A 135,800-nucleotide genomic window follows, 5' to 3' on the forward strand; every position below is an offset into this window, starting at 1 on the left:
TTCCATGACTGCTAAGTTTTCTCAGGAGTTTTTGGTGATGGTCTTTGTCAAAAGCCTTTTGGAAGTCCAAGTAAACAATGTCTACTGGGTTATCCCTGACCACATTTTTTGATACTCTCCAAGTACTCTAAAAGGTAAATGAGACAGGATTTACTTTTGCAGAAGCCATGCTGATTCTTTTTCAACATGGTTTGTTCTTCTATATGCTTACTAATTTTATCTTTAATAATGCTTTCATCCAATTTGCCCAGAACAGATGTTAAGTTAATCGACCTGTAATTTCCTGGATCCTCCCTGGTTCTCTTTTAAAAAACTGGTATTACATTGGGTATCCTCTATTCCTGTGGTACAGAGACTGATCTTACATATTTTTGTTAGACGATCATCAATTTCATACTTGAGTTCTTTAAGAATTCTAGGATGGATACCATCTGGGCTTTCAATTTGTCAATAAATTCAACAACTTCTTTGTCATCACTCAGTTCCTCAGACTCCTTTCTGGAAAACATCCATTCAAACACAGGTATCTGTCCTACATCTTCTGCAGTGAAGGCAGATGAAAAGAATTCATTCAGCTTTTCTGGAATGTCTTTATCCTTCATTAGTACTCCTTTAACTCTGTTGTCATCCAACTGCCTCCCTAGCTGATTTCCTGCTTCTGATACATTTAAATAATTCTTTATGTTTGGCTTTGATGTTGTTAACAATATGATCTTCAAAATGCTTTTTTGCATCTCTTATTGTCCGCTTGCACTGCCTTTGTGCAAGTTTGTGTTCTTTTTTGTTCTCCTCATCTGGGCAAGGCTTCCATTTTCTGAAGGAAGCTCTCTTTTCTCTAATAGCTTCCTTGATACTGCTCATTAACCATGCCGGTGACCTCTTCAACTTGGGGCTATCTTTCCTGACCTGTGGTATACTTTCTACTGAGCTTCTATTATTGTGGTTTTGAGTAACCTCCAAGCATTTGGGAGAGATGTAACCCTCTTGGCTCCCCCTTTCAATTTCCTTTTTACCAGTTCCCTCTTTTGAAGTCAAATGTGACTGTTTGTCCTCCTTGGCAATTTTCCATTTATATATATATTAATTTTGATAGCACTGTGGTCACTATTTTCACTTGGTTCAACAACACTCACATCTCAGACTTGGTCCTGGGAGGCCTAGTCTCCCCTCCGGTTAGTTCCATGACTAACTGTTCTAGGGCACAGTCATTTAGGGCATTGAGAAATTTAACCTCTTTGTCATGACCGCAGCATGCACTTCTCCAGTGAATGTGGAGGTAATTGAAGTCACCCATCATTACAACACCTCGTATGTATGCCTCTCTGATTTCATTTTCCATCTCAAGTTAACCCTGAGCCTTTTGGTCTGGGGGACGATAGCAAGTCACTAGTACCAAATTACTTTTGGAGCCTGGTATTGTCACCCGTAGTGCTTCTGTGAAGGAGTCTGCCCCTTTTAGGTTTTCTTGTCTGCTTGACACTATGCCCTCTTTGACGCACAGAGTGACACCTCCTGCAGTACATTTTTCCTATAGAGTTTATATCTAGAGATGACTGCATCCCACTGGTTTTCTCTGTTCCACGAGGTTTCCATTATGCCCGTTATATCTATGCACTCCTTTAAAACCAGGCAATCCAGCTGTCCCATCTTGGCTCAGAGGCTTCTAGAATTAGCATAGAAATGCCTACAGATGGTGTCCCTCCCCAGATGTCTCTAGCATGTGCATCTTCTGCTATGGCCCTTAGGCCTCTTTGATTGGCTATCATGTTTTGGCATATGCTCATGGCCCATTCTCCCCGCCCCCATTCCCATTTGGGCACTCAGAAACATTTTCGTCTTCACCCTGTAGGGATGATTCAACCGGATGCTTCCCAGCTCCTGAAGGCTTTCCCCCAGGATTCAGTTTAAAGTTGCTCTGCCATCTTTTTTACAATAACTGCCAGCAGTCTGGTTCCATCCTGGTTCAAGTGGATCCCATCCGTCTTGTACAGGTCTGACTTGTCCCAAAATGTTCCCCAGTGCCAAACAAATCTCAACCCCTCCTCTCTACCCCACCATCACATACATGCATTGAGACAGCTGGCCCTGCACATGAAACAGGTAACATTTCAGGGTCCCTTCTAAGTTCTAAGGGATCATTTCCCTCTTCCTTGACATCCTCCTTCACTGAGAACCCCATTCTCTGTGATAGCAGTTACCCAGGGATTGGGACACTGCTATTAGGTTCCTGAAGGTCTCTTCTACTAACATCTCTTCCTCTCTCAGCTTTTCCAGGTCAGCCACCTTGGCTTCTAGGGAACAAAGCTGTTCTCTGAGTGCCAGGAGCTCATTAGATGGAGCACACACCCACGACCTCTATCCAGCTGGCAGGTAGTCATACATGTGGCACTTAGTGTAATATACCCGATAGCTCCTGCACCCCCATTGGCTTTCTACCTTCATAACTATTTTTTATTGTTACTATTCGGTTTCGCTTCCTGGAAAAGTAAGTTATTTACTAGAAGAAGGCAGGGAATTTATTTATAGTTATTTACTAGGAGAAGGTGAGGGAGATTTGACTGCCCTGGCTTCCTCATTACATGGGTGCTTAACTCACTTGTGAGCTAAAATACTTCTTTTTACCTTGATGCTTCATCACTGGGGCTCCCTTGCAAGTTTGTCTCTTTATATAGCTTTAGCTACCTTTCCCCAACTGTTGCTGCAGCCAATCAGATTAGAGGGCCTTGTTTAAAAAGCAAGGAAGGGTGTTCATCTGCACTAGCTTCTAGTGAGTGGAAAGCCAGGTCAGTTGAGCCCCCTAGGAATGCAGATTTTCTGCTTAGGGGTGAGGACAATGGGCCGTTGTTGTTGTTGTTGTTGTTCAGTCGTTCAGTCATGTCCGACTCTTCGTGACCCCATGGACCATAGCATGCCAGGCCTTCCTGTCCTGCGCTCTCTCCCGGAGCGTGCTCAAGTCCATATTCATTGCATCGGTGATGCTATCTAGCCATCGCATCCTCTGCCGTCCCCTTCTCCTTTTGCCTTCAATCTTTCCCAGCATCAGCGTCTTTTCCAGAGAGTTTTCTCTTCGCATTAGGTGGCCAAAATATTTGAGCTTCAGCTTCAGTATCTGTCCTTCCAATGAGCACTCAGGGCTGATTTCCTTTAGGATGGACTGATTTGACCTCCTTGCAGTCCAGGGGACTTGTAAGAGTCTTCTCCAGCACCACAGTTCGAAAGCATCAATTCTTCGGTGCTCAGCCTTCCTTATAGTCCAGCTCTCACAGCCATACATTACTACTGGGAAAACCATAGCTTTGATTAGATGGACCTTTGTCGGCAAGGTGATGTCTCTGCTTCTTACTTTGCTGTCTAGGTTTGCCATAGCTTTCGTCCCAAGGAGCAAGCGTCTTTTAATTTCATGGCTACAGTCACTGTCTGCGGTGATCTTGGAGGCCAAGAAAATAAAATCTGTCACCGCTTCCATTTCTTCCCCTTCTATATGCCAGGAAGTGATGGGGCCAGATGCCATGATCTTAGTTTTTTTAATGTTGAGTTTCAAAACAGCTTTTGCACTCTCCACTTTCACCCTCAACAAGAGGCTCTTTAGAGCCTCTTCGCTTTCTGCCATTAGGGTGGTATCATCTGCGTATCTGAGGTTGTTGATAATTCTCCTGGCAATCTTAATTCCAACCTGTGATTCATCCAACCCGGCGTTTCTCATGATGTACTCTGCATATAAGTTAAATAAGCAGGGCGACAATATGCAGCCTCGTCGTACTCCTTTCCCAATTTTGAACCACTTGGTTGTTCCATGTCCAGTTCTTACTGTTGCTTCTTGACCCTCATACAGGTTTCTCAGGAGACAGGTAAGGTGGTCTGGTACTCCCATCTCTTTCAGAATTTGCCACAGTTCGTTGTGATCCACACAATCAAAGGCGTAGTCAATGAAGCAGAAATAGACATTTTTCTGGAATTCTCTTGCTTTCTCCATGATCCAGCGAAAGTTGCCAATTTGATCTCTAGTTACTCTGCCTCTTCGAAACCCAGCTCGTACTTCCGGTAGTTCTTGGTTCGCACACTGCTGAAGCCTAGCTTGTAGGATTTTGAGCATCACCTTGCTGGCATGTGAAATGAGCGCAATTGTACGGTAGTTTGAACACTCTTTGGCATTGCCCTTCTTTGGAATTGGAATGTAAACTGACCTTTTCCAGTCTTGTGGCCACTGTTGAGTGTTCCAAATTTGCTGGCATATTGGGTGCAGCACTTTAACAGCATCATCTTTTAGGATTTTAAATAGCTCACCAGGAATACTGTCATCTCCGCTAGCTTTGTTGTTACTAATGCTTCCTAAGGCCCACTTGACTTCACTCTCTAGGATGTTTGGCTCAAGTTCAGTGACCGCACTATCATGGCTATCAGGGGCATTAAGATCTTTCCTATATAGTTCTTCTGTGTATTCTTTCCACCTCTTCTTAATCTCATCTGCTTCTGTTAGGTCCCTGCCTTCTTTGTCCTTTATCATGCCCGTCTTTGCACAAAACGTTCCCTTGATATCTCCGATTTTCTTGAAGAGATCTCTAGTCTTTCCCATTCTGTTGTTTTCCTCGATTTCTTTGCATTGTTCATTTAAGAAGGCCTTCTTGTCTCTCCTTGCTATTCTCTGGAACTCTGCATTCAGTTGGATATATCTTCCCCTTTCTCCCTTGCTTTTCGCTTCCTTTCTTTCCTCAGCTACTTGTAAAGCCTCATCAGACAGCCACTTGGCTTTCTTGCATTTCTTTTTCTTTGGGATGGATTTCGTTGCTGCCTCCTGAACAATGTTACGGACCTCCGTCCATAGTTCCTCCGGCACTCTGTTATCAGGTCTAATCCCTGAAATCTATTCCTCACCTCCACTGTATATTCATAAGGGATATGATTTAGGTCATTCCTGAATGGTTTAGTGGTTTTCCCTACGTTCTTCAATTTAAGCCAAAATTTTGCAACAAGAAGCTCATGATGTGAGCCACAGTCAGCTCCAGGTCTTGTTTTTACTGACTGTATAGAGCTTCTCCATCTTTGGCTGCAAAGGACATAATCCATCTGATTTTGATATTGACCATCTGGTGATGTCCATGTGTAGAGTCGCCTCTTGTGCTGTTGGAAAAGAGTGTTTGTTATGGTCAGCGTGTTCTCTTGGCAAAACTCTATTCGCCTTTGTCCTGCTTCATTTTGTACACCAAGGCCATGCTTGCCTGTTATCCCAGTTATTTCTTGACTTCCTACTTTAGCATTCCAATCCCCTATGATGAAGAGGACATATTTTTTTGGTGTTAGTTCTAGAAGGTGTTGTAGGTCTTCATAGAACTGATCAACCTCAGCTTCTTCAGCCTCAGTGGTTTGGGCATAGACTTGAATTACTGTGATGTTGAATGGTTTGCCTTGGTCTCGTACTGAGATCACTCTATCGTTTTTGAGATTGTACCCCAGTACTGCTTTTGCCACACTTTTGTTGACTATGAGTGCTACTCCATTTCTTCTAAGGGATTCTTGCCCACAGTAGTAGATATGATGGTCACCTGAATTAAATTCGCCCATGCCTGTCCATTTTAGTTCGCTGATTCCCAAGATGTCGATGTTCAATCTTGCCCTCATGTTTGACCACCTCCAGCTTACCTTGATTCATTGATCTGACATTCCAGGTTCCTAAACAATATTGTTCTTTACAGCATTTCTTTTCACCACCAGACTCATCCACAGCTGAGTGTCCTTTTGGCTTTGGCCCAGCCGCTTCACTCTTTCTGGTGCTACTTGGAAATTCCCTCTGCTCTTCCCCAGTAGTATATTGGACACCTTCTGACCTGAGGAGCTCATCTTCCAGCATCATATCTTTTAGCCTTGTGATACATTCCATGGGGTTTTCTTGGCAGGAATACTGGAGTGGGTTGCCATTTCCTTCTCCAGTGGACCACATTTTGTCAGAACTCTCCGCCATGACCTGTCCGTCTTGGGTGGCCCTGCATGGCATAGCTTATGGCTTCACTGAGTTACGCAAGCCCCTTCGCCACAACAAGGCAGTGATCCATGAAGGGGAATGGGCCGTTATAGTCAATGGGTAATGGGAGGGGACAGTGGATAATGACAAGAAAAGATGTTTGAGCTCCCTTGGAAATGTAAAGGGCCGAGTCATGGAGCCTGGCTCACAGTGCACTTTTTTCACTCTATTTTTCTTTTAAACTAAATGAAAAACTGAACTCTCAAATTGGGACAAGGCCTATTTCTGAACTTTAATTTATGGACTGTCCTATAAGACCTAAAACCTGACCTATACCGAGCCAGAACTGAAGCTAGCCTACACTTTTTTGTTTATAAGCAGACCAGTGGCCCATGTCAACATAAAGCTATATATTACTTTTGCCGCCCCTTTCCAAACTTGGCTTTAGTTTAAGTACATGGCTAAGGTTCTCCGGAATCTGTTAGAGCAGGGCTCCAAGAATGCTAAGCTTCTGCTAGATTTCCCCCCTGAGATTTAGCTCCCAACTGTAAGTTTGTAAAGTGTTACCCTTCTGGAATTTAGCTGCCTTTGCTGTACCCTTGTTTTGGCTACAGCTGATTTATGAGTTTAAATTAATTTTAAATGATTACTTGAGGGAATTTAATAAATATATAAGTCAACAGCACTTACCTTCTCCCCACACAGGTGCTTAACTTGCTTGTGTGCTTAAAGGCTTCTTTTACATTGACACTTCCTCACTTGAGCTGAGATGCTTAATCACTGGGGCTCCTCATGCTCATTGAGGGCTCCTTCACACGGAGCTTTTATCCTGCAACTGAGATTGCTCCTTCGTGGAAGTTTGCAGGCTCTTTACATGACACAATGACCCTGCCGTGACCGTTCAGGGCTTCTCCTGCACTAAATGCCCTTTGTTCCGTTTTTAAATAGATCGCAGATAATGAGCTATCAAATTACCCTGCGTGTTCTACTTCAGTTTCCTCCGTGAAAGGAGTAAAAGCGGCAAGAAGTGGAGCGAGATCAATGAAAGATAATGGAAGACTCAGAAATGGGGAAAAGGAGGGAGAAGGGGGTGGGGGAAAAGGAAGAATGTGAAAAATGGAGTTGTTGTGATCCTGCATTTAAAATGGAAGCAGCCAGCCCCATTTTAAATGCTGGATTTTAGGCTGGTGTAGAGATGCCCTGAGTCACTTGAATTTGGCCCAGCTTGGAGACCGCAGTTGTGACAAGTCTGCAGACATGCTGGGGTGGCCTATTGTTATGCTTCCTTAGACTGGTTTCAGGCTATGGATCATTCTAATGCAGTGGACAGATTATGTGGGGCTGTGCAATGTGCACCCATGTCCATTTTGGTGACTGTACTGCCCCATCTGTGGGCTTAGAACTCTTAATTTAGAGGTGCCAAGATAGTGATAAATCAGATCCAGGTTTACTTACAAGGAGATACTTTACTGAGTACAATCAGCACACAGGTGTACCCAATGGTCAAATCAGACAGCTTCTCTGAACCCAGAGCCATGGGGTAAAATGGGTCTTATACCATACATGTCAGCAGTGAGGCAGCATGACAGCAGCAAGCATTAATTGGCATTCATTCCCAGCATGGACTAGCAGTGCTTGTTCCCAGGACAGACACCTGCAGCTTTAAGGCAAAACAAGCTTCACTTCCCAGGTGCATCCTGATAAGGCCTTCCAGCTTTAGTCTGGAATGCGCTTGAGGCCGCACTATCAGCCTTTGACTCATCCTGGTAAATCAAGAGACCTGTCAGGGAAAACAGCAGCCTTCTGAACCAAAGTCAGAGAGCATTATGGGGCATCTAAGCCCTCTAAAACTACTAATAGCTTGGTTAAGGCCTGGGGCCTTACATTGACATTGCTTTCTCTCTCTCTCTCCTCTTCTACTGTTTTGTCAGTTAGTTCTAAAATTTCATCCAGTGTTATCTCTCCTTGACGAAGGTCTTCAGATATATTCCCTAAACAAAACCTAGTTCAGATGTGGGTATCAGCTCAACATGTTCTGCAATTACTTCACTGCATTTTCCAGGATCTTTTCCGTTTTTTTTTTTTTTTGCATCTTTGTCATCTAATGGGTTCTGTTGCCTGCCTTCCAACTTCTGATCAACGTATACAAATGCTTTCTTAGATTTTATATCTTTTATATCAAGAAGACGGCTTGAGCGTAGATGGAAGAAAACTAACAGATGCAATCGAACACTGGTGTTTGCCTATGCTCAAGTATATTTATCTCTCTGTCTCTACTGAATCCTCCATATGTCATCCAGCAGAGCTTTTTAGTGTTGTTTGGGGCTCATTATATGCTGGCCCCAAGGAGGCTGTGGATCCATCAGAGGCCTGGACATGTTTGCAAGGCACTTCCAAGATAAAATCTCTTGTATCCACTGGGACTCAAACTCCAGTGTTCTAGGAAGTGAATCAGGCGAGGTATTCAGAGCACATTCTTGTTCAGTTTTGTTGGATGGGTTTCAGTTGGTACAGCTCAAAGACATTGACAAGGTGCTTGGACAGATTCATGTGACCACTTCCATATTGGATCCTTGCCCTTCTTGGGTTATTAAAATTGGTAGGGAGGGAACAGACAGCTGGGCCATGGAGGTGATCAATACCTCCTTGTGAGAGGGAGTAGTCCTGGACCGCCTGAAAGGTGTGTGAGACCACACCTGAAAAAATCCTCCCTGGAGGACTCAACAACTTTAGGCTGGTGGCAAATGTTCCTTTCCTGGGCAATGTCCTTGAGTGGGTGATTGCTGACCAGCTCAAAACGCTCATGGATGAGACTGATTATCTGGAACTATTCCAGTTGGGGTTCAGGTTGGGTTTCGGCCCAGAAACATCCTTGGTTACCCAGTATGACCTATGTCAGAAGAGAGACAGGGGGCATGTGACCCTGTTGATTCTCCTTGATCTCTTGGCAGCTTTTGATACCGTTGCTCATGGCATCCTTCTGGGGCAATTGTCTGAGATTGGAGTGGGAGGGATTGCATTGTAGTGATTTCACTTGGCTCCAGCAGGTGGTACTTGGGCAATATTGCTTGGCCCCATGGATTATCCAGTATAGGGTTCTGCAGGGGTTGGTTTAGTCTCCCATGCTATTTATCATCTATATGAAACCACTGAGTGGGTTCATCGGGCATTTAGAGTGCGTTGGCATCAGTATGCTTGAAGACACACAGCCCTATTTTTCCCTTTCATCTTCATCACATTACGCAGTGGATGTCCTAGATCCATGCCTGGCTGTGATAGTGGACTGGATGAGGGCTAATCAAGTGAAGTGCAATCCAGAAAAGACTGTGATGCTGTTGGTGGGTGTTTCTTCTGACCAGATGGTGGGTGCTCATCCTGTTCTGAATAGTGGTGCACTCCCTCTGAACGAGCAGATCCATAGCTTGGGCCTTCCTGGAGCCCTCCTGGAGGTGGCCTCAGTGGTGTGGAGGTCCTTCTACCAGTGTCAGCTGGTGGCCTAGCTATCCCTATCAGGACAGGGATAACCTGGCTTCAGTACCTTTCCAAATTAGATTACTGCAATGTGCTCTGTGTGAGGCTGTCCTTGAAGATGATTCAGAGGCTGCAGCTTGTGTAAAATGGAGTGGCTAGATTGATAGTGGGGACCAGAAAATCTGAGCTGTCATAGAATCATAGAACAGTAGGGTTGGAAGGGGCCTACAAGGCCATCGAGTCCAACCCCCTGCTCAGTGCAGGAATCCAAGTCTTGAATGCCTCCAGTGTGGGAGAGGCCACCACCTCCCTAGGTAATTGGTTCCAAGTGTCCCACTTGCACTGGTTGTCTGTATGTTACTGAGCCCGATTCAAAGTGCTGGTTTTGAGCTATAAAGCCATACATGGCTCAGAACCTCAGTATGTGATAGAGCACCTCTCCTGTTATGAACTTACCAGTACACTGCCAGAATCATCCAAGGCCCTACTCTGAGGGACGTTCAGAGGATGGCAACAAGGGAGACAACCTTCTTGGAGGTGGCCCTCAATTGTGGAATGCAGTGAGACCCATCAACATTGTCATCTTCTCAACACCAAGTTAAGACTTTGCTCTGCTCCCAAGCATTTGAGCAGAGGAAAGGAAACATGTTAAGGTTTTTTAACAGGTCTGGGTATTTGTATTAAAAATTGGATTTATATTTTTGTATGGTTTTATAGGACATCTCTACACCAGTCTAAAATCCTGCAATTAAAATGGGGCTTTCTGCTTCCGTTTTAAATGCAGGATCACCACTGACTCCCTTTTTCACATGCACTTCCTCCCCCCATATCTGAGTCTTCTATTATCTTCCATTGATCTTGCTCCTCTTCTTGCTGCTTTGCCTCTTTTCAGGGAGGGAACTCAAGCGGAACACAATGGAGTAATTTGATAGCTCATTATCTGTGATCTATTTAAAAACGGGACAAAGGGCATTTAGTGCAAGGGATGCTTTGAATGATCACCAGGAGACACCTTGAATGATCACGGTGCCAAGTAAAGAGCCCACAAACTTCAGCGATTGAGCAATCTCAATAGCAGGATAAAACCTCCGTGTGAAGGAGCCCATATTCTGTTGTAATATATGGTTTTGTTGTATGGTTTTATATTATGCTCCCTGACCTCCCCCACCCCCCATTTGAGCACTGGGGACACTTAAGATATGCATCTTCTAACGCTTCCAATTGACTTTCCAGAGAACTGAGTCCACACTATTTTACCTTTCCAGTTTTGCTCTTATTGCATGTATATTCTACACGGCCTCATGAAAGAGTTCACAACTGGCCACGAGGTCTTCTCCTTGTCTTGCACAGAAGACATTGTGATCATCACATAAGGGACAACAGTGTGATAGAGAGGGGCTCATATGACCTGAAAAGAATTTCGTCCATTTGTTTTTTTAGCCAAGTCAATAACTTCTGGCTCCAGCAATTATTGACTGGCTACACGTTTGCTTAGAGAAGATCACATGACCTTTTGACCCTAAAACAGAGACGAAGGAGACTAAAATGTAGCACTTCAAACAACATTAAAGGATTGTGGGACCAGGTGAAACATTCATAACACTAGAATTCAGGATCACCCAATGAATTTAGTTGGCATTAGGTTCAGAACAAACAAAAGAAAGTACTTAACATGATGCATAATTAATGTACAGAATTCATTGCCATAAAATGTGGAGATGGATGCTACTTTAGAGGGGTTTTAAAAGGATTAAATACATTCATGACGGATATGCCTATGAATGCCTATTAAGTATTAGTAATTATTTTATCTGTACGCAGCCCTGAGATCTTAATGATATAGTGTGGGATACAAATGTTTTAAATAGATAAATAAATGAAAGCTAAATGGAGCCTCCACATTCAGGGGCAGTATACCTCTGAATACCAGATGCTGGGGAAAAGGGCTGTCCATGCCCTGCTTGTGGGATTCCTTAATGCCTTTGGCTGGCCACTAGTGGAAATGATGAGGATATCTGAAGGGTCACCTCCACCCATATGAGCCTACTTGCATGTTGAGAACCTTGGATAGGCCCTTCTTGTGACTCACTGCCACTTGAAGTATGCTGGATGGGTACATGTGAGAGGACCTTTTTGGTAGTGACACCCAGGCTTTGGAACTTGTTGACCTAGGAAACAAAGTTGGCTCCCTGGTCAAGACACTGCTGTTCATGGGAGGATTTTGACCTGTGTAGTAGCATAGTAGTTGATTGCTTTACGCAGCTGTTGTTGATGTGTTTACTCTTACTGCCTCTCCTGCTTTATGTTGGTTTTGTTGACTTTTTATTAAGTGATGGTTTGTGATATATGTGTGTGTGTGTGTGAGAGAGAGAGAGAGAGAGAGAGAGAGAGAGAGATAATCATGTTGCTTTGGAAGTTGCCTTGTGAGATTTAGAAAGTGTGTGGTGGTGGTAAGACAGGATAAAAGTATTTTAATTTAAAATAATAATAATCAGGGACATAGGGTTGGATCCACATTTAGTCATACCTAATAGTAGACCTACTGAAATCAATGGCAATTGAGCTAGTCATGACTAATTTAAGTCTGGTTGATTTCAATGGAACTACCTGAGGTATGACTAAATCTGGATCCAATCTATAGACTGTGAACAGTAACTATTTTTAAAATAGTGTTCACAATCTCTAGACAGGATCCAGATTTAGTCAAACCTCAAGTAGTTCCATTGAAATCAACCAGATTTGAGTGCAATGTGTGCAAAATCAAGATGGGTTGTTGGGAGAGTAACAAGGACTGAGATATTCCATGATAAAGCCATCCATCATACAATGTGGATATGCCAGCCCAGTGGCACCACCATTGTACCAGACCAGATGATACATTGTTAAACTAGGTGAGGGGTAGGCAACTTGTAGACCAAAACATATGGAGGGCCACAACTCCCATCATCCCTTACTATGCTGGCTAGGGCTGATGGGAGGTGTAGGCTAAAACATCTGGAGGGCTGCAAGTTGTTCACCCCTGAACTAGACTGTAAGCTCATTTGACACTGCCCGGCTTTTGTACAGCATCTGGGGCTTTTTAAAAAGGCACTTAAATAAATATTTATTTATATTATACCAGCAACTAGGACTGTTAAAATGGTTATAGCACTTAAAAGTTTAATTGATAGTATTATATCCGTGAGCAAGATCAAGCATGTGCTTGATCTGGCATTGCACTCAGTGGGAATTCACACTGCCTAACTTTGGCTGGACTGTCTCATATGGCCACTCTCTGTGCCTCACTTAGCCAGTGTGCAGCAGTGTGTTCCAAACATCTGTCACCTGACCGCATAACGCAGGGGTCGGCTTCTGATGCTGCCCACTCCCCTTTCCCCCCTGCGCATCCCACACATGCACTCTCTAATCCTCCCGGCAAGTACCGAGGAGCTGGCTAGAACGGAAGGGCCCCGCTCCCTCCCCCTGACTCGCGGTTGTGTGGGAGAGGGGATCTTGTTCTTCAACGCCCACCCACACTGTGCTCAGCCTGTCCCAGCTCTGTGGGAGGAGCCATGCTATTAGCAGCTTCCCACGGACCCAGAGAGAAAGGCGAGGGTGCAACTGTCTGAGGTGGAGGAGAGAAAATGGAGGTGCCTTCCCAGTGGCGTGATGAGTCCTTGTCCTTTGGGGTCATGCTGCCATGGGACTCTAGAGGGGTCCCTGTAGATTCAGGTTTCTGACTGTGTAGCTCTTAGAGGAAGATGGCAGCTGAGGAGAGCCCGAGCGACAGCTGGCCCAGTTTTACTGTGTTTTGATGGTGTGCAGCGCTGGAGCCCCTGTGGTTTTAATCGGAGGGGTTGCCCTCTTATTTTTCCGCCGCTTGGTGGCATTTAAAAAGGAACTAAAATGAATTTGTTTAATAAATACATTATTAAATATCACGCCTCGAAAGCCAAAGCTGCTTTCCTTGCAACATTCATCAGCTAGTCAATGGCCACGGCTCTTTCGGCTGCTAAAGGTTTGTTTACATCCTGGTTATGCCACGATAGCGCCAGCATCCCCCCCCCCCCCCTGCTCGCACGGCTGAAGCCAAATCTCCCAAGAAGGAACTGGGCACCCAAACGTCTCCACGAAGGCTGCGTTTGCTCGGTAGACCTGCGGCGGGATGAAAGTACCGAGAGCCCCCGAGCTATGTTGAGAGCCGGTGCGGTGCTGCCTCAGCACGCCTCCCGCGACTGACGGCGCTTCGAAGTTTTGCATCTACTTCGGCGTGCGCGCGCGTGGTGTGTTTAAAGGGGAAGGAGGGCTGCTGCTGCGGGAATTCTGTGCGGCGAAGCGGGGGTGGGGGCAAAAAGCCACAAAGGAAGGAGGCAACTAGTGAATGGCAGAAAGGGGGGCCGGTCAGGAGGTGCGAGGCGCAGGGCGGGGAGAGCGGCGCTGCAATAGCGACTGTTCGCGTTAATCGGAGTCATAACGGGAGAGGAGCGAGAGCGCCTCAGCCCTCCTTTGAAGACCAATGGGCCGGCACCAGCAGCTCCTGCGGAATTAGTCTCGCCTTCTGGCTTTGGGGGATAAAGAGGGAAGCCCACAATGGGAGCGCCAAAGGCGAGGGCAAAGAGAGCGCGCGCTGGAGAGGAGAGGAGAGGAGAGGAGGAGAAAGTGGGCAGCTAGGAGGGTGCCGGCGCCGTAAATCCGGTCCGGGTTTTATCTGCAGCCTCGGGCATCAGCAATAGCGGCGGCGGCGGCGGCAGCAAGAGCAAGCGGCAGCCTTTTGCAATGTGGTCCGCCTGTCTCGGTAGTTGCAGAGCGAGGATGTAGAGGTGGGTTTGCCGGGAAGGAGCCGCTGGCGAGGGATCGAGCGAGCGAGAGAAAGCTGCTTTCGTCCGCTGCCTTTCGCTTTCCCAACTTGTCTGCAATCCCGACTTTGCCAGCCCCGACCTCTCCCTTGCCTTCCCGCGACCCTCCGATTCGGGCTTTGCAGCCACCCCTGATGTGCTCGGTGGGGAGTCGGCCGCCCCCTGGGCCCCTTTCTTCGCGGGGATACCTTTGGGGCAGGTGCTAAGAGCAGCAGCAGCATCACCATTACGGTGCACGCTCCGGATTTGGATCTTTAATCCGGCTGGCGACAGCGCGCGCGCAACACGCACACACGGACTGCCCGGAGTGGCGGCGGCGGCAGCAGCTCCCCTTTCTCCCCCTTCCTCGCGGTTGCTGATCCTCCTTTTGCTCCGGATCGCTCTGCCTCCGGTAGGTGCAAGAGTCTGAAAAGGCCTCCACTGGTGGCTAAATATGCAGATACGGGGAGGGGAGGAGGAAAGTCTCGCGGAAAAGTTTGCTGCGGTGAAATAATTTCCTTTCCCTCCGGGGGCTGCCGCGCGGCTGGCGCAGGTCCGCTGGCTCTCCTCCACCTTCTCCATCGCCTCCCTCCGTCCCTCCCTGCCTTCCTTCCGGGGAGGTGTTGCTGCCGCCGCTGCAGCAGCCACGCCGGTCTCAGATCAGTAGCTCCAGACAAAAAGCGAGGGGGGACCGGGGGTGTGTGCCGCGTGCGAGTCTCGGCAGCGCCGGCGGCAAAAGAGCAGCCCCGGGAGGTCCGCGGGGAAGGCGGCCGCTCTCCCCCGCCCCGAAGTCCCCGAAACCCAACCCGGGGCAGAGACCTGAGCGCCTTCTCCGACGAGGCAGGAAGAGAAGCGGCCGGAGGTGGGCGCGGAGCCTTGTGAGTGGAGCCGCGGGGGCGGCTCGGGTGGCTCTCGGCTTCCTGGAGATTGTTTTGGGGGTGCGCGCTTGGTTCGTAGCCGCTGAGTAAAGTTTTGTTTGGAAGACTCGCCCCCCCCGAAATAGGGCGACAGATGCCCGTTTCCAGGGCGGGGGGTTTATTGCGGGGTCTCCTTCCGTCCGTCCGTCCGTCCCTCCCCCCCCCTCGCCGGCCACTGCACCGGAGATCGAGAGCCCCCCCGCCCCCGCCCCCGCCCCCTGGGCCGCCTCCTCGGCGGTTCGTTTCCCAGGTTACAGCCGCGGTGTCTGCAGCCAGCCAGGCGGGCGCGCGGTGGAGGCTGCTGGGTCTGGCTGGCCCTCCGCGTCGTGCCTGCTCGGCTAGGATTAGAGCGGCGCCCGGCCCGCGAGCGGAGCCGCTGCAGGGCTGTCGGCTGCCTCGCCTCGGCCTTTCCCCGCGAGGGGCCGCTGGACAGCGGGCGAGGCTGGCTGGCGCTTCCTTGCCTGCCTCCTCGCAAGCGGCGCTGGGGCTGGGGGCGGGGAGCGGCGGGCTGCTGCCTCGCTGCCGAGGACCCGACCCAAAAATAAGCCGGCGGAGAGCGAGGAGAGGCGCGTCGGGGCCCGGGTCTCCCTCTCCCCCTGCGGAGGGAAGGCTTCCGTTCGCCCTCTTCCACGGCTCGAGCCTGCTTGGGGCACTGGGAGCCAAAAAAGTTAGCCGCTCTGGTCACTTACTTGTACTTTCCGACTATTTCGCAGCCAGGCAGCTGCGCTTGCTTCTGCTCACGGTTCGCCTGTTCTCGCCGACCCGTTCGCCCATGTGGCGGCGGCGGCGGCGGCTCTTCTTTCCTTTCCGCTTGATACCTAGCTGCGTGTTCCCAGACGTTCGGGGCTGCGGGGCGCCCTTCCACCTCGCTTGGGCTTGGGCCTGCGGGGGAGCGAGCCTTGCGGGGCTAGTCCATGGCTTCTTCCTTCTGGCCAAGTCCTTTCCACGGCCTGCGGGGGAGAAACTTCGGCTGCTGCCCCCTTCCACGGCCGGTCAGCCTCATCCGGCACCCCTCCTTTGCCACAGGAAAGGTCTTCCTTCCAAAATGGCAGTGAGCATCTTCATGGGACAAGAAGGGAAGCAGCCCAGGGATTCTGTGCGGCAGCTACAGGCCCACGGGCGTCTTGGTGCTTCCCATGACCATGGAAAGAGGCTGACGCCAGTTAGATAATCTGGGCTAAAGGTATCTAGATTGGTTGCCCGTAAACGGAGTCCCTAAGGCAGGCAGGGCTTTTGGTCAGAGTGCCTTGCCTGTGCCCTGGTCCCATGAGAGGTGCTTCATTCCTTGTTGGAGTTCTGCTGCCTGCTGTGATGGATGGGAAGTCCCAAAGGGGCATCAAGGGGCTATTCGGTGAGAGAACCTGACTAGAGTATGGTGCTGTCTCCCTCTTTCACTCTCTCTTTTGCTGGGCACTGCAATGAACATCCATAGCCAAAGCCACATTGCTCTTAGAAGCCAGGAACCAATGGTCTTTAAAATGGCTAAAAGGAACGATCAATAAAATAGTACCTTCTCATATTCTAAAAAAGTGCCCTTTATTAGCATAAGCAGCTTTGTGTGTGGGAACAGGACGTGGGAGGACTTGAGTACTGCAAAGACTTGTGGGGCTGAGGAGGAGAGAGTGCTGCGCTTCTTCTCTGCATTCTGTCCTCACAGATGCGCATGACCCTGGCAGGGATCCCCACCAATGAGGGCTGGGCCACCGAGTGTCACAGGTCGGAGGGGGGGCAAGAAGTCCCTAAGTGCAGCACTTTACTGACTCCTGCAGAAGCAAATGGCTTCATTCCCTCCTGCAGAGGAAACTTGCTCCTGGTGGCTCTAACCATTGAGCATCAAGCTTGTTCCTATCTGCATAGCCCTTTAGTTCATTCTGTTTTTGTTCATATTCAAGGTGTGTTGGGATTTGGGGGATTTTGCCTGAAAGAATCTATCAAAATTACATCACACTGTCCCATCCCAGCTGAAATCTCAGTCTTGAGAAAGATCCCCCCATGGCAATTTGGCTTGAAAAAATGCTTTAAAAAAAAAGCCATGCGGGGGGGGGGGGCTGGATCTGACCTGTGGGCTCATAGTTCCTCACCTGTGTGATAGACAGATACACACATCTTCGACCCTAACCCAGCATAGTAGTTTATCCAATCATGATCCCTTTACGGCTTGAATTTGAGAGTATTCTTCAGGCCTTTCTGATGTATTTGGCTTTTCAATGCATTTTTTCTTTGCTTGGGTGATCAGTTCTTTGAAATGTGGTTCTCACTTTGGATCATAACCATAAACACAGCTTTGCTCACAGGTAGTGTTAAGAAGCCCCAGGTGTTCAAGGCTCGGCCTTTTCTGACCACCACTGAAATTGTTTTTTCATGGGATGGGGTTGGAGTTCATGGAAATCAGATCTAGTTATGTTAGCAAGGAACTAATTGTAAGATCCAGAATATTTGGGGACCAGCAGGCTTTGGGACTATGTCAGAGTAAATCCTCTGTCTTCCAGAGTCATCCTGCAAAAGCTGCAGTTGTCTTCAGTAATGGAGGATTTGCACTGTCCCCCACCAAAGCGAACCTTCTTAAGCACTTGTTGCTAAGAAATGGATTCTGTTATCGGATTTCTTTAAGGTCTTGCTGCTGAGTCCTGTGATATCAGGGGCAAGTTTGAAATGACTTGCTACAGCGTGGCCTATAACAGATACGTTAGCATGAGATGAGTTCTCCAGGCTCGTCTGGCTTAATCAAGGTGACATTGCCACAACTCAGTAACTTTGCTTTTAAACGAAGCACAGTAGCGCGATGTTTTTTAGCAGTCCTGAAATTAAGTTTCCATTATGGTCTACAAAGCTATCCAGTTCTGAGGGGGGGCAGGAGGCAAGGGACAGTCTCTTGAAGTGAGGAATCTCAGAGGCACTCATGTCGTTGCATTCTGAGTTTCAGATATACAGGAGTGATATTTACACATGTCAGCCTTCCCCAACCTGGCACTCTCCAGTTGTTTTGGATCATAGCTCCCATCATCCCCAACCAGCACAGCCACTGGGGAAAACAAACTCGATTGGGGATGATGGGAGTTATAGTCCCAACAGAACTGGAGGGTGCCCGGTTGGGGAAGGCTGACATAGGGGAACACGAAGTGAATACCAGATAGCCCTGATGCAGAGGACCAGATGTTGCTTCCCTGATTTCTGATTGTCATGCTGTACATAGGCAGTGTGGAGCACCCCACACAGGAGGCCTGTCTTCTCACAGTGATGTCCCAGAGGAAACAGGTACCTCATTTTTGGGGCCGGGGGGAAACATCTGGTTATCAGCTTCAATACTAGATTGGTAACACAGGAAGCTGGGGACTCTAGGGGTACAGGTGGACAAGGTTCAAAAAGCAAGGGGTTTCCATACTCAACATCTGTAAGATACATTTGCATATGCAAATTTGATTGCATTTTCATGACTTTATGTTATACCATTTCCAAAGTACAAAATGACTGTGTATAACATCAGATACGAAAGATGCCCATGTGAATAAATTATGGCCTTTCCCTTCAGAATATAATTATGCCAAGGTGTGTGTGTGTGTGTGTGTGTGTGAGAGAGAGAGAGAGAGTCACTTTTCCCATTGCAAATGATTCAGCCTTCAGGTGACTACTATGTGCAAGGATAGGAGTTAAGAGTTTCTTCAGTTTACTTCTGTTTGAATACCCTTTGCATCCAGAGCTGGAAACTTGGCTCGGAGATGGTTTTGGTAGGAAAAATGACTAAAAGTAATTGTGTAAGGCCTGACTTAAAGCCACCCAAACCAAGAAAATCAAAGCTGAAAGTCTAATTCCTGGTGTTCTTTCCTTTTGTGCTCAGAGGAGTCTCCAAGCACTAGACACTTTGGTTTTGAATTTGTGCTTTGAAAAATCAAGAGCTGCAAAATGTGGAAGAGAATCATAAGATGTCCAGCCTGCCTGCATTTGAGTGTAGAGTAATGTTCAGCAGGACCACAGGAAATAACTTCCCAGTAACTTTGGTTTTGAATTTGTGCTTTGAAAAATCAAGAGCTGCAAAATGTGGAAGAGAATCATAAGATGTCCAGCCTGCCTGCATTTGAGTGTAGAGTAATGTTCAGCAGGACCACAGGAAATAACTTCCCAGTAACCTTGCTTTTGGTTTCTCAAAGGGTGAGTTCGGATGATCAAATATGAATGAGCCTCCTGTATCTGCTTCACTTCTCCCCTCATGCTACCAGGGAAACAAGTTAGGAAGTCACGGTTAACTATAATTTCCCATTACGGCCCAACCAGGAAACCATGGTTAATGGCTCCTAAACAAGCCAGGATATTAAACCTACTTTAAACTATGACTTCACTTCCTGGTTTGTTTGGAAGCCATTAGTATCCTCGTTCGGATGCAATGAGATCTGATCATCCAAACGTGGCCAATGAGTGAACATTTCTCTTAAAGGAAACAGTTCTCTATATAAAAAATAAATAAGCATTATACAACCTCTTAACCTCCACTACCAGTACGGGGGGTGAGGGTGATTTATTGGACTAAAATAATAAATACAAAAGAGAGACTGCAGCTGCTCTCTGAAAATGGGAAATGTGAACAAAATCTGATGTCATGGGGCATCCAATAGGAATAAATAAGATCTCAAGGCAAGCCCAAAGGCAGGTAACTTCTTTTATTATGCTCTTTGGCTGCAAAGGCCAAGTGTACAATTTTGGATGGTTTTGGCCATAGCAGACAAGAGTAAAGCAGTGAGTCCTTCCCTCCCCAATTCTTTCAGCCAAAATGTGAATTAATCGTACATCTTTCTTTACAATGTGCAAAAGAACTGGGAGCAGCTAGTACCCTATATCCTCGGTGCTCTTTTGTTACTGAATCAAAGAAGATAATCTCCTGAGTCTTTAAGAAGATGGATAGGTTTAACTCAGCAATCTATGATACTGCCAATAAATTTGCAGGAAAAATCCTCCAAAAATCCTTTTGTCAGGAAAAACTAAAGTTGAACTCTACTCTCCATGTATTTCAGTTTCTAGGCAATGTGCTTCTTCTGTACATTTAAGCTGGCACACTACATTATGAGAAAATGGCAGTTCAAAGTACTGGATGAATGAAATCAATGTAGTAAATGGGAAGAATGATTTAAATGTAGCCACTAGTTATGTGAATGAAAGCAATTTTTTGAATGAATGAGCTTGTGGAGTGTTGTTGATGTACTGTAAATGCAAAGTGCACATGGCAAAATTCAAACATTTAAATGTGGATTGGTCAGATGGTAAAGTTTTGTTTGTGTTGAGGTAAATGGCACATTTTATGGTTGCAGACAGTGCTGAAAGTGGGAAGGTCTTCACTGTAGACAAACTTCTGTGTATGAATGCTGTTTTCATCTAAATATTTTTTTTAAAGAACACACACAGACACACTATTTGGAGTTTACTGCTGCTTGTCTGGGGAGCCAATGAGCTGATTTAGTTTATTGTGATGGGAATGAGCTGCAACAAGCCTTGGACTCGCATATTCCTCCCTCTGCTCTCCTCTATGGTGGTTGCGAGGAAGAGATTGGAAGCTCCCACTTCCATTTTTTATTGACCTCAGTTAACTGTTATGGCTGAACCCTGAAATATGGTTAATAACTGTAGTTTGTTGAAATAAGGCAGCATCGCAACGGATTGGTTTGAAGTTGGCTCATTTCATACACTCCATAGTTGAGGTTAAACATGGTTTGTCACGTTTAGTTGAAACCAGCTGTGGTCATAAAAATAGAAGCGAAAACTTCAGATCTCGTTGCTGTGACAGAGGACGAGCGGGGAGTGTGCCAGCCCAGGGCTCATTATGGGTTGTTCCTGTCATGCCCTATATCTTTATCAGTTGGTTTTCTTATGTACGTACATTGGAAGCTGCCTTATCGGACCATTGGTCCATCTATCCCAGTATTGGCCAATCTGGTTGTCATTGACTTTCCAAGGTCTCAAGCAGAGGCCTTTCCCAGAGCTGATGCGCTTTTCACTGCAGATGCTTTACTGCTTTAAACCCGGGCCCTTCTGCATGTCTGGCATGTGCTTTACCATTGAACTATGTGACCCATCCCCCTCATGCTAACATGCACTGCTCCTGCAGACAGCATCTTATTCTGAGTTCTGCTGTCCTTGATTATTAACTTTCTCATGTTATCCCTCACTGTGATGTCTGGACAAACATTGTGGAATGTTCCCCATCCTGACAACAACATTGTGGCTTCTCCACTATAGCAATATTTTAGATTTTTTAAAGAAATGCATCTGATAGCATACTGATTTCCAGTAGCTGAAATGTAATTCTTTGTTCCTCTCCCACCCCCCACAAAGCTCTGCACAGCTCTGGCGGTGGCACCAGCTGTGTTTCTGACCTTGGGCTTCCCTGGCTGTTTCCCCCTCCTGTTGTTTTTTTTTGCACACTCCAGCAGTTATGGGGGGGGGGGTGCGTACGCACGCGCACGCGCGCACACACACACACATGCATACGGGTGCACAAGCTGTCTGTTGGCATATCCTACTTCTTTTTTGAAAGAGATCATCCCTCAATCCAGAGATTGGACAGGAAATATATGAAGAGCAGCAAAAGAAAACTGGGGACAAACTCAGACAAAACGAAATGTGAAGAACTGTGACGGAGGAGAAGCAGTGTCACTGAGTGTGGACTTAGTTCTATGGCCATGGTAGTCACAAAGTAGTCACAAAGCTGGCTGCAGGATAAGCTCTGTTGATCAAGGTGCAGTTGGGCCCACATATGGTCACATAGAATTTGGCCAGCAAGAAATTGCAGTAGCCTGATGATGACTGAAGCCCCAGGACTGATCCAGCTGCAGCAGCTTGGCAGCCAAACCTGTGAAATTAAGAGGCTGAGGAAGCATCAGGAGATGTTTGCTTCCAAAAATCTGCTTGTGCAGTCTTGGCAAACAGATATGGCTGCTATGGGTATGGCAGGGGGGCAACGGTAGAAAACACCAAAGGCATCTTTATGCTTTTTTTGCCACCAGTTCTGAATCAGAATCAGTTCTGCTGTGTGTGCTTTGGGAGAGCTGAAAAGCTTCTCTTTTCTGGAGGACCTACGCTTCTGCAAATCGTAAAGGTTGGTGGTAATCTAGATCAGTATAGGCAGAAAGTAGATCTGGATCTATTGGGTAATCTGCAGTAGATCAGTAAGGATTTCTGATTTCCAATAGCAAAAAAAAAAAGGTTCTTCCCTGCCCTAAATTATGCTGCTGAAATGAAAAAAAAGCTTGGGCTAACCAGGAGTGTGTTTTATGTCAGGAAAGACTGTGAGCTCTGTTCATTTCTGATACACAAAACAAATCTTGGGCACAAAGTTCTTTAATGTTCACAAGCGGACCCCACTGCTTACGCAGTGGTGAATTAGCACTTGGGGTGGGCAACCCTAAACGAGCGAATACGCTTGCTTTTGGAAGGGGGCAGGTCATCAGAGCTCGCATAAGGGTGCATGCCAACCTGCTGCCTTCCAGAAACTATCATTTCTGTTTGTTTCAGGGCTTGCCCCTAGAAGTGTGAAGTGGCCTTTGCACAAGTGGTAGGGGGACACTTGTGGACCAGAATTGGCGGGGCTGGCCGTGTGCTGACCAGAATTGGCAAGCAGCTCTGCTAGCAGATGGGCAGCATTGGATTCTGCCCTGTGTGTATGTCTTTTGCACTGGATTGCAGCTGGTGGATTTTGTGGGTACTAGTAAAAAAAGTAGATCTGCAAGCTTGAGGTGTGATGCAGTCTGTACATCTGAGTTCATCTGAGGGTGATGATTGTCATTGATTACTTTTTTTATTAAAAATTATTTTGAAAACAAATCCTTGAGGTCCAAACAAATTTTAGTGGAAATCAATCAAGCCCTAGAAACTGAAGTTTTATTTGGCTCCAGATGCTATAGAAAATCTAAAACCTGAAAATCCCCTTTTACTTTTCAGCACATTTTAAAAAGCAGAATTTGCTACAGATGCCATTCTTTTGCCTCAGAGGCCAAGGTTTGCCCCTTCCCAAGACAGTTGTTTAGTGGGGCATTGAGGTAAAACTACAGAAAGCATTGGCTTTGTGGATCTCTTCTTCCAAAGTCTAGTATGAATGATGTCCTATTTGCAGTGTGATAGATAAGAGGGAACCATTGTATTTTCACTTGGACAGGCTTTTCAGAGCCCTCCCATTTGGATGGAGGAATGTATAGGACAGGTGAGGATTTCGGGAATATCTGGATTTGTTGTAGTAGAGAGATTTGGATCGTAGGTTTTAATCTCAGGGTTTAAAGTTAGCATGGTAGGGGTTTTTTTGCAAAAAAAAAGAAGTTATATTTGAAAACTCCATAGAAACTTTGCAGATTTGAAATATGGAAAACATCATTTTCTAGTTTTAGCAATTTAGTCCTAAAAGCTGGGGAAATTAAAGTAGATTTCTATGGACTGCAAATGACATCACAGCATCTTTAGGGATGTTAAAAGGAGTCTGTATTAGTCTTTAGGCATCACAGCATGATAGGCATGGAACTTTGTAGCAAAGGTAAGACTTGAATTTTTGTAGTGTGATGGCAGTTTTTGACTGATAATGTACATGTGGATGTACTCTTCTTGCAGTACGTCTTAGAAGTGTATGGCATGTGATGGTGATTTCTAATTAATGCATTTTTGTGATTAATGCATTTAATTTTTTTGAGGTGGACTTAAGCAGAATATGGTGTATGTGTTTTGAGTTCTGGGACTGGTATGGTGATTGTGATCTGTAGTGTACTTGAGGTAAGCAGGATTGCAGTAGTGCTCTGTGTGCGTGTGCTGAGTTCTGTGCTGATTGGAGTGGGGTAAGGGAAGAGAGTTATACTTGTTGTTGGGAATGGGAGAAAGGACTGTGTCATCAGAGACGGCTGCCAGCCCAGCTCACTCTGCAGCGCCTTTTCCAATCATTGACAGTTGGTGCTGCTGGTGGAGAGGAGGAGCATTCTAAGGCCCGGGAGTGAAGAGCCATCTCCTTCCTGGGCAGAACACTAGAGACACCAGCTCCAGAGATACCACACCTGGGACTGAGCTCTACCCTCCACCCAGCCCAACCCACTGTGCAGCACCTTTTGAATAAACGGGCATTTAGCAGGTTGTTCAGTCGTTCAGTCGTGTCCGACTCTTCGTGACCCCATGGACCATAGCACGCCAGGCCTTCCTGTCCTCCCCTCTCTCCTGGAGTGTGCTCAAGTTCATATTCATTGCATCGGTGATTTAGCAGGTGGCTGCCTGTAAAAACAGCTGTCTCTTTGGGACCGGTGGTGTGCTCTATTAAAAAAAACGATGTTATGTGTCATTCCTGTGGCCTCTTTTATCCCCCAAACCATTTGATTTCTTTAGCTTACAAGCGTCTAGGGTGGGGCTGGTCAGACTTCAGGCTTGTGGGTTTTACTTTGATTTTCTTACTAGAACCCTGAGAACTGCCATCTCTTTACAAAATACTTATATGTAGAATTAAAGAATTCTGAGCCCAGGAATTTGTTTTGAGTACCAGAACTGAACAGAGGTCGGTGTCCCTCCATGCAGAAAACCACTTCACCCAGGCGTCCTTCTTTTCAGCTTTAGAATTTCGGGCAAGGCAGAGTCATTGACCTGGCTCGCATGTAATGAACACCCATGGGTAGTTGGGACCATGCGGGAGCGAGTGAGCTGCCTCCTAACTGCTCTTCTCTTCAGCTTCTTGGTTTGTGGTTGGGTTAAAACTCCGGGATGTTTCTCCTTCATGGTGCCAGGTTCAGACATCCCAGGAATTCTGGGTTGTTTACCAAAGTGGAAACAAAGTGGCAAGCGCATGAGAGGCACCGTGCTTACTTGCTTCTGTGCAGTCCTGACTACTCATAGTTTAAACAACTCACGGGTAGTCGTTACGTGTGAACTGGGCCATTTTGTTGTTGCTATTGTTAAAAAATTGGGTGTCAGAAATCCTTGTCAATCCATTGCAGATTTTCCAGAGACCTACCGGTAGATTCCAGTCTACCTTTTGTTCACCCCTGCTCTAGGGGACAGCACTAGTCACATTTAGAAAACTGCTGTAAACGATTCTGAGCCAATGGGATAGTTTGGGATATAAATCAAATCAAAATAAATTTAAAGAATTTTAAAGAATTTCAAGGAACATGTCAGGTTTATTTAGTCTGGCCCCTTTATGTGAGTAATACTTCTTTTGCCACTCTTGCTGGGGGTTTTGCCACTTTTGCTGGGCTTCTCTCTAGCCATTCCCGATAATCCATGCTGAAGTCGCTCTGCTGGGTTCGGATGTCACAAGAAGTCGCCCTGAATAACCCCACAGCAAGCTATGGGTTCTCAAGGTGGCTTGTTCGTGAAACATAAGCCATCCAGTGGAAATTGTGCCAGATTCAGACGTCATGACAACCCACCAGAGGTGATCACCCACAGTGGGTTGTCGTCTCATGTGAACCAGGTTGGATTGTTTGCATCTCTGAGTACTAATAGGTAATGAAGCCTTGTTCTGGTCCATCTTTGATTCTAGTAGTTTTGGAGGGAAGCCCACTTCACCTTGGGAAACACCAGAAATGATCTGTGGGGACCTGATTCTGTTGGGTTTCATCTGATTCCAATGCACATCCCTAGATCGCAGAGTAGTAACTGAGCCTGTGTTCATATGAGTTCATTGCTGTTCATAGCATGCAGATGGATTGGGACAAAATAATATTTTGGTTGATTACAGTTTTCTGTATGGTTGATCTAAATGTTTTATGTATTGTTTGGCCATTTTGTTATTATCATCTGCCTTGAGTTCTTTTAAAAACAGGCAAGGTATCAGATTTAAATAAATAAATAAATAAATAAATAAAAATAATAGGTGAGTGCTGATGTAAAAGCCAGAGGATGAAATGTTACTTGTATGATGTGGATATCTTCAGTGATTTCTAAATGTTGAAGCGAGTTTTGTGTAAGAATCAAAATGGCAGTATAACTTCCTCATATTAAAGCAGATGTCTGAAAACTGGTGAAAGTTTATGTTCCCATATGAATGTTCAAAGTCCCAGGTGAATTTTGCAAATGTCTGCAGCTATTTATATTTATGTAATTGTTGGCATTCTCCTGTGTATGTCCAAAAAATGGGGGAATCTCTATCTGTATTTGAGCAAAATTCAAATGAGATTGTCAGCATACACATGTGAACATAAACATTTGCCAAATTCCAGGCATCCATTGTAAAATTATAACAGTTTGGGTAGTCATTCCTAGATGGTGGGATTCTTTAAAAAGAAGAAAAGGATTGGATTCAGTGTGCAACAGGGATTGCAAAAGGAAAAAGAACTATGTGACTGAAATCTACAGAACCTTGAAAAAGTGGGGATGCTGCTTCAGAGTTAGGGACATTTCAACATACCAGATGCGAAGTGGCATCTGGGCAAATTTCTGTCAATATGATCAGCATATATGGCTTCATTAGACAATTAGGCATACTGTTACATTGTTTCAGAACACCACTAAGAGGCCAAAGAGAGCTTGATGATATTGGAGGCTGTCCTTGGAGAATGTTTTTAGTGATATGTTTTCTTATCAGGTTTCACAGGATGCAAGGCAGGCCAGAAGCAATGTGAGAGCTCAGACTTGCGTGGTGATTCTGTCGTAGCCATGAACGGAGTGCATACCGAAATCCTCTATAGCAGGGGTCCCCAACCCCCGGGCCGCGGACTGGTACCGGTCTGTTGCCTGTTAGGGACCGGGCCGCAGTAGGAGTGTGGGAACCCCCCCTTACCTTGGGTCCACGGCGGGGGGGAGGTGGCCCGTCCCTCCCCCCACCCCAGAATCCTCGCCAGCCCTGGCCGGCTCCGCAGCGAGTCCGCAGAGCTGCCAGCCAGCTCCGGCCCTGTTCTTTGCAGTAATAGTCTATTACTGCAAAGAACGGGGACGTAAGTGGCGTCCGCTACGGCTCAGCAGCCGGAAGTCTGCCCCCGGCCAGAGCCTGTTCTTTGCAGTAATAGACTATTACTGCAAAGAACGGGGACGCAAATGGCGTCTGCTACGGCCCAGTGGCCGGAAGTCCTCCCCCGGCTGGAGCCGGCTGGCAGCTCCACGTCCCCCCCCCTGCGGACCCAAGGTAAGGGGGGTTCCCACACCCCTACTGTGGCCTGGTCCCATCCCCCCCCCGGTCCGTGGAAAAATTTTCTTCCACGGACCAGTCCCTGGTCCCAAAAAGGTTGGGGACCGCTGCTCTATAGCATAACAGACGATTCTGGTGCATTTTCAGCCCTTGACCTCTAGGCCTAGCTGTGCTCCTATATGTCAGTGGGCCAGCTTGCTAGGATGGGGGACTGACTAAGGATAATGTCTTCATTTCCTTTCTATACATTAAATTCTACATGCAATATGGCATTTGGTGCAGCATTTACATTTCTGGCCATCCGGCATCCCTGTTTACACAACATGGTGAGCGTGCCTCCTCTTTCTGGCAAGTGTGACACTAGTCCACACTTTCTTCCCAGTCTTGGAGTTTCCAGGGTGAGCAGGGATCATCCTAGCAATTGCACAGAGATCTCCATTCCCTCTCCAACGCCAAGATTGGGATTGGAAAGAAGGTTAGGCGTTGGTTGGCTTCTGCATCGCTGAGGTGCTTGGAATCTCTTGGCCAAGCACCATCTAAACCAGCAAAATCCCACCACCGTTTCCAGCTCCAGACTTATTCCTGACATTGTATGGTGGCAAAGCCGAAGGTTAATAAAAAGGAAAGGGCAGGGTCCCAGTGACCACAGTTTTTGGTTTGACTCTTAGAAAGTGGGTGCCCATGCTGATCACCACAGGACAGAAGTAGATCTTTGGCAGCAAACCTAGGGTTCTCAATCCTGTGCTTGCTTCCAATATGCAAAGAGTGTGTGTGGCTTTTGCATGGGAGAAGTGGCAGGCAGAGGAGGTCTTCCTGACTCTTTCTCACTGCTTTTCCTTTGTAACCCCTTTCTCCTGGTGGTATTGTCCCCGTTAATATTTTCTCCAGACTGGTGCTGAGATGAGATTTCTCTGCCAAATGTGCAAAGGCACCTTGGGGGAGGGATTGCTGAGGCAAAGTAGTGGCAGGGGAAGGGTGAAGAAGTCCTTCCTGGTGTCTTGCAAATGCCCCCTCAATACTAAAGATGTGAAAGCTGGGTGGGGTGGGGGACAAAAAAAATGTGGGAGAAAAGAAACATTCAGGGAAAATGCCCATTTGCCCTCCCAATTTTCCAAAAATTTCTGGAAAAAACATTTTCTTTCTGAAATTTTCTCTCCCCTCATCCACTCTTTTTTATTTTTTTCCAGGCTGCATTTCTACTCACCACCCCCACTTTAGATGCAGGAGACAAATGGGATTGGGAATCCTGTGTTTGCCCTCAATGTCAAGTTTATCTTGGATCTCATTTTTAAAGTACTTGTTTCTATTCTGCATTTACTGGAATGTGTGTAAAAATGCCAGTGATCATTGATCAGTTCCTTTTTCTATACATTTTGCTGAGAAAACATTCAGTAGTGAACCATCCCAATTACTTTTTAAACTTAGGAGAATGTAAAACCATTTTGTGGTTCAGTGCTAGGAGCCTCTGCAGGAAAAATGCTAAACCCCAAGTGTTTTCCTGCATGATCTCTTGCTCATGTGATCTTGACTCCTCCGGACCTCATTATTTGTTTTTTTTTTTAAAATCCAGTGTTTATTCCTTCCCTTACTCATGATCCACCTTTGTCTCTTCTTATCTTTCTACCATTTTTCCCTGTCCGGGGGGGGGGGGGGGAGAGAGGAACATCCAAAATCTGCAAGGCTCCAGCTCAGCATACCTGTAAAACAAGTTTATGCAAAATAACACATCATTCATTTCTTTGGGTGAATCTTTTCTTTCTTTTTTTACTTTACTTTTTTTAGCAATAATAAATGGCCCTGGGTAGAACCCTACAACAGCGCAAACACTGATGCTTGAAAACTAATGTTTCTTTGCCTCTTAAAATGGCTGTGTGCAGGAGGACCTCTGCTGTCCCTAACAGTCCCACTTGGCACTCGCAGAGTGCTCTGTATTTTTGCTCTGCCTTCTTAGCCTCTAGCATGGGTTTCCTCCAGCATTCTCCTATGATTACTATTCAAATGCCTTCTGTGCTGAGAAGAATCTGAATTTCCTGTCAGCAGTAGGTTTCCACGCTTTGTCTGGCTGCCACTTCATCGCATGCTTTAATCGCCCCATCCAGGCTTACAATGAGTAAGCTGGAGCCAGCCACCTCCTGCCTCCCAGTCCGCGGGGTCTCTGCCAGCCACCTCCTCCTGAGGCTGGCGTGGTCAGTTGATCTGCTTTGTCCCTTGGCAGCTGTACTGACCTGCCCCAGTCTTTATCAGCCTGCTTTCCCTCCTCTCCCTGTGCTAATGGCTAGCTTGTTTTTACAAGGCTTGGATCCAGAGCTGCTCTCGGGTTGCGGGTGCACACGCATGGACAGAAAGACAGCAGTCCCACTCTGGAAATACCCTCGCCATCTAGTCAGATGTCCCTGTTCACCTCCAGGACTGAGTTCAAGGAAACTGCTTTTGTGGGTTGGCAATAGAAGTTGGCCATCCACTGTGCTGGTTGGCTGGCAGTTGTGATTCTGCAATTCTGCCTCAGTGCTGGAGCAGTATTACAATTTTTGAACAATGGATTGGGCATTTTCATTTTAAAAAATCAGGCACTGAACAAACTTTAAATTGTATAAATGCATAAAAACAACTGATAGCCTATCTGAAACAAGGGGAAGGGGCAAAAGTCAGTGTTGGAATTGCTGTTGTGTACCTCTATCTAAAAGATAGAAAAGGTTGGAGTAAGCCAGTCTTGCCTCACGGGAAGAAAAAGCGTGAATGCTCTTTTGATGTACGTTTGTACACACCCTAAGTGCATTAATAGTTAAACTTTCAGCTCATAGCTTAAACTCACCAGACCACGAAAAGCCTCCACTAGTTACTCATGCTCCATTGCTCAACTAGAATATAATGATGAAGGTTCTCTCTCCCCCCCCCCCCCCCCGCTGCCTCCACTTCAACTTCAGAGGTGTTTTTTGGGACTTAGCTCCTGAAAGTGATTCAGATAGTTAGGTGCTGCTGGCAGTCCTTTCTTTTGGTCGTTCTTCCCTGAAAAATACAAATCTTCTTCACATGGGCAGGAAATAAACATCTTCCTCAGCTGAATGCAACTCTTTCATCTCACAACTTTCAGATACCTTGCAGTACAAAATCTGTGTTTGCACATAATTGCTGTGTTAGCACAGTAGTATTGCTACAATAGTTGTATGGTTGCAGCAATATTACACTGATGTGAAGATTCGCAAGTCCAAATGTTATGATAGGAGTGTTGAAAACTTTTATCCCCCTAGACAAAGTGCACAAAATAGTATTTTGGTAGAGTTCTGATGTCATGACATTCTGTGCATCCCCGCCATTGGCAGCAAGTCTGTGGAGTGGGGAGGGGATCTGCAGAACAATGTGACATCATAATACACGGTCAACAGCTGCATGTTTACCATTCATGTCTAATTTAGCCCTGTTGTGTAAACTTTTTTTAAATTTGGGGTGGCTCTAAGCAAATAAGAGGAGATGAAATGTGTGCATATCAAGCTTGTAAATATCTATTTGTCAAGTAAAAACTGGCTACTGTTTTTCTCCCCCACCCCCAAAGGGAGCCTTGTGTAGATTTGGAGAGAGCTGATGCTACCTTTTCCTTTTTTGGCCACTGATGTAACCAAAGCAAATAACATAGATGTAAGTGGACAGGTGTTCTGAAAGGGAAGGGACAAAAGACAGAATAGAAGTATTTTAATTAAAAGAAACACATATAGATTAAACAATAGTAACTTAAAAAAATCTGTACCTGAGTGCAATATCCCTGGGTTGCAGGGAGAGTAACAAGGACCGAGATATTCCATGATAAAGTCATCCATCATACAGTGTGATATGCCAACCCAATGGCACCATCGTTGTACTAGGCTAGATGATACAACATTAAGTGGGATCATACGCTCATTTGGCACAGCCTGTCTTTTGTGTCCAGCACCAGGTGTGTCTATGTTTTAGATACTTCACACATAAGTGTTTTTGTTTGTTTTGTGGGTTGTACTAGATACTGGGACCCTCAACATGGTTATAGTACTTAACAGTGCATTCCTATGCATGTCTACTCACAAGTAAGTTCCACTGAGTTCAGTGGCTTACTCCTAGGTATGTAGGTATAGGGTTGCATCCTAAGGCTTACTTAATGTTGTTCTATAAAGAGCAAGATCCAGTCAAAATCAAGCAATCAATGAGACTTTAAACTTCCTAACTGATGGATAAGTATGTGTGTACACTTATATACATATATTTGCATAACTGTCACATTTTATATTCTTTTCTTCAGGAAGCTCAGGGTAGCACATACACCTATTATCCTATTTTAGCCTGACAACAAGCTCACAAGGTCTGTTAGGTTGAGAGTGTGTGGCTGGCTCAAGGTGACCCAGTTAGCTTCATGGCTGACTAGAGATTTGAATACAGGTCTTTCCAGACAAAGTCCTGTACCTGGTCCTTTATACCATGCTGGCTTTCTCAAAATCACTCTCAATAGTAGTTTCCCCCCTCATGGAGATTAAAATGCATGTTTGCCCTCACAATCACACATTTAGATGCTCATGGGGTGGGGGAGAGCCACTTTAGGGGCAATTTGAAGTAGAAAAACGGATTGGAGAAAAGTTTAAGTAAAGCCTCTCTCCCACCACCTCGGTCTTCAACCATGTCCTTTCTGTGGTTCAAGACTGGGTGAGCAGGAAGTTACTCCTGTAGCCCGATTGCTCAGCAGCCTTGGACTATTATTATCTTGGGGAGAGCAATTGCCAGTCATTTATTCTGCCCCCTCCCCCGTGATTCCTTGAGGACCCCCAACTGGTTTCTTCTAAGACTGAATTTAGTTTTCCTGTTCATATCAATAAGGCATTGAAATGTAGTTACCCACAGACAGGATAGGGGATTTTGCTTTTTTTGGAACTCTATAGTTATGCAGAAAAAATTAATGCATTAAAAAACACACAGAAGGACTCCCAAAAATGGCTTGATGAGAACTCAACATACTCATTGTCTTCCAGGAAGTATGGAATATACTAGATGACAGATGAATGTAAGAAAACCAAACAATGACATTTATGTGTGTGGGGAGGGGGTTGTGGGGGTTGGTAGGTTTGAACTTCTAATAGCTTATAGTATTCTGGGGATAGGAATTAGAGTTGGGAGATGCTCGCCATGAGACAAACGTTCTCAAACGCAATCTTTCCCTCCAGTCCAGGTTGCTATAAACTGTTGAGAGCGCTGACCTAGCCCCCAAACACAGTAGTCTCATGCTATTATGTACCAACCCATGCCCTGAGACCGTCAGTTGAGGCCCTTCTCTGAGTTTTCCTGCAAGCTGAGATGGGGCAGGAAGCCACATGAGAAAGGGCCTTCTCAGCAGTGTCCCTTCACATATGGAACATCCTCCCCAGAGAGGTTCACCTGGTGCCTACTGCAAAGTAATTTTGATGCCAGGTGAAGGCCTTTTTATTCTTACAGGCTTTAAAATGTTAATTCTTTTATCCCTGTATTATTCTATGTTTTAATGAAGCTGTCTTATTCCCTGGCATTTTTAGGTTGTAATGTCTGCTGTTTGGTATGGTTGTTCGCTTTCTTTCTGTTTTATACTGGCTGTTTTAGTGCTGTTTTATAGAATTGTATTTCTGTATTTTTTAAATTTCAAATTGTTTTTACTGTATTCTGTACTTTGCCAAGAGATTGCTAGTTATTGGGGATCTTCTAAATATAGTAAATGTTTTTGCAGTTGTTTATCCTTCTTCCAGTAATTCCTTGTGGGCTCCAAACTTATTAAGGCATACAGTGATAGTTATTATTTATTCAGGGGCCATCAGTGTACATCTGGGCAGGGCAGAAGGTAGATCTGGATCTACTGGTACATCTCTGGTTGATTTGCAGTAGATCATCAAGGATTTCTGACTCAGTTGTTTAACTATAGCAGCAACAAAGTTATCCCCTTCCCCCTGTAAATTATACTGCTGAAATGAAGAGGGCTTGCAGTAACATGAAGCAGGTTTTTGTGTGGAAGGACTGTGAGCTCCATCCAGTTGTGACACTCAAGGCAAGAGAATTTTTTAACTCTTTAATTCTTTAAGTCAGAAATGGGCAACTTGTGGCTCTCCAGATGTTGTGGGACTGCAACTCCCATTATCCCTCACCATTGGCTATGCTGGCTAGGAGTGTTGGGTGTTGCACTCTAACGACATTGGGAGGGCCACAAGGTGCTCACCCCTGTTCTAGCAGCAAAACAGCCAAGAGGGAACTGGAAGCTTATATGACACAACTCTGCACTTCACACAATTCAGGATTTCACAAGTTGCCAACCTCTGCTCTAAGTGAATTGCACCAGGCTCTTATTGGTGCGTCTTGGGGTTCTAGTAAAAAATTAGATCCTGCAAACCTGAAGTCTGCCCACTCCTGGTGTACATGGTATTGTACATAGTTTTATAGGAAGAAATAGTCAGGTCCTGCTCCCAAGGGTGTTACAGTCTAAATTAGACAATGGAGAAAACAACAGAGGGTGGGAACAGTGTCCAAAGTGGGGCAAGATGTGGTGGGATGCCTCCCCACTTCTTTTCATGATGACCTAAAACCATTGGTATCTGCTGGAATTTTGGGGTGGGGTGGGGGGCACAGCAGTTTGTGGTTATAAGTCACGCACCTAGCGTGCACCGCTACAACACACTGTGTACTTCCCTTGTGTGTGCTCTTTTTTACTTAGCATCACAGTCTATGACATTTAGAAGCCTACACAGAGTAGTAGAAGGTCCTGGGAATTGAACAGCAGTAATGCAGAGAAGAGTGTTCTATTCAAGAAGCATCATGAACTCCAAAAAAAGTTATTTGGAGTGAGGTTAGAAAAACACACATCTAGGAACAAGAGAAAAACAACCCAAATGCAAAACACAGTACAGCTGTCTTAAGAATATCATATTGTATATTTTATGGCATCACTGCCCTTATCATAGCATTGACACATCCTGGAATGATTTCCTTCATCTTGGAAACATTGGTGAACACTCTTTAGAACAGTCTTCCCCAACCTGGTACCCTCCAGCTGTTTTGGACTGCAACCCCAGCATTCTGCACCATTGACCATGCTGGCTGGGGCTGATTGGAGTTGAAGTCCAAAATATCTGAAGGGCACCAGGTTGGGGAAGGCAGCTCTAGAGTGTACCAGTGGAGTCTGTGGGGAGAGTCTTTAGCACTGGAAAGGGAAATCAGTATGCTTGATCAGGTTCTAGAGGAGCCTGGACTCCTCACTTTACTTTTCACATTGTTATCAGCCACTTTTTACATCCGCTAACAATTCAACTTTTGCATGGCTTGAATTTTTAACTACAGCAATGTTGTTTTAGAGTGGCATATTTTTTTCTTTGAACTGTATTTTGTGTGTGGTTGAACATTTTAAAAAGCCCTGATGGCATCGGAGAACAGGTCTACCATTTCTGGTAGATCTGGTGACTGAGCACCAATAAGGCCTGGGCACCAGGTCTATCAAGATAGGTAGATCTAGCCTCTGAGAAATTCGTATACCAGGTCTGCTCCTCTGGCGTTTCTCCATGGGTGGACCTAGTGTTCAAACAATGGCTTTCTAACCAGAGCTGGAACCCTGAGTACTTTTGATGACTCCCTTCATCCCTGTAATGGCCCTTTGGGCCAAAGGCTATTACAGGGTTGAAGAACATGGTTAATATTGGGGTAATGGTGGTGGTGGAGTAACCTGATCAGCTTGCAGCCCACTACTAGGCTCTGTCCTACAGGCAATGTACAATAAATTCAGATACCTTTACAAGAGGTTTATTTCTACAGTACATGATTTTGCAGCTCCAAGGCCAACAGAGAGAGATGGGAAGAAGTTCTACCTGGGCCTCCTGAAGAGCTAAAAATGGCAGGTTCTCTTAATGCTGTATACAGCTGTTGTACTCTGCTGCTACAATCAATTTCACAGCCCCATCTACATTTCCTTAAAACACCACCAGCAACACTAGACTACACTGCAGAGTTGTTATACACTACTGCAACACACACACCCTCCACAAAATAGGAATGACAACACTGGGCTACTTTGCAGGACTTGTGCAACCCACACTTTCTCAGCCACAGCTTTACCTCCTGCAATATGGCTATAATAATGATGAACTTTATCTGCACGCATTGTCAAGGTATTTTAAAAACGTTTATAAACTCAAAAAAAATATTAACAAGACCCGAGTTAGAAAGATCACGAACTCCTGTCTTTGCTGCTACCTTTTGTTTTCTCGGAGACACGCTACTGTCCAAACCCAGCTACAGGAAATTCCTGGATTTCAAAATTGTTTTTTATGAGGCTGCAGTTACTTCCTATCACAGAAGACCCCCAAAAGGCTTAAAACACCTAGAAGGGTTAGCACACCCAGATAGTTGGTGTATTAGCCATTGCTGTGACTTCATGCATTGGCTAAAAACTAAAAGGCAGGAGCCGGCTAGTTTCTCACAAAATGAATAGGTAAAATAGTGGCTGCACATTTTGCCTTGTATGATGTATCTCGGGTTCTACAAGGGCTAGAGACTTGCTTTTTTTTTCTTTAAAAAAAGAAAGCTGGGAATCTGGAGACTGTGGCTTATCCAGGGAGTCAGTTGCCCCTCCTTGCCCCTTCCTGTGGATGCCCAGGAGCATGGATGAAATTTGGAATGGTTCTCCTTATAATGTGACATCCATCTCTCCCTTTCCCTTTTGTTCTCTTTCAACACTTTCCTAGCCTTTGTGGGTAAAAGCACAGGGTTTTATGGTGCTTTCACATACCAACATTAATAGCCCAATCCTATGCATGTTTACATGGTGTGTGTGTGGGTTAAGCCACAAAAAGCCAGTCTACATAAGGAGTGCATCTTCCCTTGTGTTTCTGGGACTGCCTGGGATTGTCCTTCCAAGCACCCCCCCCCCCCAACTTCCCATCTGGGCAACATTTCTATGTTCTCTCTCTACCTCACCTCACCTGTGGGCTGGAAAACAACTCATTGGTTCACTTTAAATTAAAGTGAACTCAGCCAGGAACCCATGCCAGGTGGAGCAGGATGGGAAGTCAGTGGTTTCCACAGTCACAGTCAACGAGGGATGCTTTATGAGGCAGGCGCTCCCTCAGCCTAACAAATTGAAGGCCTAATAGGCTGTGGTGCTGCCTAGCTGGGCCTCCCAGAAAGCCAGCCTCACTGCCTTTCCAGGTCCATATTCTACCATGTGCATTACAGCCGCTGTCAACTGAGCTCGATGGAAACCCCACCCCAGGTTTAATTTACTGACCTCCCCTGGCTGGGCCTCGCCTGCTGATATTGTGGGGAACTGGAGACTAGAGATAGCCCATGCGCAGCACGAGGTGCTGCTGCCACTCTCAAAATGGAGCTATTTTGGCATGGAGGAGCCTGGTTGTGCCGCTGCCCGCTCCTCCCTCTTTGCCTTACGAGGCAGGCACTCCCGTAGCACCAGTTACACTCCAGGGCATTCTGTGTTTAATTTCCTGGCCTCCTGGCCTGTCCTGGGCCTTGCCCACATGGCTGGGCACTGAAAGTAGAGCTAGATGGGGCAGGCACAGCACGAGCAGCCACTGTTGCTGAACTCAGAATGATGTTGTGACTGGAATCCAGGGAGGGGGCAGTTGCTCCCCTTTCCCCCTATGAGCAGATGCCCATGCCTAAAACCATCCGGCTTCTCCCCCAACCCTCACTTACTCCAACCACTGGATGGGGTGACAAGGGTAGGGAAGAGCAAATGTACTAAACTTGGCTGCAGCTGAAAATGAATATTAAAGCCATGCTGTGAAGGTGGGTTTTGTGGGTAGATTTGAAGGAAGATGGGCAGCTCAGGAGAACCCTAGTGTAGTGGGGGTGGGGAGAGTTAAGAGCTTGTTTTGTTGGAAGTGAGGGGAGAAGAAGATTTGATTTAGCCTATCTGTGGCACTTCATCTTTTCAAGTTGAGGGCTATTGGGTTACGGAAGCTTCTGAAAGGTTTCCGACTTTTGTTTCTGATACGTCATTAACACTTCAACAGTGAATGCATTCCTTTTTTTGAAGGTGGAACTTTATTCAAATATACAGCAATTGCCTTTTGCAAGTGAGAAGAATTATGGGCTAAATGCTACCCCCTTTCACCTCATACTTGCTGGAAATGGGTCTTTTTCTGTCATGCATATGGACACTTGTTATGCAAATTCAAGGGTTTTTAGACCAGAAGTCAGTGCCATGGCAGACGCTCCCATTTCATGGAGATGTTTGGAGTAGCTGATATTAATAGAGTTAGTTGACTTGCTATAGTGATTTTAACAGAAATGAAACAGAGAGTTGAGTTTGATCCACAGTGTAGAACTGTTATCTTTTGGGTTACTCTTGGGGGACCAAATGTTCATGTTATGCAAGTTTAAAATTTATGCTTGTTTAAAATTTCAATATGGGAATAATTGATTGCATGGGTAATTACAGACAAGGCATAGATATACTGAGAAGCTGTGTCTAATTTGCAAGTAGACAAGTCTGGACTTCTAATGGCATGTATTACGGAGGCCTGGCTGGCTGAGGCCCCTGCTCCAACTCCTGCGGCCATGTGCCCAGCCGGATTTTTGTATGCACAGCAGCAGAGAGCTGGGGATTGGGGAGGGGGAGTGGCTGTTATCCACCGGGAGTCCTTGGTCTTCACCAGACCCCCTCTCCGGGAGACCAGGGTTGCTGAGTGCATGTAGTGGAGGTTGGGCCTGAAAGGCAGTCTGGGGATTCTGCTTGTGTACCGCCCATCCCACTGCATGACTGACTCCCTGGCTCAGGTGCTTGAGGTTGTCTCTGATGTGCGTGTGCAGTCCCCTAACTTGTTGGTTTTGGGGGACTTCAGTGTACATTCAGAGGCCATCCTGACGGGGGCACCTCGGGACTTCATGGAGACCATGGCTTCCTGGGAGCTGTACTCTATTCCAAGTGGGCCCACCCATGTAGCCGGTCACACGCTAGACCTTGTGTTTGTTTCTGGAGAAGCGGGGGGTATCTGGAAGTCAGGGGTATATCCACCACCCCCTTGTCATGGTCAGATCACTATGTGGTGATGTTGGACTTCTTGGTTCCACAACCCCTCCGCAGGGATCAAGACCCATTAAAATGGTCTGCCCCAGGCGTCTTATGGATCCAAATGGATTCCTGAACGCGCTTGGGGATTCTCTGGAGCACGCAAATGGCCACTCGGTCGAGACCCTGGTGGGTGGGTGGAATGCCACAATCACTGGGGCATTAGATCGGGTGGCTCCGAAATGCCCTCTCCCCCATGATTGCACCATTGTTCAATCCATGGTTATGAGCTCTGAAACAGGAGGTGAGACAGCTAGAGCGCCAGAGGCGGAAGTCGCACTCCAAAGACGATCAGACATGGGCTAGAGCTGTATCTTCAGCCTATCACATGGCGGTGAAGGCAGCAAAAAAGGAATATTATGCTGCCTATCGCGTTTGCAGAGGCTGCCCTGGGAGGCTGTTCCAAGTGGTCCAGAGACTGGTCGGTCCAGTTGCTCTGGAACCACTGGAGCACTCCAAGGCCTCCTGTGAGGCCGTGGCAAGGCACTTTGCAGATAAAATTCATCACATTAGGAGTGTTATTCCATGCGCTGTGGTGAGCAAGAGGCAGTCTGTGGCAAACCGGTTTGGTGGGATTGGTTCCAGCTTCTTCCTTCTGATGAAGTGGACAAGGTACTTTCATCTGTAATGCCGACCACCTGCTTACTTGATCCTTGCCCACCTTGGCTCATTATGAGCTGCAGAGAGGCTGGGTGAGGGGATCAGGGTGGTGGTGAACGTTGAGGAGGGAGTGACGCCATCAGTTCAAGGGGGCAGTGATAAGACCACTTTTAAAAAAGCCCTCCTTGGATCCCCAAGTCCTGAACAACTTTCGTCCAGTTTCAAATCTGCCATTTTTGGGCAAGGTGATTGAGCAGGTGGTGGCGATGCAGTTGAAGGCACACTTGGAAGAAGCTGATTATCCAGATCCATTTCAATCGGGCTTCAGGCCTGGGCATGGGACAGAAACGGCCTTGGTCACCTTGGTGGATGATATGAGGAGGGCTTTGGATAGGGGCGAATGCTCCTTCCTTGTTCTCCTTGACCTCTCAGCGACTTTTGATACCATTGACCATGGTATCCTCCTGGACCACCTGCAGGGGTTGGGTATTGGAGACACCGTATTACGGTGGTTCTGGGCCTTCCTCTCTGGCAGGTTCCAGAGCAGAGGATGGAACCCTGTGGCACCCCACAGGTGAGCAGCCACGGGTCCGAAACCTCCTCTCCCTAATGCTATTTAACATCTATGTGAAGCCACCAGGGGCTATCATCAGGAAGTTTGGGGTGCAGTGTTACCAATATACAGATGACACGCAGCTCTACCTCTCATTCAAATCGTCAAGGTTGGCCGTAGAATCCCTGTCTGAGTGTCTGGAGATGGTGAGTGGCTGGATGGAGAGGAATAAGCTGAACCCTGACAAGACCGAGGTACTTTTGGTGGGAGACAGGAGGTTGGGGGATGTTGACCTGGTGTTGAATGGGGTATGGCTACCCTTGAAAGACCAGGTCCGCAGCCTGGGGGTCATTTTAGACTCCCAGCTGTCCATGGAGGCTCAGGTGTCAGCTGTGAGCCGGACAGTGCTGTATCAACAGCATCTGATACGGCGGCTGCGCCCCTTCCTTCCCGACCATCTGTTCCCATTGGTAGTACATGCCCTGGTCTCCTCTTGTTTAGACTACTGTAATGCGCTCTACGTGGGGTTACCCTTGAAGACGGTTCGGAAACTGCAGCTGGTACGGAATCAGCGGCTCGCCTGATTAAAAGCAGCCACCGGTGAGATCACATCACTCCAGTGCTGAAGGAGTTGCACTGGTAACCAGTTGTTTTCCGGGCCAAATTCAAGGTGTTGGTTTTGACCTTTAAAACCCTATATGGTTCCGGCCCAGCCTATCTTAAGGAGCGCCTCCAGCAGCACCAGACAGGCCGCTTAACAAGATCAGCCTTGGATGGCCTTCTCTCTGTCCCATCAGCCAGGACAGCTAGATTGGTGGGGACGAGGGAGAGGGCCTTTTCTGTGGTGGCCCCCACTCTGTGGAACTCCCTCCCTAGGGAACTCCGCCATGCCCCCTCTTTAATGAGCTTCTGCCACGCGTTGAAAATGTGGTTGTTCAGGCAGGCATTTGGGGTGGGTTAGGGTATTTTTAGAAATGTGTTTTAATGTAGAATTTTATTGTTTTTAAACTGTTGTATTGTTGTACATCGCCCAGAGTGGCCGGGTGACTGGCCAGATGGGCGATTAAGAAATTTAATAAATAAAATAAAATAAACAATGCTGCTATTTCAGTCATGAAGATGACTTGTAGAAACACTCACATGACTTATAGCCCCATCCTTATCTATTCTCAGAAGTGCCATTGAATAAGATCCAAGTCAGTTTTCTTAAAATCTTAAGATTGGAAGCATCCTTGAATGTGGCTGCGGATGAGATCTGGATTCAGGTGTACAGTTCTGATTTCTCAGCCAACACAGAATTTGTAATAACTTCAAATTATGTCGCTGTCTCTTTTCTGAAAATGGCACTGTGCTATCCTCAGATGCACGAAGGGCAGAAATTCAGCAGATTCAGCTTTCCCTATCACTGCACTGGAAGGCTGGGGAGAGGTGAACTAGTTTTATTCTTGCCTGTTGTATAACTGTTAAAGGCACTGAGCCTTTGCCAGAAAATGCAGTGGTAACTGGCTGCAATTCCATTTTCTATGTCACATAGTTAATTCAGTCTCACTCTCCACCTTGCCCTTCGTATTTAAAGCAGTCCCCTTACTTTTTTGGACTAATAATGAACCCAAAGAGCAAGAAACTGCAATCCATGTGGCAGTTCACCACCAAAAGACTTCCACTAAAAAGGGCCCCTTCCACTATGAGAATACCTTTTTATTCTTCCATAATATAATCATGATGTCAGAGACCGAGCTTTTGTATCTTCCCGGTTGCACCCTATTGGGATCTTGTGGGGAGAGATGCAAAAGATGTATTTCACTATTATGAAAAAAGTGAAAGATCAGGAAATCTGGACAAGGCCATGCTCTTGTACCTGGAAAAGATAGGAGAGAAGAGAGTGAGAAGCACATTTAAGGGTCCAGAGCTTGGCATTCTGGGATCTTCAGGCTGCTGAGCCCTGGGTCCCCGAAGGGGCTTCTCACCCCAGTTCTTAGGCCTACCTGCTCTTATTCCATCCTTGCTCAGTCACTGCTGCTGCTGCTGCAGCCCGAGAAGTGGGCAGTTGGGAGGGTGCCGACAGCAGTTGCCACCTCTGACCCTGACTTAGTAATTGACGTAGTTACTAAGGAAGGTCAGCTGGTACTAGCGCCGGTGGCTGGCACTGGTGGGGAAACGGGCCCATCTTCAGTCCCTTTGCATTCAGGGAAGGGGTCTGGAATATACCGGAAGAGCCAGGCCCCATGGGCTTTCTTGGAGTTATGCCCTGTGGTGAAAGCATGAAACATGTTGATATTGAAAATAAATACAAAAGTTTATTCAGAACATATGATTAAAAATTTTAAAATAAAAGGGCAAGTAGAACAACTACAAGGAGTCATAAAACATTACGACAATCCAAAACAAAAAAGTGTCAATACATACAATAAAAAATCAGTAAGCATTTTATTGACAAACATACAATGAAGCTACAAGACCTGAAGGTATAAAAAAATATGGCCTGAAATGTTAACTTACCAAACATGTTTTCATAGATCAGGTCTTCTGTTACTTACAGAGCAATCCTATGGCCCCTGGAAGGGCATCCCAGGGACCATAGGATGCTGCGGCCCCCCACCCCAAGTCACAGACACAGCTACAGCCTGGAGGGGTGGAATCCAAGCGGGGATCCTCCCCCCCTGCCCCACAGCCACAGCAGAAAGTAGGGATGTACGAAAGTCACTTACCTTTTAGTGAAATTGATTCGAGGTGGGGGGGAGGCGCTCCATCCCTCCACCCGAAATTCTGGCTGGGGGGGAGGTGCTCCATCCCTCCTCCCCAAAATTCTGGCTGGCCGGCTCCACTCCGCAGGGATTCTGTGGAGCTGCCGGCCGGCTCCACCAGTGGCCGGACATCCGGCCGCTGGCTAGCAGGGACGCAAATGGCGGCAGCCGTAGCCGCCGCCGTTTGCGTCCCTGCAGTCAACCATGATAGGCTACGTAAATGTTTACGTAGCCTATCACGGCTGATTTAAAAGAAAAAAAATGCGCGTACACATATGGCGGCGCCCATGGGCGCCGCCATTTGTGTTACTTATTTTACACGTCTTAGTCTACGTAAACATTTACGTAGACTAAGACGGCGAAAATAAGGGGAATGCAAATAGCGTAGACGCTACGCTATTTGCGTTCCCCTTATTTTCGCCGTCTTAGTCTACGTAAATGTTTACGTAGACTAAGACGTGCCAAAATAAGGAACGCAAATGGCGGCGCCCATGGGCGCCGCCACTTGCGAATGCGCGTGTTTTTTTTCTTTTAAATCAGCCGTGATAGGCTACGTAAACATTTACGTAGCCTGTCACGGTGTTTTTTAAAAATCTAGCCATGATAGGCTACGTAAATCTTTACGTAGCCTATCACGTTTTTTTGTTTTGTTTTTTTACTGGAAATGGCGGTGGCGGCAGCTGGTCGGAAGACCGGCCACTGCCCGGCCGCTGCCGCCAGGAAGATCCGCCCAAGGTAAGTCCCGTCCTGGGTGGGGGGTGGCAGACCGTTTCGCCACCGATTTCAGGGGGCCGAATGCGCTGGCATTCGGCCTCCCCGAGATTCGTGGCGAAATTCTCTGACTTCCCTAGCAGAAAGCTCCGCAGCTCCTCCTCTTCTGAAGTCACTGTTGCATTCAGGAACTGACCAGACCCAAATCTTGGTAGCTTCAGGAGGTGTCTGTATCAGGTGCCCTCAGAACGTGCACTATAGGACCTATAGGACGTAGGTTTGGTCACCTGAATGGTCAAAAAAGATTCATTCAATGGATCAGTCAAATAATGTCAAATATTTTTAGGCTGCAATCCTATACACCAGGGGTGGGCAACTTTGGGAGGTCTGGGGGTCATTTTTGTCCTTCGGACCTGCACCTCTCTGCAGGTCGCACTCATGCCACCCCCAGTGCTCTAGAGAATTCTGCAAGGCACCAGCGGCAAAAAAACACGTAACTGCCACCAATCTTTGGTGGCAAATCAACTTGCAAATTTTGGTTGTGTGGGGGCAGTGGGCTGCTGGGATAACTCCAGGGGGCAGCAGGGGCTGTATGTGTGTTGCCCACCCTTGCTGTAGACTTAGCTTGAAGCAAGTCCTACTGAACACCAGGGCTGATAGAAATCAATGATTGTTTTTAAAAATAAAAAAATCAGATTCTAAAATAATTAAATTGGATTTTTTAACATTTAAATCAGATTTTGAAATTTTCTTAAAACTATTAGTAAAAAAAGAGCCTTGGTCAAAGATATCATCATGCATACTAATTATACCACTTCTGATTATATTCTATGAATATGTTAACAGCAGTTTATGGAGATGAGAGATAATCTGATCAGTCCTATTGTGCACTGCAGGTGATGTACAGACGTGCGTGTGCACTCGCTCTCGCTCTCTCAAGTGCAAAGACAGAGAAGTCAATCAATAGAGAATATGGGGAGATGGAGTAGATCTGAACAGGGAGGAGGGGTCTGGATATAAATGCAAGGGATAGGGGAGGGGAGCAGAAAGTGAAACCAAAAGTGAACAGGACATATTCATGCAGTCCTGACTCCTGAGGAAACTTCTTCTGCATGTATCCTCCACTGTGTACCTACCTTCGAATGAAACCTACATCTCTGAATATATATTAAGGTTATATTAAACAATAATGTACTTCTACTAAAAATGATGATAAAATAGAATCTTCATCACTAGTGATTTAAACAGTGATTTAAATCATTAAAATTGAGTCCTTCAGAGAAGCTATTTAAATCCTGGTATAAATCCTGATTTAAATCAATTTTTGATTTAAATCAAATCAAGCTTGTTGAACGCAGTGGGGCTTCCATCTGAGTGGGCATACACAATGCTCTGCAAGCATTAACTTAATTTGAACAATATTGTTATTAGAACAACAGAAGCTAGTTTAATCATCAACAGATTTGATACTTATGCTAATTACTTAACTTATTGTGAAACAATGAAATTAACTTTAAAAATGGTAATGGTGGATTATTATAACTTTTCCAGGAATGTGAATGGTTCACTGAAATTTTCTTTGGCTTTTATTGTGGAACACCAGGATCAGCCTACAATGACAAAATTAAAAAAGGAAAGAAACAAAAATTTAAAAAGAAATAAGGTAATAGCAACTATTACCCCCCTGCCTCCATTTTTAAAGTCCCTTGTGCTAAGTAAGCAGCAGGCGAAAACTTCAAGCACCATCAGCATCAGTTTCAACATGGAGAGTGTTTGCCATGGTTCTTGCAACATGCAAAACGGATAGTCCTAAGCAGTTATCTTTGCCCTTAATGGCTGCTTGTTTTGCTCTTTGGAGATGTCTGCCATTGAAGCAGGCAGACAGGAGCAGAAGATTTTTATGTGGCTAGGCTACCCCTACAGCAGTCAAGGGCAAGGGGGACGAGTGGCCTTCACTCCGGCCCATGCTAACAAATGGTACCATCATGAAATTAAAAAGATAAGCTGTCACCTGCATAGTGGCGTTCTTGGCTGAATGGGATATTTGGCTGTAGTCAAATAGCTGACGATATTTGAGCAGACAATTGACTAGCGTGCCAACTCCAGCCAAGATAAATGCTTTCTCCAGCGAAGAGCATCTGCCTAGGCATTCCTAGCTAGGGCAGGGCTGCAGGAAATGCAAGCCCAGCCAGTAGGGCTGGTTTTCTACAGGGTAAAGCCACTGGCGGCTACTACCAATGTGACCGCTCCCATCCCCACCCCCAGCCAGCATCTAGGCTCTGAACCACACTGTACTGGATAATTTCTGACTGGTCTCCAATATTCCATTGGGCAAGGTGCTGGAGTGTGTGGTAGCTTCTCAGCTCCAGGGATTTCTGGATGAGGCAGATTATCTAGATCGATTTCAGCCTGGCTCAGCCCTGGTTATGAAAGAGAGACTGCTTTGGTCACCTTGGTGGATGATCTATGCTGGGAACTGGATAGGGGGAGTGTGTCCCTGTTGGTTCTGCTAGGCTTCTCTATGGCTTTCAGTACCATCAAGCATGGTATTTTTCTGGACTGCCTGACTGGAATGGGCCATGGAGGCACTGGGCAGTATACTATACTGCCCCTGTGCTAGTGGAATGGACTGCTAGTGCAACAGGAACTTACAATTCTGGGGGAAAAAATGGAAACAAGCAGCGGTACTCATTTCTGGAACAGGTCAAGTCAGTGGAACTCACAGAACGCTCTACTGACCTGCCATGTTCTGGAAATGAGCATTTCTGCTAGTTTCTGTGCTTGTTTTAGGAACTGCTAGCTCCTGTTGTGCTAGTGGTCCATTCTGCTAGCGCAACAGAACAAGCAGAGGTACAGTGGCGGTATAGAAGCCATCAGCATTCTAAACAAAAAAAGGGTGTTGATATTATTTGGGCTCAGAAATAGCGTGTAGAACCCCAACATTATATGCAGAAACAGAAGTTGTTTTTAGAGGAAAAACTCCTCTCAAAAATAGGTGTCCCTATGAATGTAAGATACTTTCACTGACCAGAAAAGAAAATATTTGTAAAGAGTGTTTTTTAAATTGCCCCCGCTCCAATTTTTCAGTCCTGTTTCGGGCCTCAGGAAAAAAAAAATGGGGGAAACTGTTCCCCCCCCCCAATAAAAAGTTCTGTCCCCCCCCCCCCGGACCTTCACATCTCTTTATGTAATCAGGTATGGTTCTTAAGATGCTTTCACAATGCACAGATTTCATACTTTTGCAGTAAATAAGCACTAAGCAGGCACTTGCCTGAATTTGGGTTAATTTGTGGCAGTTTCCCAGCAGGATGTTCCTGTGCCTGCGCAAATGCAGACAGCTTGAATGCTTCTCTTGCCTGGAAAGTTTGTCCATGGACTGCAATTTTATATGCAGAACTGCTGCAAATTCAGTAGAGCTGTAAACAAGGCAGTGATATTTTAAAACCAACCAAGACACAACAGTGAGAAACTTTTAAAAATGATGACTATGTCAAAGCATGATGAACAAGTGAACAGCTAAGGAAGGAGATTTCAGTCACCATGTAGATGGAGGGAGAAGAAAAGGGACTTGAAGTTCAGCATTACTTGGGGTTTTGCATTGCCTAGAAATCTAGGTAATAATTCCTGGAACTCTTGGTATTATTCCAGGCTTTCAACCTGGAGCCTGTGTAAATGTATAATTTGGTCTTCATACCAATAAGAAGACTCCTGCTGTATCAGACTAAAACAGACATGGGGAACCCATGGCCCTCCAGTTGTTGTCTACAACTCCCACAATCCCTGATGATTGGCCATGCTGGCTGAGGCTGATGGGAATTTGAGTCCAACAGCATCTGTAGAGCCACAGGTTCCTCAGCTCTGGATTAAAACATTGGCATGCAGGGCCAGGCTAAAGGTCTGTCTAGACCAGCATGTTAAGTGCTCCTCAGAAGCTTATTTATTATTTATTAGCAATACTTGTATGCCACTTCTCATTTGAAACAAATCTTATAAGAAGGGCAGGGACGCATCAGGCTTCCCCTGCTGTGTATGTGTGTGTCCACTTCTCCAGCGCCAGCATTTGGTATGCAGAGACAATCAGCCTCTGAACTGGGAGGTGGCATATAGCCAGCATCGCTAACAGCTGTTGGTCAACCTTGCCTCCATATATTTGTGTGATCTGCTTTTGAAGCCATCTATGCCAGTGGGCATCACTGCATCTGTGGCAGCGAATTCCGTAAATTATGCTTCAGGTAAAGAACGACTTGCTTTTTATGTCCTGGATCTGCTTCCAAACAATTTCACTTAGTGAGTTTGGGCAGTATCCTATGGTGTCCTACCAGTAACGTAAATTATATTGCACTGGCATAAGGGACCTTTAGGGCAATGCCGATAGCATTAGCTTGCACAACAGGTTTTCTGGGGAATCCTGTTGCGCAAGTGAATGTTATTGGTGTTGTGCTAGAGCAGGGGTGGGCAGCATGGCACCCTTGGGCACCAGTGTGCCCTTGGACACCTTCCTTGGCACCCAACGAGGTGTCTTACCCGCCCTCCACACACACTTTTTATTTTTGTATTTTTTAATGGCAATATTTCTTACTGATAGCGGGGATCACTTCAAAGCAAAGTGAGGGCCTACAGCTGCTCTCATCTTCTTTTCCATGAATTCCTATGGGACTCATGTGAGGGTCAGAAACATTGTTATGCAATGAAGTTGGTGGGCTGCCACAGGCAGACACTTTCATCTGCAGTGTGCCCATTTTGTGGTGGTGCCCAGGACAGTTTCTCAACTTGCCAGATGTGCCCATGGGCTCAAAAATGTTGCTTCCCCCCACACTAGAGGACTGTTATGCCAGAGCAACATAATTCGTGTTAGTGGGATACTAGCCTGTTTGAGTCATAGTGTTATGTATCAGGTTTTCTCAGACCATTCATTCCAAACTTTCGTGTGTGTTTGTTTTTAAAGTAAATTCCTGGTCCATTCTAGCATGAGTACAGTACCTGCATGCAGAGAGATTGCTGTCAAGCTCAGGGCCATTATGAGGACAAGGGAAAACAGTGCACCACTCCTGTGTTCCCAAACAGCCTTCCTCGCTTCCTCCGTGCAACGTACTTTTGTTTAGAACTCAAATAACTTGCACCCAGGTGAGAGGGAACACTAGATGGAGAAATGGGAGGCCCTTACAAATTCCCCTCCCTCCCTGAAATGGCCCCAGTGCTGAATTGTGCATGTACTGAGGGGAGGGGAGGAGAGGAGACAAGGAAAACAGGCTCTGTTGAGTACTATGACAACAATTGATGTGCCTAATTTTTTTTAACTATGCCTAATTTTTTTTTAAAAAATCACTGAGAAAACCAGGGAAATGTGTAATCTTTGATATTTTGATACAAAGAAGAAATGCCAGATCCTTTTCCTACTCTGTTCTGGCCAGTGAAGGCAAAGAATTATATATACTAACCTCCTGTCTTTGATACTAACTTTTGTTTTTTTCACCCCCTCAGGCTCAGGTAACTCATGCACCCACACTAAGGATACACTGCAACACTTTTTTGTGGGATCTCGCTTGTTCCCTCTTGAGTTTGGGTACCCAAGTGCTTATTACTTTGGGAGCAAAATGAGGCCATCTAAAAACAAAGTAGTATTTTCTACATACTTGGTGGGCACGTCAGTTATTCAGAAGTATATACGTATGTATGTAAATTAAAAGAGAAATAATTTTTAAAACCATAGAACAGCAAATGGCTTGACAATGAGCTTTCATTGAGTGAGCACAATGAGTGAGCTTTCGAGATGTCCAGGATGTTAAGTGCCAAAATCCATATAATTGTAATATCTTTATTAGGCAAGCCAGAAAGTCACAAAAAATGTGTAAACTTTCAAGATCTCTAGATCTCTTCATCCGGCAAGACATTACAAAAAATGTCTTTTTACAAAAAAAGACATTAGAATTTTTTTGGGTAATTTTTACATTACATTACATTTACTTTTTACATTACAAAAAGCAGGTGGGGGCTGATAGGGAAGGGAATCTGGAAGGGATTAAAAAAAAAGACTGGGTGAGGGGATCAGGGCGGTGGTGAACGCCTCCCTTGAGGAGGGAGTGATGCCATCAGCCCTCAAGGAGGCAGTGATAAGACCGCTCTTAAAGAAGCCCTCCTTGGTTCCTCAAGTTCTGAACAACTTTCGCCCAGTCTCAAATCTGCCATCTTTGGGCAAGGTGATTGAGCAGGTGGTGGTGGTGCAGTTGAAGGCACACTTGGAAGAAACTGATTATCTAGACGCATTTCAGTCGGGCTTCAGGCTTGGGCATGGGACAGAAACGGCCTTGGTCGCCTTGGCAGATGATATGAGGAGGGCTCTGGATAGGGGTGAATGCTCCTTTCTTGTTCTCCTCGACCTCTCAGCAGCTTTTGATACCGTTGACCACGGTATCCTCCTGGACCGCCTGGAGGGGTTGGGCATTGGAGACACCATATTGCAGTGGTTCTGGTCCTTCCTCTCCGGCAGGTACCAGAGGGTAGCACTGGGAGAGGAGGTTTCGGACCCATGGCCACTTACTTGTGGGGTGCCACAGGGTTCCATCCTCTCCCCGATGCTATTTAACATCTATGTGAAGCCGCTGGGGGCTATCATCAGGAGGTTTGGGGTGCAGTGTCATCAATACGTGGATGACATGCAGCTCTACCTCTCGTTTAAATCTTCACCAAGGTTGGCCGTAGAATCCCTGTCCAAATGTCTGGAGACGGTGAGTGGCTGGATGGGGAGGAATAAGCTGAAGCTGAACCCTGACAAGACCGAGGTACTTTTGGTGGGAGACAAGAGGAGGCTGGGGGATGTTGACCTGGTGTTGAATGGGGTACGGCTACCCTTGAAAGACCAGGTCTGCAGCCTGGGGGTAATTTTGGACTCCCAGCTGTCCATGGAGGCTCAGGTGTCAGCTGTGAGCCGGACAGTGCTGTATCAACAGCATCTGATACGGCGGCTGCGCCCCTTCCTTCCCGACCATCTGTTCCCATTGGTAGTACATGCCCTGGTCTCCTCTTGTTTAGACTACTGTAATGCGCTCTACGTGGGGTTACCCTTGAAGACGGTTCGGAAACTGCAGCTGGTACGGAATCAGCGGCTCGCCTGATTAAAAGCAGCCACCGGTGAGATCACATCACTCCAGTGCTGAAGGAGTTGCACTGGTAACCAGTTGTTTTCCGGGCCAAATTCAAGGTGTTGGTTTTGACCTTTAAAACCCTATATGGTTCCGGCCCAGCCTATCTTAAGGAGCGCCTCCAGCAGCACCAGACAGGCCGCTTAACAAGATCAGCCTTGGATGGTCTTCTCTCTGTCCCATCAGCCAGGACAGCTAGATTGGTGGGGACGAGGGAGAGGGCCTTTTCTGTGGTGGCCCCCACTCTGTGGAACTCCCTCCCTAGGGAACTCCGTCATGCCCCCTCTTTAATGAGCTTCCGTCGTGCATTAAAAACGTGGTTGTTCAGGCAGGCATTTGGGGTGGGTTAGGGTATTTTAGAAAATGTTTTTATGGTAGAATTTTATTGTTTTAAACTGTTTTATTGTATGTTGTACATCGCCCAGAGTGGCTGGGTGACCAGCCAGATGGGCGATTAATAAATTTAATAATAAAAATAATAAATAAATAAAACAGGAATGTTTCAGGAGAAAGGTAAGGAAAAAGGACACCCCCTCCCTGAACAGCCCGGAACATAGTGCGGGGATGGGGAACCTCTGGCCTCATCCAGCTCGCTGAGGTTGAAATAAATACATGAGGTTCTGCATTTGGTCCACGGAAGCTTGGACTCCCTCCATAGGCACTTTCCGCTGCACCTCCCATGTCCAGCCCCCTGGAGGCTACTGGGGCTTGGGGTGAGAGACAGGGAGAAGAATCCCCCCTCCGTTATCTTCAGTCTGTGATAGAGATAACGGCAGGGATTCCCATACACTCCACTCGCCCTCCCAACTGGCAGATTACACGGGAATTCCTCTTACCTAGGGCCAAACGAGACATTCTTTTAATCACACATAGTGAAGCTATGAAGTGAGTACAGAAAATTACCATGCCTCGCTTAACTATTAGAAGAATGTTTCATTTGGCCCTTAGCATGCTGCTTACTGCCCCATTTGGAAGGGCGCACAGCACACTTGACCCTCCCCGTGTCCTCACCAATTGTGGAAGGTGCGGAGCAGGTGAAGTTGGGTGTCTGAGTGAGGCACTGACTGGAGGAGCTGGGCATGCATCTGCCACAATTTACCACAAATGTGTTTTATTACTTGCGCTGGGCAGGGCTATTCTGTGTTATTTGTACTTTCTCCACAAAAGATTCAGGAAAGCGTGTTTGAGGCTGTCCTATTTTATCTCCACAACAACCCTGTAGGGTATGTTATTTATTCATTTGTTTACGATATTTACATTGAGCTTAAAATATTAAACTGCCTTGGTTGGTTTCAGAAATACCTTAAATAAATAAATTTATAATTTCCATATCCATAACATTGCATATTAGGCAAATTATGCTTTTCAAATTCGTTCTCTCTAGATATGGCAACAATAAGGATTGATTCCATTTTTGGCTCAGACCTTTAACGGGATAGTGGCAGACTGTGCCTCACTGGAGGCAAAAAGAATATTTACCGTTTTAGTCAAATTTAATTTGTGGCCCAAATCCTTCCAGAGAGAAAGATCTCTGATTTGTGAGCTTCACAAAAGCAAAATTCTCCTGGGCATGTGTTGAACAGAATAGATGAATGAGGAGAACTGAAATGGTAGACCCACTTTGAAATACAAAATCCTGAATGGTTAATGCTTTTAGGCAGTTGCATCATGTGACTCTATGGCAGATCTTGTCAGCTGGTGGCAGCTGTGGGTTTTAATCAGCCTGTGTTCACTTTCTGCTGTGCTGTCACAGGCTCAAGCGGCTGTATGACTGTGTGCCAGTCAGCTGAAGTGTGGACTGGGTTGTGACATCCGCGGCAGCTTTTTGAAATGCTTATGATCGCGTGCCAAGACAAGATTCTCTTCATGTCCACTGGTGGCTGCATGACTGCCTCAGCCCATGACAGCATGGCCAAAAGTCAACATGGGCTGATTAAAAACCACAGCTGCCACAGCCTGATGAATTATCCCCGTAGCTTCACATGATTTGTGTTCAAAGTGGAACTGCAAGCTCCCACTAGGCGGAGTCACTCGTGTAAATGGAGCCTGATAAAGCAGGGAGATTTGAACCCAAAGATACGCAGATATTTTCAAAATGGAAAAGCCCCACTTAGGTTAGTTCCATTCATCAGCTGTGTGTTGATTTGGCTAATAATTAGCTGAGACAGAATGCTTAATTTGATGTGGATAACTTGCTCATCATCTGAATATGGGGAGATTCGTTTTATTCTTAACAGTATCTCTTATTGTCTTCCCCAGCAATCTTGTCACAAAGTGGATTCCAGGTGAGGATCTAGAGCGTGTCAGTTTTATTCCTTGAGTTAGCCCCACAGTATTGAGAGGGAGGTGTTCTCAACTCCATCCATCACGTCTTATCCACAGAATATTGTTGAACTGAAATAACGGGGTTGGTTTGAGGAGTCGGATCATCCTGTGGCTGCTGCTCTGTCTGTTCCTGTTGGAAACCTTTGGCCTAGTTTGTGTAACGGCGGTGAATGACTGCCACTGCTGGCCCTGGGTATCAGTTCTGGTTGCCCTCTGGTTTACTTTCTTCAGCTATAATCTGATAACCAGAAGTATGCAAAGCATTTCAAATACAGGCTTACAAGCTGACTCCTCCGGAAAGGTTCCCTTCAATATTGCTATTTATATTTCTCTCTCTGTGTGTGTTACCATTACGGAATGAGTTGTGTCTTATGTTAGGCTTCTCCTCTTTAAGTGCACATTCAGCAATTGTGACTTGGTGCGCAAATCAGGCAGAACATTTGCCCCAAAGCACCTCTCTTGGCAGTTGGTGCAATGTTTATACTTTTTTTTTAAGGTTTCATAGTGGTCTCTAAACCAGGATTGAAAAAAAAGCTGCTCATCTGGTCACTTGTGTATGTAAGAATTTCCTCCATGCAATTAGGCAGGGACCCTTTACAAAAGTCAGGCCTTAGGTTCTCATAAGCCCCAAATTACTAATATGGGTATGTGTGGGCAGGTGGGCTAGTAAAACATGTTATGTGCTAGTAACTTTTGTTAAATCTCCCTAGCCCTGCGTCCTTTTGCAAATAGCAAGGCAGAGGTAGTGTTGAATCTCACTCCCCTGGTCAGCTTGGGTGATGACAGCATGTGGAGTTGTGCAGAAGAGACAAGCAACACACATGCGCGCGCACACACACGCACATGCACCCCTTAAAAAGTCAGAGGCATTCAGCACTGAGGTATTTGGCTCTTATTGGCTTTGGGGGTGGGGAAGTCTCATCAGCGCTATATTTTGCATCCCCATCTTTTCCTATTCTATGGGAGAATTCTAGACCCGTTCTCTCACCATTCGTCCCCTGTCACATATGGCTATGTACAAAGTCTGAATAGCTTAAGAGTCTTATTGTCTTCCATTGCCTTGTGTGCCAGCTGCTCCGGCTTTTATGCCTCTACACTGAATTCAGAATAAACCTGCCCACTGGCTCATGTTCCTTGCTGAGCTGTTCAGAAATTATCATGTCCCATACATCCATGTTGTCAGCAAACACAGTCCTTGCCTACACTTTATATTAAAACATAACACAGACCCACAAATTGGACCTCTGTGGTATCTGATCTTCAACTCCCTCCTTCCAAAACTATAAGCATTCACAAGGAATTGTTGGTTTAGATTTCTGGTTCACTCTCTATAACCCTGTATCCAGCATAATTATATGGATATTTACTTGGAGGTAAGTCCCATTGTATTCAGTGGGACTTAATTCCAGGTGAGTGTGCATAAAATTGCAGCCTTACTGACCTTTTAAATTGTTCTTCTGTGGGGTGCTGTATCAAAATACTTCCTAAAGTATGTCATCCACACTGATGATGTTGCGCTGGTGATTTGTTTAGAAATGTATGCAGTTTTAGGAGTCAGCTAATGCATTTACTACTTTGTCCAAGTTCTTGTTTGTGCTCATTACTGGGGAACAATATCCTGGGGTTCTTTGTGGGGAGGGGATTACATAAACAGCACCAGACATTTTTTTAAAAAGATGGGATGGTCAAAGTTTAGAATGGAGATCACTGTTTTTTAAAATTTGCTGTATTGAGGACCAGCATTCATTCAGGCGTGCTTGTACTTCACAATCAACATTTTTTTATTTATTAAAAGTATTTATAAATTGCTTTTCTGCTCACTTTGGTCCTCAAAGTGACATACAATTTAAAATAATACAATAAAAACACAACAAAATCAAAATAGAAACAAAACATTCTTTAAAACAGACCAAAAACAATATCAAGATTCATCAAAGGACTGACAAAGCAATACAGTGACAAATTACAATTACAAAACAGTTTTTACTTCCTGTCTAAAACTCAGTGGGGATGGAGCGAAACTGACCTCCCTCAGAAGGAGTTCCACAGTCAAGGTGTTGCTACATGAAAGGCCCTGTCTTGTGTACCACCAAGCTAGCTTCTCTTGGCCGTGGGCCATACAACAGGGCATCTGATGAAGATTGTAAGGGAGGCTCATATGGGAGGAAGCAGTCCTTCAGATATCCCCTCCCCATGCCCTTTAGGGCTTTATAGGTCAAAGTCAGCACTTTGAACTGGGACTGGAAACAAATGGTGAGCCAGTGTAGTTGGTTCAAGACGGTTGAATTGTGGCCTCTAAAGCACAAGCCAAGCCAGACAATAGTCTGGCCACTGGATTTTGCACTAGTGGTAGTTTCTGAGTATTTTCCAAGGGCAACCCCACATACAGTGTGTCACAGTAGTTCAAGTGAGAGATAATTAGGCATGGATTGTTGTGGCCTGATCTGCCTTTTCCCCAGAAGGGGCATAACTGGCACACCAGCTGGGACTAGGCAAAGGCACTCCTGGCCACAGCGGTCACCTGGATCTCCAGGAAAAGATCCTGAGTCCAAGAGTACCGCCCAAGCTGTGAACCTGGTGCTTCAGAGGGAGTGCAACCCCATTCAGAACAGGCTGTACCCCCAATCCCAGGTTGGTTTAACAGAGCCTCCAACTTGTTTGGGTTGAACCTTAGTCTGTACACCAACATCCAGTCTCATGCAGCTTCCAGAAAATGATTGAGGTCTTTCCCCTCTTGACAGCTATAGGATGAGGACACTTGAAAGAATCCTTTCCTAACTGCTTTCCATTTGGGAATCTGATTCTGTCTGTTGTTTCTACTTATCATCCTCCCATTCTTTCTCACCACGGCCATTTGCACTGCTGAAGAGGCAAGTTGCTTTTCATTTTAAATTATTTTAAAATGTACACTGACAAGCAGCTAGCCCATTCAGCTTGTAATGTAACCTCTAAGAAATACCTGGCTCTTCAGAAGTTTCCTGTTCTTTTTATCAGAACCTCAGGGACAACCTGCAAGTGTACCAGGGACAGTGGCCCTGTGTAAGAAGAACCGTGTGGCTCCACAAAGTCTTATTTAGAAGAGCCCCCATTCTAGTGCTTCCTTAGCTTTCGTTGAAGACCCACTTCAGCTCCCACCTCTGGTCTGTAAGCAGTCTTACTGAGCTCCTTTTAATACACTGACTACAGTAACGCTGACTGTGGTCAGCCTACTCACACAGCTCCCTGGCTCACCATAGACAAACAATTGCTTTACAAGCTGGCTAGTATCACCAGGAGATCCTCTTAAGAACTTCTTTATGATAGACCAGTTGTATCAATGTTTATTTTTTATGGCAACTGGCCACTTCTAAATTGGAAATGTAGGACAGTACAAAGCACTAATTGGGATGCAGCTGCATTCTCTTGTCAACCTATTCCAACTTTTTGTTGACTATAGCTAAAGATACTATTTTGGTAGATGCTAAGCATATCCTTATAACCCAATAATTTGTTCATAAAAATGAACAGTAGTAGTAGTACGAACAAAGAACTGGCCAGAAATTCACTGGGATGATTTCATGAGGCAAATGGCACCGCCCTTCCCATTTTGTTTGTATCAGCAGCAAAGCTCTTGTCCCCTTCAGTGGATAAAGGAAACGTCCTACCTTTGGAGGAATATAAATAAAGCTGATAATATTTGTGGCCACAACCGATTGTGGAGGTTTGCGCAGGCATTCTGTTTTTAAAGCTTCAGTTATATAGCCTATTGCATCTTGAAGTTTGCTTCTCTTGGTACGGCTGTACATTATGCTTTACAGAGACATCTTTCCTCTGTCTGTCTTCTATCCTGTTACATTGCACTATTCATTTCTTTGCTTTGGATTTTCATCCTGCTCTATCAAGGGATTTATATCAAACAACATATAAAATGTTTCAATATTACGTATAAAACATTAAGGTTAACCCCCACACACAAAATCCTAAAAAGAGGAGCAAGTAATTGGCTTCCCCATCCAATATAATCTTTAGCTTGGCCACTAAAACAGTTTGCATAGAAAGGTTTGTTTTTTTTTAAGTTATCAAGTCTCCAAGTAGGGGAGGGACAGAATTACTTAATTTTGGACTAAGCAGCAATTCTTAGAGACCACTCAGAAGAGTATCTCTTCTCTGATTATGCCGACCAAGCAACTACAGTGGCATTGTAGTACACAAGTGCAACCATAATCTACTCAGGAATGTTAAAAAATACACCTGTTTTCAGAAGATCATGGGCCCAGGAGTTTTGGGAGTGTGTAGAGATGCTCTGTAAGGGTAGCACTAAAGTGAGCGTTCTGTAGCTTACCAGGGTTTCATAGTTAATGGCCCCCCACCCCACCCCACCCCACCCCTGCTCTGCTTCTGTACAGTTCCTGTGTGGAATACATTGCTACTATCTCCTGATGGTCAAAGAGTTGTTTTCAGACATTACAAGGGGAGAAACAACTTTTGCAGCTGTCATAATGAGGCACTTGCTTACCTGTGTGGGTTGCCTTGTCTTTCCAATCCCAGTTGCAGGAATGGAGAAGAGGTTCTTGTTGGGTGTTTGTGACTCGAATTGTTGAGGTGGGGGTTGAAGTCAGAGAAGTCAAGTGTTAAGAAATGTTGGAAGAACATATTGCTATCAGACAGGCTGTTAGTCGTAGTGCTCCCTTTTTGTGCCACATACCCTTTTACCAGAGTACTCCTCATCAAAGTTTGCCCTTGTGTTCCCGAAGTTCTCTAGACATGAGGCCAGAGTGATGTAGCTCTATGGTGCACATCCTGTTATATGAGATTTGGTTTTCCTGACTGGGGTTGATATACTGCTGGCCATATGCTGTGATTGGCTATGAAGTTTGTCAAAATCTTATGCTCTGTTATCCCTGTGTGGCAGGAGGTGGAGGTAGTTTTTTGCGGGGGCTGGGGGGACTTGCATTCAGAAAGCCTGGATTTACACTCCTTTTGCTGGCATAATGTTATGCTGTCACTGGGGGCAAGACTGGGATCTGCTCCTTTCTCAGCATGATCCAATTATGGGTGCTGTGCTAATGGAGTCACATAGCCCAGGCAGTATATTGGTGTAGCGTCTCGATGCCAGCATATCTTCAAGACCTGTCAGAACAAAAGATTTAAGTAGTATCTTACACCCCTCCAGCTGATGTATATGGACTATGGGACTGCATTATAAATATTTGTATTGATTACATGTATGCAAAACTACATTCCCGTTAATTTAGGCTTTCATTGTCATGTTCCCAGTATGTTCCTAGTCCTTATTACTTTCCTCCAGAGATGATTCTGGGTTTTGGCCTGAGTCTGGGGAGAGCTTTCCTTTTCAACCACCTTGTTCTGTTCAGGGTTAGAGAATTATCCATGGATGGCAGCCTGGTTATGTGCAAGTGAATGCAATGCTGTGCAGTAATCCTGTGCTGAAAACTGTGACCCCAGTTTCATAATTATCCTTACTTCATGCTTTAGAAGAGTGATCCCCAGCTTTCCTGCTGTTCTGGTTGAGGTGCTAATGTTTTATGGTATGTGATGTTCTGAACATACCAAGTGTACTAATGCAATTGATTCTGCCCCCCCCCCCGGTCTGTTTACATTGTATTAGTCTAGTCTTCTATTTGGCAATAATTAATTTAAAGCATCTCAAAAACACCACCAGATTCTAGAATAACCTTTTAGGTATTTAACTTTTCTTTGGAAGAGTGGGAAACAGCCATACTTATTCCGTTCTTCAACCACCTTGTCTGTACAAACAAAAGGGTGGTTGCAGTTTCTTAACTGCAACATAGTGCCCTCCAGAAGTTTTGGATTACAGCTCATATCATCCTTGATTATTGGCCATGCTGACTGAGGCTGATGGGAAGTGTAGTCCAAACACCTGGAGGGCACCATGTTGGGAAAGGCTGTACAAGAGATTTGTTAATCAAACATCTGAATGCTATCAAGGAGAAGAAATGTACCGTCATCCTACTTTGTCCTGCATGCTTTAAAAATGCAGTTTTGTTATCATACCTTTAAATTTAGCATGAATAGTCCCTTCTGAGGTAGAAAGCATGAGGCTCAGGCTAAGCGCCTCTTGTTTGACTGATTTTAGTCTTATTGACAAGTTTGGCAAAGAGACATTATTATGACTTTAAGCCTACAAATACTTCTGTTGTCTTTGCATTGCTTTTATGTATTTTGAAAAGTTATGAACAGTTGCTTTCTTGATAATTTCAGGCCCAGTCCTCTATAATGCAGAATCTCTCTTGGCTCTCAAGGCTTTAGTGCATGATGGCATTCAGACTTCCAGCAGGATTGGCTACATGCTGTTTGTGAAGTCTTGGATGGGGGGGCGGTCGAACATTTTTTTAAAAACTAAGCTAATATAACCTCAGATAAAGATTAAAACCATTCCCCCCGCTCGCTCGCTCTCTTTTTCCCTGAGGCATGGGGAAGATTGGAACAGAGGTGATGAGTTTGCACAATCAGCAAATAAAGTTGTTTTGTGGTGTTTAGGAAGGTGACATGGGTGCTAGATAGAAGAAGAATGGACCTGGGTGAAAAGAGGGTCAGGATGAGAATGGGGAAGTTAAAGAAACAAGTAGGGACCCACACATGGAAATAACAGGAGGTTGAGGTTGGGGTAATTCCGGACAGAAAGGAGGAATATTTTCCTTTCCAACTCTCTGTATATCCATGCATGACACACATTATCTTTCTCTCACATGTGCATTTTACATGGGTTGTCCCTTGCATAATTCACCCACATGCGTTATCTCTCACACATTCTTGGGCAGCTATACGTACATCACTCACTCCCTACTTACTCCTCATCCTCTCCCTTTACTCTCCAGCCTTCCTGTGATCCCTGCCTCTTCTCTCCCCCTTATTGGAAGGTACTGGCTGCTCTCAAGACACACCGATCATCTTCCCAGAATCCTCCCGCTCAGCATCTCCTCCCAACTAGTGTATGAATGGATCCTTGGGAGGCCAGTGCCACACTCTATAAGCATTTGGAACACAGCAGTGGTCTTCCCAGAATCCTGTCTGGCACCTCCTGGGAACAAGACAGGTGGGAGTCCCCAAGGAAGGCTAGCAGTGCGCTCCGAAAGCTCTCATAAAACAACAACAGCCTTCCCAGAGTCCACCTGCCTGGGGGCTTCAGACAGCACTTAGCTAATCCCAGCCCTGCACGGTAACAGCAGGGTCTTGGTTTGGCTGTGCTCACTTCCCCTCAGCCACGATAATTATGTCCTGTGGTGTGCCCAGGGATATTCTCTAGTGGCATGAAAAAAATGTACACATGCAACTCTAGACTATGGCAATTTGGGTGGGGAGGGAGGCTTTTTGACCACCCATTTTTGTGCAAGGGTAACCACCCCGCTATAGTCTGCCATGAAAATGCCAGTGTAAGCAGGCGTCCCTCTAGGGGTCAGTAATGACCTGGTGCTTGCACAGGAGGAACCTTTCCTTTCTTCTACTTCACCTGACTCTTCTACTTCACCACGTTCCTACCCTCAGTGTCCACATATGGATATACCGCTTTGAAAAAGATGGATTATACTTAAAGTGGGGTTAGGTAAACATTAATACATTGTATCCAAATTAATTTTCAGGTCTAATTGATAAAGAAATAAGGGATGGTTATTGTAAGAGTGAATCTTAAACTCTTTGCTAGCTGGTCCCCACCTGGGTGAAACGATGAATAAATGGTTACTTCTGATTCACGGGTTTCTCATGGCAGCTACATATTTGGAATGGCTTAGGGCATATTCATGGGCCTTCTGAGGAAATCCAGAAAAGGCCATCGCACCAGTATATTTGTGTGTGCGCATCACTGAATAGTTCTAAGTAAGGAAGTAGCAGTCCTGCATAGAATCATAGAATAGTAGGGTTGAAAGGGGCCTACAAGGCCATCGAGTCCAACTCCCTGCTCAATGCAGGAATCCAAGTCAGAGCATCCCTGACAGGTGGCTGTCCAGCCTCGTCTTGAATGCCCTCAGTGTGGGAGAGCCCACCACCTCCCTAGGTAATTGGCTCCATTGTCGTATTGCTCTAACAGTCAGGAAGTTTGTCCTGATGTTCAGCCGGAATCTGGCTTCCTGTAACTTGAGCCCATGATTCCGTGTCCTGCACTCTGGGATGATTGAGAAGAGATGCTGGCCTTCGTCTCTGTGACAACCTTTCAAGTACTTGAAGAGCGCTGTCCTATCACCCCTCAGTCTTCTCTTCTCAAGGCTAAACATGCCCAGTTCTTTCAGTCTCTCTTCATAGAGCTTTGTTTCCAGTCCCCTGATCATCTTTGTTGCCCTCCCTTTGTTGCATGTCTGTACTGCCGGCTTTGTGAGATGAACAACTGGTTACTGCTGAACAACTTGGTTTTGGTCTGCTAGATGGCCCTGTTCCTGCTGAACCAGAGCCACCATTGGTTCTAAAGGCAGCTGTGTTCCTCTGTGTGTTTGTGTGTGTGCGCTCTCTCAAGGGAATGGGTGAAATATTCCGTGAAGTAGGGCAGAAAAAATTCCACCGCTATGTTTTTCCACAGAAAAAGCACATTTCTGAAAATGGATTGTTTCATCAAATTGATTAGTAACACAGTAAATGGATACAATAATAGTTGAACTGAACAGTTTCAAAGTTGTAATGAATGTGTTTCAAGTGACTATTCCAAGGAAACATGCTTGCATATATAATACAAATAAATGCATAATTCTTAGAGCATGCTAAAGTTAGTATGTTGATGTTAAGCATTTGCAGGACATTCATTTTTTTAACCTTAAAATTCAAATAGTGTAAGAAGTATATGCTATTAAGTTGTCATGTCTGAAATATTTACATGTATCTCAATGAAAATATTTTTAAAGTAAATCTTTAAACCACATTAATTGTACTTTTGTGATCTCCCCTCCTCCCAATCAAAAATTTCAGTTCAAATATTTTTGGTTATTGGGAAAAATCGAGATATTAGAGCACACATTAATATGATGTCCATTTTTTACAAGGTTTGTTTATTAAATATAAGTCATGTGTGTTAAATCAGATACCAATCAACTTAGGGCAACAGACAATTTCCCACAAAAGACTCTGACTGCATTTCCCTCCAGAAAAACTTTGGTGAGGCAAACAGCACAAACCATAACTGCTTGCATTCATTAAAGAGCCTTTGTGAAGGGAAAACACACTGCCCCAACATTTATCCCAACTCTGGTTAGGCATTTTTCTTTCCAGGTTTAATATGCTTGTTGACAAATGTGTATCCTGCTTTCTTTTAGCTCAGAACAGCTTACTGTTAAAGCAATAGCCATTATAAAAATAAATTAAGGGTGCAATCTTTGGTGACGAAGAATGGCTCTTCTGTTACTTATCCCACCTGCAGCTTTTCTTCAAAGCCCTGGTAAGCCCCCATTTGCATTCCCTGTTTGGATCTGGATGTTTGAAAACTACTTGTTTGCAGGCATCAATAAGGAGCTCTCTCAAGCAAGGAAATGTGCATTGCTTATCCACTGTTTGGGAGATGGAGGACAACATATATTCTAAACCTTCCCCTTGTTGATGATAAATATGCATTGCTTTAAAGAACTTTTTTGTGGTAAAAGTGAATGTGGTAGCTGACTTCTACAAATTTCTCCCATGTGAACAGAAACTAAAGGAGTCTATATTACAGTATACGGATGCTTCGAGAATGAGCTTATGTGATTTTGGAGATATGGTGGCAAGATGATTAGAGACCAGCTCATTGAGAAAACATCTCTGACTCGTATATGAGAATGCTTACTCCTTGAGATGGATCTTATTGGAGAAAGCTATAACTATTGCAACTCAAATTGAGACAGCCTTGGCAGAAGCTAAAATAACGAATTTGGATAAAGGGGGTGTGGTGCAAGCCGTGGATCCTCTGCATAGATGTTTTGTTGTGAGGCAGACAAAGGACTAGGAAGGGAAAGCTGGTCAAAAACAATCAAGTGAACAGAGTCAAAGTCTGATTAAACTCTGCTTTTGTTGTGGGTCTTCACACCATCTTGCAAGTTACACAGGATGTCCTGCTAAGATGGTTCAGTGTAATTATTGTAAAAAAAATGGGGACATTTTGCTAAAGTATATCATCGCAATAACTGGCCTAACCAGCAAGTACATGTAGTTACAGTACCAGATGCTACTATTTTGAGTGTACACACGATTAGTCCCGCACACATGGTTGAAAAACTATGTGTACTGTTAACATTTTTGCTACAGATGTAGGGGTATCAAAAGACGCTGAATTAATGCTGGATACTGACTCAGTAGTTTCTGTATAGCCTGAATCATTTTGTTTGCATTACTTTGGAAATGTGCCACTTGTGGAACCAAAAATACAGTTGGTGTGTTATCTGAGGAACCAAATTCCTGTATGTGGATTTTTCCATGTAAAAGTAACTTTTGGCCTATGTCGTGCATCTGCAGAGTTTTATATTGTTCCTGATGGTACTTTTATCCTTGGGATGGATGTTTTTGTTGCACTGAACCTCATTTATTGCCTATAGTAGTGACAAGGAAGAAAAACGGCGGCATTCATCTTTGTGTAGACTTGAGAGAGCTAAATACAGCTATGGTGATAGAGAGCCAACCTCTTCCACATATAGAAGACGTTGTTGCAGAACTTCGGGGAGCAAGGATGTTGTCTGCTCTTGATTTGCAGAGTGCATACCATCAATGTTGCATGAAGATAGTAGAGACCTTACAGCATTTATTACACATGACAAATTATTCTGTTTTAAACATGTCCTGTATGGGCTTGGGTCAGCACCTAGTGCCTTTCAAAAAATGATGTCAATTATTCTTAAGACGCAGAAGGAGGTCTAATGTTATCTGGATGATATTATTGTGTTTGGGAATTCTCCTGAGGAACATGAAAATAATTTGCAGTCTGTATTAGGCTGTATTAGCGAAGCAGGCTTGAAGCTTAATTTGAATAAACGTAAATTTAGACAAACTGAACTTTCCTTTCTGGGACATACAATTTCAGCACAGGGATTGAAACCTGACCCTGATCATGCATTGGCAGTGCCAGAGGCACTTCTCCAAGTGATGTATAAAACTTACATTCCTTTTTGGGCCTTACCTCTTGGTATGAAAAATTTATTCCAAACTATGCATCTGTTGTTGAGCCCCTTCGGGACCTGTTACAAGGAACATCAAGTTTGATTTGGACAGCAGCTGCATAAGCTAGTTTTGAGAAGGTGAAAGGATCGTTAATAGTCCTGCATTTGCATTGTTTAATCTTATATGACCTATAATTGTGACAACGGATGCTTCTGAGTATGGACTGGGAGCAGCACTTGCGCAGCTCCATGAGGATAAGGTTGAGAGGACTGTTGCGTTTAAATCAAGAACACTTACCGAGGCTGAGAGGAAATATTCAGCTATTGAAAAAGAAGCACTTGGGCTACAGAAAAGTGGAGGACATATCTATGGGGCCATGTATTTAAATTACATAGTGACCTTTGACAACATTGTTAACTACAAAGGGAGCGGGACAAGTAGGAAATCGTATGGTCAGCAAAACTACTTTCCTTCACCTATGAAATGGAGTATAGACCAGGGACCCAAAATGTGACTGCTGATTGTTTGTCTCGCTTGCCCTTGCCATCACCTGAGAATTCATTGGAAGGTGATGAAGAAGTAGTTACTATTATTACTAGTCCAGTACACAAGAGCAATTCCTAGCTGCATGTTTGGCATGTCCAATCCAACAAATTTTTAATAGGATGGCCTAATAATAATAAAAAAATGTAAGCCCGTTTTGTTGTCTTACTTTAGAATACATGATGAACTCTCTTTACAAGATGGATATCGATTACTTATGCCAGAGGAATTTCACTCTACATTTATACCTTTGGCACATGATACCCATCAAGGGATTGTTAGAACTAAACAGAGATTGAGAGGTCTGTATTGGTGACCAGGGATGGACTCCCAAATGAAAGCAGCTATAAAATCATGTGACACTTGTCAGTTACATGATAAGACAGCTGTAACATATGCATCACCATTACAGCCATTCCCATTCCCAGGTGCTGCATGGAAAAGGTTGTAATTGATATTGTAGGAACATTTGATGTTGCTCCAATTGATTGTTATACTATTACTTTAGTTGATTATTATAACAAATAGCCTAAAGTAGCTTTCACATCCCAAGTTACCTCAGCTACAGTTATTAGCTTTCTTTCCACTGTTTTCAACAGAGAAGGAAATCCTAAAGAATTGATTTTGGATAATGGTGCTCAGTTCATCTCAGTGGAATTGGAAACTTTTCTAACAGAGTGCAGTATGATTCACTGGAGATCATCTGTTTATTAACTTCAAGCTAATGGGGAGATTGAAAGGTTTACTATAAGCCTGAAATAGAGTTTACAAACAGCTAAGTTAGAAAGGAAAACATGGAAAACTTTAGTTACAGAATTTTTGCAAGTATATAGAGCTACACAGCATGCAACAACACAGGGATCGCCTGCAGAGTTATTTCGTGGGGGAGAGATGCACACTAAATTGAATGTGGCTGGACTGTTAAAATCTAGACCAGATACACCTTTGGAATCTGATATAAGGGTGATGGTTGAAGAGAAGCAAAGGAAATCTAAAGCATATACAAATAGGTGTGCTAAGAAACAGAGATTTGAATGCAACTCTTTTGTTCAAGTTAGGAAACCTGGGACTTTACGAAAGGGAGAACAGTTATTCACATCCCCTTGCAAAGTTGTTGAAAGAAGAGGACATTATAAACTATCAGATGGATGTGTGCAGAATGCTTCTTATCTTGCTCCAGTTGACTGCAGAAATGAGGTAGATAACTCATTTGGTGTTGGAGGACTTGTCTTTCCCACGCACACTAGAGACTATGCCAGCAGCTGAGCTTAACCAACCAGAAAGTGAACCTAAAAGACAACCTGTTTGTGTCAGACAACCACCTGCTTGGATGAAGGATGATGTTACCTAGTGCTGAGTTGTGGAACTATGGAGGTTTCTTATGAGGGGGAGAAATGTGGTGACTTTGTAGGCATTGTACCTTTAAGAGAGCTGAAGGGAGGCAGCCTACAAAAGGAAATAGGAAGTAGCAATGGCATCTGCTTAGTTCCAGGCATAGCTGCTAGTTCTGCTATCTTTGTTGTTTATCCTTTTAAAATTTATTTATTTATTTATTTTTATTTCATTTCTGTACCACCCAATAGCCAAAGCTCTCTGGGCAGTTCACAAAAATTAAAACCAAACGGCACACAATAAAAATTTTAAATAAAGGAGTTTTGTACTTTACTCTGCCTCTCTTACTGGGTATAATACAATCCTTTGCATGTTTAGATAGAAAAAAGGCCTACAACTCCCAGCATGGCTGGCTGGGGCATGCTGGGTGTTGTAGGGCTTTTTCTGTTTGAATGTGCAAAGGATGGCACCCAAAATTGCAACAGAATCACCAGTTTGAGTATTGACTATAAAACAGTGGCAGAAAGATGTGCAATTACATAAGAACCCTATTGGATCAGAACAAGGGTGCAACAGGGCCCGCTCTGGAAAGCCAACCAAAAGGGTGTCAAGGCAGCAGTTTTCCCCTGCTGTTAGCGCTCCCCCCCAGCTGTTATTCAGATGCATACCGCCTGGGAAGCTGCAGGTTCCATTTGGCACTCATGGCTCATGCCCAGCAATAGACCTGTCCTCTGGAATATTATCTCACTCTGTTTTAAAGGCATCTAAGCTAGTGGCCATCATTACATCCTGTAAAAGCAAATTCCATACATTAATAACGTGTTATGTGTCTGTTTTGAATCTGTTGGCAGTCACTTTCAGTGGTTGATTCTGAGTTCTAGAGGAAGAGATTTCTTTCTCTCTACACCATGCATATCCTACCTTCCATCAGTTACCTTTTATTCTGAGTTTAAAAGCCTAAAATACTTTAGCTTTTCCTTATATGGAAGGTGCTCCAGCCCTCTGGTAATTTTGGCTGCTATTTTCTGCACTAGGCCTATCACTAAAGCTAAAAGTGGGCAAAGCCATCCCATACAGTCTCTTTCATACACACACCTATGCATTCTCATACAGTACACACACACACAATGCCCCTTCCTCAAATCACACACACCTGTGCTGTAATTTAGTGTTTTCAAAGCTTCCATTGGTGCCAGTAGAGGCTTTTAAAAAGCCTAATTGCAGCACTAGAGAGTGTGTTTTTTCGAAGAAGGAAGTCACAGCGTTCAGGGAAGATAAAGTTAGCCCTTCGATCCCCAGCAGAACCCCCCCCTCCCTCCCCCAAAGTAGCAATTGGACTTTTTAAAAGTCTAATTGACACCAACTGAGACTTTTTAAAAACAGCCTAATCCCTGCACAAAGGGGCAAGGGGGTTGTTAATACCCTTAAAGAAGTCTAAGGGCCAAAATAAACAGAAAAGCACACATAGTGGAGAGATGCATGCCAGGTTTTCCTAGTCGCCTGCAAGCACACGTGGCCCCAATTCGGATCAGGAGTGCGGTGCTCTAAGGTTAAACCTTCCTCCCTTTTCGCCTGTGAAATCCCCCCCCCCCTTACAGGGGTTAAAAAAGGAAGAAAAAATTGACTCCATGGAGACTTTATACCTCCCCACCCCAGTGGGTGTGCACGAGCTTGCAGGAGAGTAGGAAAAGCTAGCACACGTAGCTCCATTATGCTTGCTTTTCCAAACTTTTAGGATGGGCCTAAAAGGGTGATAAGGCAAGATGCTCTTAGTAGAAGTCATGCATATTCTTCCTTAGCAAGGCCTGTTCTTATTTTAGCTTTAGTAAATGCTTTCCATCAGTTTACCTCAGACACAGATTAGGCAAATGGGCCTGTACTCCCCTTTATCCCTTTTTAAATATTAGTGTTATATTGGCTAATTTCCAGTCTTATGAAAACCAATTTTAGTGAGAAGTTGTATATTTTTGTTAACAGAGCAATAAATTCACATTTGAATTTGTTCAAAACTCTCAGAAGTATATTGTATACACCTGGTGACCATAATTTTTAATTTGTCAATTTTCCTTAGAACTTCATCTCTGATAACTTCTATTTGACTTAATTCTTCTAATACCCTGTGTGAAGTAAGCAATTTGGATGTGTGTATCTTTGCAGTGTCTTCTTCTTTGAAGATCAGTGCCAAGAATTCATTAAATTTATTTGCAGTCTCCCAATTTTCCTTCAGAAATCCTTTCATTCCTTTGTCATCACTAGTCTACACAGGAAAGCTTTCAAAGCTTTTCTGAATACGTACTGTGTATTGGCCAATATGGACAGGGAGCCCATTCCATAATACAGAGGCCACTGTTGAAAAGGTCCTGTTCCAGCAACCCATGTGTCTAAATCCTCTGGCATGGGACGTGCAGCAGGGCATCATCCACTTACATTAGCTGAAACTGGTAAAGAGACAGGATGATTAATCCAGGAATGCCTGGATTTGTGTAATTCATTGGCATCATTTGCTCCTCATCTTTCTCCCAAACTGGAGATTTTACAAGCTTAGATCTGGTTGTGACTGTGATGTACAGCAGAGCCCTTTTAGAGCTCCTTTCCGTTAATCACCTTAACCATCTGTTGCCATCAGTGTTAGATCATCACAGGTCGTAGTTACTGCTGTTTTGCCACAAGTCCCAAAATGTCCCTTGTGCAGTTGCCGTTCCACTGCACCAACCTGGCAAAGAACAGAGCCGTTACACCAGGGGTAGAACTGGGGCCCTCTAAATGTTTTGGCCTACGAGTCCCATGATCCTTCACCATTGGCTATGTTGGCTAGGGCTGATGGGAGTTGTGGGCCAAAATACCTGGAGAGCCACAAGTTGCCCATCCCTGTGCTACACTTTTACCAATAACTTAAGCCATAGCCAGAAAACATGGGTAAGTTTTTCAGAATGCTAAGACTTAAATCCAATCATAAACATTCTTTTTTAAGGCAATTTAAAATCAGTGAGGAACATAATCAGACTAGGCATAAAATCAAACATAGGAACCCAGTTCAAGCTCTTACCAGGGCAGGATGCACTTGCTCTTCAGCCATGCAAGCTGGAGCTCTGGCCCAGTAAGTATCTGAACCAGGCCAGTGTTGCATGCTGACTGCTGACTCTAGAGAGCTGGCATTCTGAAGAGCAGAGTCTTCTAACTTAGGAGGAGAATGCCATTTGGGCTTCTCGTGAGGCTGACAGATTGCAGTGTCTAGATCAAGGCCATTCCCCTGCTTTGAGGTGGGATTGCAGGTAATTTTTCATGTCAGAATCATATGGATGAGTCGACTAATCCTGTTAGCCCTGTGGCTACCTCTTTATATTGCACTGTTTTATAACCTGAGAATAGCATCTCAGCCTCATTTTATCCCCCTGTCTGCTCCTGTACCTCCAGAACACTAGATATACACATTCAAAGCTGGCATTGTGCTGTACTTCTCTGTTCCTCATAGGCATATGGGCAATGCCACTGTCAACAGTACAACCTGCTCTGTGTCATCCTACCTGCTAGAGCTGATCACCTGGTGAGACAGTTTTAAGTTCAGCTTGATGCAGCTGCTCAGTGCAAGCAGGACAAAGGACTGTGCCTGGGGGCCGTAGTTTATCCATACTACGAATTTAATGTGTGTTTTAATTTAAGGATGCTTTAACTGGCTGTCATTTTAGATGCTCCTTTCAGGTTTTGGGATGATTTTATATTGCTTATTTGTTAGGTTATTTTTTTAAAAGCATTGTAGATTCCGTTGTTCTCCACCTTGGACATTTTTTTTTCTGGAAAAGCAGGGTACAAATGTAAGAAATAAATAATACCTTATTCTGGTGATGCAATTTGGGGCAAATTGTTGTTTGGGGGTGCCAACCTAGAATGAGTGTTACACAGTGTATATTAAAAAAGCCAAAGATAGTTGTGCTTGAGAAAAAAAACCCATAGCTGAGCAATGCCTTTATTAGGACCAACCAGTGTAGGTAGCCGTCTTCTCTCCTGTGGCTTTTTACCTTGGCTATTGTACACTTCTTTAAATATGTAACCACCTTCCACAACTTGGTGACCTCCAGATGTGTTGGACTACAACTCACATCACCCCAGCCAGCATGGGTCTGCAAACTGAGGGTAATGGGAGTTGTAGTCCAACACACGCTTGGGATACTTGTAAATTGTCAGTAGGTGGTGATGTTGTGCTGTTTACATTAACTACAGTAGGTCATACAGCAAACAGGGAAACCTCCATGGAAAACCACCCTGTCCTTCTTTCATTCTCTGTGGTATGGGGGAAGAAACCACTTTGTTCCTTGTGGGAAGATAGCACATGCTCTACATTAGAGGAGAGAATCAGCAAGCAAAATCTTAGTGTCTTAGTTCAAATTTCTCTGCAGAAATTCAAAGGTATATTTTAATTACATTTTTAAATGTAATTTGATCCCCTCCCGCCCCCTGCCAGCCAACCCTACCAGTTATAGATACTGTTGGACTTGAGCTTAGAAAAAACAAGTCAGCATATTGATACTTATTACGTATTACCGTGACATTTATTTTTAAGTGCCTTCCGAGTCACAATTTCAGAATTCTAAAAAATCAGTTTCTGAAATCTCTGTATTTGAAATCTGTGTTACTTTCTTTCAGCTCTGCTTTACACAAACAAGCAAGTACAGGGGAAAGACAGAACAGATCATCTGCATAAGAGGACCTTCATTTAAGAAATAACATTCATCCAAAGTGCAGTAGGCACATTTTAAGGATAGTGAAAGCTTGCCCTTGCTCTTGAAGCCTTGCTTGAAGCGAATGGAATGTTTGCCAGAACTTTCAACAGGAGGGAGCTGAGATCCTTTAGCCTAAGTAAGGGACAGTTGGTCAGAAAATCTGATTACTGTCTGCCAGCCTAGCAGTAATGGAGTTTAACAAACAGCTTCACTCCATCTGATTACTTGGTTCAGGAATCACAAAACAGCCACACACCATTCTGAGTTAGCCAGTTTGGCAGGTGATCCGGGGGGGGGGGGGAGGCTTGCCTGAGACTACCAGAACAGGCCAGGATTTGCACCCCAAACTTCTGATTTGTAACTTCTGCCATATTTCAGTCACTCAGAGTGCTTCCAGACAAGGCTTACATTGGGCAATCATCCTGCCTCATTCATAGAATTGTATGGGCCGTCCAGATGATGTTGTTTTACATTTGTAACTCTCCCATGTTTTCCCATAGCTTTGTCCATCTTTTTTGTTTAGTTAAGGAGGAAAAGATGGATTAGCTGCTGCACAATGTCTTTTGATTGGTAGTTGTTGGACCCCTCTGTCTGGAAGCACCCTCAGTTTCCATGGCTCTTTATTTTTATTCCTTTCAAAATATGATGGCAAGGGCTAAACATGGACCTCTTTACCTTTAACCCTCAGGATTTCGTAGCAAGTTTCCTTGTGTCTCAGATGCTGATGTTGTGCTCAGCATTAATGGTTTTGCCACACACAAAAGTGAAGAACTGGCTACAGCAAAATCGAAAAGATCCAAAGCATTGGTATGAAACTAAACAGAAACGGTAGTAAGTTAAAAGTGAATATTCACAGTTAACTTCAAACCTCAAAATTGTTAGGTATCCACATACTATACATTTGAATTTCAGGCTTCATCCTGGTAAAAAGCACCATTTAAATGTATGTAACTGTTTCTTCCATGTGTTGTCCCAAATCCAGCACACAATTGGTCCATGTTATATCTTCTTTAAGTTCCCAATTGCATATTGCAAGTGCTCAGTTTTTTGCTCTGGAAGACTCACAAATATCAAATTTGCACTTCGCTTGACAACTGTTTATTCAGACCTGATTTGCACATAATGCCAATAGGTGGGTTGTGTAACCCATGAATTGGTGGGGCCACACTGGAAGGAGTGAGCGTGCTGCCACCTGTGTGCTCGCTTCTTCTGCTTTGCATCTGTTTCTGGGTTGTTTGATGTGACATGCGAACCAGCTCTGTGTTGTTGAGGGACAAATAACCCAGAGTTCTAACCCAACAACAAATCATGGGTTCAAACTCTGGGTTGTTGTCTCTCAACAACCTAGAGTTCTGGGTTCTCATGTCACATCAAACAACCCAGGAACTGAATTTCATCTCTTTATTCAGCGGATGCAAAGTGGAAGTGGTGAGCGGGTGGGAGGCAGTGTGCTCACTTGCTGCCACACAGCTCCAACTAACTATGAGTTGTTTAACCCATAGTTAGTCATTACGTGCAAACTGTCCTGTCCAGCTTGGTTCAAGGCACCCAGAGGGGCTAAAACCAGCAAGGTACATACAGGCAAGGACCGGGCAGGGCAGGGCAGGGCAGGGCAGGGCAGGGCAGGGCGGGTGAAGTCAAGGCCAGTCCAGCATAAGGGTGCTGAATAGCCAGGCAAGTTAGGCCAGGCAGGGTCTTCCAGGACCTCTGCTAGCTCCCAGTTAGCTGAGATTCAAACAAAGAGAACTGTTGACTCAGTAACAGTCAAAGGCCTTATAAAGGCCAGGAGCCCAAGACCTGCAGTTAACTCCGCCTCCTCAGAGAAGTAGTCTGTTTCTTAAAGGGCTACTGCCTGATTTGTAGCCTCTGGATCCTGTGGGGTGGGGGTGGGGAGGGCCGTAATGGGGGAAGTGTCTTCTGCACCAGAGGAATCACGTAGACACACATCCTCTGGTCTGGGAGGCCCTGGCCTAGCAGGGACTGGATTCATGGAGGGAGTCTCCTCTGCCTTTGAGTCCTTTTCAGAGCCAGAGGACAGGTCAAGGCTGGGAAGCATGACACGAACCACACCAAAGCCTTGAAAAAATGGTTTGCACAGATAGGCTTGTATCATCTCTGTGCATGTATGGGACTTGAAAATACACCTTGGTCTAGTTTTCACAAAATAAAAATGCTTGAGCATTTATTGAGCTGTATGTACGTATATATATAAAACTAGTCCAAATTTACAAATAACCAAGACTCAGCAGAAAAGTCAAGGGCTTCAGCAATAATCTGCAAGGATACTTGAGTCCATAGAGAATACTGGAGAAGAAGAAGGTGTCAAATGGGAACATTTGCTTAACAAAACAAAACAACAAACTACACTCTCAGGCCCTGTCCCCTTCTAGCAGAAGGGATAGTTTTTGTCTACTATCTGTAATATATGGCCTTTTCTATTTTAAACTCTTGTGATTCCTCTGGGGTGAAGAATTTTAAGGATTAGCTGGGTGCCTGGAGCTTCAGCTGAATATTCATGAGAGACGGCCTTTTCTCACTCCTCTTGCTACCCCTTGCAGTAACTGAATTTCATCTCTTTAGTCAGCTGAGTGCAAGTCTCTGCAGTGCATTAGGAGAGCTGGCAAAGTCTGTGTATCAGCAGGACAAGGGGAGTGTGAGGCCTTGGATGCATCAGCATCACCCTGAGGAACTTGGTCCCAACCCTGTTTGTTACTGGAAAAGTGTAAGTTTGGGGGAAAGCAAGGATCAAGGAAAGTGGCTTAATTTTAGGGCCATTTAAGTCGAGGGCAGTTTTTTAAATAGGCATCTCTTCCATGTGAAGAAAAAGTGGTATATGATGTGACATGTCTTTTGCTGCATAGGCAGGCTGTAAGAAGTTCTTCCTATGGATCATGCCATGTATACATGTGGGTGGTGCAATAGATGCATGTGCATTCATCACATCTGCCAATATACATGTTCTTTCTGAAACACTTCAAGCTTGCTACCAGATTTGACATGCTCATTCCAACCAACCCTGTTTTATACTCTTGCTTGGTCATGAAGCGCTAAATGAAGTATCACTCAAGAATGCCAGTTGTCACATTAAGAATGTCATGAGTGGAGAGTGAGTGCATGATACGTGGCTGAAGCAAATTTGCATCCAGAGGGGTCATCTGCAGTGCTCTTAGAGTAGGGTGGGATGAGAGACAAACCAAAGATTTGGAGACTTGAGTGAGGCACAGATTAGATGGGTGGGTATGTTTTGGTCCCAAAAGGCAGGCTGTTGGAGATAAATTTAAGCATTGCTCTCAACAATAATGGAGAAGGGAGAGCGAGGATTTAGAACATCTGAAAGGAGAAGGAAAAAATAAAGATGAGACCTGAGATCTCGGAAGACATCATTAAAAGGCCTGAAGTAGATATGAAAACGCAAGGCCTTGGAGTGTATCTTCATAACCTGGGAATGGTGAAAGACCAGGCCAGAGGGGAAGGGTCCTGTGAACAGCAGTAACTTCTGAGGCATCTGCTACGTAGTGCTCGAGGGCAGGTCTTCCTGCCCAGATATTTTGACAGTGGTGGAAAGGGGGTATCAAAAGCCATGGCTGGCAAGTAGATAGTTGCCTGATGCAGACTGCTATCCACAGCAGGGGTGGCTGTCCAACATGGCTCATGCACGGTGCTGCCTCAGACACATCCCGCCTCCACCACTGCTTCCCAGCACTGAGAAGTAAGGGAGCAGAGCTTCTCCTCTGACCTCTGTCGCCTGGCCACAACGGCTTGTGGTTTCACGTAGTAAACCACCTCACCAGCCACTGATACGTCTGAAGCCCACACTGGAGGCGCATTAGCCAAAGTGTGTTGTTACGGTAGCCTAGGATGCCTCATTTGTTGCCTTGATGCGCGTCAGTTTTTCATTTCATTTTCGTTTATTACATTTCTGTACCACCCAATAGCCAAAGGTCTATGGGCGGTGTACAAAAAAACTAGAACCCTAAAAAATAGCGTTAAACATAATTGTTGTTGTTCAGTCGTTCAGTCGTGTCCGACTCTTTGTGACCCCACGGACTATAGCACGCCAGGCCTTCCTGTCCTGCGCTCTCTCCCGGAGTGTGCTCAAGTCCATATTCATTGCATCGGTGATGCTATCTAGCCATTTCATCCTCTGCTGTCCCCTTCTCCTTTTGCCTTCAGTCTTTCCCAGCATCAGCGTCTTTTCCAGGGAGTTTCCTCTTCGCATTAGGTGGCCAAAATATTGGAGCTTCAGCTTCAGTATCTGTCCTTCCAATGAGCACTCAGGGTTGCTTTCCTTTAGGATGGACTGATTTGACCTCCGTGCAGTCCAGGGCACTCGTAAGAGTCTTCTCCAGCACCACAGTTGGAAAGCATCGATTCTTCGGCGCTCAGCCTTCCTTATAGTCCAGCTCTCACAGCCATACGTTGCTACTGGGAAAACCATAGCTTTTCCCTTTGTCGGCAAGGTGATGTCTCTGCTTCTTACTATGCTGTCTAGGTTTGCCATAGCTTTCCTCCCCAGGAGCAAGCGTCTTTTAATTTCATGGCTACAGTCACCGTCTGCGGTGATCTTGGAGCCCAAGAAAGTAAAATCTGTCACTGCTTCCATTTCTTCCCCTTCTATATGCCAGGAAGTGATGGGGCCAGATGCCATGATTTTAGTTTTTTTAATGATGAGTTTCAAACCAACCTACTTGGAAATTCCCTCTGCTCTTCCCCAGTAGTATATTGGACACCTTCCGACCTGAGGGGCTCTTCTTGAGGCGTCATCTCTTTTAGCCTTGTGATACGTTCCATGGGGTTTTCTTGGCAAGAATCCTGGAGTGGGTGGCCATTTCCTTCTCCAGTGGACCACATTTTGTCAGAACTCTCTACCATGACCTGTCCGTCTTGGGTGGCCCTGCACAGCATAGCTTATGGCTTTACTGAGTTACGCAAGCCCCTTCGCCACAACAAGGCAGTGATCCATGAAGGGGTTAAACATAATATAGAACCTTTTAATACACAGAAATTTTAAACCATTTGAAACAGCTAAAATGGTAGCAATAAAATACCAGGACCCAATAAAAACAACTCAACCTAAAGAGCGCCATCATATGCCATTAAATGCCTGGGGGTAGAGTAAAGTCTTAACCTAGTGCTGAAAAGATGTCAAGGTTGGTGCCAGGCAGACCTCATTTGGGAGAGTATTCTCCCATCAGGGGCCACTGCCAAGAAGGCTCTCTTCCCTTGCTGCTATCCTCCAAGCCTCCCTCAGAGGAGGCACTCAGAGGGGGGCTTCAAATGTTGATCATAGTGTACGAGTAGGTTCATATCAGGTGAGATGTTCCATCAGGCATTGCTGTTCTGAGCTGTGTAAGGCTATATGGGTTGAGACCAGCACCTTGAATTGGGCTCAGAAATGTACAGGCAGTTAGTGCAAGTGTGCCAGAATCTGTGTTATATTCTCAGACCTTCTGGTTCCCACTGTTGATCTGGCTGCTACATTTTGCACAAGCTGCAGCCTCTGAACCATCTTCAAGGACAGCCCCACAGAGTGGACATTGCAGTACTCTAACTTGGAGGATACCAGAGCTGATGCTAGGTTATCCTTGTCCGGTAGGGGCATAGCTGGGCCACCAGCTGAAGCTGGTAGAAGGCACTCCATGCAGTGGAGGCCACCTGATCCTCAAATGTCAATGATGACTGCAGGAGAACCCCAAGCTAGAAACCTCCTTCGGGGGGGGAGGTGCAACCCCATCCAGAATAGGCTGGTCACCCTCCATCTGGTCAGAAGAACCACTCGCTAACAGCATGGAGGTCTTGTGTGGATTAGGCTTCAGTTTATTAGCCCTCATCCAGTCCATTGTCACAGCCAGACACTGATCCAGCACATCCCAGCCTCACTGTGTTCCCACTGTGAATGTTGTTCACATTACAGTCGAAGGTGTTATCCCCTGATTGGTGGATCAAGTTTTCGGAGATGGTCCATTCACAGAGCACCATCCACATCTTCTGGTCTATGGTTCCCTTTCAGCAGGATCAGATCAGATCCCCCTATGTTTGGGGAATGGGCAGTGAGTCAGCAGACTTGGGAGAATGGATACGTTTGGACTGCAATAACTGATGGCACACCTCTCCCAAAATGAGTCTACCTGTACTCTATGTTCAGCATCTAAGGTCCTCCTCCAGCTGCCTCCTCCGAGGGAAGCTCCGAAGGTGGCAATGAGGGAGAGGGCCTTTTTGGTGGTGGCCCCCCATCCGTGGAACGAGCTCCCCGATGAGGTCTGCCTGGTGCCAACATTGCTATCTTTTTGGCACCAGGTTAAAATGTACCTCTTTTCCCAGGTATTTGGCAGCACATGATGAGTTTTAATCGGCCCTGGATGTGTCCTTAGCTATGTCTGACTGTTCAAAGTTGGTTTTAGTTATATGTCATTTGTGTTTATTGTCTGTGTGCTTTTATGTAAATGGCTTTTAAACTTTGTATATTGGATTTTAATGTTTTAACTTCTGTAAACCACCCAGAGAGCTTTGGCTATGAGGCGGTATAGAAATGTCATCATCATCATCATCATCATCACCACCACCATCCATCTGAGAATTAGTGCCAGTAAAATGGATACTGGAGCAAGAGGAAATTACTTTCCTTGCATGTTTGTGAACTATACTGCAAGTCATTTTAACATCTATGCTCCACCCAAAGAGAATAATGCTGGCAGCTAATCTGCAGCGTGCCAATATGCTGGTGGCGTTCAGTTTCTGTCGGACTCTGCTGGGCACCCCCAAATCTGACAAGCCAGTGCACATTCAGGACAGTGGCAAGAGCATGACATGGTAGCATCCTCTCCCGGCTTCTCCGAAAGTGGGGCCACTGCCAGGTTTCCCCCTCAGCGAGTCCCCTCTCTGCTGCCACTGACAGCTCAGAGAACCGGCAGGTAAGCGGCAGCAGCCCCTCTTCTGTGCTGCCACTGCCAGAGCTCCTCGGAGAGCCTTTGGGTGAGCAAGCGGTGGCAACAAGGAGCAGCAGCACCTGGTGCTGCTGCTAGCTTACTTGCTCGCTCCCTCTGGACACTTGGCGAACACAGAAAAGGTCCTTTTCTGGCCCACGAATGTGATGTTTCAGCTTACAGTCTGATCTGCAAGGCCAACATGTGCTTGTGGAACAGAGCACACTGCAGTACGAAGTGTATATTGGCACTCGGTCAGACCATTGGTCCATCTGACTCCGCCTTCTCTCTTTTTACCGAGCAAGGCACCAACAGGGCCGCCTGGAGAGATGCTTCCCAGCCCTCCTGCCTGAGATCCTTTCACTGGAGATGCTGGGCATTGAACCCTGGTCCTTCTGCACACAGAGCATGTGCTCCACCCCTGAGCTTTGGCTCCACCATTGGGGTTTGGATATGGTCAAGGTTAAGATGCATCATTTGCACTTGAAGGGCTTGTTTGCATGTAACGGCACGAAGTCCTGTCATGAGTTTCACACTTCATGGCAGAACGTGTGGAATGATTCAAGGCTAGGCGGCAACTGTTTTCATCCTTGTGTCCAGAAAATTGATCAGGGTCCCTCCCTTTTTCTTGTGGGATGCCTCACATGCCTTTCTCTCCCCTCTGTTGTTTTCACATTGTTGGGTTTAGATTGTAAATTCCTGTCCTTTGCTTATGAGACTCTCTTAAGCACCTTGTACACTCACAGCTCTATATAAATAGAGAGAAATCATTGTTACAGTGTTGCAAACAGTCATTGCTTCCAAGCATGCATGCAAGCAGTAGATCAGACATGTACAGCTGGCACACATAATGATCTATATGTGTTTTTTTCTTACATAGAAGTGTTTCCTCCTAGAAATTGGGTAATGTTTAATGCTGGCATTTTCAAAAGCAACACAAGAAGAGCTGAATTAGATCTCTTCAGTGGCCCATTCAGCCCCTCTGGCAGTGGACACCTGCAGAAGAGGATGTTATTCCTTGCCCTCCATTCCCAACCTCTGGCTGTTTAAAGTGTGACCTATTACTTCCCCTTATTTAGGTCAGAAGATCAAGCTGTATTTAGTAGGATGGAATAAAATGGGAAGAACTCATTAATCAACCAACCCAGTTGCAAAACTAAAAATCTAGATCACAAACAGTTGCAAACTTCAGCAAAGACCCATCTAGAAACGAGAGTTGTACAGTTTTTCTAAAAGATTCTTCCAGGCCCGGCACTAGCACCTGGCATGGTTGGGCAAATGGCATGACCCATGTGCTCTGGAGGGCGCACCAGGGCTGATGCCAGGATTTCTTTCTCTCCCCCCCCCCCATTTTCAATTAAATGCAGTTCCAAGGACCTGGTGCTTTTATTGCCAGGGGGCCAGAGTCATCTGGGGAAAAGAAGATGGCTGCTGCTGCAGAGCTGCCCAGCCAGGCGCATCCCATTTCAACACTGGTCATTGAAAGGGGAAAGAGGCGTCTCCCTTCTGCAGTTACATGGATTTAGACAAAATATCCTCATAAACCTGATAGTTTATGTTAATCTGTATGATGGTCTCCAATGTAAACGTTCAGGTTTAGGGCAATTTGTAGCCTTCAAATGATTTGAACAGTCTGTGTGATTGTTCTAGTTCCAGTCTTAGAGCATCCTTTACCTGCAGCAACTACACGTACTACAATAAAAATGTTTGCCAACAATACAATTAAAAAATTGAAATAAAATAAAAGGGTAGTGTGCTCTAAAATAAACCCTTTAACCTGATTTGGGCAGCAACCCGCATGGACTTGAGATATATGAAACTAAGTTTGGAGGTGATGGATGGAAACAGACCTCTGAACTTTTTTTTTTTTTAACTTAAACTGAATGTGCTGATTTTTCCAGATGGGAGAAACTGAAGCCTCTGGCATCTTTGTGCAAAGCCCTGGCCAGATTGCTTTAAATTCTTTTTTAATCTTTCCATGTATTCAGTGGTAATATTATAGTGAAAACTATGGTTATGCAAATACTTCCAGTTAGCAGAGGTGTGTCTGATAGTCCATTATAACTACAATCCCTGGACTCAAACACTGAAAATGTAATAGTGTTTATTTTGGTTTGGAGATTGGAGTGACCCTTTGCGTATGTCTTGTGTTCGTGACAGGGTTATGTGCGCAACAGATCAGAACAGGCAGTGTACCTTATCTATGAAATCCATGTTTTGGGCCCCTTGAAAAGAAAGCAAGTGAATGTACAGTAAATAGCGATGGCTTCTTTTGGAGCTGTTCCGATCTGCCATGTACAATAAACCCGTCTTTAGTTTGTGGATTATCAGTCCAATAGACTGTAATGGCTCTGTCAGCTCCTTCTGACATGGCATGTCCAGCAGCAAACTAATACAGCTTGTATGTGGCTCTTATTTCGCCTCAGAATTTTCCTGAGAATTCTTCCACGTGATGTGGGTGTTCAGCAGCTGATATAAAAATCTCAACTGCTCCCTGTTCCCTTTCTGAAAACAGCTGAAGAGATGAGCCTTCCTTGTGGTGGCTCAATAGATTCCAAATGTTTCATTTTTAAAGAACGGTGATAGATCTCAAGGTTTTGTGGAATAAATTGTAAATACTAATTGTATCTATCCCATAGACAAAAAAAGGCGTGCCACTCCATATCCGCCTCCCCACAGCCATTGGCTGAACTACTCAGGCATGACGGAATGTTCATGAACATTTGAACTGTTGAGGGAAAACTGCATGATGCAGCCTTCCCTAACTTGGTACCTAGGAACATAGAAGGTTGCCTTATACGGAATCAGACCGTTGGTCCATCTACCCTCCTGATGTCTACACAGACTGGCAGTCCAGGGTTTTCAGACAAGGAGTCTTGCTGAGTCTTAACTGGAAACGCCAGGGATTGAATCTGGGACTTGCCATGCTGGCTGGGGATGATGGCAGTTCTAGTCCAAGACATATGAGGGCATCTGGTTGGGGAAGGCTGCTCTAATGGCTTGCCTGCAGCGGGAGCTCTTTTTTAATGAGATCCGACTGCATGCGCCCTTCCAGGGTCACCCTCATGCCTGCTGGGTTCCTCAGCTTTCTTCTCATGCAGCAGCCTCTGTCCTTCTGTGCTGCAAGATTGTCACTGCAACTGACAACTTCGGATTTCAAATTTCACCTTGTCCCTGGAATGTCTGTGTGACTAACCAAAAATGTTCGTTACTGCCCTTTGGTGACACAGACCTGATATGCACGATCACCATGATGGGTTGTTTAAGCCGCAGTGCGTGCTGGGCACCATCTGCCTAATTACCTGCCCAGGCATGGCTTGTCCATGTTGTCTGAGCCTGGGCAGCATGGCTCATTTGAGGGGAAAAAACCCCCTCAAATAACCCAACAAGAGGCCATGATTTCTCAGACCCCATTCCCTTCTATCAAAACTGGTGATCTATCTCAAGTCATCATCTCCATCTCTAGTTAAAAGGATCAGGTAGCAAGTGATGTGAAATACCTGAGACCCTGGAGAGCCAGTGCCAATCAGAATAGACCATACTTGATGAACAAACAGTCCTACCTGGTACATATAAGGCAGTTTCCTTTGTTCCTGTAGAAGTAATTGCACAGTGAGGGGGAAAGAGAGGAGGAGGAGAAGGACACACAGACACACACACACACAGTAGTTCTTCTGGAATGGAAAGGTTTTGTACCACCCAGGTGTTTGTTCATATGAGAGATGCTGGGTGGAAATAGCCTCACCCTGAGTCTTCTCCACATGTGTTATTGGAATCAGGTCTAACTTTCCAGGAAGGCAACCAACTGTATGGTGTTGCCTACTGCTGTGCAGGGCGCAGTAGGATCGGGAGCACTCAACACTGCCCCCCCGGCCCCCGATTAGAGCCACTTCCTTTTGCTGCCCCGTTCCTGTTGGCTTCTCTCACAAACTCACAGTGTGGCCAAGTGGGAGCAATATGTCCAAGCAGATACGGGAGAGGAATCCCAGGCTTCGATTCAGGATGGTGGGGAAGTGAGCAGAATGTGGATCAAAGTAGGCCTCTCCTGGAGTTTGTAGGAACTGGGCCTGAGTTTGTAGGGGAAAGGAGGGAAGGATGGGAGAGATTCGTCTCTCTTTCTCAGCCACTGGCTGATATGCAGTATGGTGTATCCTGTTGGAGAACGTCTTCTGCCCTGTGTGTTCTGACTGGAACTTGCACAGCAAGGGAGCTGGAGAAAAGCGCCATCACGAGCTTGCTCCTTTAAAAAATGGTCGGAAGAAGAACAGAATGCAAATGTGCAGTAGAACAACCAGGGTAAGTAATAGTAGTCATAGTTTATTACAGTCACAAGACCAGCAAAGTGGAGTAGCACTATAAATACAATAATATAATAATATAAATACAACAACAACAACAATAATAATAATATAAATACAATAATATAAAAGCAATAAGAATTAGTTTAGTTTAAATGCAAATAAATAAAAATATTACACATGACCCACTCATAATAGTAAAATATTTAACAAAACATCATCAAACAATTGACATTATCCCACACTGAGAAACAATTTCAGCAGCACAGAAACTAGCCACCTTAGAGGTTACCTGAGAATTCTAGTCAGCCAAAAGATAATCTGTATAAAACACATCAGATCTCCCAGGTACTTCTTGTAAAACAGGAGTAGGAAAAATATGCCGAAAATCATGATAGAAGGGACAATGCAGCAGTAAATGGCCCACGGTCTCCACCGTGCCAGCTTCACAGGGGCATAAATGCTCAGAGTATAAGGTACCATTGTATCTACCCTCCCAAAGTGCAGAAGGTAACACATTGAACTTGGCCAGCATGAACGCTCTCCTGTATTTTGGAATTGTTAGAGTAGTTAAGTAGCTTGCAGGTAAAAAAGCCCGCCTCCATCTCTGAGTTTGGGGTATGGAGTAGCTACTCTTATACCATCTTGTAACTCATTATCCCTAATGAGTTGGCATATGGCCCCTTTGGCTTTTGTATGGCCCAGGGCGAGGATGGCATTTTGCAAGAAATCCAGATTATGGAGTGTCTCTTCCACAGCCAACCAGGGTAAGGCAGTAAGGTCACTCATCTCAGGCACAAGAGGTCTGAAATGGACATCAAAAGATTAATACTTAAGTTTTGTGGGCCTTATTGTGTCATATCCACCCTTTACCTCTGTAGCTGACAGCAAATACAGCGGACATTTTCCTATATATGTGCCAGTTGGTGTATAATTTGCTAAAAACAGCAAAAATGTTTGACTTTGGCTACTGTTAAAATAAGGTTAATTTTACGTATTTTTTCCTTCCCAGCTTAGCATAATTCCGCATGTTTTCAAGGTAGTAGATGAAAATCCAGATATCTGTGAGCCCCTGAGCAAGCTGATGGCAGGCCAGCCAGGCAGAAGCCCTCTTCCCTCTCACAGGCCACACCTTCAGCCAGTGCATGCGGGGGAATGGGACCGCACCCGCTGGCCTGGCCTGATCTTTGCACGGTGGCTGAAACATGAGAAAGGGCTCTTTGCACGCACAACTGTGCACGACAGAGAAAACCCTGGTGGGACCTGGGTTTCTGATGGTTTGTATGGTTGTGTGTGTGTGTCGAGCCCCACTGGAGGCCTTGGTCCTGCTGCCCTCTGTGCACTGATGGGACATGTGCATGGGGCCACAGCGGGACCACCTCAGCTCCCCATTGACTCTGGGCCCAACTAAATGTGATGTGGTTGCCTCATTTACATATCATGTGGGGGTCACGTCTCTCTCTCTCTTTTTGCATGGAAGGGAGCATTTGAGAAAGGGGAGCACTGCCACCTCCCCCCCCACACACACACACTAACTCGCTATGCTCTGTTGCTTTAAGCGGTTTCCTATCACCGGAACGGAGCTAGGCTGGAAGCAAACTGCATAAAGCTATAGAGCGCAGTGAGGTCAGATGGGGGAAGGGACTGGAGTTTGCCCCACTGCCCTGTGCACTCCTTTGTGTGCAAAGAATAAATCCCCTCGCTCCTGTTTTATATGTGAATGTGTCAGACGAGTGGATAAAATACACGTAGCTGCCCCGTTGTGTCTACTTTGGCCCTCCAAAATAACACAGCGAGGGCTCTCAGTCACTGAATACTGATGGCAGCAGAGGAGAAAGTCTGCGGGATGTGACTCTGTCCAACTTTCCATAACAGCTTCTGAGCTGATTCATTGTAGAATGGCAGAGGCAGTCTATCTGGGCCATGAAAGCGACTGAAATCACCTTATTTTTATGCTGAGAGACTTACTTGGGCCCCACAGACATGAGTTGCAGAGCAGCACTGTGGCAGAGTGTGTGGGTGTTGGAATAGGGCATCTCTCAGCCTGTTAACTCCATTCAAACAAGAGGGCAACACTTAACCTAAGGTGACACACAGGGGAGCTCTTGGTTATTATCTGCACTTCCTTCTAAACTCTGTATTGAGTTGCATCCCATTCACAGTGCAGGTCAACTGAATCTGAGTTAACATTTGTCGTTCAGTCGTGTCCGACTCTTCGTGACCCCATGGACCATAGCACGCCAGGCCTTCCTGTCCTGCGCTCTCTCCCGGAGCGTGCTCAAGTTCATATTCATAGCCTTGTGATACGTTCCATGGGGTTTTCTTGGCAAGAATACTGGAGTGGGTTGCCATTTCCTTCTCCAGTGGACCACATTTTGTCAGAACCCTCTGTCATGACCTGTCCATCTTGGGTGGCCCTGCACGGCATAGCTTATGGCTTCACTGAGTTACGCAAGCCCCTTCGCCACAACAAGGCAGTGATCCATGAAGGGGTGAGTTAACATATTTTTGTGCAAAAGCACCCACAAAAAGTACCTTAATTAAGGCTGCACACAGCCTTGGCACACTTACCTGGGAGCCAGCTTACCTGGAGAGGGGGTACCTCTGAGTAAACATGCATAGGATTGCACTGTAAGATAGCAACACTTCTACCCTCCAGATACATTCTTCTAGTAGGAGGGAGGAACTATTAAATTGCTTTTTTTAGTGTATTGTTTTTAGTCATTCAACTTCTGGAGTTGAGGGAATTTGCAAGAATCCCAATTGTCATTAGTAATTTTAAGTAATTTTAAGCCTGGAACAATTGTTGCAAGGAGAAAAAATGTTGAAGCCACAAACATTTGCAGAAATCTTTATTCTGATTGGTGGATTCTAAATTCAGTCCTCCTCACCTAGGTTCTATATGAGTTTTTTTCACCAAAGCACACTGTGACATCATAGCATTGCAGCCAATGTCTGCAGGGGAACTCCTGTCTACTCTGCCTGGTATTGTGTGTAAGACACTTCACGTGATGTGGAACTAGGAAGCATTATACCATTGCTATACACTATACTGGTGGCAGAGGCTATTTTCAAGCAGTTACCGTGTGTGATAAAAGTAATATATAGACTGTCCTTCTGTCGGGCGGCTTTCTGGTCACCCTGCCCCTGTATCATCAGACTTCCTCATTTTGCATCTTCCCACAGCACCCTGCCTCTACCTATCCTTCCCTTGTGCACTCTCCCCCCTGTATGTCTTCACATGCCACCCACCTCTGCTGCCATTCAGATCCTTTTCCTAGTCTCCACCTTCATTTGACTGCTCACATACACACCCCTCCAGGCTTTAGATGATAAAAGCTCGAAAAGTGGGCAAAACACTCTTGGATGAGAAGGTAACTGCCTGCCTTTGTTTGACTCATATCTTGTCCATTTATTTAAGTTCCTTTGTCTTTTTCCCCAGCATGACTGTTCAAATCTTCAATGTCAGCTATTCTAATTTGGTACATCATCCATTTTTCTGGGGCCACAATAAGAGAAACCTTTCTGAGTTTGGGATTCTGATCATAGAATCATAGAATCATAGAATAGTAGGGTTGGAAGGGGCCTACAAGGCCATCGAGTCCAACCCCCTGCTCAATGCAGGAATCCAAGTCAGAGCATCCCTGACAAATGGCTGTCCAGCCTCGTCTTAAAGGCCTCCAGTGTGGGAGAGCCCACCACCTCCCCAGGTAATTGGTTCCATTGCCGTATTGCTCTGACACTCAGGAAGTTTTTCCTGATGTTCAGCCGGAATCTGGCTTCCTGTAACTTGAGCCCATTATTCCGTGTCCTGCACTCTGGGATGATCAAGAAGAGATCCTGGCCTTCTTCTCTGTGACAACCTTTCAAGTACTTGAAGAGTGCTATCATATCTCCCCTCAGTCTTCTCTTCTCAAGGCTAAACATGCCTAGTTCTTTCAGTCTCTCTTCATAGGGCTTTGTTTCCAGTCCCCTGATCATCTTTGTTGCCCTCCTTTGAACCCTCTCCAGCTTGTCTGCATCCTTCTTAAAGTGTGGTGCCCAGAACTGGACACAGTACTCCAGATGAGGCCTAACCAGTGCTGAGTAGAGGGGAACTAGTACTTCCCGGGATTTGGAAGCGATGCTTCTATTAATGCAGCCCAAAATAGCATTTGCCTTTTTTGCAGCCACATCACATTGTTGGCTCATATTCAGCTTGTGATCGACGACAATTCCAAGATCCTTCTCGCTCGTAGTGTGGTTGAGCCACGTATCCCCCATCTTGTAACTGTGCATTTGGTTTCTTTTTCCTAGGTGCAGAACTTGGCATTTGTCCCTATTAAATGCCATTCTGTTGTTTTCTGCCCAGCACTCCAGTCTATCCAGATCACTTTGAATTTTGTTTCTGTCTTCCAAAGTATTAGCTATCCCTCCCAATTTTGTGTCATCTGCAAATTTGATCAGCATTCCCTGCACCTCCTCCTCCAAGTCATTAATAAAAATGTTGAAGAGCACTGGGCCCAGGACTGAGCCCTGCGGTACCCCACTCGTTACCTCTCCCCAGCTTGAGAAGGTCCCATTGATAAGCACTCTTTGAGTCCGATTCTGTAGCCAACTGTGGATCCACCGGATCGTTGTTTCATCTAGCCCACTTCGAGCAAGTTTGCTCATCAGGATATCATGGGGCACTTTGTCGAAAGCTTTGCTGAAGTCGAGGTATATGATGTCTACAGCATTCCCACGGTCTACAAGGGAGGTGACTTGATCAAAAAATGAGATCAGATTTGTCTGGCAGGACTTGTTTTTGACAAATCCATGTTGGCTTCGAGTAATCACGGCATTGTTGTCAAGGTGCTTCCAGATGGATTGCTTTATGATCTGCTCCAGAATTTTCCTAGGAATTGATGTCAGACTGACTGGTCTGTAGTTCCCAGGTTCCTCCTTTTTACCCTTTTTGAAGATAGGGACAACGTTAGCCCTCCTCCAGTCATCTGGCACTTCCCCGGTCCTCCATGATTTCTCAAAGAGAATAGACAGCGGTTCTGAGAGTTCTTCTGCCAGTTCCTTTATTACTCTAGGATGCAGTTCATCTGGCCCTGGAGATTTGAACTCATTCAAAGTAATGAGGTGTTCCTTGACCATATGCCTGTCGATCTCAAGCTGCAATCCTGCCCCTTCAGCCTGTACTTCGCCTTTGCCAGGGGGGTCATAGACCCTCTTTTGGGAGAAGACTGAGCCAAAGTAGGAATTGAGCACCTCTGCCTTTTCTTTGTCATCTGTTATCATTTTGCCATCCTTATTTAATAGCTGAACAACCATTTCTTTCCTCTGCCTTTTACTATGCACGTAGCTGAAGAAAGCCTTTTTGTTGTTTTTAGCATCCCTCGCTAACCTCACCTCGTTCTCCGCTTTAGCCTTCCTGACGCCATCCCTGCAATTCTGTGCTACCTGCCTGTACTCTTCCTTTGTTACTTGGCCTTCTTTCCACTTCCTATATGTGTCCTTTTTTGTTTTCAGGTCATCCCTAAGCTTTTTGTGAAGCCACATTGGCTTCTTCTGTTGTCTTCCACCTTTTCTTCTTGTTGGAATTGTTTGTGATTGTGCCTTGAGAATTTCCTTTTTTAAAAGTTCCCACCCATCTTGGACTCCTTTTCTCGCTAGCATTGTTTGCCATGGGACCTTACTGATCATTGTTCTGAGTTTATTAAAATCAGCTTTCCTAAAATCCAGGGTACGCGTTTGAGTACACTCGGCTTTTGCTTCCCTTAGAACCAAGAACTCAAGTACAACATGGTCACTTTCCCCCAGAGTTCCTGTAACTGCTACTTTATCCACTAAGTCATCTCTGTTGGTTAGGATCAAGTCAAGGATAGCCGATCCTCTAGTTCCTTCCTCTACTTTCTGTAGGAGGAAGTTATCCGCCACACAAGTCAGGAATTTCCTGGAGGGGCCATGTTTTGCAGAATTTGTCTCCCAACAAATATCGGGGAAATTGAAGTCCCCCATTACTACTACATCATGCTTCCTTAAAACATTGGCTATTTGCTTTTCAAAAGTTTCATCCTTGGCTTCTCCTTGATTGGGTGGCCGGTAGTAGACTCCGACCACCAGGTTCCTTTTATTCTTTGCTCCATTTATTTCAACCCAGATGCTCTCGATGGGGCTACCAAGCTCCTCCTCCTGTATTTCTGTGCAGAGATATGTATTTTTCACATACAGTGCAACCCCGCCTCCCTTTCTGTTCCTCCTGTTCTTTTTGTACAAGTTATATCCTTCAACTGCTGTATTCCAGTCATGAGAGTCATCCCACCAAGTCTCAGTTATACCTATCAAGTCATAATTTCCCTCCTGTATTAAGAGTTCAAGTTCGTTCTGTTTGTTTCCCATACTCTGGGCATTAGTATATAGACATCGAAGACCATGTGCTTCATAGTCTGGCTTTCTTCCTACATGTGTCTGAAGACTATTATTGGGCGCTATCAGCGCTGTTCTCTCCATTGCAGTGCATGCGCCTACGTCCATTGTTACCCCCAACATTACATCTCCCTTCCCCGTAGGATTCAGTTTAAAGCCCTCCTGATGAAGTTCTTCATGCTGTGGCCAAACACATTCTTCCCATCCTTTGTGAGGTGCAACCCATCCCTAGCCAACAGCCCATCTTCCAGGAAGTATAGCCCGTGGTCCCAGAATCCAAATCTCTCTCGTCGGCACCACCTTTATAGCCAGTCGTTCACCCGGAGTATTTTTCGTTCCCTTTCTATCCCTCTTCTAACTACTGGAAGGATGGATGAGAAAACTATCTGGGCCCCAAAGTTCTTGAGTTTCCTTCCCAAAGCTTCAAAGTCTGACGCGATCTCTTCGTAGCTCCGCTTGGTGGTATCATTTGTTCCCACATGGATGAGAAGAAAGGGATACCTGTCAGTGGGCTTTATGAGTGCAGGCAACCTTTCAGTCACGTCTCTAATCTGTCCTCCCGGGAGACAACATACCTGGCGAGTCCACGGGTCTTCGCGACATACTTGGGTCTCGATCCCACGCAGCAAGGAGTCTCCCACTACTACCACTCTTCTCTTCTTCTTCTTGTAGGCCTGGGTTTCATCGCCTCTGTTTGACTGACCTTTAGCCTCTTGCTCACTCTCATGCAGGTTCCCCTGTGATTCTTCCTCTGCAGGCTGTCCTCCAGTCTCATCTGCAAGTACCTGGAATCGGTTCCACAGCTCCATCGCTTCCACTGGTGCAGAGTGGCGTCTAGTTCTTCTTCTCCCTAACTGTCACCGTTTTCCAAGGAGTATCCTCTACTCCATTTTTCTTCTCCTCAGCATTTCCCACTGCCTCATCTTGCTGTTGCTCTTCAAGCTTCTGGTCTGCCCTTTGCTGCTGTAGTTCCCCCATTCTGTCCAAGAACTCTTCGTGTTCTCTTATTCCCCAGAGGGTTGACAGTCGCCGCTCCAGTCCACTTACTTTTTCCTCCAGCAGCGTGATCAACTTGCACTTGTTGCAGGTGTAGGCCATGTTGTTCTCAGGCAAGAAAACAAACATGGCACACACCTTGCAGGTCACCACCACTGGAGAGTCTTGTCCTTCCATAGCCCCTTTTCCCTTTTTGTGTCTAGCTTTGTGATTGTTCTAGACTAGCCTGTGCCTGCTCCTCTACTCAGTAGAGGTTAAAAGCAGAGTCCCACTGGTGTGGAAGTGTGTGTTACAAGACAAATAAATGGGAAAAAGTTAGTTAAAAAAAAAATGTTAGGGGCCTCCCCCTTGACCTCCCCTGCCGAACTCCCCTGGCCAACTCCTGTTTGCTCCCCCTGTTCGCTCGCTCTGGTCGCTTGCTCTCTGGGAGCTTGCTTGCTTCTGTAGTCCCTGGACCAGCTGGAGCAGCTTGCTCTGCTCTGCTCTGCTCAGCTGGGAGGCGGGAAACAGACTGAAGCTTCCCGCCCAGTCAGCTGCTGGGAGTACTCAGGCCACACCCCTCCAATTCAGTTGGAGCTCTCAGAAGCTCCTGGTGAGCTCACAGCCAGTCAGAAGGATAAAGGGCAGCGCCCTGGGCTTCCTGCAACCCACTTACCTCTTAGCCTCTGTCTCCTTTGTCTCCTTTGTCTCTTCAACCACTGCAACTCCCCTGGCCAACTCCTGTTCGCTCGCTCTGTTCGCTCGCTCTGTTCGCTCGCTCTCTGGGAGCTTGCCTGCTTCTGTAGTCCCTGGACCAGCTGGAGCAGCTTGCTCTGCTCTGCTCTGCTCAGCTGGGAGGCGGGAAACAGACTGAAGCTTCCCGCCCAGTCAGCTGCTGGGAGTACTCAGGCCACACCCCTCCAATTCAGTTGGAGCTCTCAGAAGCTCCTGGTGAGCTCACAGCCAGTCAGAAGGATAAAGGGCAGCGCCCTGGGCTTCCTGCAACCCACTTACCTCTTAGCCTCTGTCTCCTTTGTCTCCTTTGTCTCTTCAACCACTGCAACTCCCCTGGCCAACTCCTGTTTGCTCCCCCTGTTCGCTCGCTCTGTTCGCTCGCTCTCTGGGAGCTTGCCTGCTTCTGTAGTCCCTGGACCAGCTGGAGCAGCTTGCTCTGCTCTGCTCTGCTCAGCTGGGAGGCGGGAAACAGACTGAAGCTTCCCGCCCAGTCAGCTGCTGGGAGTACTCAGGCCACTCCCCTCCAATTCAGTTGGAGCTCTCAGAAGCTCCTGGTGAGCTCACAGCCAGTCAGAAGGATAAAGGGCAGCGCCCTGGGCTTCCTGCAACCCACTTACCTCTTAGCCTCTGTCTCCTTTGTCTCCTTTGTCTCTTCAACCACTGCAACTCCCCTGGCCAACTCCTGTTTGCTCCCCCCATTTGCTCGCTCTGTTCGCTCGCTCTCTGGGAGCTTGCCTGCTTCTGTAGTCCCTGGACCAGCTGGAGCAGCTTGCTCTGCTCTGCTCTGCTCAGCTGGGAGGCGGGAAACAGACTGAAGCTTCCCGCCCAGTCAGCTGCTGGGAGTACTCAGGCCACACCCCTCCAATTCAGTTGGAGCTCTCAGAAGCTCCTGGTGAGCTCACAGCCAGTCAGAAGGATAAAGGGCAGCGCCCTGGGCTTCCTGCAACCCACTTACCTCTTAGCCTCTGTCTCCTTTGTCTCCTTTGTCTCTTCAACCACTGCAACTCCCCTGGCCAACTCCTGTTTGCTCCCCCCATTTGCTCGCTCTGTTCGCTCGCTCTCTGGGAGCTTGCCTGCTTCTGTAGTCCCTGGACCAGCTGGAGCAGCTTGCTCTGCTCTGCTCTGCTCAGCTGGGAGGCGGGAAACAGACTGAAGCTTCCCGCCCAGTCAGCTGCTGGGAGTACTCAGGCCACACCCCTCCAATTCAGTTGGAGCTCTCAGAAGCTCCTGGTGAGCTCACAGCCAGTCAGAAGGATAAAGGGCAGCGCCCTGGGCTTCCTGCAACCCACTTACCTCTTAGCCTCTGTCTCTGATATTGATTTGGAAGACAGGAATGCAAAATACAGAGAACAATGCAAACACATAGTCTTATTATTTACAACATTTCATGTTGGGGAGCGATGAGGTTGCCAGTTGGCTAGAAAAAAATGGCCTGGCCTGCTCCTGGATCTTTAAACAAAGGTTTGATTTGCAGAAATCAGCAGGTAATGCTTTTCAAAGCATAGCACTAAACATGATCACCTATGAACACCACCTACTAATGTCTGTACATCAAGCTGCTGTTAAAGGGTCAGCTACAGGGGCTGGTTCAAAAGCTGGCAATCTTTGAGAGGGAGGCCTTAGTGAATAATAAAAATTGGGAACTGGCTGTATTGCATATTATTGATAAGTAGCAAATGTTTCCATACAAGCCATTTTTCTTCATGATCTTTGCCATAGTGACCATTTTCTCCTGTGTTCCAATATCCAGGGAAGGAACCAGGATTTGTTGATGGCTTCCACATGGATTATCCTATAGCCTGTGGTCAGTAGAAGAGCAGGCCATCCATCCATCTCTCTGCTGCTTTTCTTCTCAAGCGCAAATCCTCAGGTAGATCATGACTACAATCAGTTACTCAATGGACTGATTAACTTTACATAATTTTAGACGTGTCTTTGATTGTCATCCGTTGAGCACAGGGGTACTATTGGGGAGCTTGTATTTAACTAGTTAGGTCCTGTTTACACCAAAGAGACTTAAAAAAAACCTTGACTTGCACGTGTTTACACATTCAGTGGAAAAACCAGAAGCCAAAGAATGTTGGAAGAGCTAAGAAAGGTTTAGTCCCCTTATTTTCATCCTAAGAGAGATCAGCGGTCATGTAAATCAGAGGTGGACAACTTGTGGCCCTCTGGATCTTTTGGCCTGCAACTCCTGTTATCCCTCACTATTGGCTATGCTAGCTATGGCTGATAGGAGTTGTAGGTCAAAACATTGGAGGGCCACAAGATGCCCACTCCAATGTAAATAATTGTCAGGGTTGGAACTGAGCCCATAGAGCCTCAAAGCAGCTCTGATTCTGAGGAAGAACTACAACCCGTGGGAGAGAAGCCTGCTCGTCTCTCAGAGGCGCAGCTGCAGGGAGAGCCCCCCCCCCTCACATTCCTGAGAGAGATAGTGACCCTGGCAGCGAAAGAGCAAGAGATCGGTTGGTGCTAGACGCAAGGCGCCTGCGCACAGAGAGGCGTGAAGTGGAGGGCGCCGAGAGGTGCTCAGCCCGCTTGGCGCAACGGCTGCGCCCCGATGCCCCACAGGTAAGGGGCGGAGCCTCCCCTCCTAGTCCATAAGTTTCAGAGCATTCCTGCCCTTCTCCTCCAAATGGGGACCAACTGCGTACATGGAGCTTAGGTTACCCTGCTAAGATACCCTTTGCAATTCCTTGCTTAGTCGCTGGCAATTAGCATCTGAAAGAGTCATTAAGTTGTAAAGGAATAAAACCTTGGAAATAATCCCTTTTCTCTGCATCTTGCTTTGGCTACTGGAGGGGACTTAAGAGGCAGCTAGGGCGCTCCTGACAATAACAGCGGATGTGTGGTTTCTCTAGTCTGCAATGGCTGGTGCAGTGCTCAGCCCGAAGAGGTATCCAGTGTCCTGTGAATGGTCCAAGTCAGCAAGGGTCTGTGGCCACAAGACTCTGGAATCCCTTGTCCACGTAGCAGTTAATGTTGCCAAGGGCACATTCCTGTGGTCCCTGGAGAGCGTCCCACGGACCATAGGATTTTTTGGATTCCCCTTCCTGGAGCTGGGCACCACACTTTAAGAAGGATGCAGACAAACTGGAAAGGGTTCAGAGGAGGGCAACGAAGATGATCAGGGGACTGGAAACAAAGCCCTACGAGGAGATACTGAAATAACTGGGCATGTTTAACCTTGAGAAGAGAAGACTGAGGGGTGATATGATGGTGCTGTTCAAGTACTTGAAAGGTTGTCACAGAGAGGAAGGCCAGGATCTCTTTTCGATCATCCCAGAATGCAGAACACGGAATAATGGGCTCAAGTTGCAGGAAGCCACATTCCAGCTGAACATCAGGACAAACTTCCTGACTGTTAGAGCAATACGACAATGGAACCAATTACCTAGGGAGGTAGTGGGCTCTCCCACACTGGAGGTGTTCAAGAGGAAGCTGGACAGCCACTTGTCAGGGATGCTTTGACTTGGATTCCTGCATTGAGGAGGGGGTTGGACTCGATGGTGTTGTAGGCCCCTTCTAACCCTACTATTCTATGATTCTGTGAAGCCATAGAAACTGCTACAACTTCAGAAGGGGGACCTCAAGATCCAGTCCCTCCCCCCTCTCTGTCCCATCTACCATGGAAAGAACAGTGGCACCCTCTTTCCAAGGTTGCAAAAATGGCCTTGGTTGACTTGAGGGAGGTCAGAAAGGGGGCGTTCGGGTAGGCAGGGAGGGGAGGGGCATGGTCAGGAGATGCAAAACCATGGGGCCTCTCCAGCCTGGGCCCTGCCCCCTGGCACTGTGCCTCCTCTAGATGGGCTCAGAGGCCCATCTATAGGTAAAATTACAGAAAGAAGGACAGAGGTGAAAATTGCTTCTGTCACTCCACCCGCCCTACCGGCAGCCCAGCAAGGCATGGGTTACTTAGAAGCCTCTGATATTGGAGGCTTTCGTCTAGTAGGTGACAACTCAGAATTGCGCTCTAAAGCAGTAAAATAAGTTCAAGACTGATGAAGTAAATGCTGAAATATTTCAATGTTTTAAAAAATGCTGGGTTCATTGCCATGCTCATTTTCCCCCTATGGCTTCAAAATTTCCAGACATTTTTACAGGATCCAGCTGGAAGAACTGCACAGCCCAGCATGGGCACCATCGCATGTAATGAAAAACTCAGTTTTCCAGGGGGCGATGGGGGGAGAGCAAGATCCACATGACTGTGGAAGGAAAACTGGAAAATTCTACCCTGCCCCATGGTTGAAAACCGAGAAGGTTTAGAGAGAAATTTCTGTAGGCAGGAAGTAGAACTTTCTTAGCACAACAGTTCTTGTAAAAATTCTTCAGAATATTGCAGGTAGTTGTTATGATGCAGATGCCAACTGTAGAATTTATGTTTTGGGGCCGCAGAAACCTTTTAGCTTAGAATCCACAGACAGATGTGTTTGTCTTCCTGGCTAAAATGGTGTGTACGTTAGGATAAAGCTTTATAGTTTATTTCTGAGGCGTGAATGAAGTTTAGGAAGTGTTTGATCCCTTCCCGTCGTCAGTTCATACAAGTGATATACTGTGCTCAACTGGCAGGACAGAGGGAATTTTCAGAAATTATCTTATGCTAATGAAAATAGCTGGATTCTGGTTTTATGGCAGCAGCGATGACAGGCCCATTTGTCTTGCAAGTCTCGGCTGTGTTCCCTGTGCCTCTCCAGACTTTGATTCCCAGCTCATTGTGGGTGTGATCCAGCATGTTGTCATTATGGTTCCAAGCCAAGCACACCCTAGGTCTTCTCTGACCAGTTGTGTGTTTCTCTCACTATGATGTGTATGGCTGTTTTAAAATGTTGGTCCTTCTCAAAAGGTATAGAGCCATGCCTGATGGGCAAGGAGCTCCTTGTGCATTTACCAAAGGAATACAAGGCCTTTTGGATGCTCTTTCCTTTTCGACAGGAAGAATGATGGCTGCTGTTTTTTATTTCCAGCGGCACCCTTTCGCACTCATGGCTCAAGGAGTGTGGCTAAGCTAGCTCCAGTTCTGGAATGGCTTTGCAACCACCACAACAAAAGGTCACTGGGTTACTCAAACAAGATGTTGCAGATTGTGCAAAGGGAAGCTCAGAGGAATTGGTTTTGTGGTGCATGCCTACCCTGTCTATCAGGACGTAGTGTGGGAGGGCCAAAACTAGAACCAAGGTTTTGTTGTCTAAATGCTTTGCAGGGAGAAAAATGCTTTAGGCTTTCTGGCTATTGTGACACAAAATAATGTCAATTGCAAAATCTGTAGTGTTTCTTGTGGAATCTCACAAGAATTCTCCTTTGGTTTATAGTGAAATGTAGTGAAATATGTAGTGATATACCGAAGTGAAGAAACTTCTCAGCATTGAACCCAGGACCCACAAATTATGGTGAGAGGTTGTCCATGAGCTTGTGCTGAGCTTTGGTGGCTCAGCTCAGCAGCAATGAGCCTTGACAGTTTGGAAGCCAAAGGTGGGCCCCCACCTGTCCCTCATTTTACAGCTGCCAGAAATATGGTCAACACTGGGAACCTGGCAAGAGCATTTATGGGCCCCTGATCATTTCTGTTCATTCCTATTGTGTATTGCTTTCCCCTCATATGCTATATAACACTATAGTTCTAGTAATTTGAGCCTGACCTCACCTCAGCTTTGTGAAGTGGTAGAGAAGGTGGCATCTCTGCAATCTTGAGAATTAAGTACATTGGACTGAGTATTGGAGCTGAGAAAAGAGAACCAGAATCAAATTCTGTTTCGGTTCTCAAACTAATTCAATAGCCCTTGAGCCTAGTCTCTCTCCTGCTTTGTATAACATACCTTGCAGGGTTCTTGTGCGGACAGATGACATTGACAATGTATTCTGATCCACCCTGAGTCTTTGGTATACAGAAAGGAATGAATGAATGAATGAATGAATGAATGAATATTATATGCAGATTAATTCCTACATTGGCTAGGGGAAGTCATTATAGGTTTCTTTTCATGGCCCAGATATTTATAGCCTGAATCAGATCTCAGACCTGCCCCCAGTAGAGACAAGCAAGGTATGGCACATTACAGCACAAGGAAGCTGCTGTCAGTGAAATGTTTCTCATTTAGACAGACTCCACGTATTAATTGTAGTCCAGATGATCAGCTGCTATCTTTTTCTCAATTACTAAATAGTTATGGTAGAAATATGCCCAGTGCTTGTGGGCTTCAATCTGATCTATGACTGGGGAATTGTGTAAAAATGCTGAGAAGTGGGAGGTCATTCCCTCAGTATGGTCGTAGGAGCTCTTGCCACCAGAACTGTGCTATCCTAGTGTGCTGTGTGAGTAATGATGGGCAATGGCATTGTAACAGCATTTACTTAAACTTCCAAGCTTAACCTGTGCACAGCCACTTTCCCCGGTTTTCAGCCCAATTCTCATATTGATTAACCCTGTTCAAGTAGGTAGACTCTGCATGCAAGGAGGAAGGGCAGGAATGAATGCTGTAGCTCCACCCACCTCTGTCGCCATCCTCATCCTCCTCTACATGTTGAAGGTGGCTGTCTGCAATGGGGAAATGTTTTCTTTCCGTGGAAGCTCTATGTGCAGTTTAGAGCCCTGATTTTCCAACAGGATATCTTCGTTAGACACCGTTGTACAATTGGGTTGGATGGTGGAAGCTGTCAGGGTTTGGGGCCATGCGTTGTGATGCTTTATGGGTGCTGGGATACTCCATCACTTCCTCTGCACAATAAAGTGCCGATGCAAAAGTGGAGTGAAACCTCTGTGAGATAGAGCCGTTGATACTTTCGTCTTCAGTTTTCATGCCTGACATGTTGGACCAGGCAAGCCATAATTATGTGTTTGCCACTAACTCCGTCTCTCTTCCAAGACTTCTGCATGTGCCAGAGGATTGGGGGAGGTGGTGTTGAGGCTGTGTGTTTCATATCACCCAGAGATTTGGAACTGGCAGGAGGAGCAGGTCTCTTGTGCTGCTGCTTCTCGCTCTACAGCTCAGCAGCATATCACGAGAAATCTCTCTCCCGGCTGAGAAGAGTGCAGGGAGAGTTTGTCATGGCACAGTGGGATTTGGAGCAAGTAGAAGCTACTTGCTTTAAAGCTCAGCAGCACAGCAGGGCCCCCCCTTTCCTCTTCACAACTAGGGAGAAGGGAGGTAGCACCTCTCGTGTTGAGCTGAGGGGCCTGAGCAAGGGGCTGGTAAGTTGGTAGGTGTGTTTGTTGACACCTGGGCATTTAATCCCATTAAAATAATATTTGAATGGGAGAAAGAGTTTTTTGTCTGAACCTGTTGCTCTGGTTGTGCTAAGTGTATTGCCTTTATCTATGGGCCTGTAGCCATTCCTATCACATGTAGCTGTAATTTTCCGTTTGCATGTGGGGAGGAGCACAGTGAAAGAAAGCAGATAGCTAAGCACAGTGCCATGGTAGCTGACCATCAGAACCTGCTGCTGTACCTTGGCTGTGAGATCCGCCTTCACAGAGCAGCTCTGGTTGGCCCTCCGTTCGGAACAATAAGAATTCAACCAAACCTTCACACCTGTTTCCTTTGCAGTCATTTCCTAAGGGTCTGAATAGAGGCTGCCAGCAGCACTGGGAACTGGCATAGTCAGGCAGTGGGCTGAGTGAGCCACATGGAGAAAGCATCTGTACAAGCCAGCTTGCCAAGTCACCATTATCTGTATCATCACAGAACCCACACAGGTGCCAAATGGCCTCCGAGGTGTACGCAAATCCTCCTCCTTCCTCTCCACTACCTGTTTTATGCCATTCTGAGGGCCTGCATGGGCAGGAGAAACGGGTGGGAGGAGACAGACCCTTGTCATGTGTCCACGGGGCGTTGAATCTGACATTCTAAACTGCATTATCTCGATAGCCACCCTGTCTTTGGACATCAGTTCTCCAAGTGGCTAGAGAGATAACTGAATCTGAGGAGAGTTTCTACATAGGCTGACATTTTTGCCTCCATAAAATGGATTTAAAATGGATGTATTTGCATAATTTAAGCAGAACCAAATCTGCACACCTTGGAGTCAGACCCTTGCATTGGCATGGACCTACTAGATCAGAAGGTGTGTCGCATGCAGCTGTGCCTTATGTGCGCCTTCTCGGATCTAATCCGTGAAAGGCTCTCTGCTGTCCTGAGACCTGCTTGAGGATAGTGGAGTTTTGACCATTCTTACCCCTTACATGCATGATTGGTTGGATTGCACATTTGGTTCCTTGTTCAAAGGCACAGTCAGACAGGAGTAGAAATTAATGCATATCTGAATCATAGTTGCTCTCTGCTGTCTCCTCCTCCTCCCTGAACCCAATACTGCTATTTGCAAATCAACTCCCTGTTTGGGTCATTTATCCACAAAAGCTTTTGTTTTGAGTGAAAATTCTCAGGTATTTGGCATCCCTGTCTAGAACCAGAAAGGTCTAGATTGTTGGAATTTTGACTGCTCTTCTGAAATAATCGAACTTCTACTTGTTAAAGCTTGCGTGTAGTTTCAATACCACAAGATTACCCTCTTGCTGGCTGCGTGTTTTTACTTCTGCTTGTTTTGCCCATCTAAGTGGAATCTGTCTTCTCCCCCGCTCGCACCTCCCTTAGGAGCATGGGACACTGCTTTATACCAAGTTAGACCAGCGTGGTCTCATGGCGGCAGCTCTCCAGGCAGGAGTCTCTTCCAGTCCTACCCGGGTGTGTGAGGGATTGAATTTGGGAACCTTTGCATGCAAAGCATGTGCTCTGTCACTGAGCTACAGACCCTCTCCTTGTATCAGGTGTAGAAACCCTTTGTCACCTTAATAAATGAACAATAATAAATTGTAAACCCACAAAATTACAATTTACAGTTTATTCAGCAACAGCCCTCCCTCAGATTTGAGCTGATATTGTTAATGATGTACAGAGATGGAGGTCGGAGGCAGGGAAGTCCCCCTCTGGAACTGACTTCCTGAATTGGCCACTTTACAGTGCTTCCGGATCAGGCCAACTCTGGTTTAGCTCAATAATACTCCATTGTCATGTCATGGTGTGCAAATGTTGATAAAGTATATGAGAGGAGGAGATCCCTAAACTATACAGATCAAATGGCTTGAGTCTGTGCCTCATCTCTCATGTGTTTATATCTAGCAGTTACAGCCTCCCACATGGTTGCATTGGCATTGCGGTATGTTTACAGGCAATGACTGAGCATGCGGTAAACCATCTATTGAAGCCCTGGAAGGTCTGGATCCACAACAAACAAGTCAAGTTAAAACCTCTCAGTTCTGAGAGGGGAGGATCGGGGGTGGGGGGATCAGAGCTGGCTTTATCACAAGGGGAGGGTCTGGGAGCACCTCAAGTGAAAAACAATACAGAGTCCATTTGCTTTACAAGATACTAACTCTTCATTAATTTCCCCTTCCTTTTTTTATACTTTCAGAGCTCTGTATTTTATATGAAATCTGCAGGACATGTTGTAATGACCCTGAAATTGCACTGAAGACAGACCTCGCCCCTTCCATTTTTGTGATTGGTGTTGGTACTGCAGTGGTTGGTTATTGGCCACAGGGAGTGGAGTTGTTGCTTTATCTGGTCTCTTCTTTGTTAAAGAAAGATGTCTGATCCTGGCTCTCATCAAGACCCTGGTCTCAAGCCAGGCCTACTGGAAAAAAGCAACAGCTCAGATGACTGTCCGCCTTCGGTCAATTCGGAAAGGAGGAACAAAAGTGGGATAATAAGTGAACCTTTGAACAAAAGTCTTAAGAAGTCTCGGCCGCTCTCCCACTACTCTACTTTTGGTAGCACCAGCTCATTAAGCGAACATTCAGAGAAAGGTGCTCCCATAGCCAACGGCAATGAAGCCAGTATGGATAAAAGCAATTCTACCTCAAAGCACAAAAACATCTCTGACCTGCTGAGCAAATCAGATATTTCTTCTGAAGGACAGAACATCTTGCAACAGTTTGCTCAGTCTACAGAGCTGCTCAAAAGGGTCGTCCAGGAGCACATCCCCCTGCCTAATGACCACGGGACGGGCATCTCAGACATGGAAGCTGTCTCTGCTGCTGAGACAATGAACAGCCCCTCCGATTTCCCTTACCTGGGGGCCTTTCCCATCAACCCTGGCCTTTTCATCATGACCCCTGCTGGCGTGTTTTTGGCAGAGAGCGCACTCCATATGGCTGGCTTAGCGGAGTACCCAATGCAGAATGAATTGGCATCTGCCATCAATTCAGGGAAAAAGAAACGGAAAAGATGTGGCATGTGCCCTCCTTGCAGAAGACGGATAAACTGTGAGCAGTGCAGCAGTTGTAGGAACCGTAAAACTGGGCACCAGATTTGCAAATTCCGAAAATGTGAGGAACTTAAAAAGAAGCCTTCTGCTGCACTGGAGGTAATTGGGTTTGGTCAGGCAGCTTAATAGCTCCCCCTCCGCTGCTCTGTGTGGAACCACAATACCAATTTGTGAGGACTGGATGTGGAGGTGCCAGGGGTTTGTATCTGTTAGCAGTCTTTACCTTTTATATTCCACATGGCCCCAGTCTTCTCACACGTGCACGTGCACCCAGCTATCATTAGGAATCGGCAGAGAAACTGTCTCACATTGACTTTCTTTCCTGCGATGCTGTGAGTAGCTCTCTAGGTCCTGAAGTTGACTTTTCACAAACAGCTGATGAAGTGGTTAAGCTGTGTCTGAACTGTACCATCTTGGACTGCACACGTGATTAAATGCTTCACAGGGAAAAAGGTCCCTGCACATACAAAATAGCATGTTGGGGGGAAGGCCTCTACCCTGCCCTTCTCCCTGATATGCTCATTTTCTAGTCATCATTCTAATACTGTATGTAGTGCTTTGGATTATTCAAAATGTTTCACATCCGTTATCTTTTTATAATCCCCTGAAGAATAGTATTATTGTCCCCAGACTGCAGGTGGCGGGCTCAGACTGAGAAACTTGCCTAAAACCCCTTACTGGGATTAAAACAGAGGTGACACTGAACCAGGGACTTCCTGATTGGTAGCACAGTCTCATAGGCTGCAGTCCTATACCCACTTCCCTGAGAGCAAGCCCCATTGAACTCAATTGGATATACTTTTGAGTAGACACGTTATAGGATTGAGCCGCTAGCCACTACGTTACGCCAGCTCTCAATATGTTGGAGAGAGTTTTTCTTCATGTGGAGCACTGACGTCAGAAGCCAGGACAGTCCAGACAAAGGTTTACTGCTTGGAATGCTGTTTGTGAGAACTGGGCCTTTTGTAGCACAGGAAGAAAATGAGGTTCTTCTTAACAGATGGCCAGCCACCAATTTACATTAGTTTCTTCTAGCAAGTGAGGTTTATTTACTTTAAAATGTAGTGCTAATCACGTCTCTATAATAATATGCAACATGATGTACAAGACAACAAGGTCTCTCCAAAAACCAGAATTTGCTGAACCTGAACGGTCTTTTCTAGTGATGTCCACAGGCCAGTTATAAACATTGATTTTTAGGTTTAGCGTATAAATCCGCTTTGTACTGAGTCAACCCTAGGCTCTTGAGTGTTAGTAGCTGTCCGAGGTCTCAGCCATCTAAAATCCTTTTAACTTGGAGACACAGGGAATTGAGCCTAGGACTTCTGCAGGTAAAGCATGTGGGTCTCCCCTACGTCGAGGCCATTGGTGTGGGTTAATAATAAATATGTGTGTGTATTCTACAGCACTCCATTCTAATTCTTAAGATTCAAGATGCTACCCAAGTCCTTTGAAAAGTACCTTGTTATTGAGAAATAAGCTTGTGGAAAATCCATGCCATTGATCAGGGCATCCTTTAGTTTTTAAAGAATGGAACCCATATCAAATTCAATGGGGTCTTATTGCCTGGAAGCGTCCTTGGGACGGGTGATCTGTTTCTCCTCATAGATGTCAGCCTGCCTTGACTTTTACCAATAGCTCATGCCCATAGCCTTTATTGTGGCAAACTCTTCTTGTCAATGGGATTTGACTTTAGTAAATATCACTGACATCTGCCTAAAGAGAGTGCAACCCCAAGTCTTCCTTGTAATTTGGAAGTTTGTTGCTAAATTCAGTGAAGTAGCATATGAGAAGCATGTCATGGAAGACTTCAAACAAAAGAATGAAGGGTTGAATAAATCAGATTCATCTGAAATGCCAACAGAGCAAGGTAAGGACATAAATGCTGCCAGTAAACTAAATTATCTGAAAAGTTAGGAATGTTTAGTACCTTTAAGATGCAGCATAAATTTTGCTTTGCTAATCTGTCAGTTTCCCAGATGAGGGGAGGTTCGGGGCTAGTATTCACTCCCCACAATAGAGCTATCTGTGTGATCTAAAGAGTGGATTGGGGGATACTTTGGAAAGCAGCTCATCCACTTTCCACTGTGACACTCTCCGCTCTCAAAATCTCACTTGAAAACATGTCTGATGTCCTAGAGAGGCAATTCTTTATTTGCATGTGTTATTTATTTTTTGTAGGGGAGAATGAACATAATATTTGCAATATCTCCAAAATAATTGCAGAAGGGCGATATGAGGTAGAAAAGTAAGAGTCTTGGAGCATTACTACATGTTACACACACATATGTACACCAAAGCTGTGACAGCTGCCGCTTCTACAAGAAAAAAGCAGGTGAATTTGGGAACTGGGCACTGATGATTCAGAACGGAGAAGTAGTGGTAGGAGAAGTCCTTCCCCCAGCTCAAGTGTGGGAGGAAAGCAGTGTGCAGGGGGAGGGTTCAGCACTTCTCTGCTCCAAATTGCCCCCTCCTAAAACTGCTTTTCCATAAGCAGCAGTAGTCATCAGCATTCACATGTAGTGTAGTTCTTTCGTTCTCTTGCAGTCTTGATTTAGAATTGTTGTACAGATACGATGGATTAATTCAGCCAGCGATATGCTTTGCTGTTTCTTGAGATGGATGTCAGCTTGCAACCCAAAGAAGGGTGTGTGTACCTTTAAAGACCCAGCTTTGTTGCTGTTGCAGAGATGTGTTTCTCTCTCTCCATGCCTTCGCCCCAACAAAGAGGCAAAGAGCTCAGCCCACTTTGAGCCCCAAACATGTGCCAGCCCAAACAGCAAGTGTGTCCTGCTGACATCTGCACCCAAACTGGGTACTTGTGCTCACTGTGTCAAAGCCAGGCCTTGTGTCTCCTTGGTCAGTTGGTCTCCCCTTGATCAGTACTTGCAGGGAGAGGTGTAGCACCCATGTCTGCAGCAACTCTGAGGCTGGTCTCTGAAAGGTACAGGCCCCTTCTCCAGCTTGTGAATGATTGCTCTGTGAGTTGGGCAATCGGCTAATTTTTAGAGGAGTTGCAGCTTCTAACTCCTGCTTCAGTTCCATTTTATCTACATGTGATAGTCAGACAATAGGGCAGTGGGGTATTGTCTGGCTATACTCCTCCTCAAGGTATTTCCTGTGAAGTTGGTGAAGGCTAAAGACACTACAGTTCCAGTGGGGATACTATATGGCACAGAGGATGAGCTCATTTGCTCTCTTATTAGCCACATTCTTGTTTTTTCAATTAGCATCAGATTGGAATGCATACCTAAGGAGGGGAGGAATTTGATCTGGGTGGTGGTGATATGGGGGGACTGATACCTTTCAAAACTGTGGTATTTATTGCTAAATTCTATGCTTTTTCTAATTTGCTGAGTCAGTGATCTGGAAGACAGGAGAGGGGAAAGTCCACTACACTTAAAGAGACCTAAAGTGGGGAAACCGAGTCCACAATGCATATTAGGCTGAAGTATTTTCCCGTCTTCTCTGCATTTTGGGAGTTTGTGGGAAGTTAAATGACACGGCAAACCCAGGAAAGGGCTCCACTACTTTATTTGCTTTCTGCTTTGTGAATCTGGAATAATTGAAACTGAACCATCAGATTATATGAAGGGTCCCATTCCATCTGGAACACATTTGTTCTGATTTTGGGAGTTAGGGCAAGCATCTCCCAAATGCCAGCAAACCTAATCTAAGTGAAGAGTTAATTACTATGCATTGCTATATTTAGACAAGGTAACAAATAAATAAAGCAAAGACCTGTTAGGTCTGCTGGGTGCCCACAGGCAGTGTGGGGCCCTGCTGAAATCAAAAGAGCTCTGGCTCTTTCCTTGCCAGCCTAGGCATACCCTGCGAGCCTGACTAGAGTTGGAAATAGGTCCATGTATCTTCAGGCAGTAATTTCTGCACTTCTATGTTTCTGTTTGGTGAGATGGTTGACCTGGTCCAGACTCCTCAGAGAAGATACGTTGTGCTGGCAGGTGGGGGAAGAGATATGTAGCACAGTGGGAAGCGTTGAACATGTGATGGAAGGCATATTATCAAGGCAGAAAACCACAATGTGGCACCACCACCAACACACCATGAAAGAATATGTACCGCTTGTCACAAGAATGGTATACAAAGTGAAGTGACTGACTGTACACCAGACTGACTGTACACCATGTATACTCCTCATGGGCAGTGTGAATATGCAGGATCTGCCTGTCCCTGGAAAGGTGACCATATGCAAACGAGGACAGCTGGGCTTCTGCGCCTTTAGCAGTGTGTTGAAGAGGGAATTTCACCAGGTGCAGCTTCTCATGCATGGGTTCAACAAGTTGTAGCTGTTTAAAGCCACTTTTCTACTCAATTGCTAAAGGTGCAGGGATTCTGCCCATTGCTGCATGGGGCACCTTTCTCTGGGATGTAACTGGCAAAGGCAGGAACTCTCTTTTGATTGCATTAGCTGGTAGCTAATGACTTGGAAAGGTGTGTGCAGGTAGATGTGTGTGTAGTTTGTTTATTCAAGTTCCAAGGCAAAGAATTCAGCCAAACTATCCAGTGTCTTCATTTTCTGAATCTGGTCTCAATTGAAATGACAGGAGACTGTGCATCATGAAGATGTGCCCCCAGAGCTGGTTGTTACAGAGAGACGCTGGGGTAGCAGGGGTGGTCTTCATCTCCTCGGTGGCCATGGCCAGTTGGAGTATGGGCAAGACTGCACACGCTGATGTGTTGAATGAGCAAAAGAGTCATGATGGTATTGCAATCTGAAAATCAAAAGGACTGAAGAAAAGAGAACAAAAGGAAAGATTGGCATCTGAAAAGAAACATCCTAAGAGCAGCTCCCAGGCCCTTACAGCAGGTGTGGCTGTTCCCTGCTTCCCATAATCTTACTGTCCCATATTTCCAAGCAACATGGAAAAGTATCCATTGTGACACTAGCATAGATTATGTTGCACTAACGTAAGTGACCTCTAGCACGATGCCAATAGCGTTAGCTTGTGTGACGGGTTTCTCCTGAAAACCCATCACACAAGCAAAAGCTCTTAGCGTTGCACTAGAGGTTGCTTACACTCGCTCATAATTTATGTTAGCGTTCGTGCCAAACTGCATACTTCCCCTTGAGCTGATCCTTCAGCCTGGTCGCTGATTCATTTCTGAACATGCAAAAGCCTGGTAGTGTGGTGTCACTACTGGAAGGGACACTGGGACAAGTCCAGGCCTCTCTTGAGCATCACCTTCAGCCTGTGCTTGAGGGAGGGAAACCAGCAAGGGCTGTGGTTCCCTACAAGCCTCCACAATGCGATATATGGGGTGAGAATAGCCTGGATGAAGGGGCTTTATTTGGAGACGTGGATGCAGGTCTTGTTCAGCAAAAGCATCGCTACTTCACCTAAGGATTAACAGTAAGGGCAGTTAGAATTCAGCAACATGAAATGAATTCATTCATCAGTGAGATTTCAACACCGCCATTTATGAACATTCCAAAGACCCAGGCAGTGCTTCAACGGGGGGGGGGCTGTCAGTGACAGTCCTTTGCTATAGGCCATTGTGGTTTGAAAACAGGTTTTTGAAAGGCCATAAAATGACAACTCCTGTAAAAAGTTCACGGAAGCTTACTGGAAGTCTGAGAGCTTGAAGAGAACAGCAGGGATGGCTTGCTCTGTTGTTGCTCTCTCTCCCCGCCTCAGTCCCTTTCCTGAAAAGCATTCATTTATAAATATGTATTTCATAAAGTTAGTAAAATAACAATGAATGGGTACAACACCAGTCAAAATTGTGCTGTTTACAAATCGTAATCCCCCCCCCCCCCGATGATTATCTGTAAGAAATACCTATATATCTGATCGCAGGTTCATATGCTAACAGCGCCTTAGATTTTCAGTGGCTTAGATTTTTTTCTCTTAAAAGTAAGACAATGTAAGGGAAGCACATGCTGTTTGAATTATCATGCTGTAAACAATAACCATAATTTCCAAGTAACACTTGCAATTTGTTTGAATATAATTTTTTAATCACTTTAAAGTATCCTTTATTGATTTCCCCCCATATCAAACATTTGAGTTCAAATACTTTGGCCTACTGGACGTTTTGAGGTATAAAACAAGTGTCATGTACTTGTTTAGTTTTGCTTGTTAAGTGTAAGTCTAGCATATTAAATCAGATCCCAATTGATTTAGGGCATCAGAAAATTTTCCCAAAAAATGTCTGACGTTTCCCCCAATTTCAAATCTTCTGGAAAAACCACATCACTGGTGGCTACAGGCCTTCTGTTTTTGAGAGCCCCTTCCACTAGTACCATTTAAACAGACTGCAAGGAGTGCTCTTTTACTCACCTATCCATCAGAACAACTGAGTCCTTGTAGGACTCTCAAGAGGAATTGTGCTCTGTCTGTTTTCAGTGAGATGCAGGGCAAGTAGCATGCATTGCACCAAAACACTGCAAACTCTGTGTCATGCTCCAGCATGTGCCAGCTCAATCTACTTATCCTTCTGTCCGAGCCTTCTTCTCCTTGATCACTTTCCATAGCCATCAGTAACATCATCAGTCATCCTGTAGGCTTGCAGCCTTGACTTTATCTTTGAGTCTTCCTCCTCTTTTTCCCCCCAAACTCAACATTCAGCTTGCCTCCCTATACTGTGTCGACAAATTCTTCCCATTTCTTTCTATCCTGTTAGCTTAATGCTGTGGTTCGTGCTCAGGTCATCTCCCACCTTACTTCCTGCAACCTGCTCTCTGATCTTTCCCTGCTAGTCTTTTCACTGCTATCCAAAATGTAGCTGCCAAAACCATTCACTCCGTTGATCAGACCATATAACATCACTCCTCAAATCTCACTGGCTTCTCATCCCCTTCTGTATCCAGCAAACTCTTTGTCCTTGCCTTTTAAGGTTCTCGATTTCCTTGCCCTTTTTTTCCATCGTATTTCTGCCTGTGACCTTCATTCACTTCTTCAACTCCAGCAACCTCAGCTACTTTTATAGAGCTTTCTTGCTCTATAACCCATCTGCCTGTGCTCCGTATGCCTGGCACGCCACCTCTGAACTTGCATGTGGTCCTGCCTCACATGTATGTGGTCCTATCTCTCTCATCCTTCAAATTCCTCCTCAAAATACCCCCCTTTCCACCAGGCCTTTAGCTTAACACCTTAATCTGCATTCTCAACGGTAACCAAGTTTATGTGTAACTGGATTTGTCCACATGCATCCTTTCCTGCCTTTGACCTCCATTGTGTCTTTCAGATAATAAGCAACTTTGGGGCAGAGACCTGTCTGTTTTTTGCTTGTGAAACTTGATAAATTTATTTATTTTTATTTATTTATTGCATTTCTGTACCACCCCATAGCTGAAGCTCTCTGGGCGGTTTACAGAAGTTAAAACATTAAATTAAACAATATAACATTAAACAATATAAAAAGTTTAAAAGCCATTTACAAAAAAGCACATAAAAGCACACAGACAATACACACGAACAACATATAGCTAAAAACAACATTGAGCATTGAGCATCATGTACTCTGATGGTCCTGTATAATAAAAAGGCATAATAATTATGATAATGATATCCCAGAACATCTCAGTCCCATTGAATTAAATGCATGTCATTTCAGACAACACGTCTCCAAAGTGTCCCGCTTTTCACTTTTGATCAGGTTTCACATGGGGTAATGCAAGTCTTGTAGACAAGAAGCCATTGGCAGTGCAAAACAATAGTTTTATTGAGTCTGCTAACCTACAGTTATGTCTGCATTGACTCTGCTCTAAGAAATCCTGGGCTAACAAAAATTCTGTGCCAAGGAAATGCTGAATCCTGCAACCTGTATGAATTACACACAGTAAGCACATACACATTTATCGGCCTGCTTTGCATAATTTATTCTTCAGGTGGAAAAGCAATGTAAGACGCTGAAACTAGAGTTTTGTAGAAATTCCAAATGTCTGCTTTTGTGCTTGTGTGGAACTGAAGAATAGCCACAGTCCTGCTATGAATATTTGTGTCTGAAGATGACACAGCTTAAGAACAGTCTTAATATATATCTCCAAGTACAACTCTCCATGACTCAGTATTACTGAGTCCCACAATGGTGAAATCTTTGGAGTAGTCTTTGGAGGAATCGTTGCAACCTTTTTTTTAAAGGGTATTTTTGCTAACATAATTCAGTCCAAAGCATAAGGGTGGTTGTGGACAGTAGCAGGCAACGTTAAGCCTTTGTGTTTTACAAAGGCTATTTAGCAGCTAGCTATGCTAAGGCAATCTTTGGGAGGTCATTCAAATGTTCGCATTCCTGATGAGGCACACACAAGTCACATTATGGTTATTTCTTTGCTTCTTTGGACCCCAGTAATTTAATTGTAAATTCTAGGAAATGGTGGGAGACATATTTGTCTAACAAATAGTTCCAGAAGCCCAAGATTCATTAAAAGCAACCAGTTGTTTGGGGGCAGAAGTGCTTCCTATTGATTCCTGTATCCAGACCTCGCTCCTTCTGAAACAGATTTGAGAAAAGATTAGAAACTGTCAAATTCAAATGCAGTGAAGGAAATAGCCACAAAAATGAATTTCTAAAATCAAAATCAAAGGAAGTCAAAATTTGAAATGTATGAATTCTTGGCCTCCCTTGACACTTTCTGCAAAGAGAAATTTTGCTACATGAATCCTAACAAAATCGATATTACAGGCCTCTTCCCCTCACCCCAGTATTCTGTCTTTGAATAAACTATGGTGCTGCATGGGATAGTTGAGGGACAATTTATGTCAAGGGGAGGAGATGTTAGAGTGAGACCCCAGCATATTATGTAATATCTACTAGCATTATGTCTAGACTCTTCTGTTAGCATTAATTATATCTGTGCAGGGTTGTGTAATTATCACATGATGTGCACTGACTGGGGCATGCTGGGTGTTGTAGTCCAACACATCTGGAGGACACCAGGTCAGGGAAGGAGCCTATAAAGCATCATAATGCTTCTCTCCCGCTGCCCCCCAATGCTAGAGCTGTTGAAAGCTCATGGTTGAATAATATACTCTGGAATAATCCAAGTGATGTCAGTTGAAACCAATCTGGAGTAAGGACTTTGGCGATTACAGTTCAATTCTTGCATTTCTAGAGGATGAAAAGGAGCATAGTCAGAATAGCAAGACTTTTTTCTTCAATGATACTATGAAAAAAATAAAATTAGAATAAGATAACATTTTAATCCCAGCATCTGGGACAAATATTGTTCAAAGATGAGGGGTTAAGATGCGCAATCAACCACTGATTTTCTTTATTATGTAATCTCTCTCTCTTTCTCGCTTGTTTCCTGATCCCCCAAATACAAGCCCTGCCTTGCTGGATCAGACCAAGGTCTATCTAATCCAGCATTCTGTTTTTAACAAGAGCCCACCAGGTGTCTGTGGAATATCAGAAGCTGGACATCAAGGTACTCAGTACATCTGTTACTCAGAAGTATACTGCCTCTGTCCATCAAGGTTATTATTTAGCTCTCCCATGGTTACTAGATGTGATAAATGTCTTCCAAGTAAACATCCTTTTCTATACAGACAGTACAGTTGGCGTTTCCAACTTGGCTCCCTCCAGATGTTTTGGTTCCCCCCATCATTCCTGACCATTGGCCTTGCTGACTGGGGCTGATGGGAGTTGTCGACACATCTGGAGAAACTGATGTTGGGGAAGGCTGCGCTAGATGTTAGCCAGTGTGTTATTAAACACAGTGTGATCTGGTTTAAAATGTTGAATTTATCTGCGATTCATGGCAAAGGAGCCTAGTGGATGCCCCACTTCTGTTTCTTCTAATCTGGGTGATGTTCTGATTCCCACAGCATGTAGTTTACTTTTTTTAATCTGTTGAGGCGCAAGGGTGGTTTGCAGCAGGCTCACGGGCATCAGGAAGCTTAGGGGATCTTTGTAAAAGAAATCGGCTAGAATCGAAAAGGCTGCATAGCCAATTCTGTATTTGACTCAGTAGAAGTCAGACATGGAACTCTTCACAAGGCACAGCAGAAGGCTTGGCAGCGTGTGTGTGGGTGGCTTCAGCCGTGTTGTGTCTGGAACAGGGAGAAGGTAGAGAACAAAGGCAAAGAACCTGCACCATATTTTAAATATCCTTTTGAGGAATGACCTTCTCAAAGGCCCACTTTGTTTTTTTGTCCTCATGAACTCGCCAACTCTTAAGGCAAGCCCTTGAAAGTTAAAGAGTCATTCTTTTTCAGTACAATTACAAAAAAAATTGCAGTGATAGGTCAAGCTAACCCCAGCAGGCAAAAGGAACCTGTAGGGTCTTGTCTCGCTGTCAAAGAGTAGTGTTCACACTCCAATCTAAGCCAAGAGCGTCTCACAGCAGGAATCTCTCCTAAAGAACAAATTACCATACCTGCTCTTCTGTCAGTGGGAAGTAAAAGTCATTTTCTGTCCCTCAGGTTCATCAGCAGGTAGATGCATGTGGTAGCCAACAACTTGGAAATTTTGATAGCAGCTATTGGATAAAATGTTGCTCATTCACAATCCAAACTAAAATTAGTAGATGTCATTTGAGTTTCCCTGGATAGAGGGACCTCTATAAAAAGTGCAACAGACACGTGGGCTTTTGAACAATTGGATTTTTAAGATACCTTTCAGCAGATAATATTAGTTTTAGGCTGTGGTCCTAAAAACACTTTTAGGCTCTGATCCTAAGAACACTTACTTAGGAGTAAGCCCCACTGAATTCAGTGGGACTGCCTTCTAAGTAAGATGCTTCAGATCAGGCTACATGTTTATCAGGCCAAAGCTGATTGTTATGAATTCAGTGCATATTTGTTTTAATGAACAAATTGTTGTTGTTGTTCCCCTGTTGCGCTGACAGTGCATCAGGTTAAAGTTAAGACATACATTCTGTATGTGGCAGGAGTGTTTCCTTGGCAAATTTGCTGCATTCTGAGCATTGGTTCTGGAACAGCAAAGGTTTGTTCAAACCAGTATCACCACATCTAGGGTGTCTGTCCGCCTTGACCCAGCACACAAAGAAGGTAGCCACTGCCCCGTGTGTGGCAGTCCCTGAATACTGCATAACTCCATGTGCAAATGATATGGCCCACTGTTTCAAGAACATTAATTAAACACATATTCTAAAAGTGTTATTAAAACAGCTGGTGTTTCTAGTGGAAACAAGTTAGCACTCAAATTTTGACCTTAATCCTTTTCTTAACAATAGGTCAACTTGCATTGACCAAACTACACTTTGAATTATATATTTAAAGTAGAATGTATTAAGGTGTGCTGTTTCAGGTGGTATTTTATTCATTCCTTTGTCTTAATTATTTCAAAAGGCACTGATTTTTGTACAGAAGAAAGTGGAGGGGAAGTGTTTAGGACATATTTGGTGTGTGATAAACATATTTTCCTGAGCATTTTTGTGCAGCAAATTATTTTCTTGCAACTTGCTCAACATTAAGCCATGTTCTGAGTTATATTGTCTAGCCTATAAGTCTCCAGTCATGGAAGGAAATCCTAATCTTCACTAGCCCACTGCTTGGTATAGTGCTGTGGGGACCTGAGTGACTGGAGGGTTTCTTTGAAACTACAAGGATGTGGGATCATTGGAATTCAAACTCTTTCCCATTGTCACCAGCCACCTGGAAAGCAGTGCAGGGTTTAAAAAGACAAGAATGAGTCCCTTTAAAATTCTAACATGCACTCCCAACTTCCATAGGCACTCAGGCTTTACCAGAAACACTGTATGGCTGTACAGGTTGGTGGCAATTTCATGGGTCCTCCCTCCCCTTCGAGCAATGTGTCTGAAAAACAGAACAGACGAGGGCTGAAGTGTTCTGAAGGTTAGCTTGGCATTGTGAAGGAATGTCCTTTTCTCTCATAATGCTGTAACGTAAGCTGAACATCAGACTTCAGGCTTTTAGTCTAGCTCTAGTCTTCACCCATTAAAACCTAGAGACATAAGATTCAAAGTCCAGCTAAAACCTCAGCACAAGCAAAACTGTCTTACTAAAAGAAAGACTTAGTAGCATGCCCCAGCTTTGTCCAGTCTCTTATGGAGAGGGAATTGTACAGTTAACACTACTTCTCTCTGCCATCTTTGGGATGCACCCTGAGCAATATCAAACACTAACCAATGAAACTGAACCTCAGACAACAACAACAATGACAACAGATGCTTTGAGGCTTGAGTAATTTGGAATCAATGAAGCCTTTCCTTCTAACAAAGCCCATATTCCCTAAACTATAATGCTAGTTTTTTTTAATTGTTTCTTTTGCTTATTCAACCCTGTTTGGTTAAGGTAAATGGGAACGTTGCACATCACAGCATGTTTGTGAAATCAGTTTTGGAAGATAAGTAGCCCTGCCACACCTCTCTCCCTCCCATTTCCCCTCCCAGATTGTAAAGTCGCAACACTGTGCTATCCCACCTAGCAGTGCTCAAACCCCTAGGAAGAGATCAACGTGCCACCTCAGAAGCTTCAACTCCATATAGGGTATGGGTTACATACGTGCCTGTCTGTCAAAGTAGCTATGCTGGCACAATAAACCTCTAATCTTGTCTTAAGTGTCTCCTTAGCATGTCATTCCCTTTCGTGTATCCAGTGTGAGGCTCACATCATCCAGGGGTGTGCGCTGCCTGAATGGTCAAGATGGTCTTCTCATAGTAGATCATGCACGGCCTGAGTCCAGCACCTTGAAGTCTGCCTAGTAGACTGCCAAGGCTAGAGCACTGAGTAGCACAAACCCTTAGGGGCTCACCTTTCCAGGAGATGGACAGGCTGCTATGTTGTGCATTGACTTCACCTGCACTATTCAAGGGCAGGTTCCCAAGTCTGATCTTGCATCCCAACAACTCTGGTCTGGCCAGACAGCATTCCTTTGAGAACAGGAATCCATTCCAGTGCAAAACATGAAGAATGTATGTAGCAGAATTTAAAGGAACAACCCTCAAGAGACCCAGACTTATGATATGAAGACATTTTTTCTCCTAGCTTCAGTCATGTCTTTTCAGGTACTGAGACCAGCCACTGAATGGGGAGTTGTTTCTGTGTTCATATAATGAGAATCCAGACCGCTTTCCCTCCCTCAGCACCTCTTTAAAGTGTGAAAAGAGGAGTTTGGGGAATATTTGTGTGTAGCTAGCCAACGGGCTGAGAGGCTCCACAAGAGGCTATTTGGTCCTGTGAGGTGCAGGTTGTTGGTAAAGATGTGAATGTTGTGAAAAACTGTAAAAAGGTCTGGGGCAGGAGCAGAAAGTGAAAATTTTTTTGAAAGGGAGGACAGCAGAACTGGAATTACAAATATGTAAGGATGCCATATCAACTCATGGGGGACACTGCAGCTGAAAGATGGGGCACCCTCTGTGATGTGTTGCTCTGGCCATTCCGTAAAAGAAGCAAACTACTGAACTCTGCCCAGGGCTTCTTGTTCTCCTCCCTGCTCATCATGTGTCCCTGTTCTGTTCTCTTCTGTCTCTGCAGAAAGTGATGCTTCCTACAGGCGCTGCATTCCGATGGTTTCAGTAGGAACAAGAATCCCAAAGCTCTGTCATCCAGTGCAATGTCACTGCTTGCTTGTGTTGTCTCAGGCAAGGATTTTTTTGGCGAAAATGAATGGATGCGCCTGTGTCTCCTTTAGAACCAAAAATATTTTCTCGCAGATTTCATTCCTGTTTTTTTATAATTTTTTGGCATATGTTTAACATCTTAAAGTACTAGTAAAACAAACATTAACTGCTTTTCAAATACTTTTTTTAAAAAAAGAATCCATAAAGTACCAAGACGTAATAGAGTATGGACAATCAATCAATTTATTTTCCTGTGTTTTGGTGTTGATGTTGTTTATGTGTGGAAGATGCAGTTCTTGTGTAGAGAATGTAAATTTACAGTAACCTTTTAAATCTAGTTACTAATAAGCACTACTGTAATTAGCACAGCTGTTTACTCATTCATATTTTTGTTTGATTACTTTCCATCATTAAAGAAAAATAGTGTGGCTAGTTTCTAGAATGCCTCAATTCCATGTTTATAAATGAGAATATGTTTAAAATAAAGTAGTTCCCCTTTCCCTAACCATGCACATAAGATAAGGTTTAATCAGCAAGATGTTTGGTATTAAAAAGTGAAACTGTACTGAAAAAATGGCAAGTCTTCAAAGCAAAACAAAATAGTAAGTTCAGATTAAGAAAACTGCACATAGAATAAGCCCAGATCTAATTGCAACAATTCTCTTTTAGAAACCATTTGAAAATGTTACTGGAATACAGATATAAGCTATTGCAGAACCTGTGCTGAAAACATATACAAGTCTTTTTCTTCTGTTCAAAGCCCTCGTCTCCTGCTTTCTCACCATCACTAACTGAAAGGCTGTTTGTAATGTTCTAGCAATTCAGGCTGTTTTGTGAATAAAAATGAAAGCATGTTTTGTGTCATGGTTTACATCTTCATTATTCTGCCCATTTTGGTTGCATGCAGGATCTTTTTGTTTGTTTATTTGGGGTGGTGACACCAAACAAAAAATGGCCTCAGATATGTTGTGGGGCTTTTCACAATATTTTCCATTTTTTGTCTTTCTTGGCACTGAGAAGGTTTAAACTGAGGGTGTTTAAAAGTGTTTTAGTTTTTTGGTTGTTTTTTTTTTTAAATAAGAGAATTATAAATGTTTAACAGTGCAATTCGTACAATCAGATATTTCTTTTTGCAATCTGCATATGTTACTGGCTAGCCAAACATGTTCTGCTCATATGTGGTATACTGAATCTGGGTTTGGTATAGCATTTTTATCAAGCTGAACTAAAAGCAAACAACTAAACATTTGATGACAAGAATATTTGCTCAAATTGGAAAGCTCATCAATTTTAGAAATGGAAATCATAGCATTTACATTTGCAAATTTATAGGGATATCAGCTATCCAAGGCCACATGAGCTGCAAGTGGCTCCAGAGAGAATCGGATATTGGCTTTGAATTACGCTAGGATTTCAGAATGTGTACCACAGTCAAAGTTTTCCTTGAAGCTGCTGCGCCTGAGTTCCCTCGACTCTTCTCAGCCCTGTTTCGTCCTTCCTAGCAAGTACTTGTAATAAAGTTTTTCCAATTTTAGCAAATAAAACAGATACCCCCAGCTAATAATTTTGTGTGTGCGCGTGTGTGTGTGTGTGGAATTCTGATCAACCCTTCATGACATGTGTCAAGGTTCTCCTTATGACCTGGAGCAACTCCTTAAGGATCTCTTGCCTCCTTAAGAGTCCCACCTTCCTTTTAAACTTCCCGTTTCCAGTAATGCAGGGTTTAGGCTGTTGACGCGGGGTAACTGACACTCTAGGGACGGGGTTTAACAGTTTACTAGTACATTTAAAGCAAGCAAATCGCAATACACAATAGAGCTGAGTGATACAAAAGGCATTAAAAGAAACTTGCAAAATGCAAGTTCCTTTACCCTAGCTGTCCTTAGACTTTCCTAGGCTGCTGCTGCTGCTTGCTCACTCTTCAGACTGCTCTCACTTCAGGCTCTGGCTGTCTCTGCTCTTACTGGCTGTCTCGCTGTCTTTATATACCGTCCTCCCTCAACACCGAAAGTACTGCTTCAAACCTGAAGAAATGAAATTCAAGTGGAGAATTGAAACTGACACATAATAACCAGAGAAATGAAACTACTCTTCTCAAGGATATTCCCTCCCAACAGAAAACTCCAAGCCTCTAAGCCTGACCTTTTCTCCTTTGCCTCTGTAGTCCTCAAATCCTCACAACATGTCAGTCCCAATCTAATGTTGGGTTTAAAACTTTCTCTCTGGGAGTGATCATTGTCTTGGATGCTTCTTCATTTTCCATATGGCAAGGCAGTCCCATTAACATACAAAAATAATTGTATTTGAACTTGTTTTGTCAGTAAAGGTATTAGGTGAATGCTTAGAGATGGAATATATTCTTTTTAAATACATTAAGGGAGCAAATGATTGATAAAAGCACATTTGAGCCAACTTTTGTCATTTAGTTATTAGAAACATCATGAATTCACATGTCTTGAGGCATTCAAAGTATAATTGGGTTTGCCAGCTGAGGATCGAGGAAAGCTAATGCTGTATCCCAGGACCATCCAAGAATACTTTGTGCCTTTGAGCTATAGCGCCAGGCCTAATTTCGTCTTGCTCCGTGGTCTAAGAGCAAAGAGCAATGCAAAGTAAGCGAATCAAGAACTCCAAACCTCATGTGAGCTTGAAGCAGGTTCTGCCCAAGCCCACCTAATACAAATACAAATTTGCTGATGCAAATGCACTTTGCTGAGTAAACCGGGAGGTGTTTATGCCACCATCCTGTGCAGCTGCCAAAAAAGAGCACAACATGTGCACTTATACCTGAGAAGGTGGGCTGGAAAGTGGGCAGAGGATCTTCCTGTTGTCTATGGGTGGGTTTCACCGAGCTTGTTGCCCCTCCACATGGCTAGTAATGGCAGATTATGAAAACAATGTTGCAGAATTCACATTTTCCTGACACATAATTCGGGGTGCCCTGGTGCGGAATTTGAAATTTATTTTTAAGCACAAGAGCGTATACCTTTGGCTGAGCACAGGGCTGACAGCTAGCATCACTGACTTTGAAGAGATATTAGAGCTCTTGCATCTTCATAGAAAATAGGCAACATTTTTTTTTTCCAGATCACAGAATAAACTTTCCTAAGAGAAAGACTCCCTGATGATCTTGGGGGGGGGGGGGGACACACCTTAAGAAAAATTTCACAAGCACACTTATCAGAGGTCCCCCTCAAACTGCTCCTTAGATCTGGCAAGGCGTCTGAATAACCTGCTGGAAGCATGTAGTTCGTGGCATTGGAAAGCTGGTCAGCTGAACATCTCACCGATTTCTAAGGACCAATTAATAAACTTTCTGGGGCGTATCCTGAGGAGGAATGATGCCACTGAAGGCCCCTCAGAGATACCAGTTTCAGGTCTGTGATGTTCTTCGAGATTTTCAATTCAGGAGTTGAGCACCTTCTTGGGAATCCATGTTGTGAGGCAACGCACTGGGTTGTGTGCTAGGTTTTCAGTGTAGAGTAAAATTCAGTTATTCCCTTCTATATCTCACCAGCCTGAATATTACCCCTGCCCTGAAATAGTTATCATTCAAAGTGATGCAAGAGAGACAGTCAAAGTTGCTTGTGAATTGCTTTATTTATATAATCTCTCTGCCCTGGAAACGCTGGTGGAGGTTGGTATATAAACCTTTACAATATATTTGCTTGCAATACTCAGGGTTTTGTCTGCTAAGCAAACATGTTGGAAGCTTTTCCCTACACAACACTGTGCTGAGAACTCTGTGTCGTATCTACACACTTGCAGATCTCAGGCTGCCATATGGAATGGCATCCTGAGAGGGATGATTGAAACAGGAGGAGGGAAGTCCCTTGAGCTGACGTCCTGCTTTCTGAATGCACACGGAAGGGATTTCCAGACACAAGAAGAAGAAGAAAGCACCTGGCACTAATTCTGTGCTCATGGTAGCACAGGCCCAGTGGTAGAAGCACTAGGTCCTATTCCCATTTAATAGGAGTTTTGCTTTGTTTGCTGGGGGCGGGGTGGTGGTGCAGGGAGTAGAGAGTTAACTATGTAGAAAGAGCACATGAATCCAGCATTCAGTTTCCAAGAACAGCTGGATGCCTCTGGAAGTTACAAGTATGGCCATGAATGTGATGGCCATACCTATCTGTCGCCAACATCTGGTACACAACCTCCGCATATGGAGGTTCCATTTAGCTAGTATGACTAATCCTTACTAAAAACAATCCACACTACAGTCACCACCACCACATCTTGTGGTAGTGAATTCTATAAAGTAACTTTGCATTGTCTGAAGTACTACTTTTGTCAGTCCTGAGCCTGCTGCCAATCTCATTGTGTGAAGCTGGGTTTTATTATTACTATTATTACTACTACTACTACTATTAAATTTATAAAGCACCTTACATTTCTTAAGGAAGAAAAAACTATCCACTTTCTCCTCACCATTCATAATTTTATAAACCTCTATAATATAATTGTCTTTTTTCTAAACTAAAAATACCAGTTCTATATTTAAAAGCCCTCCTTTTTCAAAGAAAACATATTCCGACACTCCAGGTTTTTCCCCAGCTCTATAATATCCTTTTAAAGGTGGGACAACCAGGACAACATTCTAACTGTGGCCACACCAATTCTTTCTATAATAGCAAACACAGTTTTATTTCCAGTCCTTATTTATTCCCCCCAGGTTGAAAGTTCCCGTTCTTTGCCACAGCACATTGATCTCATGATTTCAGTATTTGCTTTCCAATCTAACCCCAAGATCTTTTTCTCTAACAAATTCAGACTCTCACCAGCATGTGTGTGAACTTGAAACCGACGCTTACTTCCACTGAACCTCATTTACCCTTTGGATGGACACCTGGCAAGTTTGGAGGCCGCCTTTTGGAGCGCTTTGCAAATTTGCCGATTCGACGCCTTAACATAGGATGGGGGATAGAGTACTGCAGCACCGGCAGGGGTGTAATGCAGCCAGGGCTTACAGGGATGCAGTGCTGGCCCTTCCTTTATTAGCGCGGACGCTGCTTCCCACCCCTGTTTAGAATTCCCTGTTTCTGCTGAACTAAGCTGCAATCCTCGCTGTAGCTGGGGGGAAAGGGAATTATCCAGCAACAATATGTTGCTCCCTGTTATAATGCAAAATACGGCTTGGTCTTGCATGGGCAATTGGAACCCATTCACTTTACAAAATATCTGCTCCTTGGAGAAATGAAAACTGCTAGAACTGGTTTGTTGATGGGGAGCAGCAGAGCAGCCTGCAGTTTTGGCCTCGCCTTGGGGCGTGGTGATGGTGACTCCCAGGATGAGGGCCTACACCTCAACGTTTACCACCGCACCACTGACTACTGGGGAGGGCAACCTTCAAAGAACTGAACACAGTTCCACAGCATGGTAGGACGCTTCTTAACGGAAGGGGCAGGAACCTTACCAGTGCATGGCATTTCTTTCCTTAGAAGGGGGATGAGTCATCCAGCTCTAGGGCTCAGGCAATACAGAAGGATTGGTGGCTGTTTTTTTAAAGAAGCCCTTTACAGAAGTTCGCAGCAAAACCCTGCACGTGTCCGAGGTGCCCGTGACATTCACATCACCCCACTCTGCACAGCACTCAAAATTACAGAGTGATGGGACCAGGGGGGTGGGGGAGAGTCACATTTTCCCAGTGGCAAAATCGTTACGGTAGAAGTACAAGGAGAATGATATCCCAGCGGCAGAAGCGCTACCTTCAGGAAAAGTGCCTGGATCCTCCAGAGCAACCGAATAACGAATGTTCATCTCTTGCAGCCTTCCCCAACCTGGTGCCCTCCAGATGTATTATACTACAGCTCCCATCATCCCCATGCTCACTGGGAATTATGGGATGGCAGTCCAACTGGAGGGCACCAGGCTGGGGAAGGACAATTTATTGAGCCATCTGGAGAACCGCTCCAGCACGTGTGCTGGAGCAAGGCCTGGTTCTGCATCCACTGGAGCATTCTTCTGCACTGCCGCTGTTGCTTGCGCCCTCTCTAGAGTGGCGGCGGCTCCAGGTGCTTCCGTGCGACAGTGCTCACAACCGAAAAGCCCCCCACGTGCCCTTCTCTCTGCACTAAGCCCACAGGCTCCACAGATGCAAAATCAGCCTGACAGTCTGTTGTTTCCATTGAATTAATTATCCATCGGAAGCTCCCTTATACCGGGTCAGAGCATTTATCCACCAAGGGGCTCTGGTCAGCTCTCCAGAGGGGGCCCCATCCCATCCCTTCCACCTGATCCTTTTAACTGGAGATGGTACCGAGGACCGAACCTGGGACCTCCTGCTTGCAAAGTGTCTGCTCCGTTGCTGAGCTATGGCCCCTCCCCACACTGCTGGTAAGATCAGGCTCCGGGCTGGGTGCTTGGGCTGGGGGCGGGGGGAGGCATTTTTTTCAGTTTCCCTAGACTTCTGAATGATCCAAGTCAGCAGGCATTGCTACCCCAGGCAACAGCTTCTGAATGGGGAGTTTGAATCTGCAGGGTGAACCAGATGCAGGCCAGATTAGAGGGCCTTCCTAACATGACCAGTTAGCTTTATTAATTAAGAAGCCTACATTTCTGTCCAGCGGGGCCCTCTGGCAGCTCACAATAGAAAACAATAAATATGAAATGACAAAACCTCGGCAAGCAAAGGACTGGTTGTGCCTGATCTCGTCTGATCTCAGAAACTAAGCAGGATCAGTCCTGGTTAGCCCTTGGATGGGAGACTGCCTGGGACTCAGGCTTCCTGCACTGAGCAGGGGGTTGGACTCCATGGTCTTGTAGGCCCCTTCCAACCCTATGATGCTATGTTCTATGTCCATATAAACCTCAATAAAAATCACAATGTTTTGGATTGAATATGGATATGCTTGCTTCACAATGGAGTGACTTTGCTTGACTCAGGTACTCATATACAAACAATAGAAACGTAGTTTATTTTCCTCAGCTGGCCCCATTCCCCATGGTCTTCTCTGCACTAGGTGCACCAGGCAATAAAGGATTCTGTCCTTAACATCTCTTTCCAGTGTGGGAGGCTGGCTCAGGTATTCTGCAAGGTAAGTCTCAAGTGCCAGCTCTGCTGTGCCACACAGAGCAACGAGCTCTTGGGAATCAAAGCAGAATGAACATTCTGGAGCACCGAAGGTGTAAGGCAGACAGCGAGCATGTGCAGGACCAGCACAAGCACTGCAATTATGGGATGTACATGGTGAATTTATTTTCGTGGGGGGGGGGGTCACTGTATTAGTCTGCTGCAGTAAAAGCAAGAAAGAGTCTTGTGGCATCTGAAAGACAAACAACTGCTTTCACAGAGTACAACCCACTTCATCGGATGCATGAAATGTTATTATGAGCTGGTTGTGGGGAGGGGGAATAAATGGTGAGGTCAGAGGGAGATGAAATGCCGAAAGTACAGAGCGTGACAAATATGTTATTAACAGTGGACATTCACAAACCAGTTGTTGCTGATAACACAAACATCCTGGCATTGGATAGCTATTTAACTATGATTTTTTAAGAACAACAACAGCTGCCATTATTCCGATTCAAACCAATGGAGATAGAAGTGGACATCATTCAGGTCTCCCTCCAAAGTCCCTTTGCTCAAGAACGACCACTTTTAAGATCACACAAAAAGCAAAGGGGACCCTTCGACCACAGAGGTGGTGGTGGTGGGGACCCAAAATCTGTATTAGGACAATACCTTTATTAGGCCAACAAAGGCCTTTATTAGGTCACAAAACAGCATTAAAGTTTTTGAGTTCTCCAAAAGTCTCCATCTCTCTGATGCTCAAGCCATGGAGTCTACATTTAGTTACATTCTTCAGATGGAACATGGGAGGAGGCTGCAGACATGCATATTTTAGACAAGTCAGGGTATGCATGAGCAATACATAGAAGGCATTGGGGAATGAATACTGGGGGTCACACAGCAGACTCCTGAGCATGGGTGACTGAACATTCAGTATGCAAGCACACACATGTTGCAGGTTTTAAGCATTCTTTCAGCCATGAGGTCTGCTGAAGCTCAAATGGTCAGGATTCTGAGGAAAGCCATAAGATGACACACTGCAAGGATGCATTCTGTGCTGTTGTCGCCATGTAGATTTCAAGCACTCCTGTCTTTGGGTCCCCAAGGCAGCTACAATTGAAAATGGCAGCCCTTGCTAGAATAAATGCAGTGGGGACAACTGAGTGCAGAGCCACAAATCACTGTTGAAGACCTCCAAGCCTTGCAATAAATGAAGAGCTGCGTCTAGCACTTTGGGCTTTGGAAGCTGCATCTGCAGCATCTCTTGAGCCAGGAGGCTGTTTCTTCCAGAGCAGTCCCTTTTATAGCTTCTTTTTGACAAGGAGAACAATACAAACTCATTTTTCATCTCTGAACTTCTTGCATTAGACCTCTTCCCTCCCCTCTCTCTTCCTTCATTCTTGTCCTCTTTGGGAAGAGCAGTTCGCCATCAGAGAGTTCGATAGATGTCTAACTAGAAACAAGGGAGTACCTTGTTGCTAGTTCTTAAGATGTAATTCTTTCTGTCTGGCTTACTTTTTTCACATGGTAAAGCAGTTTGCTCCTAAACCCTTTGTGATTACAGAAAAGAGACTGGAAAAGTGTGGGCTGTGAAGACTGATGCAAAGAAAGGCACACTGGGTCATGTACTTTTAGGATTCTAAGTGTAAACAATGAGCTGAGGAAAAACTGTTCTCAGGAGCATCAAAATGTATTCAAGACCGATGCATTTCAGAAAATATTTCTTTCCTCCAGAGCAATCAGCAACCTGCAAAAGTGAATTCCTTGTCTCTCATTACTGAACCAAGCTGCATTTTGCAGCAGTCGATGCTTCTGAGTTGTATTCAAGGGCAATCATATATAGCAGGGATGGCCAGCTGGCAGTCCCAGGACCCGATGGGCCCTCGGCCTAATTTCATGCAGCCCTCTGCAAGTTCAGTTCGGGCCACTTCCAGGAGTGATCTGCCCCTTCCCCACTGGCCCACTGGGCAGGGAGGAATAGGGAGTGGGGGGGGGAGAGAGATGTGGATGTCCCCTGACAGATTATCCCTGAAGGAAAAGGGTTGCCCACCCCTGCAGTGTGAGTATTACATCTGTAAGGTTACCAATGCATGAATAACAGTTACCAGGTTCCTGTGAGCTCCTTGCCACAACCTGGTATTCCAAAGCAAAGGCAGTCCAAAAGTACCCTTAGGCTGTGGAACCTGACCCTGAGGAGGGACTGTGAGCCCATCCAGTATAGCCATACTTCCCCTTTCATATTCCTTAGGGATGGCCATGTTCGCCTCTTGCAACAAAAACCAGGAGGAAACTTGTGGCACCTAAGAGACTAACAGATGTATTGTGGCACGTGTTTTTGTGGGGTAAAGCCCACTTCATAACACTTGATGCATCTGGGCTCTAGTCCATTCGTTCATGCCAAACTTACCTGGGGGTCTTTACACCTGAGCCTGAAGGCTTTTGCTAGCTGGAGGAGATTTAACAAATTGAAACTAAATGCAGTCAAGATGGAAGTAGAGCAGGCTGGTCATCCTGACTCATTGCAAAGACGCAGCCATGTAGTCATTAACAGTTACTCTCCTTCGAGTAAGCGAAGTATTTAAAAAAGAACACCCCCCCCCCCAAGCTTTTAACACAATTTAATGCTGCTATTTTCTTAATTTTGTTGCTGGTTGATTTTTTGGTTGTGTTTTAGTGTGTTATTGTATTTTTTAGTTATTTTTATATGCTGTGAGTCATTATATGAACCTTTTTGGTTAAGAGGCAAGGCACAAATTAAATAACTAATTAAATAAGCAAGCCGCCTCAGTCTGTTCCTGTATCCCAAAATGCTGGCTGTAAGCACCATAGAAGAGCCCTGCTGGATAGGCATATCTAGTCCAGCCACTTGTTTCCTGCAGCGGCCAACCAGATGCCTCTGGGAAGCCCACCAGCAGGACATGAGAGCAAGAAGTCTTTTCCCTTGTCCCTCATCAACTGGGACTGAGAGTCACACTGCCTCTGATCCTGGGGGCAGCATATAGCCATCATGTTGTTGTTCAGTCGTTCAGTCGTGTCCGACTCTTTGTGACCCCACGGACTATAACACGCCAGGCCTTCCTGTCCTGCGCTCTCTCCCGGAGCGTGCTCAAGTCCATATTCATTGCATCGGTGATGCTATCTAGCCATTTCATCCTCTGCTGTCCCCTTCTCCTTTTGCCTTCAGTCTTTCCCAGCATCAGCGTCTTTTCCAGGGAGTTTTATCTTCACATTAGGTGGCCAAAATATTGGAGCTTCAGCTTCAGTATCTGTCCTTCCAATGAGCACTTAGGGTTGCTTTCCTTTAGGATGGACTGACTTGACCTCCTTGCAGTCCAGGGGACTCGTAAGAGTCTTCTCCAGCACCACAGTTCAAAAGCATCGATTCTTGGGCGCTCAGCCTTCCTTACAGTCCAGCTCTCACAGCCATACGTTGCTACTGGGAAAACCATAGCTTTGATTATACGAACCTTTGTCGGCAAGGTGATGTCTCTGCTTCTTACTATGCTGTCTAGGTTTGCCATAGCTTTCCTCCCAAGGAGCAAGCGTCTTTTAATTTCATGGCTACAGTCACCGTCTGCGGTGATCTTGGAGCCCAAGAAAGTAAAATCTGTCACTGCTTCCATTTCTTCCCCTTCTATATGCCAGGAAGTGATGGGGCCAGATGCCATGATTTTAGTTTTTTTAATGTTGAGTTTCAAACCAACTTTTGCACTCTCCACTTTCAGCCTCAACAAGAGGCTCTTTAGATCTTCTTCGCTTTCTGCCATTAGGATGGTATCGTCTGCGTATCTGAGGTTGTTGATAATTCTCCTGGCAATCTTAATTCTGACCTGTGTTTCATCCAACCCAGCGTTTCTCATGATGTACTCTGCATATAAATTAAATAAGCAGGGTGACAATATACAGCCTTGTCGTACTCCTTTCCCAATTTTGAACCAATCGGTTGTTCCATGTCCGGTTCTTACTGCTGCTTCTTGACCCTCGTACAGGTTTCTCAGGAGACAGGTGAGGTGATCTGGTACTCCCATCTCTTTCAGAATTTGCCACAGTTTGTTGTGATCCACACAACCAAAGGCTTTAGCGTTGTCAATGAAGCAGAAATAGATGTTTTTCTGGAATTCTCTTGCTTTCCCCATGATGCAGCGAATGTTGGCGATTTGATCTCTAGTTCCTCTGCCTCTTCGAAACCCAGCTTGTACTTCCGGTAGTTCTCGGTTCACATGCTGCTGAAGCCTAGCTTGTAGGATTTTGAGCATCACCTTGCTGGCATGTGAAATGAGCGCAATTGTACGGTAGTTTGAACACTCTTTGGCATTGCCCTTCTTTGGAATTGGAATGTAAACTGACCTTTTCCAGTCTTGTGGCCATTGTTGAGTGTTCCAAATTTGTTGGCATATTGAGTGCAGCACTTTAACAGCATCATCTTTAGGATCTTAAATAGCTCAGCTGGAATACTGTAATCTCTGCTAGCTTTGTTGTTACTCATGCTTCCAAAGGCCCACTTGACTTCACCCTCGAGGATGTCCGGCTCAAGTTCAGTGACCACACTATCATGGCTATCAGGGACATTCAGATCTTTCCTGTATAGTTCTTCTGTGTATTCTTTCCAGCTCTTCTTAATCTCATCTGCTTCTGTTAGGTCCCTGCCTTCTTTGTGCTTTATCATGCCCGTCTTTGCACACAATGTTCCCTTGAGATCTCCGATTTTCTTGAAGAGATCTCTAGTCTTTCCCATTCTATTGTTTTCTTCGATTTCTTTGCATTGTTCATTTAAGAAGGCCTTCTTGTCTCTCCTTGCTATTCTCTGGAACTCTGCATTCAGTTGGGTATATCTTCCCCTTTCTCCCTTGCTTTTCGCTTCCCTTCTTTCCTCAGTTACTTGTAAAGCCTCATTAGACATCCACTTTGCTTTCTTGCATTTCTTTTTCTTTGGGATGGATTTCGTTGCTGCCTCCTGAACAATGTTACGGACCTTCATCCATAGTTCCTCAGGCACTCTGTCTATCAGGTCTAATCCCTGAAATCTATTCGTCAACTCCACTGTATATTCATAAGGGATATGATTTAGGTCATACCTGAAAGGTGTAGTGGTTTTCCGTACATTCTTCAATTTCAACCGAAATGTTGCAATAAGAAGCTCATGATGTGAGCCACAGTTAGCTCCAGATCTTGTTTTTACTGACTGTATAGAGCTTCGCCATCTTTGGCTGCAAAGGACATAATCAATCTGATTTCGATATTGACCATCTGGTGATGTCCATGTGTCGAGTCGCCTCTTGTGCTGTTGGAAAAGAGTGTTTGCTATGATCAGTGTGTTCTCTTGGCAAAACTCTATTCGCCTTTGTCCTGCTTCATTTTGTACACTAAGGCCATGCTTGTCTGTTATCCTGGTGATTTCTTGACTTCCTACTTTAGCATTCCAATCCCCTATGATGAAGAGGACATCTTTTTTTGGTGTTAGTTCTAGAAGGTGTTGTAGGTCTTCATAGAACCGATCAACCTCAGCTTGTTTGGCATCAGTGGTTGGGGCATAGACTTGAATTACTGTGATGTTGAATGGTTTGCCTTGGATTTGTACTGAAATTGTAGCAGCCATGTCGGGGGTCAGACTACGTGGTCTCATGTTCTTGCTGAGCTAGCATAGTTTGGCAGGAACAGCAATGTAGAGACTTCCCCTGTCAGTAAGCCGAATTGCACAACACAGTCATGATTTTGACTTTTTGCTTACTGCAAGACTGTATCCTTGTTCTCAAGATAGAATGTCCTATGGCCCATTTCCTGTACTATAAACAACTGTACCAACTGTAAAACCACAGGAGAGGGGGTGGGAGAAAGGGTCGCTTGTGTGTCATCATCTCTATAAAAGTAATGTGTGGCTATGCCTCGGGGCTTCTGGCTCTTTGGAAGTGATTCCAGCCTTAAGCCCGCGCGTTAAATAAAGAAGTACTCATTTTCCTTCACTCCGTGGTCTCTCTGACTCTGATTTCTGCTACATAAATGGTGCCGTGATTCGGATGTGGCAGGCTCTGAGACAGAGAGGTGGCAGTTGCCTGCTCTTTATCGCCGCACCGGGAGGGAGAGCTCGGCGCATGCCTCCCTTTCTTGGCGCCACCGACCTTTTTGTCGGGTGAACAGGAGAAGGCCTGCGCCGGGATCACCCAAATGGCAGCGAGCAGCAAGAGAACCTTGGGAAGCGGAGGAAGGAACTTGAGCCCTGCCTGTATCGCAGCTGCAATTGAGTTGAAACCCACATTGGAAGCCTTCAGGAGTAAGGCAAGTATGGAGTAAAAGCGGGTCCCGCCTTTAGGGAGAAAGGCCACTGGGCAGAAAAAAAAGAGGGCCCCGCCTTATGAAGAAGGTCAGTGTTGGTATACGTATACAAAAAGAACCTACTCCTTGCGGGTAGAAGGGGGGCCTGATCACACCCCCGAGCGGGCGCGCCAGTACTCAGCGCGGCCAGTACTCAGGAGGAAGCTGAGGAAGCTGGGGAAGCCGCTTTCCTCTCTAGTGAAAAGTGGGAAAAGTGGGTGGCAGGGACATATGAATGCAGTGGAGAGATTAATGATGGTGTGAGTGGCTACTGCGGTTTCTGATGCATACCGTTGACCGTCCAGGTGCCCAGGCCAGTAGCAAAGTGCGTGGTGTGAAATTCCTTTTGTGTCAGCCAGTGAGACCCCTTACTCACTGACCAATCCCCTTTCCCTCCTTGTGTCTGTCTTTATCTTAGGAGAGAGGCTATGGGAGGTGGGGGAAGCAAGACTTGCACCCCCTTGAGATGTATGTTAAAAAAATAAAGGAAAAAGATTTTTTAAAAAGGATTCAGAATAGAGAGAGGGAATAGCAAAAAAGCTCAAGGTCGAGCTGAGGGGAAAAAAGAACAAGATCTGAGGCTGTTAATCAGAGAAATGTTGCAAGACAGCCTGGCTTTTGACGAAGCGTGGGAGTGTGAGGCCGAAGAAGTAACCGTTAGCCTAGTGCGCCAGGAGGGCAGCAGAAGAATTGCCCACAACGTTCTGAGTTGTGCAACATCATCACCTCGCCTAATTGAGATGAAATCCCTAAGAAATGGAAACTGAAAATGAAGACCCAGAAGATGAAGGCGCAAAATGAAATAAAGGTGAAGAATCCGCCCCCAGGGCACAGGCTAGACCCCTCTTCGAGTGGAAAGTGTGCCTTGCCCATAGGACGGTCCCAAGGCAGAATGAAGCGGAGAGACCATGATGAAGATCTCTGTCAAGGTAGCCGTGTTTAGCTTTGAACTGTCCTAGAATTTCATAGAGCCTGTAGACCATCAGCTATATGATTTCTGAAGAGCGTAACCATTAAGCTTTTGCCGTGGGATTCCCTGCAATGAAGAAATCTCACTGATTTGAGTGTCCAGTGTTAAACTGCCTGAGTGTGTGTGCTGAAGAGACCGAGAAACCAGACAGCATGTTCCTGGTCAAGCCAAAATTACGCTACTACCATGTTCCTGGAAGCTGCAATAAACTGTGTAAGCTGGGAGACCCAACCTGATTGAGAAGAAAAGAAGATATTGGAGTAACTGTCTTGAAAAACAGTGAAATCTGTGTAGCTGGCTGGCTGATGCTGTCAGTGATGTTACAACTTTAAATTAAGACTGTTTTCCTGTTTGAGACCCCAGCGAAGAAAGCTAACCTGAGTTATTTGTTGCCCGTGCCAAAGCAAAGATTTGGCTGCCCTGTACCTCATCGTGTCCTGTTTTAAGCTTGGGATTTACAAATACAAACAAACTGGGAAGCTTGCCTTTGAAGTCCTGCAAATCACCCCACCGCCTCCCCAAAGAAGATTAATGGCTGCCTGAAAAAAATGCAAGTATAAGGCGATGCCCATCACCCCCCCAGTGTCCTGAGTTTCGGCACTTTGCTTTCGTGTACCAGATTAAAGGAAAGAGAAAAAAGAGTAAGTTTTTAAAATGTCAAAGTCTGTATGGGCTTATCTCCGTCAGCGTTCTCAGAGCCAGGGGGAGTCACCCAACTCCCTAGCTGGTCTGGCCTTGGTAGGCAGAGAAGCTAGAAAAGATGTCTGTGAGAACCTGATGGAAGTAAAATAAAATTTACAGAGGAGTTGCCCAGGTTAAAGCGTCATGGCTAGAGAGCTGAGCTGTGCCGCTCTGTTTAGACAGAGGCCTTGCTAAAAAGTTAAAGGCCCTTGTCTGTCAGAAGGGGTGTAGGGCCACACTTCCCCTTTTTTAAACTGATGCAAAAGTGGGGAGCCTTTGCTGGAAACATCTCATCTTCATTGCCCAGAGCTTTCTCTGTTTGGCTCCATCATCTGGGCTTTTTAGACACTCTGCACATGGACTAAAATTTTGAATTGTCAAAGACTTTCCATGGACAGTGCTGTGAAGCTTTTCATAAACTTGAACTCTCATTGCTGTAGACCGTGTGTCTGTGTTTGTAGTCAGCTCAGTGTACAGCAGGCTAAGTTTGATCTATAACTTTTAGATTTCCTTCTGCCAGAACTCATGCAGCATAGAGTTGCCGATGCAAAAACGGTGACCTAAAACTCTTTGCGTGTGTGAGTATGCCCATCCCTTGATTTTAATGGGCCCTGAGCTTTCAGCCAGAAGAGCAGTATAATTGCTGGATCTGCTCCATCATGCCTTACCCATGCAAAAAGTGTTTTCCATTCATTGTGTTAAATTGCAAAAAAAAAGTTTATTATGTATATTTTATGATTTCTTAGATATCATAAAATATATGTGATATTTGCAGATGTTTTTACTGTTAGTTGCAACTCCAAATGATACTGAGTGTGGTTCCCAATGGCTGACAAGTAGAAAAAGACAGAGAAATAGAAAAAGTGGCAGACAGATAGAGAAGGGAAAAGAAGAAGAAAAAGGAGGAAAAATGCAAAGAGAAAAAACATTTATAAAGAAAAAACGTGGCCATAGTTGCCCCAGGGTAAATTGGAAGCAGCTGATTATGCCTCGAGCTTATTACCAGTGTATAAAGTAGCCACAATAATGTAATAGTTCTTTAAGATGAGAAAATGTAACTAGAAGGAGAAGAAGAGCCTATCCCAAATGTGCGTCATTGGGACTAGCGTAGGGCAGAAAAGTTTAAGTAAGTGAGTTTAACTTGCAAAAAGACAAGGCTGGTGCATAGAGCGGAAAGTTTTATATAAAAAGTTTGAAACATGATCTGCAATACAGGCAGATCAGCAAAAGAGAGAAAAAGCAAGAGAGGGAGAGAGGTTTCTCTCTCCCAACACACAAGCGGGGCTAAAGCGCCTCACCCAGTATCAAACCCTGCTGTTAGAAGCCATGAGAGCAAATATGAAAAAGTCAGTTAATATAACCAAAGTGTCTAAAGTGCTGCAAGGTGCCACCGAAGCCCCCAGAGCGTACTTGGAGCGTCTTTTAAATGCCTATCGCCAATATACCCCCCTCGACCCAGAGGCCCAAGAAGACATAGACGAAGAAATGAAAAAGACCCGGCAGAGGCAGAAGATTCTTAAGAAAAAACCAGTGTGCCCCGTGCGGACAAGATGGACATTGGTGGCGTAAATGCCCAAATGAAATAAATCAAATACATGAAAGAGAAAACCAAAGGGGCCAGAACGGGCGAGGGAGGAGACAGCTTAGTTAGCAACCAAACTGGAAAGCAGGGGTCTATAAAAATGTATAAAGAAGCCCACTTCATTAAAGTGGCTAAAGCCAAAAGTCTTAAATAAGACAGACCGGGCCCCCTTAATCTCAGCCCCGGGAAGCCCCTACTCACTGCCACTGTGAGGGGCCATGACATTGACTTCATAATTGACACTGGAGCAGCATCAAGAGCAAGCAAACGTTAGCCTTAAACAAGAAGTCTAAACACTGGGCAAAGTTCTTCAAGCCCAGCGTCGCTTTGTCTTAGAAAATAAGCCCCAATTCCCATTACAGAGATTCATCCTTTCCAACCAGGAGATAAAGTATGAGTTAAAGAGGGAAAAATGACCCTTTGACTCCCAGATGGAGAGGACCAAAAACTGTTATACTTTCCACCCCCACAGCTATGAACTCGTGTACATTAAACACGAGTCAAGAGAGCAAAAGGAGAGGAATGGACTGTAAACAGACATCCTAAAAATCCTTTAAAAATCATTCTGAAAAGGCAGTAAGAAGACTCAGGCTAGACCTTACTGTGGGCACACCTGGAGACTGTCCACCCAGCGTACGGTCAGACCTGCACCTGGAGAATTGAAGAAGGGGACTAGACCTTGCTGCAGCTAGCCAGGTGAATAGCTGCCCGGCGTACGGTCAGATCCCAAAGAAGATCAAACATGCGTGTTGCAGTGTTAGTAGTGTTGCATTGTGTTTCCTTAATAAGGTGCGAAAAAGGAGGGTCTGCCCTAGAGAGGGAAATCTGTCCCAGCGATTCGCTGATAATTACTGGCTTCACTTAGCTAACATCACTGGGATAAAGTATTTTTGTTTACCAAAAGATATACCTGCAAACAGGCTTATTAGCACCTCTAATACCTGTCTGTAACCCTCCTGAAAGAATTCAAAAAGATACCATGTTAAGAGTTTATAGTGTAAGTTTAACTTACTCCCAAAATGCTGATTGGGGTGTGGTTGCAAAGATCCTACCCCCTACAGAATTTACGCACCCCCATTGTTGCTGGAACAAATGCTACGTGTGCGCGAATGCTCAATTGTCAAAAATCTTCCGGAAAATGTAAAGCCATCCCTGGTCCCCCCCTTCCACTGTAATGAAATTCAAAATATATCTTTTAATGAGGCCCACATACTTTTGCCTCATGGATAGTTTTAGACATGTGGTTCCCGCACTTGGTCATTTATTCCTGCCAACTTGTCAGATAACCAACCATGTTGCCTCAGTCGCCTAGTGCCATTCCTTCCCCCCGCGGCCTAAAAAAAATCCGTCAACGGCAGCCTCGAGCACTGCAACTGACTGAAGATTGTAATAGTCATGTGCAGCTATACTCTGACTCAGAAAAATTGGCCTTAGCGATGTCACTAGTTGGTGTTCCAGGTTTAGCCTTGGCTGATGGTCTGAAAATCAACCGGTTAGCGTGCAGCTTGGCCAAAAGTATAAATGCCACCTCACGAGCATTGTCATTATTAAATAAAGAAGTTGCGTGATCTAAGAGGTGCTAGAAAATAGAGCTGGTATAGATTACCTCTTCCTTCTTCATCATTTGGGTTGTGAGACACACCAAAAGCTCTGTTGCTTTAACTTAACTGATAATGGCAATGCTGTAGATGAACAGATCAACAAACTGCACCAAATAGTCGCTGACATCAAAATAGAGCAACATAATCGGCTCGACCGGTTGACCTCTTGGCTTCCAGATCTCAGCTGGCTCAAAGCATTATTTGTTCTGATTTTACCAGTAGCAGTGGTAGGGGTACTGTTATGCCTCTGCATCCCCTGGTTTATGCATTGCTTAAACAATCTGTTTATTGCCTCAGCCACAAAAACAGCCGCCCGCTATGCTTTAATAGCTCAACAAGATATTAAATAAGAAAGTTGCCATAAAAATCCTGTGTTATGCCTTGCCAACCGAGATGTCTACATGTGTAATGAAATGCTATAATTGTAATAAAATTATGCATTTAAGGGGGGAATGTAGCAGCCATGTCGGGGGTCAGACTAAGTGGTCTCATGTTCTTGCTGAGCTAGCATAGTTTGGCAGGAACAGCAATGTAGAGACTTCCCCTGTCAGCAAGCCAAATTGCACAACACAGTCATGATTTTGACTTTTTGCTTACTGCAAGACTGTATCCTTGTTCTCAAGATAGAATGTCCTATGGCCCATTTCCTGTACTATAAACAACTGTACCAACTGTAAAACCACAGGAGAGGGGGTGGGAGAAAGGGTCGCTTGTGTGTCATCATCTTGTAGTAAAAATGTAACCTAAAAGCCATTGTATGTGTCTTAAGCAGCACATAGTACTGTAAGAGCTGCGCATGCCTAGAATGAGCAGACAGTAACCCTAAGATAAGGTTGCTAAGCAAACCGCTGGCAACCAATCAAAAGTAACACGCTGGCTAAGGAATGCAAGCTAAGTGATAAAACTGTAGCGCGGAGGTTGCCCAGGGTCGACTCTGCTTTGAGCGTGAGCTCCTTTGTCGAACTGTTTGCAAACAATAAAATCGAGTTGGACCCAGCCTGAAGTTGACTCTCCTCTTTGGGGCAAATTGGACTAGCCTCCAGGGGGCGAAACTAGCATTTTGTGCAACAATCTCTATAAAAGTAATGTGTGGCTGTGCCTCGGGGCTTCTGGCTCTTTGGAAGTGATTCCAGCCTTAAGCCCGCGCGTTAAATAAAGAAGTACTCATTTTCCTTCACTCCGTGGTCTCTCTGACTCTGATTTCTGCTACAAAATCATTCTGTCATTTTTGAGATTGTACCCCAGTACTGCTTTTGCCACCCTTTTGTTGACTATGAGTGCTACTCCATTTCTTCTAAGGGATTCTTGCCCACAAGAGTAGATATAATGGTCACTTGAATTAAATTCTCCCATGCCTGTCCATTTTAGTTCGCTGATTCCCAAGATGTCGATGTTCAATCTTGCCATCTCATGTTTGACCACCTCCAGCTTACCTTGATTCATTGATCTGACATTCCAGGTTCCTAAACAATATTGTTCTTTACAGCATCGGATTTTCTTTTCACCACCAGACACATCCACAGCTGAGTGTCCTTTCGGCTTTGGCCCGGCTGCTTCACTCTTTCTGGCGCTACTTGGAAATTCCCTCTGCTCTTCCCCAGTAGTATATTGGACACCTTCCGACCTGAGGGGCTCATCTTGCGGCATCATATCTTTTAGCCTTGTGATACGTTCCATGGGGTTTTCTTGGCAAGAATACTGGAGTGGGTTGCCATTTCCTTCTCCAATGGACCACATTTTGTCAGAACTCTCCGCCATGACCTGTCCGTCTTTGGTGGCCCTGCACGGCATAGCTTATGGCTTCACTGAGTTACGCAAGCCCCTTTGCCACAACAAGGCAGTGATCCATGAAGTGGTAGCCATTATGACTAGTGGCCATTGATAGCTTTAGCCTCTACCAGTTTGTCTAATCCCCTTTTAAAGCCATCCAAGTAGGTGACCATCGCCATATACTGTGGTAGCCGATTTCATAGTTTAACTATGTGTTGTACCAAGCATCCCCTTCTCAGGACTTCCCATTTGTAGTAGTTACTGGCTTTTGACTGTGCTTTTGCAGTTTTGTTTGTTTATTTGGAAGTCATCTTGATTTTGCCTAAAATGTGTGTGAATCTGCCCATGGAAGCCAGGTCCTGGCAGCACTACTTGTGTGGCATGGTAGCAGACACACTTCAGTTGGGGGTCTTGTATGTGTACTCCATTGTTAGTGAACCTCTCTTGGCACATTTGGAGCAGTGGCTCTTCTCACTATGTGGCAGCGTCCCCAGCCTGGTGCACTCCAGGTGTGTTGTACCACAACTCCCATCATTCCTAGCCAGCATGCTTGGGGAAGGTTGTCATATAAGTATGCTGGTGAATCATTAACCAGATGATTTACATTTCTATACTAGAATCATAGAATCATTGAATAGTAGGGTTGGAAGGGGCCTACAAGGCCATCGAGTCCAACCCCTGCTCAATGCAGGAATCCAAGTCACTAAAATGAAGACAATAACCAACAGCCTGTGCAAAACATGAACTGGGCTTAGAAATAGCTAGATTTAAAAACATTATACACTTAGGAGTGTGGTTGCTTTTTACCTCTCATTTAGAGCCACATTATGTGCACAATTTCCAGTCTTCCAATAACATCCATGGTAGTTACACAACCACTGCATTTATCTGCATAGTTTTGTAGCAATTCAGTTAGCTGAATTCTTTTTCTTGCTCCTACCAGCGCTGTAGAGTGAAATGCAGGTGGCCGTCCCATTCCACCCTTTCTCATCAGAGAGACTATGAAGTGAAGGGCATGGGGCACACCAGGACAGACTACATCTCTTCAAGTGACATGAAGTTGTTACCTGAGTTGTTACCTAAGCTTGTAAGTGTTTGTGCAACTGTTTCACACTAGCTGAAAGTGGGCAGTGCATTTAGTTAAGTGCACTGGCTAATCAATATTGTCATGACTTCTCTGTAGGCATGTCCCCTCCAATACTATAGTCTTCAACCTTTTTGGGCTCAGGACCCATTTGGTAAACCAACTTGAGGGACTTATTTTTAGGCCAAAAAGCAAGGTATACATTAAATAAAGTAAAATATATAAATGAGTATCTTTGTTGTTGTTCAGTCGTTAAGTCGTTCAGTCGTGTCCGACTCTTCATGACCCCACGGCCCATAGCACGCCAGGCCTTCCTGTCCTCCACTCTCTCCCGGAGTGTGCTCAAGTTCATGTTCATAGCAACGGTGATGCTATCTAGCCATCTCATCCTCTGCCGTCCCCTTCTCCTTTTGCCTTCAATCTTTCCCAGCATCAGGGTCTTTTCCAGTGACTTTTCTCTTCACATTAGGTGGCCAAAATATTTGAGCTTCAGCTTCAGTATCTTCCTTCCAATGAGCAGTCAGGGTTGATTTCCTTTAGGATTGACTGATTTGATTTCCTTGCAGTCCAGGGCACTCGTAAGAGTCTTCTCCAGCACCACAGTTTGAAAGCATCTTTATAACCACACAAATAAAGTATGATGCTGAAAGTGTAACCTACCTTAGACTGAATTGCGACAAACAATCGAAGACCAAGTGTTCTGAGACTGGTCCAAGTATCTGTCACAGCCACCTGCCAAGGTGAGAGTGAGCAAACCATTTCTGGCCTAGAAAATGAGCTTGCAAGGAGGGCTGAAAGCACGTTTTTGGAGGTGTGGTTTGGGTGCCGAAGATGCTATGAATCTGCCACAGTTTATTCCTGAGCCCCTTGTAAGATTATACAGTAAAACTGAGCTTTCAGTCACTTTGTTTGGAGTATCTGGTCACCCTAATTCAGAATTATTAAAAGATCCATTTGAAAACACACACACACACACACACAAAGTCATGTCCAGCAACTTGCTAGAAAATATTATTTGGTTAACCATAGAATCATAGAATAGTAGGGTTGGAAGGGGCCTACAAGGCCATCGAGTCCAACCCCCTGCTCAGTGCAGGAATCTAAGTCAAAACATCCCTGACAGATGGCTGTCCAGCCTCGTCTTGAATGCCTCCAGTGTGGACTAAAAAGGTTGGTCCTTTTTAATTCAAGAAGCATGTAATAATAATAATAATAATAATAATATCATAGTATATTTATTATTCATTATTATGAAGAGCCATTGCAACCAGGTGTGAAGCAATGCCCCATTAAAATCAATGGGATTTAGTCCGCGGTGACCCACAACTCCCTTAAGGCTGCAATCCTATACACACTTCTTTGGGAGTAAATCCCACTGAACATTGTTGGATTGCGCTAAAAGGCTACAAGCATAATTACACTCATTAGGGGAGTAAACTGAAGTCCCAATCAACCCCTCCCCCCCCCCCCCCCCGGTCAGTAGCCACAGATGTAGACAAAACACACTGGAGTGGTGGGTTAGGAACAGACTTTTACTGGAGATATCACAAATGTACATCTCAAGGTAAGCCGGCTGAGGTCAGCAGCGCTTGGGGGAGGTGGGAGGAGGAAGGAAGAAGATAGGAAAGTAGAGGGAGGAGGAAAAGGCAGAAGAGGGCTCTCATTCCCTCCTACCTTACTCATA

The 135,800-nt window shown here is 45.1% G+C and overlaps 1 protein-coding gene across 8 annotated transcripts; it reads left to right on the forward strand.

Annotated features, from left to right (window-relative positions):
• The first annotated feature begins 13,823 nt into the window (after positions 1–13,823).
• On the forward strand, positions 13,824–114,669 carry CXXC5 (CXXC finger protein 5). 8 transcript variants are annotated; one of them, XM_084850819.1, is made up of 4 exons: positions 13,874–14,226; positions 91,088–91,207; positions 98,743–99,696; positions 113,022–114,669. In XM_084850819.1, exons 3-4 carry the CDS (start codon positions 98,917–98,919, stop codon positions 113,064–113,066), a joined length of 825 nt encoding a protein of 274 aa, XP_084706945.1. In that variant the 5' UTR covers positions 13,874–14,226; positions 91,088–91,207; positions 98,743–98,916; the 3' UTR covers positions 113,067–114,669. The 8 variants fall into 8 exon arrangements, with proteins under 8 accessions (XP_084706948.1, XP_084706945.1, XP_084706943.1 ...); XM_084850817.1 differs by having other exon boundaries at positions 13,874–14,653; positions 113,022–114,666; XM_084850816.1 differs by lacking the exon at positions 13,874–14,226 and adding an exon at positions 14,849–15,119 and having other exon boundaries at positions 113,022–114,666.
• The last annotated feature ends 21,131 nt before the right edge of the window (positions 114,670–135,800 follow it).

Source organism: Heloderma suspectum, chromosome 4, assembly GCF_057233095.1.
Source record: "Heloderma suspectum isolate Gila_16-S chromosome 4, 16-S_ref, whole genome shotgun sequence".
Taxonomy (NCBI): Eukaryota; Metazoa; Chordata; class Lepidosauria; order Squamata; family Helodermatidae; genus Heloderma; species Heloderma suspectum.

What these genes read in the sequence shown, in the direction of transcription:
- CXXC5 (XM_084850822.1), top strand. Translation starts at nt 98,917, where the DNA reads ATGTCTGATCCTGGCTCTCATCAAGACCCTGGTCTCAAGCCAGGCCTA. An exon ending in AGCCTTCTGCTGCACTGGAG is followed by an intron (nt 99,697 to 113,021) that starts GTAATTGGGTTT and finishes CTGTCTCTGCAG; the next exon opens with AAAGTGATGCTTCCTACAGG.